We start from the raw sequence: 144,179 nt of genomic DNA on the forward strand, positions 1-144,179 counted from the left end.
AATTGTAAAATATTTGGACAAGATTCTTTTCCTTCCCCTTTAGTGCCTTCCAACATCCTCCCTCTGGAAAAGCACTTTAATATGTAGAATATAAATTAAGAGGTCTCCAAAAGAGTTGATACGCATTTGAGAAAATATTGTTCCACAGCATGACTGGACAGTTTTATTCCATTTGAGACAGATTCAAAAGATGGAAATTACTGTGGTATTGGCTGATGGAATAGCTCCAAACTCTTTGAGCTTTGTCTGGAACAGGCACAGCTTAGCTACTATTGTCTTACATAGCGACTAAATATAAATACTATAAGTAAATAATGAGTGCCAAACTGATCATGTTGTAAATTTTTACTGGAATGTGTATGTCTTGTTATTAATCTGACATTTATACTAGCTTTACCACCTATCACTTAAGACAGTCCATATACTTTGTCTTCTGAATAAAAATAAAAAATAAGGAGATGGAAATATCTTTGTGATTTATTCAAAATCTCTGAGACTGTTTCTGCCAGTATGTGTGCTGATAAATGTTATGTTAACAGGTCTCTGTTTGTTTAACATTCCCCTGAGGAGGGCTCAATGTGATTTAAGCAATCTCATATATTTAAGGTACAACATTAATTTCAAGTCTGCAATGAGAAAGACAGGAAGGGTCACAGGTGGCACAGCCACTAGTCTCACAGTTGATAGCTTTTGTCTTCCTTAGTAAAAGTTTATTCACATAACAAAATACTACTGATCTTGAAAACCTTGATTTAAGAAAACATAGTATAGAAATTGAGTCATGCATTGCAAGACTAACATTATAGGAATTTGTCCAAAACCAGCCTAACGTCTGTTTTCCATTTTTTGCCTAGGTCTGTGTATGGTTTGCTATCCATCAGCTTTTCCTTAAAGGAATCAGAAGGCTTTTTACCACATACATCACTGACATACCCACACACTTGTATCCTTGCTAGCTATTTTCTAGGAAGCTTTTTCTATCAGTATTACAGAGGTGATGACTCAAGCCTCAGTTATGATTCCAGTTGCATCCTTGTTTTCTAGAGAGCATTTGGAATTGCGAAAGTACTTCAAAGTCTTAGATTATTGCCTTTTTGTCACAAATGTTTTTGTCTTTTATGCCTTGCCTACATTTCATGGGCATCTGATTAAAATGAAAAAAGCTGAATCCATATGACACTCATTATCACTATATACAGACTGTCAGTGAAAAATGCTACTGTGCAGAATCCACTAGATCAAGTAATCCTGGTAGGTTAAATGAAGGTAGTTGGTTTTTAAAATCAAATATTATAGAAGAATACCATTGAGCAGTGGCCTGGGAAACCCACATTTTTAGAACTAATGAAATACTCAGTGAGAAGAGCTAATGGAGACTCTTGTGCATCCAAGTTTTGGTTTGGCTGTAATTGCCAAAAGCCACACATCAAGCTCCAGGGGGAATTTGAGAGTAGGTTGTCTAGAAGCTGTCAGCTTTCCTTTGGGTGAAATGATAAAGCTGATAACAAGACAGTTTTAATTTTGGATGAGCTGGCTCTGAGGTTGTAGCAGAAGTTGCTGTAGCCTCTCTGCCATCTTCCTGCATGAATTACCTTTCATATAATGTAGTGTCTGATGTGTATAAATGAGATTACCCCTAAGAGATATTAATTCTAAAAGCTGGGTCTGCTGTTTATTCATATTCAGAGAACTTTTACTTGGTCTTGCGGCCCACAGGATAACTGAGGATTTCAAAAGATCAGAGATTCAGCACTGAAAGGCTTTTACCACTGGACACACAGCTGCCCTTAGGCACTTTTCTTGACTTTCTAAAAAACATCAGCTGACCACACAGGCCAAGGTGATTTCTTTAAAAAAGTATCCTGAAGATAGCAACAATTTTTGGTGACTACTACTTTCAGTTTGGAATGCTGGTCAACATCAGCCTCCACTACCTGAGTAACTCCTGACTCATCATCATCATCATCATTCCCAGGAGTCCACAACAGGGCCAAGTTCAAACTGTGGTCTATTTCCAGAATTACTAGAAGGGCTGTATGCATCTCCTAAAGCACTGGATTCGGTGACTGTCATACACACAGGCAGAAGTTTGATACCTTTCAGTTAAGAGCCACATCTCTAGACAAGAGATTATTCCTAATTCCTAATATTATTTCCTAATGGAGAAAGACAGAGATGACACAACACAAATAATTGAGTTCTTCATGATTCTGTTTACCATAGTTTTCTGTTTCTCCACTTTCTACTCTTTTCCTCACCTCACTTGGGTGAAAACAATGCTTGTCACCTGTGGACTTAAGCACATTGGGCAATTTTGAATAGGACATTTTATTGGGTTTTTTATGTCAGTCTGAAGTAGCTATTCTTTCTGCCTTCATGTTTGCTGTTATTGTAATGATACCACAGTCTGTCAAAATACCATTCTCTTTAATAAGTAAAAAAATGTAGTAGGCTGACAAATATTGATGAATCCTTCTTGTGTCTTTCAAGTATACAGAGATATTTACTGTAGTTTCATTGACATTTCACAACATGAAAGTGCAGGTCTAAGCAGATATATTCAGGTTGTGCTTCAAAACCTAGGCCTTGCTGGCCAACACACTGATTTTACACCATCATCAGTACACTGGAATTCATGGTAGCCAGCTGCATCACTGCGACCACATAAAACACTTGGTGCGAAGGGACATGGGAAAAATTAAAGACAAGAAAATTAGAAACGTAACCCCAAAGTCTTTTGCATGGTTGCAAGTCCAGTGAACTATAATAATAAAGTGCAACTAATGCAATTGAATCAAAGGTCTGGAGACGCCCTAAAATTTACCAAGAAATGGGTTAAGTATCTTAGAACATAAATGTTAGGAAAATTTTCTTATCTGCACCAGAAAATGAAGACAGTTTGCCAATATGGAAATAAGCCAGAAGTGCCATGGTGAGGAAGGAGAATTTTTAGCAGACCTCTACCAGTTCTGGCAAGCTGACAACATAAGAATCTGAACCTTGTGTGTGGATCCATGGACATTTGCTGCTCAGTTATACCTTGTTTTTTTTTTTTGTTTTTTTTTTTTTTGTTTTTTTTGTTTGGTTTGGTTTGGTTTTTTGTTTGCTTTTTTTTTTTGGTGGTGATGGTTGGTTGTGTTTTTTTGTTTTGTTTTGTTTTGTTTTCCTTTTTCTTTTCACTTTATGAAAAAGAAATCAGTTGGAGAATGCATATTTAGCTGTCATGAAATGATTGAGTTTGAGTCAATATGACTGACTGGGGACTTAGAGCTCCATGGTCACGTATGTAACAAGTGAAGAAGAAGGAACTGAGGAAGGAGGAGGATAAACTGCTGTGGGATACATTCTGTTCCTGATCGGCCTGGAACTAAAATCTGGGTTCCAGTCCTCCATGTTTTTTACCTACTGTAGTGTTATTTTCTATCTGCTGTCCTTTCTACATAAGTTACTTCTGAAAACAAGCAAAGCACATCCTTTGTCTGTTCTCACCTATCTGTCATCCATCTCATCTGATGGGCCATTGTTCCTTGCACAGGAAGAAATAATAAGCAGTAGATACCTATCCAGCTCTGTTGCCACTCATTCTGGAAGGTATGATGATTTACATGGTAGAATACTGTGCCATGGAGAGATTTTGATACAGTAGTCATTACTGTAGTATACAAGTTTCTGTCTGCAATGCATTAAGCAACATGTTCTCATATCCGTATGTAATCTTCAACAACACAGAGCTGGAGTGCCTTGATCATAGCCTGCAGGTTAGGTGAGGTTTGTAAGTGCAATTCAGCTGCTGGTATATGTCCTTCTCTTTCCTCAGTCTTTTAAATGAGGATCAGAACACAGAGGGATTATTCTGGCAACCTACTCAAAAGGATCAAACAGCTCCTCTCCCAGAAATGTACATACCAAATGATACAGGATGCTGCTGTGCTGGTCATACACTGAGCACATCTGCTGGTGACCATATGTTTCAGTTCCTTCTGCAGTTTCTTCAATCAATTTGTAATACATGTTTTCAATATCGGACACGGTGTACAGAAGTCTTTATGACTGGGATAAAACTGCAATTACTGTTATTATTTTTATAGTACCAAAGCCACGCAGAATGCTCTATTTTCTGCCTAGGAAAGCCAACAATCCAATTTAGACATGACATAGCAAAAGGATGTCAAAACAAAACAAAACATAGAGCAGTTGGCAGTGGAGTAAGGACAAAGGTTATAGTGATACAGCTACATGGTTAGGCAGCAGAAGTTAGCATGAAGTAAATTTATCAAAGTAAATTTATGAGAATAAATGAAAGAATAAAATAAATGCATGCTTTTTATATCTTGGAATTTAGCAATAATAATAACAGAGGTCTCTGCAATACAACCAGTGAGGTTACCCTTGCTATTAAAATATCCAATTCAGAAGAAATAAAAATTTACAACTGATCAAATCAAATTAAAATATAGAATCCCCAGCACACCCTTTCATCATGCTTTAATGGCATGTAAAAAGCACATACTTAGATAACCAAGTGAAACTAAGCAAGTCTTTATGCATAGATGTCATGGACAAGGACTAACCTCAGGTTTTTATAATCTTTTGAAGAGCTGCAAATTTAAAACTATATCTAAATGTATAATTACTTAGGGATTCTATATCCAGAGAGCTGAATCAGATCATTTGTGAGAGAAAATCCAGTCCAGCATACAAGAAAACTTTGAACTGTACAACCCGTTTAAGTGTACACCATAAGCTTGTATATAGAGCAATACACACTTGAATAGTTGAATAAAATGGGGCGGTCAGTCCAGCCTTTTCTTGAAGAAATGTATCTGAACAAATTGGCTTTGTGCCATTATTTGGAAGGTGGATTCAAAAGCATGCTGCTATCATCCTGAAATCTACATTCTTTACTAGAATTCAATTCTGTGTATTAATTTTTTATTTCTTTTTAAAGAGAATAATCTCTGTAAGTTACTCTCCTGTCCCATCTTCAGAATCCTGAAGGTTCTTTTTGTCCTCATGACAGTCTGTCTGATTTTTGCTATTAACCTCAATAGGAACAGGACTTGATTTTAATGCTTCTTCAGGGGCCTCCTCCAGATCCAGACACTAATCTACTTTTATATGTAAATCACATGAATCATTGATTTATCTGAAATTGAGGGAAGAAGATGCCTGTGATTTTGCTAGGTGGAGAATCAAGGACTTAATGATTGTCAGTTCTCAGAGTTAAAACATAAAAAGAAAAACAAAATCCTGCGGAACAGCAAGAGTATCCAGTTCCTCATCATTCTAAAAAGTGGTACTCTATGGTTTTTGCTCTTTTTCCTTTTCCATCCCTACTGTTCTTAATAATTCAGTACCTTTTTTTCTTTAATCATATTATTAAAGGCAATGGAGTGATGATTCATTTTGCTTTCTTTGCTCTTTCAGTGATGTCCATTAATGAAGACTTACTTTTCAGCACCATTGACTCACTTACCTAAATTATTTATTTGGTTGAGCAGTTCAGTGTATCAAACTTTTTTGTTCAGTGTAGCAACTACTTATAGCTCAGATTAGAGTTTCATATTGATTTTCTCCTGGATGATGTGTAAGAAATGGATTGTGCTTTAAAGTGCCAAAAAGTGGTAAATGCAGGGCAGAAGAAGGCACAGCAGAATAGAGCTACATAGATAACAACAATTTCTCTTTCTGTAGCCATTTTTGGCATTTGCTCTCCTTTCTAATTGGAATAAATAAACTAGTTTTCAAAACTTTAATGGTGCTGAAATTCTCATAAAGAAGTCCGTTTCCTGCTGACGAGGGTACTGGAAGTTTTTTGCATTTTTCATACAGCACAGCTTTGTTCCCTCCAAATCAGACAGAACAGATGTGAATGTCTTCCCCATCCAAGGCCCATGTACTAAATCAACACCTCCCAAAGACTTCATGTAAATCTTCAAGGAAAAAACATGTATTAAGAAAAATTATTTAACAAAAGATTTTTGAGCTGTTTCTTGTGCAAGTGATTGCCCATTGCCTTGTTTTTCCTATCTCTGAAGAAACCTAGGTTGTTTGTGGGATACGTTGGTCACAACTTCCTTTTTTCTTTATTGGATGTTTTGTTTGTTATTGGAATGATACAGAAAAAGCTTTGAATGCAGAAGTACTGGAAAATCCTTGACTTCAAATTTAGTACTGCCACCTTTAGCCACATCTGTGTGGTGTGACTCTAGGAGAAACAATGGAAGCCCTTTCTCTGGGTAGCAGAAATGTTCGTTCACAAGCATTACATTCCACTAGGTGTCATGGTGTTTCAGCACTTCACAAGTAATAATCAATTTTATTCTAAAGCATATTTTGATCAAGAAAGTGTTTGCTTTCTCCATCTTAGAGAAAGCAACTGAAGTGCAGAGGAAATCTGAAAGTCACATTTTCTTCCACATTTTACCATTTCTATGTGGAAGATGAGTATTTCCCATCAGAATGAAAAGCATTTACCCTACACTTGTAATAAAATAATGGAGTGAGATCAATTTTTAAATGACTGATCCATAGTGAAAACAGAAAATTTTGGTTCAACAAACTCAGAAATGTTATCCAGATTCTTGGAGTTCATAATAGTCTAGTCCCTTAAAAAAATACTTTGGTTTTCAGTGTATCCCATTATTACTCCTGAATTCCAGTAATGCAGACCAGATACATTCCCCAATACTGCAGGGATCAATTGTACAATAGGTATAACAACTTATTTTCCATTTAACTCCACAGCAAGTATCATACATACTGTCAAAGCCATAACAGTCCATGCTTTCAAAACCTGAAATTTCCAGCACCATTCTCTACTGAAAGATAAACAAGTGAGATGGAAAGAGTTTTGATAATGTTGTTCTGAGGGCTTTAAATGGCTTCTTTTAAATACTTGTTCAACTTAAGGGTGCACTGAATACCTGGGAAAAGAGTGTCATTGTTAAAATATCAATGCCATAACTTTAGAATTTGTGAAGGCTTTCTAGATAAAATTCTAGGCACTATTTCGAGTGGAGTGCTTCCCTGCCACCTCTCACACAGCACAGCAACCTTCCCTTTACAAATACTTTAACTCAAAATGAAAGACTAGACATAATATTCCTCATCTTGACTCTTAACTGTTTCAGCAAAACAAACTGATCAATATGAAAAAAAAAAAAAGTAACAAAAGCTGAGGTAGGGAAAAACTGCAGACATTTACCAGTACCCTGAATGCAGCCCCATGCATCTGCTCCAAGGGATTCATCTGTCCGTACTCAAGTCAATGCAGAAATGGTGCAGCTGCACAAGCAGGATTCAAGCTGCTGAGAAAAGATTTGTGTGAGAAAGAACTGTAAGAAGGGGGATAGTCACTCCCCCTTGCTCAGAAACTGCTTTCAAACCACTGTCCTTGCACTTGGTCCCTGCCAAGGATCCCATGCCTGGCCATCAGGTACTGATCCAGAACTGACCCTGACCAACTGACTTGACTTGGACAAGTCCCACTCAGACTTTGACCTATCTCACCACTACAGATTTGTCTAGCAATCCCTGGCCTGTTAGCCGGCCTTTATTCCCATCACCAGACTTGCTTTGCTCTTCTTCTGGTGCTGCAGGACTGCAGGACTGCAGGTGCTGCAGGACTGCAGGACTGCTTTGCCAGCGCCATCACAGTCCTGCCTTGGGTCACCCTCGGCTCCTGCTCCCCTCCCTTGCAGAGCTCCCTGCTCCTGCTGCTCCCTGACAGCATATTTATGTGTCAAGATAAATATGAATAATATGTATAGCTTCATATACATACACACCCTCAGTTAAATAAGAATAAAAATAGAAGACAACCACAGCAAAGGATAAAAATCTTTTGCAGGTCACCTTATGCGCTGCTTTTTGACAGAAACCAATCTGAGTATTTATTGCCAGGCTAAAACTCATGAAAGCATAGGTCAAAATGGAAACACTGACCCTTACCTGCTGCAGTGCTGGTGAACACCACTGCAGTCAAAGCACTTGTAAGCTGCTTGCATTAAAAACTCGTAATTTCAGCCCTCCAAGTGTCAGTCCTCTCTACTGGTTAATATTATCGAGGGAATCCTTGCCTGACAGAGAGTAATTTAGGATCCATTAAATATGATTACTTGGCCTTGAAAATGATGGATATTGAACAGAATTAAAGGATCACTTTACAAAAGAAAGGTCTCTTTTACATCCTTTCTTGTAGGGCATTAAATAAAGTCTGAGAAAAGTCCTAAGGGATTCCTGGCATTTACAGGTTACATTTATGAAAAGAAGGATTGATATTCATATTAAAAACTCTAAAAATTGAATGGGGTGATGTGGCAAGCACGTGGACAGCTGTGACATGTCTAAAAAGTGAGTGACATGTTCACCAACTGTTTTCCTTGCTTCAATTATACTAGAGATATGAAAAGTGCCTTTAATTTCAAACTAATCTTTCATGTTCTCTATAGGAATATTAACCCCAAGTGGTTTTCTATTTTCCCTGTACTTCAAACTGTACCATCATTTGTAACTGAAGTTCTTATGTCAGAGGTTTTCAAAATCTCAGGACACTGTTTTCATAACCTTTACTAGCCATATGTTGAAAGTGAGCTAGTATAAAGACGTGATACATGTATGTTTAAGCTGCTTCAAACTATCTGAAATTTAATCATGAGACAACTAGATTTTAGGTAGAGGGGAACTTTGACTTGTTCATTGCTAAAGGACCTATCCTAAAGTTCAAACATATAGTACAAATAGATGGACAGTTTGGTCTTCCTCACTTTTCTCCCACTTGAATATCTGATCAAAACTGATAAAACTGATAAACTGAAATTAAACTAATTTTTTTTTTTATTCATTTTTCTACTGAGAGGGTGGGTTATCCGTACTTATCCTTACTAACTTATCCTATGGAGACAGCTGAAAACATGGTCTGAGAAATTAGAGAAATAAAGTTTATATGTGGCTCCCACTAAAAATACATCTTTCTCTGGAACAAAGGGAGAAAAATGAAAAATAAAAGTAATAATAATAATAAAAAGTCTTCTGCTTAGATCTTCCTCACTTCACTGTTTCCACATAACAAGCCACTCTAGAAACCACAGTACCCTGAAACACCCATCTTCACTCTGATAAGTACATCTCTATAGATACAGGTTCGCCTTACAGACAGAAATTTCTGATGCGCATCTGAAGCACATTTGACCACTTGCAGAGGCAACTTTGCTGCTGCTTAACATTACATGCGGTGCTTTGTAGCTGTGTAAACATGGGGCAGTATTTTATGAGATGACAATAATTTACACTGATAAGAGCTGCTACACACATCTAGATGGGCAGATTTCAGGAAATCTGATTCTACAGTGAAGTATGTTAACTCTGAATTGTCTTTTTTTAAGAAGTGAAACAGCGACACTCAGCAGCCTCATGCCTCAGGCACACATCACATACACATGGGTTTAAATTCCAGTTTCACCAGATTCAAAGCAGAGATCTAAATTAGGATTTTCCACATCTTCTATCAATGCCTTAGCTATTTGTTCAGGTAGCAGGGGGGTTCACTTTCCAGTTTCAGTCACAGGAAGTAACTTCACCAAAAAAAGTTGTGTTAAAACTGATATGTAGCTCAAAAAAAAAAAAAAAAAATTAAATTAGTTTTAGTGAATTAGCATTTTCTGATAAAAAAGGTTGTTTCATCAAGCAGTACTTAACAAGTTCTCCTAATGTGACCTTTGCTTTAACGTGACCTTTAATTTTGGTGACTTCATAATATAGAAGAAAATGAAGAATAAAGGCCCTGTATTACTAACTTAAAATATACTAAAAGATTTCCTGATAGTTATCATTATAATTTTATAATCCTTAGCATGGAAACTATGAATACATAAGCTCTCCTTTTTTTTTTTTTTTCAAATGAATCTATGATTCCATAGCTGGGAATATATAGCAACAGATGAAGATTCTTTTTGTTTAATTTTTCTTTTCAGTAAGTAACTGGAATTTTCTTGGAGATAGTGATAGCTGAAATGTTCTGTCAGCTCAGTATAAAAGGACATGTAGAAGAAAATATGTGGTTGTAAAGAAAGGAGCACTAAGCATGCGCTGTTGGATCAGGAAACCATACAATTTCAGACCAGGAGTGAAACTAAAGAATTTCTATGGCTTCTTTCACCTCATCCCATCATTTATTTATTTTATTATTATTATTATTTTTTTTTTTTTAATTTCCTTAGCATTGTCATTTTTAAAAGGCTTGTAGGTGGCATGGAGAAGATATTGAAGACCTATTATTTCTTACTGTGATTAATAATAGACAAACTGCTGAAAAAGAAAAAAAATATTGTGACATTAAAACAAATCTTCTAAAGATGTAAATGAAGACACAGTTCAGAAAACATTGAGAAGGACTGAGAGGAAGCCTATAGCCTGCTCATACAACAACGCAGGGTAGTAGAGGACTGTGAAGAACAGCAGTAAAACTTCTGAATTGGCCACTTCTGACTATAGCTGATTAGTAGGTAACTATGGAAGTATAGAATCACAGAATCACAGAATTTCTAGGTTGGAAGAGACCTCAAGATCATCGAGTCCAACCTCTAACCTAACACTAACAGTCCCCACTAAACCATATCCCTAAGCTCTACATCTAAGCGTCTTTTGAAGACTTCCAGGGATGGTGACTCCACCACCTCCCTGGGCAGCCTGTTCCAATGCCTCACAACCCTTTCAGTAAAGAAGCTCTTCCTAACATCTAACCTAAAACTCCCCTGGCGCAACTTTAGCCCATTCCCCCTCATCCTGTCACCAGGCACGTGGGAGAACAGGCCAACCCCCACCTCTCTACAGCCTCCTTTAAGGTATCTGTAGAGAGCGATAAGGTCGCCCCTGAGCCTCCTCTTCTCTGGGCTGAACAAGCCCAGCTCCTTCAGCCGCTCCTCGTAGGACTTGTTCTCCAGGCCCCTCACCAGCTTCGTCGCCCTTCTTTGGACCCGCTCAAGCACCTCGATGTCCTTCTTGTAGCGAGGGGCCCAAAACTGAATACAGTACTCGAGGTGCAGCCTCACCAGAGCCGAGTACAGGGGGACAATCACCTCCCTAGCCCTGCTGGTCACAGTGTTTCTGATACAAGCCAGGATGCCGTTGGCCTTCTTGGCCACCTGAGCACACTGCTGGCTCATATTCAGCCGACTATCCACCATCACTCCCAGGTCCTTCTCTGCCTGGCAGCTCTCCAACCACTCATCTCCCAGCCTGTAGCTCTGCTTGGGGTTATTGTGCCCCAGGTGCAGGACCCGGCACTTGGCCTTGTTAAACTTCATGCAGTTGACCTCAGCCCATCAGTCCAGCCTATCCAGATCCTGCTGCAGAGCCTTCCTACCCTCAAGCAGATCGACACACGCACCTAACTTGGTGTCATCTGCAAACTTACTGAGGGTGCACTCAATGCCCTCGTCCAGATCATCGATGAAGATGTTAAAGAGGACCGGCCCCAGCACCGAGCCCTGGGGGACGCCACTAGTGACTGGCCTCCAACTGGACTTGACTCCATTTACCACAACTCTTTGGGCCCGGCTATCCAGCCAGTTTCTAACCCAACGAGCAGACAGTTTCTTGAGGAGAATGCTGTGGGAGACGGTGTCAAAAGCCTTGCTGAAGTCAAGGTAGACCACATCCACAGACTTTCCCTCGTCCACCCAGCGCGTCACTTTGTCATAGAAGGAGATCAGGTTCGTCAAGCAGGACCTGCCTTCCATAAACCCATGCTGACTGGGCCTGATCGCCTGCTTGCCCTTCAAGTGCCGCATGATGACTCCCAAGAGGATCTGCTCCATGAGCTTTCCGGGTACTGAGGTCAAACTGACAGGCCTGTAGTTCCCCAGGTCAGCCCTGGCCCTTCTTGTAGATGGGCGTCACATTCGCTAGCCGCCAGTCAGCTGGGACCTCCCCCGATAGCCAGGACTGCTGATAAATGATGGATAGGGGCTTGGCCAGCTCCTCTGCCAGTTCTCTCAGTATCCTTGGCTGGATCCCATTGGGCCCCATCGACTTGTGCACATCCAAGTGCCGTAGCAGGTCACCAACCAGTTCTTCGTGGATGGTGAGGGCCACATCCTGCTCTCCATCCCCTTCCACCAGCTCAGGGTACTGAGTATCCAGAGAACAACCGGTATTGCCGCTAAAGACTGAGGCAAAGAAGGCATTGAGCACCTCCGCCTTTTCCTCATTCTCAGTTAATTGCTCACTCATCTTGAAAATATGATAGTTTCTACTACTGAGTACCTTGTCTCTAACTCATAAAGGAAACATAAGAGGTTCTGTTGACTTGTGGTTATCGGGTTCCCACAATGTATTAAGGCAAGTAATGGGATACACTGAAGTATTTTCATTTCATTTCATTTGTCAGCATTCAGTAAGGAGACCTTCTCTTTGGACTGGTGTTTCAGTGTCTGATCCTTGTATACACTGCATTGGTCTCTGCCAGGTGACTTTTAGATGTTGGGATTGTTTCCTTTGTTCATTGGCTGATCTTCTACAGTTTATGAATTCTGATTATTTTTCTGAAATTATTAGTTTGTTATTACAGAAAATAGGGTGGCTTTACAACAAATGCCACATGTGAACTTGGAATTCATCAACAGATGGTAAAATTATGTCATGCTTTTGCTGGAACATAACCTGACCCTTTGGGGTAAAGCATCTTCAGTTGGCTTGCAGAAACAAGAGGTTGCACAGGAAGTTACCAAACAAACCATAAAGGCCAAGAAAGTGTTCATAATATATTTTATTTTCTTAATAAGAGATTAAGCAGAAGTTAAAAAAAAAAAAAGGAATGCATCAAGGTTTTTAGAATTTTTGTGTAAATCCCAAATATACCTATATGGCAGTGACCGCACTGCTGGGCAGGAGCAGCCTGTAACAAATCTTATATTGGTAAGATTTGAAGCCACATATGTTATATATCCATACTGTTTGACTATTGATAAGCTTTCAGGGTTAGTTCTGGGAAACCTATTCAGTTCTACTAGCAAGAAAGACTCTTCTTACAGCTAATGCAAAGATGTACTTTATGTGAAGACAAGTCCTGGAACATCATGTCTAAGCCTGGCAGCTTGCTTATGCCATCTGTCTGTGCAGTGATGTTAGCTGACTTAAGTCAAGCAAACAAGGTAGTTTGGACTTTGTCCTAGAAAAGTCCCAATGTCCCCACCAGAGCAAGGTTGGAAAGGTTTTGTGAAGAGATGTAAATCAGATTGCCAAATAAAAAGAAGTATGACTGGATGCTTCCAGATTTTAGGAAGATCCTGGGTCACGTGGAGCTTTTTGGATTGACCAGAATTTCAAGCTTATATCCCTTTGCTTACAGGGCTTTAAGAATACTTATATTACAAATAGAAAGCTACCAACTTCAATAACATATGGTAAAAGATAAGCTTATACTGTGGGAGAGTGATGAGACCCTGAAGAATCAGCATTTTCTAGTTATCAATTGCAAAAGGAAATAGACAGCTGTGGGCTAGCATTTAAGTGGAAAGACCTAGACTCTCTACGAGGTCTAGGCCTCAAAGAACAACCTCTGAAGATAAGAACTTACATATGTCAGACTAGAAAGCAGGTTTAGAAATGAAATATTATAGCAAGTCCCTTACATAAACATTAAACATGTCAACAACATCCAGAGAATCAGAGAACAGCTGAGGCTGGGAAGCATCTCTGGAGATTATCCAGCACAAGCCCTTCCCCAAAGCAGGGTCAGCCAGGGCAGGTGGCTTAGGGACAGACCCAGCCATGCCCTGAAAATCACCAAATTTGGAGACTCCACAACCTCTTAGGCAATCTGTTCCAGTGTTTTACCACTCTCACAGAAAACAAACAAACAAAACTCACATTTAAATGAAATTCCTTATATTTCAGTCTGTGCCTATTGCCTCTTGTCCTCTCACTTGCCACTGAGAAGAGTCTGACTCCATTTTCTTTACTCCCTCCCACTATGTATTTTTACCCACTGAGAAGATCCCTGCTAAGTCTTCTCTTCTCGAGGCTTAACAGCCCCAGCTCTCTCAGCCTCTCCTCGTAAAACAGATGCTCCTTAATCATCTGAGTGGCTCTGTGCTGGACTCAGTCCAGTATGCCCATAGCTCTCTCCTACTGGGAAGCCCAGTACTAGACACAGTGCTGGGGATGCTTGTTTGTTTTCTCAAGATCTTTTTTGCTTGTTTGTTTGTTTATGTTCATTTTACTGGTTGCACAAAAGGAATTAATTTCACTTTGACTTAACAGTCATTTTCACCTCCACTCCTATATACATATACCTTGGCATGATATTGCATAGTTAGATGTTTCAATGTTGTAAGGAATGCTTTATAATGTAGAGGCTATCTAGACTAGCAAATGTCACAGAATGTGCAAAATCGGAAACAAAAACTTACATATTATACACAGCATATGCAACTTTATACTCCATTTGTCACTTCTACATCATCAGAGATGCCTTTTAAACTGAAACAAATGAGTCGACAGGAAGGAGGTGAAGAGAAAGGAAACTTTCTATGGAGTATGTCAATCTGTAGATTAATTAATACATTGATTCCATTTGAGAGCGTGCATGTACCTGTCTTCCCACTGAGATACCCACTGTGCAATCAGTGGTAATTTAAAAATCAATTGCTCTTTTGTAGTAATTAAATTCGTCCATTTAAACAGATATAATTGATAGAGCCTGCAACTCATTTCAAAGCAGGGATTCTTAAGGGATTCTAGAGATTAAGGGCTGTGAGCCAGCAATTTGTGTTTTTGTGTTGTTTGTTTGTTTTACCCAACAAATGAACATCCAAAGTAACTGTTTTCTGTATTGGTTTTAAATATAATGTAGTAGATATGAAATTTATCTTGAAATATAGTGATAGGCAAAGCAAAATATATTGCTAGACAAAGACAAAAGGCTAATGGCAGTGATTGCATTTAGGCACAATTATACCTTAAAGTTATTGTAATACAACTATATTTACATTTCACAGAACTAAATTGTTGCTTGTGAAAATTCACCATATTCTTTTAAAACTGATTTTTTTATTTTTTAAAATTTATTTTATTACTATTTTTTTTTGATATGATGCTCTATCTGTTTACAAGTCTGGCTGAATAAAGTTTACTATTCTTGAAAAAGTTTTGAGTTTACAAAGAGAATTTATAGAGCTGTTGCCACACATAGTGCTTAATCAAATAAAATATGATGCTTGCACATGTAGAATACATATTTCTGAGATTCATTAAACAACTATTTCCCCTCAAGGCAATTCATTGTTATGCACCAGAGGGCTCTAAGATGGACTATTTAGGGGAAAAAAAAAAAAAAAAAAAAAGGCCAGAAAATAGGACAAGAGAAGAAGGAAGAAAGCTAAGACTAGCATGAAATGTGTATTCACAGATTTAAAAGTCTTTGCAATTTACTTTAGCCCTGAGGTGGCATTAATTGACACATTAGCAAGTTATATACTATGTTACATGCCTCTTCAGTGTAAAATTCAATAAAAATAATACCAGGGAAATCACGGTAACACATTGCATATACAGGAAGTGTTTAAAGTATGGAACACCTTACAGAAGCAGACACAATATTAATGTCAATGTGTTGCAGTTAACTCACAGACTGTGCAACTCATGAAATTGAATTACCAGCTGTCAGTTTGCAGAGGCATCTTTACAATATTTTAAGAAAAAATATTAGATTTCTAAAATTAAAGAAAAATTAAGATTATTTGAACAAGATCTGTTTTTTCATATCAATTTACTAAAGTGTACACCCACAAAAGAAACAATCACTCATTTTTTATTAATATTAAAGCTGAGATGTCAATACCTATTCTTGGAATACTGTGCATTATGTCAGAAGTGGAGTAATATGCATTTAGGGTAGGGTAAAAGGATTACATAGTTTATATTGTTGTAGTAAGTGCAAAATAAAGTTTTATTTCAGAAAAGAAGGGACGATTCAGCATTTCAAGATCTTGAAGTTTAGTTCTGCATAACAAAATTACAGTACCACACAGTTTTTCTTTAAAGAAAGCTTAGGAAGTTTAGGAATTTTCTCTTTATTTTTTTTATTCTTTTTTTTATCATATTTTATTTGCATCATATTTTATTTGCTGGAGAAAATAATAATAATAATAATAATAATAATAATAATAATAATAATAATAATAATAATAATAATAATAAATCTTCCATGTGACAATGCAGCTATCACCAGAGCCAGATTAGATTTGTTTAACTTCTTGAGTGGCAAGTCAGATAACAGTCATACAGATTCAGTGTGCCCCTCATAACTATTAAGATATATTAAATAAAATCTTATGTAGTTAAATAAAATAGGGGTAGTACACTGAAGCACATACATTCTGCATATTCTCAGTATATAGATAATTGTTACAGAAATTTTAAGGTTTGTATGCATGGAGAATGAATATCAATATCTGAGTATTGAAGCATCAGAAGGAAAAAAAACAGCTGAAGAATGGCATGTATTCATAGCACCTAGACTAGCGGGTCAAGAACCTGAGCACCCAGACAAGGAGGCAAAGGACAATGAATAAAACCCAATGACTTGCCAAAGTGGGACAGGATGGTGAAAATAACCATGGCCATGTTACAAACAGGTATATCCAAAACCAGTATGTAGGATTAGAGTGAAAGCAAACAACTGAAATCACTTTGGATTTAAAATAAAACCAATTTCTACTCCTAGAAGGTCTTGCATTGTTGCTACAATATTGCAACATCATTTCCTACCAACTGTGCATATTTCATTCTTTAGCATCATAAAAGCAAATAATTGATTCCCCATGTTGACAGGGTTCTCTACAAGAACATTTAAAATTAATTACTCTGTTTTGTACTAATTGGGCTCTAAGACTGAATCTAGTATTTTTGGATTACACTCTATGCTAACTCCCAGAATTATGCAAGTAGATCCTCAGCTGGTATACATTCGTACAGCTTCATTAAAATCAAGAGAATTACAGCAATCTACACCAGCTGTGGATCTACTACATTAATTTGTTATGGGGGCACAAGCAGAACTCCACTGCTTGCATTCTTGCTTAAGTTCAGCCCACAGTTTTCATGAAGAACAGACTGCTAAGACTGAGTATACTTTAAGATGAAAGCAATATTTTAAAAATAAAAGATACATACTTAGGTGATCTACAATCATTAAATGATTAACTAATTTCCTGAATAGCCTTTTGAGATGCATGTGGCAAAAATTAAGTACTTTTTATATCCAGGAAATTGACACCTAGAAGGCTAAATCACTCACTTCTGGTCATATAACATTTCCAAGCTTTCAAATATAGGCTGTCCAATCCCCATTTAACTGCAAGGCTTGGCAGTCTTAATTGCATACTATTGAAGTGAACAACGCTATTAAAGCTGTTAAGCATTTAAACTTCACTGCAAATAAATTTTGTCCTGTAGTGTTAAAATTTGGCTTATGTATTGCAAACTGGGTCAGATATTATTTAGAAGCACTGGTGATGAAGCTGATTTGATTTCTAATATCACTAACTATGAAGGAGAAATTCTTCTATAGGCAGTTATTTCTAGTTATCAAAAAATACATTTCAAGAACAGATCTGCAGTTACTGGGGCCTGCAGAAGTGCTTAAGCTTGTAAATGCTTCTACCTTCTCTTTCATTACTCTATACAGAATCATGAGTAAACAATTATGATTTTTTTTTAGCAACACGATATCTTTCTGAATTCAACAACAGTGAGGGAGAGGTTATTGGGTTTGTCCTCTATTCAAAGAGAGAATTATAGTTATCAAACTCTGTGTTATGATGGTTTTGTCATCCTGACATCCTTATGATGTCTGTCATTCTGTCATCCGTCTGATGGTATTGACATCCTGATCTCCAAATTGGAGAGAGATGGATTTGAAGGGTGGACCATTCAGTGGATAAGGAACTGGCTTGAAGGTCACACCCAGAGAGCATTGCTCAATGGTTTGATATCCAAATTGGAGCTCAATCTGGCTATTGCTGTCAAACCTGGCTACTACTTTGCTGTCAAAGACAACAAAAAATGTTTTTACAAAAACATCAATGCAAAACGGAGGACTAAGGAGGATCTCCAGCCTTTAGTGGATGCGGGGGGGAATTTAGTTTCGAAAGATGAGGAAAAGGTGGAGGTGCTTAATGCCTTCTTTGCCTCAGTCTTTAGCGGCAATACCGGTTGTTCTCTGGATAACCAGTACCCTGAACTGGTGGAAGGGGATGGGGAGCAGAATGTGGCCCTTACTATCCATGAGGAAATGGCTGGTGACCTGCTACGGCACTTGGATATACGCAAGTCGATGGGGCTGGATGGGATCCAGCCAAGGATACTGAGAGAACTGGCAGAGGAGCTGGCCAAGCCGCTTTCCACCATTTATCAACAGTCCTGGCTATTGGGAGAGGTCCCAGTCAACTGGCAGCTAGCAAATGTGACGGCCATCTACAAGAAGGGCCGGAGGGCAGACCTAGGAAACTACAGGCCTGTCAGTTTGACCTCAGTACCCGGAAAGCTCATGGAGCAGAACCTCTTGAGAGTCATCACGCGGCACTTGCAGGGCAAGCAGGAGATCAGGCCCAGTCAGCATGGGTTTATGAAAGGCAGGTCCTGCTTGACGAACCTGATCTCCTTCTATGACAAAGTGACGCGCTTGGTGGACAAGGAAAAGGCTGTGGATGTGGTCTACCTTGACTTCAGCAAGGCTTTTGACACCGTTTCCCACAGCATTCTCCTCAAGAAACTGTCTGCTCGTGGCTTGGACTGGCGTACTCTTCGTTGGGTTAAAAACTGGCTGGATAGCCAGGCGTGAATGGAGTCAAATCCAGTTGGAGGTTGGTCATGAGTGGCGTTCCCCAGGGCTCGGTACTGGGGCCAGTCCTCTTTAATATCTTTATCGATGATCTGGATGAGGGGATTGAGTGCACCCTCAGTAAGTTCGCAGATGACACCAAGTTGGGTGCATGTGCCGATCTGCTTGAGGGTAGGAAGGCTCTGCAGGAGGATCTGGATAGGCTGGACTGATGGGCTGAGGTCATCTGTATGAAGTTCAACAAGTGCTGGGCCCTGCACCTGGGGAGCAATAACCCCAAGCAGAGCTAAAGGCTGGGAGATGAGTGGAGATGGAAAGCTGCCAGGCAGCTGGAAAGTAGCTGGAAAGTTGCCAGGCAGAGAAGGACCTGGGAGTATTGGTGGATGGTCGGCTGAACATGAGCCAGCAGTGTGCTCAGGTGGCCAAGAAGGCCAACAGGATTCTGGCTTGCATAAAAAGCAGTGTGGCCAGCAGGTCTAGGGAAGTGATTGTCCCCCTGTACTCGGCTCTGGTGAGGCCGCCCCTCGAGTTCTGTGTTCAGTTTTGGGCCCCTTGCTACAAGAAGGACATGGAGATGCTCAAAAGAGTCCAGAGAAGGGCGATGCAGCTGGTGAGGGGTCTGGAGAACAAGTCCTACAAGGACCAGCTGAGGGAGCTGGGTTTGTTCAGCCTGGAGAAAAGGAGGCTCAGGGGCGACCTTATCGCTCTTTATAAGTACATTTAAGGAGGCTGTAATGAGGTGGGGGTTGGTCTATTCTCCCACATGCCTGATGAAAGGATGAAAGGGAATGGGCTAAAGTTGCGTCAGGGGTGTTTTAGGTTGGATATGAGGAAGAACTTCTTTACTGAGAGAGTTGTGAGGCATTGGAATGGGCTGCCCAGGGAGGTGGTGTAGTCACCATCCCTGGAGGTCTTTAAAAGACGTTTAGATGTTGAACTCAGCAATATGGTTTAGTGGAGGACTTGGTAGTGTTAGGCCAGAGGTTGGACTCAATGATCTTGAGGTCTCTTCCAACCTAGACAATTCTGTGATTCTGTGATGATTCTATGATTCCATTTCTTGAAGTGTATAAAAAGAAACTGAAAATCATGTGTGAAGCAATCTGTCCATGAGGAAAACTTTTTCACAATGTCATTAGGCTAATATATATTTATATTTATATATTTATATATATATTTGCCCTGAAACTTGAATCTTTATGACATTTCCCAAACTCATTTTATTTGTATATTTATTGGCTGGATATTGCTGCTTTGCAGATAAATATCCAGTCATTTCTAGATAAATATCCAATAATTTACTGAATTCTGCTCACTGAGGTACCACAGTAAGAAAACAGCAACGATAAATGCTCATTGTGTGGAACTTTTTTTCATACTATATCAGGACACTTCTGGGTATCCATTTATAATTACTTTATTAAGATGCTGCCAGGGCTCAGGACCCCATTACTCTAGGCACTGTACAAAAATGTTGATCCCCTCTTCTGCGAAGAAGAGTTGTGGGGTACTGCAGCACCATTCGGTCCTGCTGTCTGAATATGGGAGCTGCATGAATGGGAGAACAGTGGCAGAGATGTGGAAACCCACCCATGTTCACTCTATAGGTAAATATGTGCCTGTGACTAGGAATGCTCTGTGCCAAGTGCCAAAGCTGCTACCGTCTAAGCAGAGTTGGAGAAAGGAGATGGATTCAGATAAAGGGGAATAGAGCAGCACAGTGCCCATCAGCATAATAATCAGCAGTCTGAGCACAGTATCAGCCTCATCCATATTCTTGCATTCTATTAATTATTAACAGACTTTTGTGGCGAATCTCTTATTCACTGCTGTACCATCTGCATGTTCCTTTCTGAAATAAAAAGCTTCTGCTTTTATCTGGCTGTTTTGGCCTTTGTCTGGCAGACCTGAGGTCAGCCACTGCCCAGCAGCAGCAGCCGTGGGCCTAGGCCCATCTGGCACCCCCAGTTTCTCCAGCTGCGTTCTTCCACCCATATCTCCTGCATTTCCTTGGCCCTTCTCTCTTTCAGAAGAGAGGCAAAACTCTGCAGTGTGCACAGGTTATTGGGTATCTTTTTGGAGAGTCTTCTTCATTTCCCAGTGTCACTTCCCAATGTCCTAGACCTCAGGCTTTGACCAGCGGTTGCAGCACAATGTAATTCCACCAGCAGGGTTCCGTCCAGCAGCCTGCGGCCACTGCGAATCCATTATTTTGTGACGCTTCAGTATAAAACGCGTCCTGCTTGTGGGGAACAACGCGTGCCATCAGGAACGCAGAACTCATCACCCCACCGGCAGGGTGTCGGGCAGGGCAGGACAACGCGAGCACAAAACCCTGGCCCGCGGGACGGGGCCCCGTGCCCGGCCCGACCTCAGCCCCCTCTCCCCCTCGGGGTGCCCGGCGCGGGGGAGCCGCAGGGGGCGGGCGGCCAGGCCGGGTTCCGCGGGGGAACGGAAAGCCGCGGCCCGGGTTTCCCGGCGTCCCGGCGGCCGGGAGCCATCCGGGGGGAAGCGTTTAGGCGACGGCCGCCGCGGGCGGGCTGAGGAAGGTGGTGGTGCGGTGGCTGCTGCTTCAGGTCGCTCCCTCCCCTGCACCCTCCCCTTGCCCGGCGTGCGGGCTCGGCGCGCCGGGCCGGCCGGCGGCGTGGTGGGACAGGGCAGAGCCGCCGGGCGATGCCGCTGCCGGTGCCGCGGCCCCGGTAGGCGGTGGGCAGCTCGGGGCCGGGCCCTATAGCAGGGACACCGCTTTCTGCCGTGGAACAGCTGCCGGCCGCTGTGGGGCCGTTCGCTGTCTGCTTTCTGTAGGAGCCGCTTCGCTGGTTGCTTTTAATTGTATTTAAGAGAGTTGTGTGAGCGGGGGGGAGAGGAGGGATAGCTTTTCTGGCGTTTGGGGGTGGAAGGGGTCTGTTCCTGGTCCTAAGCCCCTTCCGCAGAACTTAGTTTTGCTGTCAAACTCGCCCCGCTTTTCCCTCATCTGTGATTTTGGGTTTGTTTCAGAGAATGCTTTAAAAAAATACATGGAAAATGGGGATAAGGTAAGATGTGCTAGCCTTGAGGAGCTGTAACACGTGATGCTGATTTCTGTATAAAGGTGATGATTACACTGCTGGTAAAATGCGTGTTTTACCCCCAATGCTGCAACCTAACTTTTCCGTAGGGAAGGCTGGTGAGGAAATGCAGTGAGCAGTGCACTTGTCTCAGACGCTTGTTTCTGTTGCATGCTATGTGTCTGGTAGGTCAGCAGCTAGATTTTTCACCTGTTTGGCAGTTAATGTTACAAAAGGCACTTATCTTTCTTAATGCATTTATTATTGTTATTATTAAATTTTGTAATTGTCAGGAAGGCTACAGCCACTAGCTTTTCTAGAGGGTCTAGAGAATGCACTAACAATGCAGAACAATCCTTTAGTTGCAAATTTGGAAACACTGAATTTTCAACTTGTAGGTGGTTTGTTTTGAATTACATTAATGAGCCATAGGAAAAGAAGGCAGGATATGAATTTTTCATTTATTCCCATGCATCAAAGCAGGGTCTGCTATGTGAGTGAGGGAACTGAGAGATCTTTATACAGCCCTTTTTGAAGACCTCCACTGTTGGAGGTAGGACAGTTCCCCCACAACTTACTTGAAAGCTTATTAAGAAAAATTGTGTAAATATAAGGATAGTGTACTTAAATCCTCTCTCCAATAACTCGAATTTCTAGTCACATCTATAAATGACTTTGGGAACGACTTTATTTTTGTTTTCAGCTGACTTCTATGTTTGTTTGGTGTTTGTTTTGCTTTTAATCAGGTGTCATCTTTAACTTAAACACTTCCAGTTATTTTACAGTTTTATATTATGCATTTAAGCTCTGATCATTCTCGATCCTGTTCTCTGGACTCATTCCAATTAGTTTATGTGCTTGACTCAGTTTGAAGGGCAGTACTCAAAACAGGATAGCGTACTTCAGCTGAATTCTAAGCAGTAGCATGGGAGACTTTATGTGCCATTCAAGCTTTATTTATGTTTATACAGCCTGGTATAATAGCATGTTACTGGTATATCCAGCTTCTGTTCCAACATAGTCTCCAAGTCTCTTCTGTTCAACTGTTACCTACTAAGTTGTTCCCCTTCCAGTTGATTATTATTTGTAAATAGAAAACCTTGTGTTTCCTTTCCTTAAAGTGCACTTCCTGGTTTTTGTTTTCTTTTTCCCTGAACCTTCTCTGATTAGTAAAGGCAAGATTAAAATTCAGAATTTTTTTCCATTGTGTTTTCAGCTTGTTGCTGTCATCTGGAAGGTTGATAAAGGTAATACATATTTAAGTAATACTTGACATAAGAAGGTCTTCTGTGAACCTTCAGTGGCCTACATCTTCATCCTATTTTTCTGCATGACCTTGCAGCCGAGATGAAAAGTAGTGTCAATTTAGTATTAAATCGGGCCCAGTCCATAAATTAAATCTATATCTATTAAATCTCATCTGTAACTAGGATGAGCCCATGTACTTCCAGGGCTGGCAGAAGAGAGTATTCCAAGCTTGTCTTTTGTTCTTTGATCTTTAGCAGCTGTGTGTTTATTCCTTAGATGTGCAAGGCACAGATCACCCTGAAATAGATACAGAGAAATGTCCTTATTAAAGAAGATTTGGAAATATATTTGGGCCACACAGTAACATCCATCTTAACACCTTTCTCCTCCTTTTGCATTGCCTAAGTTTCCCTCGCTTTAGCCTTCAGTCTTTCATTGGCAGAAGACCACAGTAAGAAGCTCTGCTCTGCTTTTGACATCCTGTACTACAGAACACTTCTCCTCATTCATCAGATAGAATCTTTAATACATCTATAAGCTAAATACAAAATCCCTTGTGTAATATGCCACAGCTGTCTCTCACTTTGGACTTTTTTCTTTGCATGTCACTGTACTGCTTGAGTACTTTCCTGATGTGTAAATTAGATCTGTATGACAGCACGTTAGCTAAAATTCATCAGTCTTTACAGTTCTTTCTCAGGAGGTTTTCTTTCCCTGCTAATGGAGGCTGCCTTGAACCACAGCTGTACAGGAATTTCCAGCACAGCAAAGAAATATGCTGCTTTTCTCAGCCTACCTGTCTGTAGCTTCACTGCAGCAAATGCTTTCTAGTTTGTGCTGCTACATACTCACTGCAACCTCCCTACCTTCACGTGATGTAACAACTGGGAGGAAAAAGGGTTCTCCTAAGAGTGTTGTGTGGTGTCGTTCATTCAAAAGACTGGAACTGAATAGCTGTTACAATTCTGTAGGAAGAGAATAGGAAAGGAAAAGTTGACTTTCTCATCTGCTCCACAGTATTGTCAAGTTCTATCAAAGGAGTGAGATTACATAATTCCTCAGTGCAATGACAACCACATCAAAGGCATACATCCAAGCATTATTAATAAGGCCACAATTATATAGGGTCATATCTATGAGGGATGGAAGGATCCTATCGGATGACCAGGTTTCTTTCTATTAAGTGTAAGAAAAAACTTGATTTACCAGATATTTTCAGTCTTCTGTGCACATCTTGAATCTCATCACAACTTGCTTTCCACTGCAGTAGGCTTTTATTCTTTGGAATTACATTAAATGGACTTTTCAGGTATTTCTGAATTCTTAAAAACTAGGGTACTGCCTCTTTGGGAAGAAGCAGTGCTTTTAGAGACACTGAAAAAATGTTTTATTTTTTTTTATTCTGCTAGTATATAGAAAGAATGCATGATTTGTGACTTGTATCAAAATACCATTTTTGAGTTTGTAGTAGCAAAATTATAGTCAGAAAAAATGTATTCTGCAACAGAGTTGTCAGGTGTTCTAGCTATTACGCTACTGCTTTAAAGTTTGCTCCCTACATCACTTTCCCTTTCTATATTTACCTATTACAAAGGTAATAATGGTAAGGTATTTTCATGCTGTTATTCATACTACTCTTGTGGACTGAAATATGTCATCTGCCTTAGATGCTGCAATTTAGGATGGATGTGACCAATTGAAATTAGTCCAGAGATGATTAAAAAGACCAATCCTGTCTTTTAAAAAAAGTAAGCATAAAAACAACACTTTAAAAAAAAAAAAAAAAAACACAAGGTTGTTCTATTAAAAAAAAAAAAGACAGAAAGAAGACTGTGAATACAGAGTTGTTACAAAGAACAACCTTTAGTTGTTTTCTACATTCAATGGAGTGAAGGACAAGAGAAGTAACTTCGTAGTAAAGAAGGGTTCAGCTGAGCACAAGGAGAAGCTTGGTGAGAAGGGCAAGCATTGGAGAGGGAACCCTGCTGAGGCTAAAGAACCCCCTTAGTGGAAGTGCTTAAGACCCTGTTGGAGGTTGTCTCTCACACAGGTTCCTGTGAATATTTTAATAAAGATGCAAGTAATTGAGTGCATAAGAAGTTTTTTGTTTGCAAATCATTGTTCTTTAGCTGAGACACAGTAGGTTGCCCAAGTGTTGAAAATGTGAGGAAAATCAAAATTGACTGTTTCATTTTATATATATATATATAATGAAACAGTCAATATATATATATATATAAACATTCACTGATGATTTAAGATAATGTGTATATTTATGATGACAAAAATGTGTATGTTTATGATGACAAAAGAGCATATGCATGGATAAGTATCACAACTCAGGCGCTCTGGTTTGGTTGTGATACAGTGAATGTAGCCTGCGTTCCATCCTTGTTCTGGTGATAGCTTATGGTTCCACTCTGCTATGCTTGGTGGCTGGCTCTGATGCTTGCCATCCTGAGATAAAGCAAAAATGATTAGTTTGTTCTGCATTCAGTTGACAAAATAAAACATGCAAATGTGAATAGTAACTGTTTTGTTTCGTTTCAATATGTTCTTAATATTCATTTCCCACAAACATGGCATTCATTTAATTTTTATTTTGAAGTGCAAGAATCCCTAGCTCCTAGCACTTTCTGTTATCTTTATAAAATTGTATGTGGGATTTCAAAGTACCGTTGTAGGGAAGAAATTTATTACAATATATATATATTTTTTTAAGAATATCCTTTATTTGCAAATAGCCTAAACGTCATAAGGTAGTTGAACTGTATATGACCTAGAAATAAGTAGCAGGAGTGTGTAATACCTGCATTACAGCACAGATGACTACTTTTCAGATGAAATGAGTTTAAGTTTTTCCATATCATGTAACAGAACAAGTAAATACTCTGGTACGAGGAAAGCATTTTAAGCTAGATTAAGTGAGCAGTATTCTAATTCAGATGCTTTTGGTCTCTTATGTAGAAAACAAGGGACAAACTTGAGCAATTATGGCTAAAGTAATACTCTTTTTCTTATTTTAGGGACCTGTGGGATTTAAGAATATCTCTCCTCTAAGAAAATTTGCTGCTTCTACAGCCTTCCATCTTAGTGGGCAATTGATGATTTCACTTGAAATACTTATCTGAAGAAATTAACAGTAGGCAAGGTGTAATTGCTTTTTAAAAATGTTAAAAGTACAGCAGTGTGTAACAGCTAACAGGATACCCAAGAAAAAGCCATATATTTGTGACACTTGCTATAAACAGTTTGAAACTCCATCAAAATTAGCTAGGCATTACCTGATACATACTGGTCAAAAGCCATTTGAATGTCACGTGTGCCATAAAACGTTTAGGCAGTTAGTCCATCTGGACAGGCATCAATTAACCCATAATTTGCCTTTTAAGTGTATTGTTTGTCATAGGAACTTCAAAAACTTAATTACTTTCTTGAAGCATCAGCAGCTTCACAATGCAGATTATCAGAATGATATCAAGCAAGCAGAAAAATCTGTGGATTCTGAGCAAGACAGGGTCATTTGTGGCATATTTCGATGTTCTGTGTGCTGGAAGTCTTTTACAACTGAAGAGAGGTGGATGCTGCATCAGTGCCTCAAGGCAGATCATCTACATGGTACCAGAAGGAGAAAGAAAACTCATGCTTGTGAATCGTGTAACAAGACATTTCCTTCAAGATCTAAGCTAGAAAGACACTTCCTTATTCACACTGGCCAGAAACCTTTTAAGTGTTCTTCATGTGGTAAATCTTTCAGACAGTCAACCCATTTGAAAATCCATCAACTCACACACACGGAAGAAAGGCCTTTTCAGTGCTGCTTTTGTCAGAAGGGGTTTAAAATACAGAGCAAGCTCATGAAGCACAAACAGCTCCATGTCAGAAATAAGAATGTGCCCAATATCATATACAAAGGAAAGACTCACAAATATCTCAGACCGCAGAAACTGTTGGAAGGAAAGATGGATAGTTTTGAGAATGACCCTTACAAGTCCCAGGAGAATGACCCACGTGATGTTCGTTCAATTTATATTGTACCCTTTCAGTGCCCAACGTGCAAACAGTGTTTTGAAACAGAGCAGGTTCTAAACTTGCACAGATGTTACCTGAGAGATGGCAAAAGTTCAAATAACTGCACAACAGCTTTCAGCCACGCAGTCAGCATGAAAAATAGGATCCTGATGAAGCTGAAGCATACTGGAGGAAAGGCATCAGATTTTTCTGTGACTGGCAGAAAAAAAATGAAATCAGGTTACTTTAAAAGTCCTGACCTGGTTGCAGTTAGAAATCAGCGTTCTGATAAGAACGCTTCCACTAAATTTTTCAAGGACTGCTGTAGCAAGCTTGACATGCACAAAGCAGTTAGTAATCGGACAAAAAGAATATTTGCCATGCCATTATCTTGGCAAGAGCATCTACAACCTCTCGAAGTAGGAATTAATTTAAAAGGTATGCTTACCAGTGAGCGCATGTTAAACATCGATGATTCAGTGCATAATAAGGATGATGCTTTTTATGGTTCATCAGATGATGGCTTCTTTGATAACCCAGAAGTACTTCACTGTGCTTTTTCAGCTCCTACTAAAAATATACATAGCAGACACAAAGTGTGTAAATGTGACAGATGTGAAAAAATCTTTCCATCTTCATCCAAACTTCAAAGACATTATCTTATACATACGGGACAGAAGCCCTTTGGCTGTAATGTTTGTGGGAAGACATTTAGACAGTCAGCTCACTTAAAAAGACATCAGCTCACCCATACTGAAAAGAACCCCTATAAAAGCTCTGTTTGCCAGGTAGAATTTGAAAATCTGAACAAACTTTTCAATCATCAGGGAGATCACATTGAATTTAAGTCTTCTCAGCCTGTGGGTTATTCGGGTTATTCTCAAACACCTTCACAGGCAGCTGGCTTTCAAGATTTTGAGCTGATTCAGTCAAACCAAGCAGCTGAAATCAAAGTTGAAATTGAGTCAGGGGACTTTGTTCTTGACACCAGCAGGAGAAACACACAGCCGTATTTGTGTAGTAAATTGTTGGAAACAGAGCAAAGCTGCTACAGTTATTGGCATGATTTTTCTGAGGGGACTGAAAAAAGTGATGTTAAGAAAGTGTATCAGTGCAGTATCTGCTTTAAAACTTTCAAATCACCTTCTAAGCTTGAAAGACATTACCTAATGCATGCTGGACAGAAGCCATTTGAATGTTCAGTTTGTGGTAAAAATTTCAGACAGTCCCCACATTTGAAGAGACATCACCTTACTCACTTTAAAGAAAGATTAAAGCTGAGTTCCACTGAGCAACAACAAGGGAATGTATTGTTTTCATTGAAACTGGATACCGTCCCATGAAACTATAAACTAACATTTTTGGTTGCATAATTATTAAAAGGCTTATATTACATTGAATAATTGACTGAAAAGGATTATCTTTTTATGTTATGGAGAAGACCTGATAAAGAGTTAATTTGCTGTCTTCAGAACTGTGTACTTGATTATAATATGTGATGACAGTGAGATAATGGTAAAAAAAAAAAAAAAGCAAAAAAGCAATAAAAAGGTACTTTGCATTTCTTTTCTTTAAATGTATTTATAAATAAACATTCTTAGAGTATTGATGGTGTTGCAGCAATCTGCAGAGCTCCCTACCTTTTCCTGTGTAGTATTATTATGACACTGCCCAACGATAACGATCCAAAAGTAACAATAAAAAGGTAATTTCCAGAATGCAGAAAATGGTCCTTTTACTTTCTTCTGGCTTCCTGTACATTGCAAACAAATATGCAAGTGTTGCATATGCTTGCTGTATTTAGTTAATGCTTTAAAAGCAAGCAAACAAAAAAAAACTGTTACATTTAGATGAAGAAGATGCAAAAAAAGAACAAAGTTGAGGAAGTGGGGAAGAATGTTTAATAAAAAAACTTGAACAGCATTATAGAACAGTTAATAAAGAGAAAAATGAACTGGATATTTGCAATATGCTTGGAAATCTGTGGGTGAGGAATTACATTTTTACCTTATTTATGGTAAAATATGAGTAGACTGCTAAAGTAGCAGGGCTGATAATCATTTAATCCCTTTTATCACTTCGTTTCTACTTCTTGCAACATCTTGCTTTTCCAAGTTTTCTCTCTCTTTTTTTTTTTTTTTTTTTTGCCAATTCATGCTATACTGAATTTTCTACACGAAAAGAGGGCAAGAAATTATAATGAATATTACACATACAGTTGCTATCTGTTCCTTCTGACGTGTATTGCACCAGTAAAGAGTGTTCTCTTAAGTTGTGACAATAGCTCAGACAAGCAGTTTTGTTGGGAAGTCATGTTCTTGTTACATTAAATATTAGAGACTGAAAATGACTTAGCTCACATTAAGTATTTCTGGTTTTGTGTTAATAGAGTCTGTAGTTTTACTTCTGGTAAGTAGAGAGCTTTGCCCATTGTGCCTGTGGGGCTGGCAAAAAGTGTAAGTGCAGTGGAGCTTTATTCATCAAGAACAAGAATGAAGTTTGTTTTTCTCTAAAGAAACTACCTTTTACTATATTTTCCTTTGTTACACAATTTCTGAATATTTGAAACATGAAATTTTTTATTCTATATCTAAATTAATATAACTGTAAAATACATTCTTTTCACTATTTAAATAGATATGTATTTATTTAAGTAAACTTTTTTTTTATTATTATTATTTCTTGAAGCAATTTATGTAGGTCTTGCTGTGGCATAAGCTTTATAGTAGTTGGTATAAATGAAGGAGTTCTTATTTTAGTTTTGTGTATTATTCTTTCCTATTTTGAGAGAGAATACAGCTAAGGAAGATTCAGTTACTATGATTTTTGTATGACAGGCTAATTCAGTATCTTAAGAATGACAATATATTGAGATTTTTTTTCTCCCCATGTGAATTGTTTCATATTGAAAGAGAATACTGTATAAGATGCTTTGAAAGTGTATTGTAGAGCTCTTGTAATAAACTATTTTATTTATATTGCACTTCTGTTGTATACTTTATGTGCAAACTAGAGTATTGAAATTATAATGTTCAGTATGCAGAGAAGTCTAAAACTTGGAATCAAAATAGCACCTTGTGTGTTCGAACAAATAGGCTTTGTTTCTTTACTTCTATGGCAAAAAAAGTAAGTATAAATATGCTTAAAGAGAGTAAGATCTGTTTTTAAGAAGTCAGTCATTTTATAAAATTTGTTTGAGTGTAATGTTTTGAGAACAATAAGCTTGGTATGTTCTGAAAAATATTGATTTGAGTAAAATGGAGGAAGATAATACAGAAAGGTAACTTTGAAGGATAGCCAGGTGGAAAGTATTACATTAATTTCTAAATTAATCACAGTAATCTTTGGTTTCCATGGGATTCCAGAAGGGCGGTAATGACCTTTTTGCATATCTAGCTCTCTATTCTTTTTATCCGAAGTTTTATGCCAGTATAAATTCATAATTTTAGCAGAATTACAGCATAAACCAGCTAGAAAGAGGTAAAGAGGTTTCTAAGAGTTGGGAAAAAAATCTAACATTGAAATCCTGTCTCTTGAAGTCAACAGTAAAGTTCTCGAAGTACCTTTGTGAATCTGAGCTACAGGGATTTTCCCAGTGTTAAGAATCCTATTTCTCATTGGTCATTAGTAGGTTAGTCATTTTCCATCATGATCCCAGGCAAGTTTAAGCCTTCAATCTCTGAAGCGTATTGTAAACAGGAGAAGGGTGGGTCTTTCTATGTTAATATTGAACTTCCTTCATGAGAACTTATCAAACTGCATTCAGCTTTGAGGAAGTGCTATGTGATATAAAAAAGGGTCAATATTTATATATTTATTATATACTTATATATAAACTGAGACAGGTTAAAGGGACCTTTTTTTTTGTAAGGCAAATGGAATGTGCAGTACTAAATTCCCTGGAACTGTAGTACTATCTGATCACATAGTCCATTTTCCACCTAGGAAATAGAGCTATGGTTAGCTTTAAAACATTTGCAACTTTACATGACTGCTGTGCTATCCTTGTAGTGTTTGCAGAAAGTCACAACTTGCAAAATATGTATAGGGGGAAAAAATCAACTGGGAAAAAAAAAAGCCATCAGAAAAGACAGAAAAAGCATTTTATTGTTTTTGTAGCTGCTGAGCGATTAGGTTGTCACTTGTCTGTGATCTACTCTCGCTACTGTACCTACAGCCAACAAGAAAAGTTGATGAGGCAAATGGGAAACAGACACAGAAGAAACTTAATTGAAATTAATCAGACCTCTGGCTTCATTGTGATATTGGAATTAATGCTCAGTTTTCCTGGCTTTCTTCTAGCACAAATGTAAAACGCAGAGTTGTCATCTCATAACAGTACCTCACTTGAGTAATGCTTAGGTAAGTACAGTTGGATGACTCTTGAATCAATAAAAACTATAGTTTTGGTCCTAATTGCCCCTGGTTCAAAATGTCTAGATATTGTAAATAACTAAAGGGGTCATGGTTCCTATTTCTAACACAAAGTTATGTGGAGTTTTTAAGTGTAAGTTTGAACTTAATAGCCTGGTTTTGTCATCCAGTAGCTATGGGTAAGATGCATCTGAGAGACGATTATTGTGAGGAAAACTGAAATTCCAGATGTGACTCTTTTGTGTTCTCATATACCTTATTTTCTCCAGGCAAAGCATATTAATTAGGCTTCTTCACTAAATCTGTCAAGCAGCTTCTAAACAGCATCTTTTTTAGCATCTATTTTAAAAGTAAATCTTCAAAGTCCATGAAAATGGAGGATTAATCAGCCTTACACCAACAAAATCACACACTAGTAGAACTGATCATTTCCTTGTTCAGAAACCACTGTTTGAACATGAACATTGTCTGCCATGAGATACCACAGGTTTTTGAATGCTGTTTTAATTTTGTACTCTGCCATTTCAGTTCTTGTTTTCTTCCTGGATCTGCTAATGTATGACTTGATTCTGTTGCACACCTGACGTAATTTGTGTATGTGGCTGAAATTTTTCCTTTTCGCTGGAATCTTTCCAGTATAGTATATTATACTATATATATACTATATATATGTGTGTGTGTGTGTGTGTATATATATATACACACTGGATATATAGATCCTAATTCGTATGGATCTGTGAAACCTGGTATGTGACTTACAGAAGGTCACAGAGCTGTTTGTCACATACCTGCTGCCACAGTATATGCAAAATGGTGCCTTGAGAACCTGTCCCAAAAAACTCTACGATTCTCTGAATGTCTGACTACAGAGGAAAGTAAATTGTGGGGCTGTACATGAGATGCATGAGTAATGAAGAAGAATATGGTGTGCTGGTGAGTGGGAATTTTAAACTAGAAAAGTATATGCAAAGGGGATGTGCATCTTGGTAGGGAAATACATGAAAGAGGTCTGAGGGCCCACGTATGGGGCTGGGGAACTGGTGAGTTTGGGGCCAGCCATTTGAAAGTGTAGTATGAGGAGCAGTACACGAGTATGCAAGAAACTGACCAGCTGTGATGTAGTAGACAGTGTCTCCATATCCACTGAATGGTTTGGGTATTTAGGGTAGTTAAGCAAACCTTGGTAGTTTATAGTAAGTAGTAATAAAAGATAAAGCAAACTTTATTTTTGTACTGTGTGTCCTAATAATTAATATGGTGGAAGGAATACTACTTGCAGTGCCAAACTGATAGCATTGCTTCTGAAAACATATCAAGTGGCACATAACATTTCTTTTTCATGATTATTATTTTTAAATATAAGGCATCTTAGATCTTTGATCAGAGTACTAGGAAAATAGGATCTGATTTGGTTACTGAGGATGTATGCAGTAGAGGAGCTCTCTAAATTGAAAATCCTCCCCAATTAGAAATGTTGAGCCTGTGGTATAAGGACTGTTAAAAAAAGATAGCATTGATTACCTTTTGTGCTAGTCAGAATGCCGTTCTATGCCATAGTGAAACACTTTATGGATTAAATTATAGAATTTAGAAATCAGGAGAAAGCAAATTAAAAGGCTTTATCTTACACACAGCTGTGGAAGAAAGTATGTCTTGAACGTGTTTAAAAATAACTTGTAACCTAATTTCTACATGTTAGTGTAGAAGGTCTTGTTATAGACAAGTCTGCAGTATTAACAGCAGGGAATTACCAAATTACTAGAAAGGAAAAATCCTTCAGGACTTGAAAAACTGGGCCCTCTCCCTCATCTTCTTGAAAAGTTCTTCTGCAGTGTTAAGGAAAACATTTGAAGATGACTTTCCACAGTCATCTTGTCACTGTGTTCTTCAGTTTTGGTTGCCAGCTCAAGACCCTGTATGTGACTTGTAGCTATACTATCTTAGAGTTTCAGGTGTAGTCAATAGAGCCTGTACTTGAATTTATAATGTAGTATAATGCATGTAAAATTAAGTAGTCATTGCTAAGGGTTGTTTGTTTTTTTTTGGCCATAAACTCTTACTCGGTTTCCCCTTAGTAGAACACGGAAAATAACACCATGTGGAGAGCTTTGCAGAAATAGAACTAGTTATTATTTGTGCAGCACTCTGCTAATACATTGAGAGCCTGCACAAAGATTAAAGGAAATGAATAATGCTGCTTTCATAAAGTGCTTGAATAGTGTGCAGCAAGCAAGATAAGATACAGAGTTGCACACTTAAGAGGGAGAGGTTATTAATTAAAGTTTTTGTCTTGATGTACTGTCACTTAGAACAATATAATGCATATTCACATAACAGAGCAAATCCAACTTGTCTGGAAAAACGTAGCTTAATACTTAAAGTGTGCTTGATTTTCCAGCCATTCTAGTTTTTGAGGTCTTATTTCTGGATATTTGAGCTTATGGACAGTCAGCTACATAACTAAATCTAAGTCATATTATTTTGAAAGGTTGATCTGAAATTTTGTCATTCTTCTGTGACACTCTAGTTAACACAGCGGTTTTTCAGCTCATACACTCTAGGATTTCACAGTACTACAAATCTTCCTAAGAGAGTTTTCTACAATTTTCTTACCAGTGGAGAATTTCTGCTGCATGTAGTCTCTCTGTTATTAATTTCTGGTGTCTGTGACAGAGAGAGTAGAATAAGTAAATAATAAAAAAAGACATTTTTGAAAAGCTGGAAACAGTATGTTTAAAGAGGTTAAGCTGTGGTATGGATTTAAGAAGGCACTTTCCCCACAGAAATTTTTTCACATATCATGTTGCACTCTCACAGGATTTCTAGCAAATATTTCTAGAGCTATAGGTACTAGCCACTGAATTCTTATGTTCATACCACTGTTTTGCTCCAGTTGCTATAAATCGAGCTAAAAGTCCCTGAAGAGAATTAGGATACCCCAGAGTCTGTGCTAAGTTGAGCTGTTAGTGAAATGTGAGCCCAGCAACAGAAAGCTAAGAATGACATAAACTCCCATATTTCCCCACCTCCCTCACTAGAGGCACTGCTTGCTATTCTGGGATATAAAAGCAGCTGGGTTGCTGAATTAGCCATATTTTTCTCTACTCATGAGCTCAGAATTTCCATTGAAGTTACTGTAAGTTTTGCACAAAAATCAAGGGCAGTACATTGGCCAGAACGTGTGCTAAATAAATATTTATACACAAATCAGAATGCTACTGACGGCTTCTTTACACTTTAAAATTCTAAATATTTTAAGAAGCATCTGTTACTAAACTGAGGCATCATTTTTGAAAGTACCCATATTTACTGAGTAGAAGTACACATACTTGGAAGTACACATATTTACTGAGTGAGTACCCGTATTTAATGAGATGAACACTGTGACAAACTCTTGGACTAGAAGAATGCACATAAATAAAATTGTAAAAGCAGTATGACGTGATTGAATTAAAATCATAGTGAACAGACTGAACAGTTAGTTTGACTACTATTGAAGATAAACTATATCCAAAGAAATAACCCCTCTCATCATGCCTAAACTTTATATGTGCTGAAAGATTCCTGTGATCTTTTAAGAGAAGCTTTCTGATTATTATTTTTTAACCTGAAAGCAAGTTAAATCAATACATTTATTTTATCGTTTCAACAGGTAAGAGACAAAGGAGGTTTCTTTTCTTCCTTGAGTAACATACATATTATTCCATTTCCATTCATTCCTCCATCCCTTTTTAAAATTTATTTCATATAATTTTGGAGGTAATATTTCAAAATGTTGCAAATCCACAGTCACTTTCCTCCTTCAGTTAAAAGAAAAGCTGTAAGTACAAGGCTGCATGCACGATGAGACGATGTTTGTCATGTTTGGAATTTTCTGTTTCAGAGTTCTTCAGAGATAATAAATAAATAAAATTGTTGTGTTTAAGTGTACAATTCAATAGGCTAGATTTAAAAGCTTATTTTAAAGAGCTGCAGTAGCTTTCTAACCATGATGGCTTAAATCTGTATTGTATGGTTTCTTTTTACTCTTTAGTGTGTCTGAGTTCTTTATTTATTGCTTGTATTTATGTTTGTATTAGTTATGCTTGTATTTAAAGAAAAAAAGTGTTTCCACTCAGCAAAATTCTGTAGGAGAGATTCCCTGCTAGACAAGCATATTGGTATGACCTGGAGTAAAAACAGGCTGTAATTTAAACATGGCATAAGATGTGTGCATGTTATTGAGATTCTTTTTCCACTGAAAGGGAATTAAGAATTATATTTACACCTTACATAATACATATGCAATTCAAAGCACTCTGCAAACTCAAAATGTCCTTGTATTTCTAATTAATAGTTAAATAATGCACATAACAAGTTAGCATCACAGCCAAGATACAAGCCCACAAATTTCTTACAAAAGTGACATCAAGCTACTGAATTGTTTTAGAGTATAAAAACATCAGCAGTTTGCTTTATATTATGTCTCATTGAAGACCCAAACATAACAACAAACCTAAAAAAATCTATTAATATTAGAAACACAGATGAATTGCTTGGAGTTTCAGCACTATAATCATTTCTGTGACTCTAGGTAGAAACCAAAATAATTTAAAAGGCAAGATGGAACACAGACTCAGCCTCTGCTGATTATCTCTAGTTACTTCCTAATGCACAGATACCGTATTTGGAAGAATATTGCTGAGATAAAAGCAATGGCCAGCTTATTCATGACCTTGGCAAAGAAAAGGAGAGAAGCATATTTTTGCTGGCTCCATTAATATAGAAGGGCAAGCATCCAAAACAAGAAGAGCTAGTTAAGCAAGAAAGTGGCATTGAATATAAATTGACCGGGACTATATGCAGCCTAAAAAAGTGTAACAGTCTTGAAAACAGCATCTACTCAAATGTGTGACTTTTTAAATAATATATGTCTTCATGAATGAATTAACAGATTTTTGAAAAGAAAGAATATTTGATTTTTTGACGCATTAAGTCAATGAGTACAGAAAGCTGTGGAACTTCACAGAAGGCTTTGGAGAAGATGGGGTGCAGGGTTTTATTTTTCCCTTGACTACAAAGCAGTTTGGGGTGGAAAGTGACAGATGTGACTCTGCTCTGGGGAAAACTGAGCGTAGTGTTCAAGAAATTAGTTTTAATAGACAGTTGTGAGCTGGGGTGAGGGTCGCAGATGGGGACACACACACAATCATGGGTACCATTATGTCTGGTCTCACCACAACTCCCTTTTAAAGGTTCAGCTACTCTTGAGACTTGAAAACAACATACTTTGCCAAAATATTATTAAGTAATTTCAATGTCCATCTACTGTACTATCATAGGGCTAATGTAACTAAACAATACCCCTTATAGAGAAATATTTAATACATTACTTATAGGGGTGAGATCTTTATTGCTTTATTTGGCATTGCTACTGAGGGCTGTAATCATATGACCTAGCATTAGGCATCTAATACTAGTTTCCAATACCAGAAGCTCATTCAAAGCACTTAAATGAGTCCTGATTTGCCCTCTGGAAGGACCTCTGTTTGACCTTTACGAAATTGAGCTTTATGAAATTTAAGACAGCTAATCGCACTGGGACATCCAAATGCTGAAAGTACAAGAAACATGGATTCCTCCTTGAGCTTTCACAGTTTTGATACCATGTGGAAATTTGAGGGGTTTGATGCAATTGATGATCTATCGCAAACAGAGGTCAGCGGGTTTGAGTTAGCTTTGCAAAGCTGTTTTAGATAATTTATCAGCTCAATTCCAAAATTTATTTGCCTGCCTACTTTTTGGTATGGAAATAGCTCCTAAAATGTTGCCTTGTGGGTGGCACTTAGACATGCTACTAGAAAAGAAATTTAAGGACTAATTACTGTCACCTCTGATCTCATGAAAACATTATAGCCTCTACTAAGTGTCCCATGCTGTCTCTTAAACACAAGTCAGACTTACAGCTCTCATCTGAAAACCAACTTTTTTGAAAGCCAAGGGGTTTTCAAGCTGTTACATTTCCACTTGTTCTGATACATGCAAACATAAGCTACAGTGATTTCTGAAGTAGTCAGATATAATACAAGCTAATGTGGAAGATGGTGCTACCTACACTGTTCTTTCCAACACATTAGCTAGGGTGCTGCAACATGCTAACGTGGCTCATCCAGCCAGCTCAGAGCTTAGGTAAATTTTACTCATATTTTCTACATGTGTCCATGGATGCTAGATGGTGTACTAAGTGATGGAGAAAGGGCAAGTATAATTACCCTTTTGGTGTCAAGTGTAGATTTTGATAAGCCTAAATCAATCATGAAGCTGCAAACTCCAGACTAATTTAAAATAAGCATCTTAACTTGCTTACTTTTATTACAATTTAAGTGTCAGACAGGGTGCATCGGTGTAAGTCTATTTTAATAAATTGCTTTGTATTTGCATATTTTCATCCAATGCCTGTTTCTCTAAGGGCTTCAATTGTTAGACAAATAGTGTTCAGTCCTTGTTATTTAAAGAATTTGTTACCAGTACTTTTGTAACTTTTTTTATTTAACTTGTTTCCATACAGAAAACTTACACGTTCTGGAAGCTTTAAAGCAAAGGCATACAGTGGGCGTATTTATTTGAATACAGCCATTGTCTGATCCTATTCAAGGCACTGTCATTACTTTTTCCATTCCCATTGCACATTCTAATTCAACTTCAAAAAGAATATTTAGTTTAACCTCTGCTTGAAGAAATGAAGCGGAGATCACCTTGATATCAAAACAAAGGAGGTCATATTCAAACAGACTTCAATGGTATCTGCCTGGAAGTTTAAAGTATTCAAGTGGCAGGTGCTGGATAATGAGCAAAGAAACAAAGCACTGGAACCTCTCTAGAGATTCTGTTAAATTCCTCCCTAATTAATCTGCGTACCGAATAGAGTAAGCTAATTGCTAACAGGTCTAACTGATTACCAAATTGCCGACTTGTGTAAGCACGTAGTTTTTCCCTCTTACCTTTGCCTTCCCTCTCCTCCCCGAGTTTATGGGTGCACACACCGAACAGAGCACGCAGCAGTGCTGGGATGGTGGTGCTGCCCGACATTAATAAGAACAGGTCCTTTCCACCTCCTGGACACTGTTTGGACCACAACTTTTGCTCTAAACAATAAAACAGGATCGCTCAGGCTTTCCATGCCTGGTTCCTTGGGCTATAGGGGCTGCTGGACTCCACCTCGGCCTGCCCAGGCGGCTGCAGCTCCCCTCAGGCTTTTCGGGTCTCCCTGTCCTTCCCTCGCCGGGGGGCGCTGCCCCGCCGCCACCGGCCGGGTGCGGGCTGCAGGGCCGGGAGGGCGCGGCAGGTGGCGACACCGCATCCCCTCCGTCCCCCCCGCCCGGCCGTCGCGCCCCGGAACCGCTCCGTACCGCTGCTGCCTTCCGCTCCCCTCGGCGCCGGGAGGCACGGGGCTGGGGCAGGGAACGGGACCGGGACCGGGACCGGGTCGGGGCAGGGCAGGGCAGGGAGAGGGAGAGGCACCGGCGCTGCCCGGCGGGTGCTGCGATGGCGGCACCGGCGGCCTCCGCGGCGCCCAAGAAGATCGTGGCGCCCACCGTATCGCAGATCAACGCCGAGTTCGTCACCCAGGTGGGCACGGCGAGGAGGGACTGGGGGGGTCCCCGCGGGTGGCTGAGCCGGGGCGGGGTTTGGAGAGGCTGCCGGCGCTGCTCGGGAGCCGCTGGGAGCCGCGGGTGTCGGGGAGGGCCGCGGCGGTGCTTGAGGGCCTGTGTCACCGCAGGGAAGCGCGTGTGCCCCCAGACGTTCAGATTAGGGCGCTGTAAAAGTAATCAGGCCTGTTGCAATGTGTAAACAGCGGCCGGCTGTGCCTCGCAGCTGGTACGTAAAGTAGCTTCACAGGTGCTGAAAATGCTGCTTTCCATCCTCCTCTACAGCACGGATAAGTGTGGTTAAAGGGGTCCAGGACGGCCTTGGCGGCGCAGCTTGGTAGCGATGCAGGGGCGGCTCCAGCGGCAGCCCTGCAGTGTTAGGCCCTGACCTGCTGCCTTCACCTCTGCCTGAGGCTTGCAGGCTGCAGTTTGCAGCCACTGAAAAATCCTGGTGTATTTTGGAGGGATTTGTTAGGGGTAGCCTAACAAAAATAACAAAAGAAGGTGTTTACTATATAATGGTCTGCATCAGAAACTCTTACAGAGTATCGCGCTTCTTTCAGAAAATGTTTAGATGTAGAATATTAAGTGGTTGAAAAGCACTGCTGTTGGAAAAACAGCATTGGTGTATGTAGTTAAACCTGAAATTCAGCAAAAAAAAAAAAAAAGTGAAATAAAGCATGGGGATTGGATCTGTTACAGAGCTATTCTGTCAGCTATTCTGTCATTACAATTGAAAATAAATATATTTGCCCTTTCTTTTTCTTTTTTTTTTTTTTATTTTTCATACAGTTAGCAAATAAATACTGGGCTCCGCATGTGAAGAAAAAATTGTGCTTTGATTCAAAGGTAAGAAATCCTACCAGAACTGTGCCAGGGTGTGAAAGAAGGAAGATCAATGATATTCTGTCATGCTGACCTCTGATGATACCTATGTTGTAGAAGAGTATGGGAGACTGTTGGAAAGTTCACCAGTTACTTAACACGCTGTAGTTATAAGTTGATTGTTATTTATTTGTAATTCATAAATGTATGCACTGTTGTGATGATATGCAATAGCAGCACATTTTTTTGTGTGCTATATGTTCAGTTTATTTGAGCGAAGAAACTGAGTGTAAAAGATGTCTGAGGAGATATTCTTAAAAATCAATGGATGAAAGATACATGCAATACTTAACTTAAAAATTCTTCAGAGAGTTTTGAGTGGACAACTTGAGTGCTGTTCAGGTGGATATCTGTGTTTTTAATGTTTAAAGCTTGGCCTAATACGTTTGGTTTTGTGATGGCTTTCTGTAGTGCAGGGTCCTTCAATATTAGGTTTCTTTCTCTTGTGGTTCTTTAGCTAAGTCTCCATTTTCAGCCTCAGTTTGCTTGCTTTTTGTAGTACTTGCAACTGTTAGAACTAAGATGAAGATAAGCAGCTGAATTACAGATCTTTGTCATGTGATGTCAAAGCAAGTATTGCAGTGGATAGAACAGATTATTTTATTCCTATGGTAAAAACTGGGTAGGAGTGGCAGGAATTGGTTAGTTGTTGTTTAAAAGCAACAATGACAATTGATGATTGGGTTGATACAGATTTGACTCCTCAAAGGGTGTTCCTTAAATTCAACAGTAAGCCAACAATAATAAGGCTTGCATATCTCTTTGACTTTTACATAAAGTCTCAGTGAGACCTAGCTTATTTCTAATGAATAACTTGAATGAAGGTCCTATCGATTCTGTATCATTAGGTGCTTTTTTTTTTTTTTTCCCTCCCTGTGTTGATTCATTTTCTTTGTCAGAAATATATGTCTGTGAAGGTTTTGGTCTCATCAGAGCTGAGACTTACCTGTTATGACATATTTCATCAAATAGCACTAAGCAGAGAGTAACTAATAGAGAGGAACTTTGACTCTGTTAAATATCTTAATACATTTTTAATAATTTCATGAAGTATAAACTTTTTGAATTACTCTTCCCCATAGGTTATTGAAGATGTATATACAAAAGAAATTGTCAAGTCAAAGTAAGTATACTAGTATAAACATTTACAAACAGTATAGTATAAACATGTGCAAAGTATACTAGTCAGTTTCATATAGACTAGTATTCCATCATTGTTGCAGTTGTTCCTAATGTTCCATAGAATTCATTGAAATTCTGTTTGAAGCAAGTGAAGATGGCCCAAGTTCATTCTAGTAATATAATCCTTATATTTTTTTCAAAGTCTGAATGTGGTAAAAAGAAAGCTCATGAGCTCATTCTCCTTGAATATGAGGGGCTCATGAGCTCATTCTCCTTGAATATGAGGGTTGGGCATAACATTGCTTGGTTCCTTAATCTGCTAGTATGTTGTGATTTGTGTTAGTTTTGTGTTGTGGTGGTTATAGAAGGCTGGTCCCTCCTTTGTCACTGAGGTATGTAAAGAAAAAAAACAGTTAAGGATTGTGGTGCCCCTAGCTTTTTTGTTTTTCGTAATTATTGTAATTAATGAGAGTCTCATTTCAGTAAGTTTTAATGTTAGATGATGGAGAAAAAAAAAATCTCGATAAACTCTTTTCTACAGCTTTGTGTATAGAAAAGAGTAGTGACCAAAGCTATTTGTATCTATTCTTCTGAAGTCTGAACTCTGGAGATAATCCTATTTATGATTGCTTTATGAAAGTCATCAAAAAATTGCCATGAAGAATCAGAGCAAGCTTGCAGTTCCATTGACTGAGAAGTGATACCATTACAAACTGAATAAATATATAGTTGTAGTTTTCCAGAATACTTGGTCAGTTTCCAGCAATTTAATGTCTACAAGACAGTTGGAAGTGATGTCTTCATATTTCAAAAAAAAAAAAAATTTTTTATATGTAAATTCATTGGTTACTTAATGATCCTGCATGAACTTTAGCTTTCACAATGTTATAGCAGTTAAGCACTGTATTCCAGTGATTGCTGTTGCCTAGAAATGTATATGTGTGTGTGTGGGAAGATACCTTCTAGATGCTTCAATCGGTTTTGTTATGTAAGAGTGTGTGTGTGGGAGGAAGTAGCTAAGCTAAATGTGCATGTGAGGCTTTCTTTTCTATATTAATTGATTAATTTTTTTCCTTTTTTAGATTTGCTATTAGAAAGATAATGCTTCTTGAATTCAGGTAAACTTAAATGAGTGAAATTTAAGTTGTTTTTCTGCAGGAACTCAATGATGAGAAGCAAATGCAGAACAGTGAATCTGCTTGAAGGCTGTATACTCATTTGCTTACTAAAGCCTTGAACACATAGGAAAATTGAGTGAGGAGAGTTGAATTTTATGAGAAAATAGTTTCATAAGCATAAGTAACATCAGAATATCTTGTTTTATGACTCTGAATTTCTAGTATAAATGAAGCACAAAAGAACAGAGTAGGAATGAAATAGGTGAAAAACTTGGGTCTGTAATTTGAAATGTGTCATTAAGTGGTATATCAGCACTCAGTGAAGTCAGTGGAAGTTTTTTGGGTTAAGTCTTTTCCTGCAAGGGTAAAAACAAATTCGCTGCAACACCATCATGAAACTTTCTTCAATTGAAAAGAAATTGAAGTCAGTTTAGAAGATACTTACAACTACTTTAGACTTTGCTGGGCTTGCTTAGCATTCTAAAATGGTGTAAAACACGTTTGCAATTTTACATATTTACAAATGGAATATTTAGTATTCTGGTTGTCTCAAATCTTATGAGCAGGCAGAATGAGATGGGTTTTCATTGAGATGGTTTCTTTGCTTGGAAAGGCTGAAATACATTAGTACCACTAACTGGAAAAGTAGGATAAACTTTCTTTTGTTTTCTTTAATAGAAAAGGCACAAGAGCAAATGTAAGCTATGATTTTGGGTTTGACAAATAGTGCACTGGTAGCGTGCCTGTTCTGGAATCTGCATGAAAGCAATACCATGGAGTTAGTCTTTTAATCCTTTCTGTGAACGTTCTTAATGTTATCGGTTTGTAATGTAATTGAAGTACTTTCTGGTGTATAGCCCCATCTACTGCCATTTGTCCTGTAAGTCGTTTTTCTCTCTATTATTTTTGCTTCTTTTCTCATCTGTCCTTTAAGTTCTCTTGACACATCCTATGTACAAAATACATAGGATTTTCCTATTCTCCATTCATACTCACATGTGTTTATACTCACTTGGGGGTGTTACTGTTTTTTTTATTATTATTATTGAAATGTATTGAAGTTTATTAAAATGCCTGGGAGAAAATGAAGTATGGAACTATCTCTGGATTTTGTGGATGTTCTTCCCCTACTGTTGGCAGATTCAAGCTCTTGGGAAGCAGTATATGTTCCATCTTGAATATGCCTCTGAAGTTATCTCAGCTGCTCTATTTGATGCTATGCATTCTGGCTGAGCCCCCAGAAAGTATCAATTCTTGTCTGACCCTTAACTGAGTCTTCCGGTCCTGGCTACATACAAGCCCTTTCTGCCTTTTTTCTCCACTGTCTCTGGTACTTGTCTTACCTGAAGTGATTGAAGTAGCTTACTACATCAAGAAAATAGTAAGCTGTGGAAAAAGTAAATAAGTAAAACTGGATTGTCTCAGGAAGGGCAAAAAGAATGTTAGAGCTGGTATTAAGAGGAGAGCAGGTGAACACCTGGCCTGAGAAGAAACAAGACTTTCTGATGGCATAGGGTGCAAGTACACTGTTGAAAAGGTTGAATTTAGAGAGTGCCTCCTTGGGAGTAGCTATCCTGTGTAGGTTCAATTGGTAGTTAGAAGAGGGCAACAGTTGTGTGTCCAAATTGCTCCTCATCTCCAAGCTCTTATTCTAAGAGATTCTTCTGTGAGAAATGTGCCATGTTAATGAAGAAGAAGTGCATGTTGCTAGGAAGCTGCTATTTCCCAGTGTCCAGTAATTTTTCCTACTTTCTTGAAATCACTTGATCTCTCCCATAATAAAGTTTTTTAGTTACACTATTTTATTTTTTTTTACTACCTTTATATGATGATTGCAAACAAAATCTCTGGATGATTGTTTTTTTATAGCAAGAGGTGTTTAATAATACAAATAGCGTTATACAGTAGTTGTCTTTTGCATCTTATGCTAGGAAATGCTATAAGTGACATTCTTTAGACAAGCAGGTTTTGTTTTTTCATTCTGGAAAATCAGTTTGAGTTCATGTTCTGACTTTGCATTGAGCTGTGGCTACTTAGCACATTTGAAATCCTCCTTGAGTGGTGTTTCTTCCTGATGAGAATTCATCTGTCTCTTGTAGCAGTTATCTGAGCTGAGCCTGCCGTTAACAAGTTCTGCTGCAGTGACCTAGATGAGGGGTAACTTCAGGAACTATTCACAAACTACAAAAATGGCAAAAAGAAAAAAACCCAACCCTGTGGATAAGTGCTTTTTCACATGAGTGACAGATTATGTGGGTGGCAGCAGCTAATGAAATATTCTTTGTCTCTTCACAGCCAGTACCTTGAAAATTACCTATGGATGAATTATTCTCCAGAGGTGTCCAGTAAGGCATATTTAATGTCAATCTGCTGTATGGTGAATGAGAAGTTCAGAGAGAATGTCCCTGCGTGGGAGGTAACCAATTACAATTACAGCTAGAATTGACTTTTATCCACAAGTTGCAGCTTCTGCAGTGTGCTCACTTACACTGACAGAAGGTAACAAATCTTGTAATGTTAACAGTAAATGGTTCCTCAGCTGGAATGTCTCGTATGGTATTTTAAAGTGTGTTCTTTTCTGAGAAGGCAGGGGATGGATGGAAGATCACCTGATTCTTTTCGGAGCATGAGTCTTTTGTTCTGCTGCATGATGCTTTTACATCAGCAGTGTTTGCTTTTTTTGCCACTCAACAAGTCTGGCATTTGCAGAGAAGTTATTTCTCTGATATTGAAAGAAAAGAGAGAATTTTTATATCTGTGGGTATAAGAAGGCACTGCTGGAAGTCTGACATTTTAACTAATACTGTCTTGCTTAAAATCTGTGAATATGGTTTCTGCATGAAATTTATCATAAAGTAATCTCTTATTCTGATTCTATTTATACTGTTTTGTGTAGTAGTAGGTTCAGAAATAATGTGTTATTCTACAAATAGTTCAGTTCTCACAGGACATCCCAATGACATGAGCCTACTTAGAAATTCTGTGCAAGCATCACTTTAGAAGCACGCTTACTCTGGTAGTTGTGCTATTACTTCAGTTCTGGCAAAACACAAAGGATTAATAACTTGGGCATGTGATGTCTGTGTCTTCTATTTTGCTTTGGTGTAGGTGCTAGAAGCAAAATGACAGGTGCATGTAATCATCCAAGCAGTTTAGTTAAATTCGTTATTTGGTATGTGGCTGCCCTTTTAAAGAAACTATTGCCACAGTTACTGACTATCTTTTTCTGTCTGAGGCAGTTGAATGTAAGGTCCACAACTGTAGTTAATCTTTGTTGTTTTTACTTGCTTGCTTTTTCTAGATCACTAAACAGCTGCTATAGTTTTGGCTAAAATCTACCAATTCTGTGGATCTAAAGGAATTTTTCTAACCTGTGTCATTTTGTCACTGTGTGATCATCAGTTGAGTGTTTCCATAATACAACCCACTCCACTTGCTCTTCTTGTTCAGTTTGTCTTATGCATCACCTGTGTTAGAGGCCAAGCAGAATGCAGCAGTTCCTCTAAGCTCTCCTGTCTATTGGGATTCCCTAATAGGAGGATATTGTAAGAAGATATCAAGTGTTTTGCTTGCTCTGCCTGGTCAGACTAAACGACAGAGAGAGAAATAAATCCTTCTTCCTTTTACAGATTTAAGTGAACCTGGAGGTCTCAATCTATGTTATGTGAATGAAGATAATTTGAATTTGAATGAAGACTCAAGATTAACTTTCTCTTTTATTCCTAGACATTCAAAAAAAAGCCAGAACACTTTCCTTTCTTCTTCAAATGCATATTGGAAGCGTCACTGGTTGAGAATGACAGTGAATTCTCTCTGCATGAACAAACAGTCCTCCTGCTTTTCCTTGATCATTGCTTCAATAGTTTGGTATGTTAAAAGCAACTAATACTTGTGGTTACACCATTCTGAGTTAGCAGTAATTTAGTTTAAGGAATTCCTTAGGAAACAAATAAAGCAAAATTTCCATTTAGAGACAATGGTGGTACTGAACAGCTTTTACCCTTTCTGTCACCACATTTATGTTGACACAACATTGTAAGAGACTAAAAATTTGGAGTAATGACACTTACTGCAATTTAGAGACGTATTTCAAATTGTGCTTAAAAATGTTTTTATTTAAAAAGGTGGCTTACCCTTAAAAGCAAATTTGTTACTACTGTACTTTTTTAGTTTTGTTGCCACATTGCAACCATTGTTTTTTATTAACAGTTGAGACAGGTGGCAGACTTATTAGCTTTTGAAATTAGGTTTTAGGTAATATTTGTCTGCACTTTTTTGAGTTAGTCTTAAGAAACCATTTGGCCAGATTGTGTTCCCAGTAAAAACTGGGCACAGTTGTTGATCCTAGTTTGCAATTGTGGAGAGTAAAACAAAAGTCTTTTATATCAGACATGGTACTGTTACCTCTCTTGTAACTGGACTTTGTGTTAGATGTAGGATGTATTGGTCAAAATCAGGGTTTGCACAAGCAAAGAACTAAATAGTGTCTCACAAAAAAAGCAATTGAGGAAGTGTGTGATTTGATTTTAGAATTAGGGATGATCATTGGAGCCAGTAATCATTGTCACCCTCACGTGTCTAGTTCATTAATCTTCCTTTTAAAGGAGAGTTTGATAGTGACTCTATGTCATCCTGTCTGTAGGACATTTATCATAAAACGCAATATGTAAGCTGGTATAAATGTGCTTGCAAAAGCATACTTATATTATGGTGCAGAACAGGATAGTCACAGTGATGTTTTAAATAGGGAGTACCAAAGTGTGAAGTTTCAGAATGCTGTATATGGAATATTTGTCCATGAAGATATATTTAAGATGTTGGTGGAAGTTAGGCTCTGGAACGTGCCCAGAAAAGGGCTACAAAGCTGGTGGAGGGCCTGGGACACAATTCCTATGAGGAGCAGCTGAGGGACCTGGGGATGTTTAGTCTGGAGAAGAGGAGGCTCAAGGGAGACCTTATTGCTCTCTACAGCTACCTGAAAGGAAGGTGTGAGGAGATGGGGGTCGGCCTCTTCTCACAGATAACCAGGGATAGGACTAGAGGGAATGGCCTCAAGTTGCACCAGGGAAAGTTTAGGTTGGAAATAAGGAGACATTTCTCAGAAAGAGCAGTCAGGCGCTGGGATGGGTTGCCACGGGAGGTGGTGGTGTCACTGTCCTTTGGGGTGTTTAAGGAAAGGTTGGACCTGGTACTTAGGGACATGGTGCAGTGGATGATATTGGTGGTAGGGTGATGGTTGGATCAGATGATCTTGAAGGTCTTTTTCAACCTTAATGATTCTATGTTTCTTCAGTAGTTAAGGAAAGAAGCAAAATTTTGTGGATGCAGATCACAGGCAGAGTTGGAGAAAGAGCATTGAGTTACAGAGAAATTTGGTATTTTAGAATTAGAAGAATGTAGATGAAGTGGGAGAAATTTGATAATTGAAGGGCTTTCCGAGACCTCTAGAATAGATTTTAAAAAGAATTGAGTAAAAAGAAAGCAGAGTAAGAAAACTCAGTTGAAGGGCAAGAAATGACTGAAGAAATAACATCAGTTCTCAGCTTCTATCCTAAAATACTTACCTGGATAAAGCCCCTCACAAAGTATTAAGAACTGACAGAATCCATGAAAAGAACCTAAAATGAGAAAGTCATCAACAATTTTAAGAGTTACCGGGGAGAGATACTGTGTAGTTTCTTTTCAGGAAATTGTGAAATCTAATATTGCAACATACATATACTTTGATGGTAATGTCTGTTGATCCATTTTGTAAGAATATACTTGTAAGACTGGCACATGAGAAAATACAAGAGCTCTTAAAAAACACTTTTTATGTCTCTGACTTTCTAACAGGAAGTGGATTTGATCAGAAGTCAGGTGCAACAGCTAATTTCCTTACCAATGTGGATGGCTCTACAACCTGTAAGCATAGCACTGTAAACTGGCAGTCATCTTCTAGGCAGTATGGGAGTCCTGGGGTGTGAATTGTATAGTGACTGTTTTTTGTCTAATGTATGAAGCTACCTACGTTACTGTGGTATTATATTTTTGGTAAAAAAAAAAAAAAAAAAAAATAAGTAAAAGGGGGGGGCTACGAAGCTGGTGGAGGGCCTTTTCTGTTTGCTGTACATTTCCTTGTAATTGTATTGTTCATTTGTATTTGTTGTTCTGTCTATTTTTTTTTTTTTTTCATAAAACAAAGCTTTGATGCCTATAGCATTTCTGAGCTATAATTTGTAGACAAGGACATGAGAACTCTGGGACTGGGAAATGGATCTGCTGTGTGGGAACAGAAAACACCGGAATAGGGAAGGGAGGAATAATACCAAAAAGACAACTGAGAATGATAAATGCAGTGGAACTGGATTAACTGGCACTATGCGGATATGTATCAGTGGTTTCTATGGTATTTCTCAGAATAAGTACTTGGGATTATTGAGACTCTCAATACTTACTTCCCTTGTGAAAACGGGGGAATTCTTAATTCTTGGTGAATTAATACCATTTTACCTTTTCAGAAACGACTGGAACAAGAGCTGAAAAAGACACCAAAACTAAGAAAATTCTGGAATCTAATTAAGAAAAATGATGAGAAAATGAATGAAGAGGCAAGAACACAGTATGTTACAGAAATCTTTTTTTTGTATTAAAGCCTAAACCCTTAATGAATTTATTATAATTCAGCTAAGTGAAGTTGTTTTAATAATAATATGTATAGTATAAAAACAAATAAACTAAAACCTCTAACGATTGCAAATAAGGATTGATCATCTGTGGTCCCCTGGAAACTTTTGTTTTCCAGTAGTCTTTATGCAAAATAATATTAAAGAACTTAACATTTTATTTGATCAGTGAATTCATGATTCCAAATTTTAGAGCTATAAGGTGCGTATGAGAATATTCATATAGTTACTCGTATTTTTTATGACCTTCAGCAAAGATTTAGCTCTTACTTGAACAGCTATTAAAGTGTGTGAATAAACCTGTGTGTATCTTAACAAAGATAAGTGTTCCAAAACTTTTTGGTGTCACAGTGAAGTAAAGTGCAGGTGGTAGCCTACTTCTCTATTACTCAGTAGAAGCATGGCTTGTTAATCAGTTTTGTGCTGGAAGTTAAAAATAGAGATTCTGCTAATCTGTCTGCCCAAATGAAAGGAGAAAAGTTATCATCTAAACAGTTTAGGTATGGTTTCAAGCAAACTTACCATTATACAAATGTTAAAGCTGCTAATTTCGATAAGGCGTACTTCTAGTCTGCATTTCAGAAGTGTTAATACTTTTGTCATATGTCTCATTTTAGAGCCTATCGGGAGAGAAGATTTCTGTCACAGCTCATTCAGAAATTTATTTCTGTGCTGAAATCAATACCCGTCTCAGGTAACTGTGGTTCTTTTGTTATTTTAACATCTAATAATCAGCCTTAAATTTTTCTCTGTTGTTGAGAAGCAACTACTCCTTGGGATACCAACCTGACATTGGAGAACTTATCTATATAGGGTTTTAGTGAAAGACTGCATGGATTTCATGTCAAAATTGGTACTCAAATTTTCATATGCTTTAAAAATGAAATAGCAGAAAGCTACCTTAGATCTCCTCTACTTCTTTTCAGTATGGACTTAAAAATATATTTTGGGGAAATGATATTCTTCATTGCTTGCTTATACCCTTACAGCATTAAAGCATTTTAGTGCGTACTTAGTTGTCCTGTTAAACAGATATTATAAATGCATATAATAAGTATATATTCTCTCACTACTGTTCTCTATGGTGAGAACAAAAAGCTAAGTGAAGTGCAATTCTGTAAGATTTGACTGCTCTTGATTTATAAATCGTTGTGACAAGCAAAATTACATGCTCGCCTGATTTAGAAAGGAAAAGTGTTTCTACAGGAAGGCATTAGCCTTTTGACAAAAAAAAAAAGCTTATTGTACTTCAAGCACAGCACTGTAGTATACCAATCACTGAGTAAAATCAATTCTCAAAGTTCTGCTTTTGCTTTTGAGAGCTGAAGTTTGCTAAGTGTTTTCCTGAGCTGTACAGGAATTCCTGTGTATTAGTATTTCCTCAAAAATGATACCTAACACCTCCCATCTTCCCAGTTATGCAAAGATCAGTCTTACAAAGACTTAAAGTAACAGTTAATGCTGGGGGCTTTAGGAAATAGATGTTCATTAAAGTAGATTTGGTGTTATGTTTTGACTTGATCTTAAAAGCTCCTCAGCAGTCCACCTAAAGACTCTACATACTGCTTTTGTCATTGTGCAGTGTAGCCCTTAATGCTTCATTTGGTGAAGTTCCAATGTAAAATGGATAAGATACTGGTAAAAGTACCACTTTCTAGATCATTTTTGTTTCTTTTTAGATCTAAGATGGCACATCTGACTGCTTCATTAGAAGAAAATCTTAACACCAATCTCACTTCTATTCACACTAATTTATTAAGTGCTTCATTTAAGTGTTTTCACAAGATCATATAATAGTAGAGTTTGGACGTTTAATAAATTCCCTTCTAAAAGTCTGGTTCCGTTACTTTTCTATATCCAAAAATCTTCTAGTTTGCAGTGAAGGAAAGGATTGTTTCTGGAAAAGAGAAAAAGGTACTAGTTAGTTTTCTAGTCTCATTATAAGGTCATGCTGTATTAATACTGTGTATTAGCAACATTTAATATATTTTTAAAGAATAGTTAAATATAAGCATATTATGGTGTGAGTCAATTACAAAGATTTTTATTTCTATCTAGGTCCTATTTCTATGGACAAAGTTCATTATTGTGAGAGATTCATTGAACTCATGATAGATCTTGAGGTAAGTTAAGTTGTTTCGGCCTGTTTCCAGGTATACTTTTCTAGGTTTTATATGCATAAAATTGTCGTAGCCTTATTCCAATTAACGGGTAGTTATATCACAGCTGTGCATATTATGGTTGCTTAATAGTAGTTTTCCATCTGTAACTAGGAGGTTGTAACAGTGGAGCTACACTGAGAACTAACATAATGTTTATAAATCAAATACACTGTTAGAGAAATCTAGGATACTGAATTGCTCTCTGAAGACTGTTAATGGGAATGGTAATAATTCCAGCAATTGAGGAAAATGTGTGAGGCTTTAATCTATTAGGATTAATCTGGGAGTGCTCCTCCCACAGCATGATAGGCTATTTAAAATATCTTCAGTGTTACGTATTATAATCCTAGGAGGCATCCGTAGTTCTGAAATGCAAGTTATTCCTATTTGACTAGAATTCATTATTTACAGGAAACAGTTTTGGTGATTTAGTTTTGTTACAGAATAATATGAGGAGGCCAAGTGAGGTTTTCTATCTGCAGGTACTGAGAAAATGGGACAACTTCAAGCTTCACGGTACCAGAATTAAAAGTAAAACATTAAAAGACCTTCTCACACAAGTAACAAATTTATATTTTAAATAATTTGAGCTTTAGAAGACACTTCGGAATAGGACAGAATTTGCTGAAGCAGTAATGACTGAAATGAGTGTAGAATGCACACATGTAAAACAATATTGCAGCAGTTTGATGTATCATGTAATACACAATGATTATACAGACACTTAGTAGTAGAACAATTGCTATAATTAATTTAGTTTTATTGCTAATAGGAGCATTCTGCCTTGTGATGAGCTTGTGCCATGCTACCAGACCTATAAAAGTCAGTGTTCATAGCAGCCTACCCACATAAAAAACAGGCACAGGTAAATGCTGCTTTAATACTGTCATGGTTTAACCCGGCCGGCAGCTAAACACCACGCAGTCATTCGCTCACCCTACCCCCTCCCTCTCTGGGACGGGGGAGAGAAATGGAAAGTGAAGCCCGTGAGTTGAGATAAAGACAGTTTAATAAGACAGGAAAATAATAATAACAATAATTATAATAATAATACAATGATGATAATGGTACTACTAATAATAATATGTACAAACAAGTGATGCACAATGCAATTGCTCACCACCCGCTGACCGATGCTCAGCCTAACCCCGAGCAGTCCGGCCCCCTCCCCCAGCTAGCCACCCCTATATATTGCTTAGCATGACATCAGATGGTATGGAATACCCCTTTGGCTAGTTTGGGTCACCTGTCCTGGGTATGTCCCCTCCCAGCTCTTACTGCACCCCCAGCCTGCCCGTTGGCAGGACAGAGCAAGAAGCTGAGATGTCCTTGGCTTGGTATAAGCACTGCTCTGCAACAATTAAAACATTGGGGTGTTATCAGCACTCTTCTCATCCTAAGCCAAAACATAGCATTCTACCAGCTACTAGGAAGAAAATTAACTCTGTTCTAACTGAAACCAGGACAAATACGAAGACCTCTGTTAGGGTATTAGATATGAAAATAACTGTGCAGCGATCTACCTTGATCTGCTTTCTTGAAATGGAAATTTGAGAAACTAAGATTTCTTAAATTTTGAAGAACTGCTTGTACTAACATGAGATTGTTTGCCACAGGCTTTGCTTCCCACACGACGCTGGTTTAACACAGTGTTGGATGACTCCCATCTTGTTGTTCACTGTTACCTATCTAGTCTTGCCAAGAGAGAGAAGGAAGGTCATCTCTTCTGCCAGGTGAAATAGGAAGTTGTTGAAAATAACTTATTTCATTCTGATGCAACTCTGAATATTGCAATTGCTGTATTTTATGTTTGATTGTTAAGACAAGTTTTTATGAATATTTCTGATGCATGCAAATTATATGTTTATTTAAATCCTTCAGATAGTAGTCCCTTCTTAACTGTGTCTGTGTGTGTCTGTTTTTACATTTCTGACTGTTTTTCAGCAGTTTTGAAAAGTACAACCTAGAAAGCAATGGAACATATGGCTTGCTTTACCCCATGAATAACAGAAGTCATGTCACCAATGCATTCTTGCCTTTGTTTTGACCTCTGACAGTTCTACAATGCAGATGTTATTCACTACTGTCCTTCAGTTTACTCAGCCATAGACAGTGTATTACTAAGGATCTGAAGATCTTTTCCCTTCTCTGCTTCTCAGCTGCTTTTCTTGAGGCTTACTGTCCCCGATCTCTGGCATGTGTTCAGTTATTCTGAGGGTCGATGAAACAGAAAGCCAGCAACACATCTGATTGACAATATGTAACTTGGAAGAAGAAAATAATTGAAAAGTATTATTAATTCCAGGGCTGGCATCAGAGAGCGCGGGAGTGAAGCAAGACCTCTCCCTTTTCACAGAATTTCACAGAATTTTCTAGGTTGGAAGAGACCTCAAGATCATCGAGTCCAACCTCTGACCTAAAACTAACAGTCCCCACTAAACCATATCCCTAAGCTCTACATCTAAACGTCTTTTGAAGACTTCCAGGGATGGTGACTCCACCACCTCCCTGGGCAGCCCGTTCCAATGCCTCACAACCCTTTCAGTAAAGAAATTCTTCCTAACATCTAACCTAAAACTCCCCTGGCGTAACTTTAGCCCATTCCCCCTTGTCCTGTCACCAGGCACATGGGAGAACAGGCCAACCCCCACCTCGCTACAGCCTCCTTTAATGTACTTATACAGAGCAATAAGGTCACCCCTGAGCCTCCTCTTCTCTAGGCTGAACAAGCCCAGCTCCTTCAGCCGCTCCTCGTAGGACTTGCTCTCCAGGCCCCTCACCAGCTTCGTCGCCCTTCTTTGGACCCGCTCAAGCACCTCGATGTCCTTCTTGTAGCGAGGGGCCCAAAACTGAACACAGTACTCGAGGTGCGGCCTCACCAGAGCCGAGTACAGGGGGGACGATCACCTCCCTAGCCCTGCTGGTCACAGTGTTTCTGATACAAGCCAGGATGCCGTTGGCCTTCTTGGCCACCAGAGCACACTGCTGGCTCATATTCAGCCGACTGTCCACCATCACTCCCAGGTCCTTCTCTGCCTGGCAGCTCTCCAACCATTCCTCTCCCAGCTTGTAGTTCTGCTTGGGGTTATTGCGCCCCAGGTGCAGGACGTGACACTTGGCCTTGTTGAACTTCATACAGTTGACCTCAGCCCATCGGTGCAGCCTATCCAGATCCTCCTGCAGAGCCTTTCTACCCTCGAGCAGATCGACACACGCACCTAGCTTGGTGTCATCTGCAAACTTACTGAGGGTGCACTCAATGCCGTCATCCAGATCATTGATGAAGATGTTAAAGAGGACCGGCCCCAGCACCGAGCCCTGGGGGACGCCACTAGTGACTGGCCTCCAACTGGACTTGGCTCCATTCACCACAACTCTTTGGGCCCGGCTATCCAGCCAGTTTCTAACCCAACGAAGCGTGCGCCAGTCCAAGCCAAGAGCAGCCAGTTTCTTGAGGAGAATGCTGTGGGAGACGGTGTCAAAAGCCTTGCTGAAGTCAAGGTAGACCACATCCACAGCCTTTCCCTCGTCCACCCAGCGCGTCACTTTGTCGTAGAAGGAGATCAGGTTCGTCAAGCAGGACCTGCCTTCCATAAACCCATGCTGGCTGGGCCTGATCGCCTGCTTGCCCTTCAAGTGCCGCATGATGACTCCCAAGAGGATCTGCTCCATGAGCTTCCCTGGTACTGAGGTCAAACTGACAGGCCTGTAGTTCCCCGGGTCTGCCCTCCGGCCCTTCTTGTAGATGGGCGTCACATTTGCTAGCCGCCAGTCAGCTGGGACCTCCCCCGATAGCCAGGACTGCTGATAAATGATGGATAGGGGCTTGGCCAGCTCCTCTGCCAGTTCTCTCAGTACCCTTGGGTGGATCCCATCCGGCCCCATCGATTTGTGGACATCCAAGTGCCGTAGCAGGTCACCAACCAGTTCTTCGTGGATGGTGAGGGCCACATCCTGCTCCCCGTCCCCTTCCACCAGTTCTGGGTACTGGGTATCCAGAGAGCAACCGGTTTTGCCGCTAAAGACTGAGGCAAAGAAGGCATTGAGCACCTCCGCCTTTTCCTCATCTCTTGTAACTAAGTTTCCCCCTGCATCCAGTAAAGGATGGAGATTCTCCCTAGTCCTCCTTTTTGTGTTGATGTATTTATAAAAGCGTTTTTTATTATCTTTAACGGCAGTAGCCAGATTGAGCTCCAGACGAGCTTTGGCCTTCCTAATCTTGTCCCTGCACAGCCTCGCTACATCCTTATAGTCCTCCTTAGTGGCCTGCCCAATTTTCCAAAGTTTATAAACCCTCTTTTTTCTCCTAAGCTCAAGCCACAATTCTCTGTTGAGCCAGGCTGGTCTTCTTCCCCGCTGGCTCATCTTTGGGCGCATGGGAATAGACCGCTCCTGCACCATTAGGATTTGCCTCTTAAAGAGCGCCCAGCCTTCCTGGACCCCTCTGCCCTTCAGAACCGCCTCCCATGGGACTCCACCAACTAGTGTCCTGAGCAGCCCAAAGTCAGCCCTCCGAAAGTCCAATACAGTGGTTTTACTGGTTCCCTTCCTGGCCCCGCCAAGAATAGTGAACTCCACCATTTCGTGGTCACTCTGCCCAAGACTGTTCCCGACAATCACATCCTCCACCAGTCCTTCTCTGTTTGTGAAGAGAAGGTCTAGCAGGGCACCACCCCTGGTAGGTTCACTAATCAGCTGCGTCAGGAAGCTATCTTCCACTTTCTCCAGAAACCTCCTAGACTGCTTCCTCTGGGCTGTGTTGTGCTTCCAGGATATGTCAGGGAAGTTGAAGTCCCCCACGAGTACAAGCGCTGACGATTTCGCAACTTCTGTCAGCTGCCTGTAGAACTCCTCATCCGTCTCCTCATCCTGGTTCGGCGGTCTATAGCAGACCCCGACCAGGACACTAGCCTTGTTGTCCCTGCCGATCCTAACCCAAAGGGACTCGATCTTGTCATTCCTAGCCTCGAGTTCTACAACATCGAAAGACTCTCTAATATAGAGAGCCACACCGCCACCCCTTCTGTGGTGCCTGTCCCTTCTGAAGAGCCTATAGCCAGGCATCGCAGCACTCCAGTCATGAGACTGGTCCCACCACGTTTCCGTGATGGCAACCAAGTCGTAGCCTGCCCGCTGCACGATGGCTTCCAGCTCCTCCTGTTTATTACCCATGCTGCGTGCATTGGTGTAGATGCACTTCAGCTGGGCCTTTACCTTATCCTCCGGCCTTGCCATTGTTCCCCCTGGCACAGCCCCAACAGTCCTTGCTTCACCCCCATCCCCCTTCTTACCTAGTTTAAAGCCCTATCTATCAGCCCTGCCAACTCCTGACCCAAGATCCTTACCCCTCTCCGAGAGAGGCCCATCCCATCCGGTGCCATCAGGCCCGGTGTAGCATAGACCTTCCCGTGATCAAAAAACCCAAAGTTGTGCCGGTCACACCAGTCATGAAGCCACGAGTTTATGCGAACAGCGCACCTTTCAGCTTCCATCCCCCCTATCGGAAGGACAGAGGCAAACACAACCTGTGCGCCTGAACCTCTAAGTTGTCGCCCCAAATCCCTAAAGTCTCTTTTGATCGCCTTCGGGCTTCTCTTTGCTACTTCATCGCTACCAGCCTGAAAGACCAGTAGCGGGTAGTAGTCAGTGGGCCGTACCAGGCGCTTTTGATACCAGCAAGCCAGAGGTTGAATTCAGTGTCTTCTAAACCTCTGGCTAGGTCAATGTAGTATACTTAGTTTCTAATACTGATTTGTAGAAGAAACAACTTTGGCCATGGTCTGTGCTATAGTTTCCATGGCTTGATGAGATACCTACCAAAATTTTGTGCATCAACCAAATTTAGATACTACTCCGTGGTCTGTTTCTTTAAGTACTCTGATAAACTTGTTTGTGCATGGTGCTCAGATTTGTTTGTTAAATGGTATTTTTTTTGTTTGTGGTAAGGTGCCTCTTATTGTTAATCCACTAATGTGTATGCATAATGTCTCAGCTTTTAGATATGCTTAAATTCTACACTGGCTTTGAAATCAATGATCAGACTGGAAATGCTTTGACAGAGAATGAGATGACGACAATTCACTATGATAGAATTACTTCTTTACAGGTAAAGTGTTTAGGGGCGTGAATGGATGTAGTTGGTTTTTTTTGTTTTTTTTTTTTTGTAGTTTTATACAACTCTTCTATGTACAAATTAGGCTATTTCCCAAAGCAAACCCCTTAATTTTTATGTTGAGTTTCAGGAATAGTTATAATTTGACTTTCTCTGCTATACAGAAGACTTAATTCACATATGTGACTAAGACTAAATAAAATGCTCTAGCAAAACACCATCACTTTTGATGTTTTTAAGTTAGGTGAACTGCACGCATTAAATCTGTTCAGAAGTGAACATTCACTGCAGTAGGAACCTGATTTATGCAGTAGGTGGCATCATTTCTTCAAGTTCAGTCCACACATGATAGCAGTAATGGTACCTTCTACATAAGAGATAGAAAATAAAGATTCACATTGCCTATACTCATATAAGGAAAGCTACACTTACCAGAGTTTTTCACATCACTTTTGACAATAAAATTCAAGGAAGCATGGTTAAAATAAATTTGTTCCTTGTCTTCCTTAATTGTCTACAAGGCTACATGTCTGTCCCCTTATGTTTTTATTTTAATGATAGAACAAATGCTGATAGGTGGTGTATCAGAAAGATAGTATATCAAAAGTCCAGGAATAATAAATAGGTGGTGCTCAGAAAAATGGAGATTTCACCTGTTTTTTTATGTCTAGTCTGAAATTGTCCACAGGGTACTTTGTGTTATGAATCAGAATAAAACATTGGTTTGTACAAATATTTAGATTGTTGTTTAATTGCTTCATTAATGTGCTTACGTTCAGTTTTGGGGGGTTGGATCTTTTGTAGAGAACAGCATTTGCACATTTCCCAGAGTTATATGACTTCGCACTCTCAAATGTGGCTGCAGTAGATACTCGTGATTCACTGGTGAAGTTATTTGGACCCCTCAGGTAATGCATCAGAATGAAATTTAACATAAAATTGATGTTCTTTGTTCTCAGTTTTTTAATTTAACAAATTCCTGTATGGCTTCTCACATTAGTAAGACTTTCTGTATGGCTTCTCACATTAGTAAGACCAATTCGTATTTCTTCACTTTTTGAGCCTTTACATGTGTTGAAATAGGGAGAAATAGAGAGTTTGGGTCCACTAGTAGAAATTGGTAGTGAATTCTCAGAATTCCACCGTAAGAAAAATAACTTTTGTTTTTTTCTAATGTGAAGAAAAAGTATTAATTTCCTGGAAAATAGCTAGCTGTTTGTTTGTTTTAAATAAAGGTTGTTTACTATAAGGCAATTACTGCTACAGTTTGTTTAATTTAGCTTTTTTTACTCTGATGAAATTTTGTAGTTGTACTTTAAAAAAAAAAAGATACTCATAACCTGTTCTTCACAGGTTTCAGTATTTGTGACTAAAGTTTATCTTCTATTATGCAGCTCAAACACGCTCCACCAGGTGGCATCATACCTCTGCTTACTGCCTCCTCTTCCTGAAGGGAATGACACTAGCTATGAAAAGGATTTTCTGCTAGAGCTGCTGGTAAAACCGCCATTCATATAATTTAGCAACTAAACTGTACTAAAGTAGCTATTTAGCACCTCTTATTAAATCACCAGTGAACCACAGCAGTGCTATAACAGTAAAGTAGACACTAAGATGGGGTTTTAAACTATATAAATTAAATATTTGGAAATGTTAATGTGTAAAAGTAGTTTTCCTAAGAAATTACAGAATGTAAGAATATAATTGTTCTTTGAAGATGTAATTTCTAGTCTTTGCATTTGTGGAAGAAATGTATTTGTGGAAGAATTAGTACATTTGGCATAACTGTAAAGGTCAATAAGCAGAGCCCAGCAACAGTTTTTTGTTCTTCCAGAAAAGTTATTTATATACTCACTGTTTTTCTCTTTTAAAAACAAAAAAAGCTAAAATAAATCTAGCTGCCCATTATCTGTTTGGTTTCCCAAACCTATTTGTAACACCATTTCATGCACATGATTTTTATTTTTGGATATTCAGTGTATTAACAGTTACTGTAGGTATCTAATGCTGATATTAGAATCAATATTAGAAAGGTGTATTTGTTTTCAATATCTTTCAGAACTCTTTTTTGTGGTTGTTTTTTTCCTTCAAAAATGTTTATATGATTTTTCTAAGTATTAGGTAGTAGGAATATGATGTGTACTGATACTATGAAGAGATGTTTGTTCAGCTGACAGTATAGTAATAATGATTTTTTTTTTTTCTCCCTGATGGAATTAAGAGTAGCTATCGCTGGATGAGCAATGCTACACTTAGCTATTGAACATGTGCTTAATGCAAAAAATATATTATTTTAAAATTTATTTTAATTAGATTCTCTGCAAAGTATACACTGAGTATTTTTGGTTTTGTTGTGCCATTTTTCATCAGGTGATTGTTTGATTCCAGAGCTATGATAGATAGTTGGAGTATCTTTCAATGCAATTGTATAGATTGTTATATTTAATTGGGGAAAAAAAGTTATTAAAACAGGAAATGGCAAATGAACACCAGCGTTCTTATTGATTAATACTAGTGTTTCAAAGATAGCTTTATTGTCCTTTTTTTGACTTTTAAATGTTCTAAATGCATCCTTTAGGTTTCCCGTCATGAGAGACGAATATCTCAAATTCAGCAACTCAACCAGATGCCTTTGTATCCCACGGAGAAGATTATTTGGGATGAAAATATTGTCCCAACTGAATATTATTCTGGAGAAGGTATGATAAGTGTTCAGTAAAGGCAGAACAGGGCAGTAAATGCTCTAAAAAGCAGTTCTGATATCTGTGCTTATCCTGTCTTCAGAACTTATGCAGCAATTGGCGCATTTCAGTATCTTATGGAAGGGTCAGCTTTCAGATTTTTGAGATGTGACTCGAGCTCTGACGTGAAATTGTTATTGAAAAAATAGTATATTTCAAGAAAAATCCAAGAGTTTGTGTTTACATAAAGCCAATTCTTTACCTGTAAGCTGGGCAACAAATACAGTATACCTCCACATGGTTTCAGTGAGGTGAAACAGGTTTTAAATGTGCAGCAGAAAATCAGTGCAAAAGACTAGTGCAAAGTATGTTTCTGGTTTGAACAGAGTGTATTCTATACCCTTGTCCGTATAAATTTCATACAGAAGCGGGCTTTTTGTGTGGATATAAGACTTAATGAATTTTGTTAAGCAGATAAAGTTTAGATGGGTGATTTCTTTATGAAGCACCAATGATGATTAGAAAGATAGACATTTGAATCTTAACCACTTTAGGTAACGTAGGTTTATGGACAACAGAGGATCTTTTGCATACATATATGATACAAATACCATTTATATATCTGCCCGAGAAGAGATGTTTCTTTTCTGTGTTCTTTAAAGCAGCAAAATTCTTTTTGTCTGAAACTTAAAGACAACTAATTTAGCCTGAGAAAGAGATATTTCTTTAAAATAAATAAAATGGGAGAGAAGAGTATCTGTCTGATAAATGCTGTGCAGCCATGAGAGGAGTTGCTTCAGGCCCTGCCCTTTGTGCATATAACTAGATTTACAGGACAGGGCTTGTTACTTGGTGTTGGGAAATGTGTTAAAGTATTTTATCACCATGTAGCTTTCCAGAATAGAAATTGTATTCTGTTGCCTTTCTTTACTGCCAATATATCTCAGAACATGTGAAAGCCAGTGTGTAGTACTGGTTTCAAGGATAATATTGCATGTTACAAATGCCTGATGCTTTCACAGGTGTTAAGCACAGGTATCAAACTGGAAGAGTAGTCCAGTAATGATAAGTAACATTTAAAAATTTTTATTATTGCAGATTCACATCTAAGACTACCTTAAGGGTATGCAAGTAGTTATGTGGACTTTTCTAGGAGTTTTGATACTCTTTGATACTCTTAAATCTAATTTTCCTATGTTTTCATTTTCACTGAAAAATCTATAATCATTAACAAACTTTTGGGAAAAGTTATTTATTAAAAATGGATTTCTTGGCTTAAATTTTTTTGTCTACATTAGTGATTTTTTGTGGTTTTTAATAAACATAAAGGATTGGAGTCAGAGAATTGCTGTATAATGCATTGTTTAGTAGTAAATGAGCCTTTTCTTTTTAATGCTGGTTTTATTGTTGAATTGCAAAATACAATTACTTTACATTACATTTGTTTTTTTTCACTTGTTTGTTTTGGTTTGGTTTTCATAAAGTCATTTTCATGGGAGTCTCAACTGCAAAAGATTCAGTCCTTTATTGGTCCCCTGTGTTACTGCCAGAAGGATGAAAATTCCTTTAATCGTGTGCAGGTTCATCTAGAGAAAAACGGAAAATCTGGGGGAGGGAAGGAGAAAAATGTGTACTTTTTTAGTGAAGTATATTCATAAAAAGATAAGTTCTTAGAATCTTCTAGGATAACTCCAGCAGTTATAGTGCTTTATAATATGTTTATGAATTTGTAGAACAAATATATTAATTCATGTTTTTGTTTTTTTTTTTTTCTTTTTTGCCCATCAAATACCTCTTGCCTACCACCTCTATCCACCTTAGGCTGTCTTGCACTTCCCAAATTGAATCTACAATTTTTGACTCTTCATGATTACCTGCTAAGGAACTTCAATCTCTTCCGCTTAGAGTCCACCTATGAAATCAGACAGGATATTGAAGACAGTGTCAGTAGGATGAAACCATGGTAATATTTATTAACTGATGCAAAATATTTATAAACTGGTGCAGCTCAACTTTGATCAAAGTGACTTTTGAGAATGAATAACTGATGTTGTGTGTGTACTAAATACATAATACTTTATTATAATTTAAAATGTTATTTTGTTTTGTATTAACTTCATCCACAGGATGTTGCCATCCTGTGAGATTATGTTGCAAGAGTGCGTGAATATGTATACCTGATATGTTAAGAAGTATGTTGGATGTTAACAACCAACCTTTGTTGTGTTAACAACATAAAATAAAAGTACTGAGCTGAGCATTTCTGACTTCATGAAATATGGAAACTCTGCCATCAGTTCTTGTATATTAAATGTGTTACTGAGTATTCTTGAATCTACCATCTGCCACACTTTGATCCTCTTTATGTTTCAAGGGGTCATTTGTTATGGCCTCTCTTATACTCATTATTTGCTGTTTGTTATCTTCCCTTTTTCGTATTTTCTTTCTGACTTTGATTTTCTTTTTTTTTTTTTTTTAATAAGGCCAGCATAAGTTGCCCTTGCTTCTTGAAATGTAAAAATAAATCAGTTCATGTTACATTTCGATTCTAAAGTGCAGGATAACATTAATCTAGTTCAGTAGCATGTAAAATTAAGACTTCTATTTTCTCTGAGTTGACTGAGATGAATTTTGTCAGAGTTTAGGAACTGAATCTGTTATCAGATAATGACTAACAAGCCTATTTTTTTATTATTTTTTTTAAGGCTGTCAGAATATGGAGGTGTGGTTTTTGGTGGATGGGCTAGGATGGCACAACCCATTGTCTCTTTCACAGTGGTGGAGGTTGCAAAGCCCAATATTGGTGAAAACTGGCCTATGCGAGTCCGAGCAGATGTCACAATTAATTTGAATGTCCGAGATAGCATCAAAGATGAATGGGAAGGTACCATGTGGTTGTTTGAAATAAGATGCTCAAAATAAATGCTGATCAAAATATCCTTTGCCTTAATTTTAACTGTAGAGTTCTGTATCTGAGGTAGACTTGTCCATCTTAATACACTGTTTAAAAGCATGTTATTCAAATTCCAAGCCCAAGAAATTGGGATTTTCCTGAAACAAAGATTAAGATAGATCCAAGTTTGTTACTAATATTGAGGTGTAATTTCTAATCATGCTTCTGCTTCAACAGAATTGCATATGCTTTTAAACATTTTAGCATTAGGTTGTATGGGTAAATGACTCAGACAAATTTTTTCTTTTTTTTTTCCAATGTTTTCTCTTTTCCAGTTATCTTTAACAGGCTCTTCTTTTAAATTTATGATTATTTAATTGGTCATGGTAAAACTCTGGCATTCAGCAACATATCGTGTCCTGAATATTGTTAGATTGCAGGAATATTCCAGTAGCTAATATCCTTCTTGTGGCTCTACTTTACCAATGTAGGTTGATCCTTCCTCCACTGCTTTTAAACACTATAATAGTTTCTGAGAGATCAAAAGCAGTAATGCTTTAAGCTAGGTAATGTTTAAAACAAATAGTTAAAACTATTGCTGAATCAGGACAGAGGTGAAGAACTGATGACTCGTTGTCTGGCATAACAAGGTCTTGATGAAACTACATAAAGTTGGATAACAACATCCGGTGAATAATGAGAAAGTACTTAACTCAGATAAAGGAAGTCTATAAAATGAAGTTCTTCAATGATCTTAATGCTGTGCAAAGTTTCTGCTAATTTTGTAGTGGAATGCAGTGTGTGTTTACCGAATTTTTTCTCGCAGATACGTGAGAATTGGTAGGTATACTGGAAGAAAGAGTTAGTGTTCAAAATGACAACAGCGAAGTAGAGAAAAGACCTTTTAAAAGTAAGGTATAATTCAACAGAGATTAATAAAAGAAATTAAATTAAACAAGAACAATTTACTGCACAAGCATATGTTTGGAGAGTAACTTGTTAGGCAGTAGCTGTGAAGGAGGGAAAAAGTCAGAGTTCATCATGGTTCAAAAGCAAATGTGACTCCACAACAATACGTTACTCCTGAGGGAAAAACACTCTACCAAATCATATTGGGCTCTATAAACTGCAATGTAGCATGGAAAACAAATAACTTGGTTAAATGACCTTATACCCTACTAAGAAGATAACTGAAGTAACTTTGGAATTTTATGCTCATTCTAGGCACCACACTTAAATTGTTAAAAAATAAAATTGAGAGTAATCCAGAAGAAAGCAACAAGAATAAGAGATTAATGACGCATTACTTTTGAGATAAGATTATTGGAAGCAGAATAATCTCAGAATATGAAGTGTGATGTCATGAAAAAAGCAATCAGTTTCTTCTCCTTCTATCTGAAGTCCTAGCAGATTTTAGTATGTAAGAGTAGTGGAAAAGACAATTTCCTATGGTGCTGTATCGTCTGAGTTAAAGGGATGGTTTGAAACAGAATACATTATGATCTAAGCAGGTGGAGTTTTACTTTTATTAATGGTATATATATTTAAAGAATGGAAAAGGAAAATGGCATTCAGTCAGTTCACTCAATGTTCCTTTTTGGACTCAGGTCTGCGTAAACATGATGTCTGTTTTTTGGTTACGGTACGTCCCACACAACCTTATGGCACTAAGTTTGACCGACGGCGACCTTTTGTTGAGCAAACTGGCCTGGTATATGTCAGAGGCTGTGAAATCCAAGGCATGCTGGATGAGAAAGGCCGTGTTATTGAAGAAGGTATAATGCACCAAAACTTGTTTGAAATATATGTCTGTCTTCTGTTGGTTTTTAATTATTAACTTGCTTCTATTGTAAATAACACGGACTGAATTATTATTGGAAAATGCTTCCTTGGAGAAAAAATATTATATTTATATATTCAGTCCCAAGAGAGGTTAATTATTTTCCTCTGGTACAATCTGATAAAAGTGGATTTAATTAAATATGCCTACTACGTTTTTGGTTTAAGAATAAAATAGCTTGTATTCTAAAACTCAACTAGAAATGGTGTAAAAACATGAAACAATGTTTGAAATGCTGTGCAGAAAACAATTATATGAATATGTTTAAAATACATTTCAGAAGCGATTATGGGTCATTTATCTGGGTGCTAGTCTACTTTTGGCAACATGTCAAATTCTAATTTTACTGTTTCATTATGGGCAGGACCCGAACCCAAACCTAGACTGAAAGGGGATTGCAGAACGTACAGAGTATTTCTGGACCCAAACCAGTATCAACAAGACATGACCAATACAATCCAAAATGGAGCAGAAGATGTCTATGAGACATTTAATATTATAATGAGAAGAAAACCAAAAGAAAACAACTTCAAGGTAAGGTACTGCTCTTTGATACTTAGCACATTCAGATGAAGTTTTCCTGACTGAAATTAGTTCATTTTAGTGATGTGTACGTAGCCTTTCCAAATGGAGTTGGACCACTTTAGGATCTCAGAGCCCATCAGCAGATGATAATTTCTTCCTACAGCTAAGTGCTGGAGTAACTGAAAATCAGAACAATCTTAATTCATTTGAGCATTGATTTAAAAAAAAAAAAAAAAGATTATAATTTCAGTCTTTCAAGAGATAGCGTACAGATTAGTTGTGTTTGGCCTTTGGGGTCAAGGCGTCTGCAATCCAGGGCTATAAGCTTATATTCCTATGTTATAAGCATGCAGAAATTCTAATGCATTTGTGATACAAACAGAATGGCCTTCTGGAAGTCCCAGAGAAGATCGTGAAACAGAAATGTGTGCTCTTTTGTAGCTCTTCACTGACAGGACAGCTTAGGAATTTTACATTGTTTTAGTTTTTGCATATATGCACTGTATAGATATTGACTCGTCTAAAAAATAACTGTCAGTGAAAGATTGATACATGCTAACATGCAGGAATAACTTGGTTAGTCTTCAGTATGTCATACTTTCTCAGTTAAAAAGTCACCCTCCAATCTTTTGTTTTTTTCCCTTCTCCAATTTACAGGCCGTTCTGGAGACTATTAGGAATTTGATGAACACAGACTGTGTGGTTCCTGACTGGCTGCATGATATCATTCTTGGATATGGAGACCCAAGTAGTGCACATTATTCAAAAATGCCAAATCAGATTGCATCTCTGGATTTTAATGACACGTTCCTGTCCATTGATCACTTAAAAGCTAGCTTTCCTGGGTATAATATTAAAGTGACTGTTGACAATCCAGATCTGCAAGTGCCGCCCTTCAGGTGATCTCAAAATTTCAAGTACTCCTCATCTGGTATTCTTGCTGCCTTGTCACATGCAGTTGAGTTCAGAGGTTGAAGTCAGGTGCTCTTTCTTTTAAGAATATGTGTTCATATGTTAGTATCAAGACTTAATTGTATAATTGAGGTAGCTGTATACTACAGTTAGACTCAGGACCATCTTAGCTGTTCTGTACAAACATACGTCTTTGTTACTTGTAGGTCAGCCTATTGGTTTTATGAGAAAAGCAAGTGTGAAATAGAATCAAAACACATAGTATTCCCTTGTTGGTTGTGGTACCTACCCACCTCAAGTTCAGCCTAGTGATTTTTATTTACAAAATTTCCTTATATGTCACATTGAAGCAAATTAGAGCAATTTCAACATCAGTTAAAGTTTGATATCCCATAATGCTTGCCTTATTTTAGAAATGGTCTCTGAAATAGGATGCCTACCTTTGTGACCAGTAAGTGAGATTTAGGTGTTTTGTTTCACTGGTACTGTTTTCCATCCCAGAATTTTAGTGACTAATTTTTAGATTTGAAAGTTCTCTTCCCTCTTTGTAGGCTTTCTTGTGCTTTTGGAACTGAATTTTGCATTGCATGGAGCTTCACAAGCTTTAACAGCTTTTTTGAAATATGGCACGTAGTGTGTATGTGGAGAAAGTACTAACGCTTTATAAATAATGTAATAGTTTGAAGGAATCACAAAAAGCTACCACATGCAGTTTCCCTTGATGAACTGTTGTTAATTTTCAGATCTTGGGTCAAAATACGGATTTTCCTCTGTATGAAGAACTATTTGTTGTTCTTCCTATTGCAATATCTTTGCCTTCTAAAGAGACTAAGAGATTATCGATGTTAAAAATGTCTGCATTGTTGTATCAAGATGATTGGATTGCTGTTGGAATTCTTCTACCATGAAATGCTTTTAATTATCTCCCTTTCCTCAAGTTTTTATTTCTAAATTTTTTTGCTGTCAGTGTTCTTCCAGTTGTCTCACAGCACTGCCCTTGCCTTTTATAGCTATGTAAAGTACACTTTTAACATACTTTTTGTCAAATATGCTTTCTTAAAGGCTGCTTTACCAACATATTTTTTTTCTTTTCCATGTAGTCATCAACATTTTGCTATCTTCATCTCCTGTTACCCTGTTGTGTGAAAGTTTATCTTTATGGTGACAAAAAAAACTTTCTTAATTAAAAAATTCTAAGACAATCCAGTGTCATAGCGCATGTGTTGAAGTGTAAATTTATATTATTTGTTACAGGATAACATTCCCAATACAGGGAGGTAAAGGAAAGAAAAGAAAAGAAGATGATGGGAATGAAGAAAAAACAGAAGAAACTAAAACGTTGATTGTAGAGCCTCATGTCATTCCAAACAGGGGACCATATCCATATAATCAACCTAAACGGTAATGTGGACTTGGTTGCAAATGTTAACATGCATAGCAGTTCAGTTTCAGAACTCAAAATATCATGTTGTACATCATAAATTAAATGTCACTTTGATTTCATTACCAAAAAAAGATTTGGATATGAGACTATTATGCTTTGTATTTAAATCAAAGTACTCTATTATCCACTCTCTATTTAAAACTATTCCATTGTAAAATATGGAGAGAGACTAGCTTTTAGTATTGTTAGGACTTTGAATATTAGTATTGGAAAAGTTAATGCTTCATGCAGTTGCCCTTGTTTTCTCTACTGATCTTTTCTAACTAATGACTTTTTATAACAGTTGAGAGCTTAGTAAGGACAGAGTAATAAGTGAATAAGTATTTTTCTTGTATGAGTATGCAAAATACTTGTTTTTTCTGTAACACTGGAATCTGAAGGGTCTCTTACATGAACGAAATACATTAAAAGCTTCCATTTGTTTTCAATAATATGTTTTAAAAGCATTTAGAAATGTGAAATACTGTGTATCATCAGAACACTAAGTTGTATGCACAGTCACAGAACAAACATGTGACCCTATTCATGAAATAAATGACTTGTGGATCTATTAGAGGTGAAGACCTGCATGTTAAAAGATGGGGGTAGGGGTGAGGGGGACTGGAATGGAGTATAACATCTACTCCTAGCTATGATATCTGCAAGAGTATGAATGTGTTAGGAGGAATGCACCTTTTGGAATTTAGCAGTTTTTTTGGAAAACTTTTTCTTTACAGCGAAACCTGGCTACTGGATTTTCTGAACACTTAATCAGTGCAAAGAAGTGCTGATCATGCTTAAACTGTTTTGTAGTAATTACAATAACAGGTAGCTAGCTATTCGTACAAAGACTTATAATAAAATTCCATTACAAATAATTCCTTTACTTATCACTTTGCAAAGGAATTTTATTATAGCATCAGCAATAATTTGATGCAATTAATTAAGAATCAATCCATACATATACTTAAAAGACTCTCTTTATATAGTGTAAGTATTTTAACTTAGGTCTGCTCCTACTTCAGATGAGTGGCATAAGTATGTGCTTACAGTGTGCGAAGTAGGGTGAGCCTTGGTAGAACTCTTCTTGCTTGAAGAATAGCAGGATCTGAAATTGATTTTTTTTGATAATCCTTTGTCAAATTGCCTTTTTAAAGGAGAAAGGAAAAAAGTCATTACATTTTCTCTATATCCAGGTAATGTAGTAAAGTCATTTAACTTCAGCATGTCACGCTATTACTATAGGATTAAAAAGAATCATAGTTAAATAATTTTGTGGCACTCTTAGCCAATAATAACTGAGGACATCGTTTTAAGTGGGATGATTTTGTTGTCACGTGACCATTGTGATTTACAGTCTTGCTTAGAAATTGAAAAATTGCCAGGTCTAATAAGAAGATAATTGTAATTTTGGTTTAATTTATATAAATATTTGTAAGCATGTAGTTGGAGAAACATATAGCCAATTAGTTTGGCTTAAAAATGTTTAAACAGTTGCTTTTACCAAAAACTGTTGTCAAAATACGTCGATTTTCTGTGCATTTTCTTTGTTACAGCAATACTATTCAATTTACCCATACTCAAATTGAAGCTATACGAGCAGGAATGCAGCCTGGGCTAACTATGGTAAGAATTTTTTATTTATTTACCTATTTTAAACATTTTATGCTATCACTTGATTCTAGCTTCAGGTACATTCAATAAAATATCTGAAATGCCTATTTCTGTAGCCTCTCTGAGGGTACTTACTCTATTAGTAGCTTAAAATATAGGAAAACAACAAATGTTCAACATCCTCCTGTCTTCACTAAATCGTGCTTCGGAAACACATTTGATCTCTGTATAACTGGATCCTGTGTCCTAGTGACTGAAGACTTCCCACAACAATCAAAATTTACTTTTTCAGTGCTTGAATTGCTAATTTTAGACTGTTTAGATTGCTAATTTTAGCTTTTGCTATGTGTGTCTGTTTTTTCTGTTTTAAAGTACTTGCATCATTTTTAGTTTGGTCTAGCTCCATTGAAGAAAATGAAAGTTACTAAATTGTCCTTAGGGGGCTTTTTTCTTCTGTCTTCTGAAATTTAATCTATAATCCCTTATATCCTGCTGACTTCTAGATATAAGAAGCTGTAAAAGAGTTGTAGATTTGTTAGGAAAGTAATTTCTGAACAACGAATATCTGCAAAGGTCTCCAAGGCTTAGCTGACTACAAGTGCCTGCATTCCAGTGCAGTACAGTCTGTCCTACTAGTGACTCCTCAGTGCAATGACTTCTCTGGTACTGTTAATCTCTTCTTGGACTATATGGGTGTTAATACTAATTTTTTTTATTTTTTTTTATTTTTTTATTAGTAGTAGTAGTACTCATTAGTAAGTAGTCCTCCTTCTCCCTTCCCTTATGTTTTTATTATTCCTTCTGCACTCTGTAGCTAGCACATGAAAAGTGCAACGCAAAGGAGAAAATAAATTTCGGTAGAATTGTATGCCATTTGTCACTGCCTTACTAGGTGTGCTGATACTCATAATGTCTTAAACCATGTATAAAAGTTCCTGAGCTCTTTGTAGTGTTTGAGTATGATGTGTTCTCTGTTTCAGTACTCAATGTTGGTAGGATACCAACTTTAAGGTTTATTCATAAATCAGGAGTTTTTAATTTTGACTGCTGTAAAAATGTCACAGTGATAAATTAAATAATTTGGTTATTCAACAGTGCTGGAGGGTGGTGGGTTGTTTTTTTGGTTTTTTTTTTTTTTTTTTTTTTTTTTTGGAATGAACCCAGTGATCTGAACTGCTAGGTTTTACATAATTAGAGTGTTTGTGTAAGAACACCCACACCAGTGAATAGGAGTATTGTTTTATATCAATATTATTGTCAACAGGAAAGAAGACTGAGAAATTAAAAATCTTTGTTTCCGTTTTTAGTATATAATTAAAAAAAAAATACAAAAAACACAGGGCCAATGAGGGGGAGGTTGTATCTCTGTCACCTAATTTTTGCTTTCATTTTATTTTTTAAAATAGCACTGCATACTGTTTATTAGTGTCATTTAATATTTGCTGAGCTATAAATGACTTTCTATTGCAGCATGTAATGAATCATAATTACCATCTGTCTCACATTTTGAGGGCTTTAAAGAAGTAACTTACTGTGCCTGATATTCCATCAGCTTATATGAATCTGTGAGAAGATGGTCTTTATATGTGTGTGTATATATGTATAATTTTAAATTTTTTGCTAAAAATATATTTACTAATTTTTTAAGAAGAGGTTACTGAATGGGAGTCTGGTAGTTCAACAGCGAAAAAGTAATGACCAAATCAGCTTTTTTTGAGGATGTATTTGTGCTTTTTTGATGAAATCACCTGGTTTGTGTTTGCAAGGAGAGAAGGCAGACTGCTTGAGAAAAGTTATGCAGCATAAGCCTGTGTTTTATTTTCTGTCATTATTCGTTTGTTCCTGTCAAATACGGTTGAGAAATACAATCCTACTTGTTTTTGAATCTAGCAATGAGATTGCTAGAAAATCATGCTTGTTTTATTCAGAAAATTTTTGTTATGTGTAAATATATATATGAAAGCAGCTATTTGCTTCTTAACACTGAAGAAATTACACTTGAGATGTTTGTAATATTGTTTATAATATTTATTTACACTTTTAAAATGTCATATGTGTAAAATTTGTTAAAGTTGTCGGTATAATTGATCCTTTAAAAACATTAACTCTTGGTGTTGTATCATCAGTTGTAGATTTTTAAGTAAGTTAAGAGAATTGGAGTCTGCCTTCTATTCTTTACTTCACCTCATTATTTCTCAGTTATGTTTCTTTGATGTATCTTTTTTTTTCACTCTTTCCCTTAATGTTTAGCCTGTCTTGGGGATGAACAGCATGTTTTTTTTGTTACCGTTGCTTGTTTTTTTTGTCGGAGATTGTGAGATTACTTTTTTTTTTTTTCCCAACAGGCTATACTTCAGTCCTGTGCAGAATTTTTATAAATCGTCCATTTTTTGTTTGTTTTTTCTTCTCTTTATTTTGTGGTTTTAGGTCGTGGGTCCACCTGGTACAGGGAAAACTGATGTTGCGGTCCAGATAATATCCAATCTTTATCACAATTTCCCAGAACAACGAACTCTTATAGTTACTCACTCTAATCAGGTGAGATATTTCATGTATGAAATTTTCCTGTAGTTAAAATCAAGAAGAGCAGTGGATATTGAGAATCAGTATGTTCAGGACTGCAGTTGTTTCTTACTAATGAAAGCTTAAGTTAGCTTGTGAGCAGATTTGCTAATTCTAAAATACGCCATGAAAATTTTGAATTTAAGGATAGTAGTTCTGAGGTATTTATTAGAGGTTTTCCGGATATTTACCTCATTACGGGATAGAAATTAGGAAGTATTCTGAAAAAAAGTATCTGCACAGTTTTTACAATTGCACATTTACTGCATGCGTGCCAAACTTGACTTGTACTAACTAGTTCTCTCAGGCACCAGTTGCTCCGTGCCTCATCCTTCCAAGGAAAGGCAGGAAAGGTAGAATGGCCTGTTCAGATGAATGCTTGCTTCTTGTTCATAAGAGATGGAGTCTGCCTGCTAATTCTTGAGCATATATAAAATAATAATAATAGTATTATAGATTCTTATTCTAAAGCCATCTGTGCTTTTGAAGGGTTTCTTTGAAAACTACAGTCGTCATTTCCTGGTCTACCTAAGTAGCCTATCCTATCTCCTTTATCAGCTCTCTTAACTGAGCTTACCATTTGGAAAGCATTTCATCTTTGTTCGTCAGAGTAAGATCAGGTACTTCCACTGACCGTTCTTTGGTCAACAGTGTAGCTTTGTTTTGGTGGTAAGTTAAAACCTGGAAAATACAGGCCAGTCCGCAACGGGTTGTGGGTGAGTAACTGGCATTAGAGTTGAGAGCATTTCTGTTGTGGAGAAAAGGAAGTAAATAATTTTTGATGTGAGTATCTGAAATTGCACTTCAGGAAATAAACTAGTACCTCAGCAGGGTTTGTTTCCTGTGCCTTGACTATGTACTTAAACGTGTTTGTATGACTTCCATTTGACTTAAACGTGAACAAGCTCTGCTTGTACTTCACTCTCAGTTTTGTGGTGTGATGTTACAGTGCTTATAGACTCATCTCTTTTAGAATACATTGAATTGAGCTGTGGATTCTCAGCTTTAGAAAATTGAAGAGTTTAAGGCAGGAGCCACAGCAAACCTTTAAGTTCAGCAAAATGTATTTATCCATATGGAATAGCCACGGTACCTGTCAATCACCACCAGACTCTTCTAATTTACAGTAAGAGTTAAATGAACTATTGTTTCAAAGTGATCTAAAAAAGCTAGTTGTAAAGTGTGCCTCTTGAGGAAAAATGTATAAATTGACGGCTTTATCAACTAGATTTTTTGACTAGGTAATTTAACGAAAGGTGTAAAATCAAATGTAATTGTTGCATAAAGGAAGTGAAGACAAGAGCTTCAGCAGGCAGATACGTCCATTGTCAAGATTAACACAATCTAGCTTCAGTATTGACTTCATGTATGCTTTGGCTTTTGTTATACCAAAATAGGCATTATTTGCTGACTGTTTTACAAGTAATTCTTTGGTTTTCACTGCAAGGGTTTCTAAAAGCTACCTTTTCTCCTGCTCTTGTCAATCTTTAGGCCTTGAACCAGCTGTTTGAAAAAATCATGGCTCTAGACATTGATGAACGCCACCTCCTGCGTCTGGGTCATGGAGAAGAGGAATTAGAGACGGAGAAAGATTTCAGCAGGTGAGAAAGGAGGTGCTAATGATAGCTTGTATAAGTATTGTAGCTGAGACCTGCATGTTGAATCCATTCTACCTCCCTTGTCATTGAGCAAGGGGCTATGCTTGGCAAGTTTTACCTTTCTCATACCATTGAATTGCAGTTATGTAGAGTACGCTGGTTTTCAATGTAGGGTTAAGTAATTTTGATTTTCATTCAGTAGCCAAATGACAAAATCAGGCAATTGCTTGTTCACAAATTCATCTGCTTGAGTAAAAGTAGTTCACTATATTATATGTACACACGTGCTTTATAAAATTGACCTATTTTGTGGGAGAAATCTGAATGATAAAGTTAAATTTTTGTGCAAATATGATAGCATCTCTGCTGGTGTACTGAATGTTGTGTATGTGTAACTGTGAAGTAAAACTTGGTGCTTCTACTTCTTAAGAATATTGATTAATAACAAAATTGCTTGTTTCATTGTTAAGTAATACATTTTGCAAAATACATTCATAAGTCAAGCTATCAAGTACAAAGACTTGAGAACCTGTTCTGGTAAACACTTGTATGTTTTATATTACATGTTAGTCCAATTGACGTCAATAGGATTACACACATTCATAAATGCAAGTGAGGGTATAGGGGTCATGCACTGGAAATAACTGGACTGTGATGTATTATTATAGCAATACCTTGACTTCTAGAAGTTGTAGTAAAAATTATATATAGTCACTAGAAGTTATTCACATATACATCTTTGAGTTTCATTTTGCAAAAGAAATACTTTGGGATTTTTTTTTAATATGAATCATTTGATATAATTTCTTTCCCAGAAATTTGATAACCAAGAACTTAGTGAAATGATGTCAGAGTAGATATTTAGTAATGTCTAAGACTTAGTAATATTCCTTGAACTATAGTGTTCATCATTATAAAGGAGTTTTTTCTGAGATGTTCTGTTTTGTCTATTTTCATTAATTTCCAGAGTAATTCCAGACACGAAGTTTATTTCCTATATGCCTCTGTATTTATTTTACTGTTTTTTAAGTTGCTTTGGAATTCATGTTTTCTGTGTTAGGCTGCTTTAGAAGGCACAGTACCACTTAAAAGAACTTCTGCTTGCAAGCTTCTTGTCCTATTTTGCACCCGCAGTAGACACAGCAAAATAGTGAGTTTTGCCAGCATAAAATGTTTAAACAGAGGAGCTGTTTAAACTGGTACTGTCACTTAAGAAACAAAGGGAATCACAGCTAAAGAAAACTTTTGTAGCAAAGAATGAATATATAAAAGAGGGTGGGCGTATGACTTGAACTGTGAGAAATAAGAGGACATTGGGAAGTGTGGAAAAAAATGGTTGCAGTCACTTGTAATAATGATGGATTGGTTTTGCTCAAGGAAAAAAAAATAACATTGCGATGATCTTAACTGTCCTAGTTCCTGAGAAACTTGTTTTTTCCAGTTGCTGACAATGTGATTGTCAGTTGTGTCTTAGTAAATTAAAATCACTAGGTTTAGCTTTTCTAACTTTTGTAAATAAGACAATAGAACCCATTGACGTCCCAGGGATTGTCTTTTTTTTTATGTGCAGAAAGTTGCTTTTATGAATAGTAAGTTTTATAGGAACTCAAAATTTAGCCTTTATTCATATTTGAGGTTCTAACTAATCTGCATTTTTAAAAGAAAGTGCCCTGTTTCCCTCATTTGTAATTCCAACAGTTTTCATATTTGTTATCTTAAAATGAAGATGTAATAAATGTGATACAGTGATTTTTTTTTAATTATTACTTTAATTATTTTTAAAGGGGAGGAAAAAAGCTGGGAATGAATTAGATAAGAAAAAGCAGACTGGAAGGAGTAAATTACAAACTAATCAGCCATAAAAGGTTTTCAATGGACAGCTCTGAGTACAGGACTTCCTATGTGTGGATGCAGACTTGTCTGTTACAGTGGTCAAAGCATTATTGCAAGGCATTTTGTATATCACCAAAGGAAGATAGACTTGCATAGAAACTTGGGTTATCGGTTCCAGTTATGATGGATGGTCCATAGACTTCTGTAACTTACATATGCTTGTATAATGTCTAATGGTTCCTAAACAGCACATAGGAAGTAATGCTTTCATGTTATGAGAATATTTTTACTAATATTTATGAAACTTTTAATGATGTGATAGGATAAAAAAGCTTCTTTTACAGTAATAGTTCTTACATGACTTTGTAAATTATTAGGGCTTATCAAGATAGAAATAGTCAGCAGGTAGCAAACGTTTGTGTTTTGCAAGCTGCTAGTAGGTGTGATATCGCATTGTGATACTTAAATAAACCACTTGGGATTAAATAAATTGAAATACAAAATATGTTAACCTTAATTCATTTTGTAGGTATGGAAGAGTTAATTATGTTCTGGCTCGAAGACTTGAACTTCTACGAGAGGTTGGGCGATTGCAAGAGAGTCTTGGAGTCCCAGGAGATGTTTCTTACACTTGTGAAACAGCTGGCCACTTTTTCTTATACCAAGTAAGGACTAAAATAGCTTTACAGAGACTACATGACCTCAATGTAGTCTCTGGAAACACACTATAAAAATTACAGTGAATTTTTCAGGATTGAGTCTTAAAAGAACAAAACCACACAGCATTTTCTTTGGTGGTTCAAAATACAATAATAGCTAAAGCCATAATTATAACATTACTTATTTGTATTGCTATTGTTTTAAATCTTGCCTCTTAGTTTGTGAGTCATCAGGCTAGCATTCCTGCCCTTCATGACTACTGGCAAATTTTCTAACCTGGAGTTTCTCCTTCAAATAAGAAAATCTGTGGGATGCTTTGTATTTTAGACAAACAGTAGATCAGCTACTTAATGTTCCTTCTAGAAAGCTTTTATGGTTAAAATAAGATGCATAGTGTACAGAACAGTGATCTTATGTATATTGTTTATCCTTCATTCCCCTCCGTGTACCTGTCACTGACCGTGTCCACGTTAGCAAGTAATATGGCTTAAGCAGACTTGGGGAATGGTACTTAGGACCAAATCCCCACACTACAGGTATTTTTAGAAAAGTTAATTTGGGATAGCTGTAGTGTGTTCCTAAACATTATTAAACATTCATTTAAGTGTTGGAGACTGCTAGGAGCACTACTAAAGCACATTTTCTGGTTTAATTTCCTCCTGAAGGAATCCAGTTTGGCATTTAAATCAAAGTATTTTAAGTAGAGATGATCAGGAAGTTTGCTTGTGCATTAGGCTTATGTGGCAAGATTTTAATATCAGAAGGTGGAGGCTGCTGGGGTGACCTCTATGAAAAGTAGCCAGGGGCTGCCCCTAGGTTAAACAGAGCCAGTTCCAGCTGGCTCCGAAACAAACCCACTGTCGGCCAAAGCTGAGCCATTCAGTGATGCTGGTGTTGCCTCTGTGAAAACATGTTTAAAAAAGGATGAAAAAACATCTCACATCGCTCCAGCTGTGAAAGAGGACTGATGGCTGGGGAGACAGGGAGGGGCATAGGAGATAGAGAAACAACCCTGCAAGCACCACGGTCAGTGCAGGAGGGGACGAGGTGCTCCAGGTGCCAGAGAATTCCTGCAGTCTATGGAGAGGACTATGGTCGAGCAGGCTGTCCTCTGGCAGTCTCTAAAGGGCCACAAAAGAACACATACTCACACTGCACTCTGTGAAGGTCCATGCCACAACAGGCGGTACCCTTTCTTTAGGAGAACCCATGCTGGAGCAGGCTCCTGGCCAGAAGTTGTTTTCTGAAGAACTGCACCCTAGGGGAAGAACCCATGCTGGAACAGCTCTTCAGGAAGGGTGAAAAGGAGGTTGAAGGGTCAGGAATAAGAGTGTGAAGTTGAGCTTGGAAAGGAGGGGAGGGTGCAAAGAGAAAGTGCTTTTAGTTTTGTCTTTGTTTCTCAGTGTCCTACTCCATTTTTAATTGACATTAAGTTAAATTAATTTTCCAAGTCAAGTCTGTTTTGCCTCTGGCTTACTGGTAAGTAATCTCCCTGTCTTTATCTTGAGCTGCAAGCTTTTCTATCGTATTTTCTTCCCTCATCCTAGTGAGGAGGTTCAGTGATAGAGTTATTGGGTGTAGGTCTGGCATCCAGCCAACATCAACACACTGCACCACAGCTTTGAAAATGTCCTCCTGATACAAGATCAAATGCTAATGTAGACATCTTGGTTTTGTGATTAAAAGCAGTTATTTTATTTAGTAAGTGTGCAAGATGATAACTGTCCAATGACTTCACTACATTAAAAACACATCTGCATGACACTTTTGTTTACTGTAGGTAATGTCCCGTTGGGAGGAATATATCAGCAAAGTGAAAGTTAAAGGTGGAAAATTGCCAAATGTTACAGACGTGTCCAGTTTCTTTCCTTTTCACCAGTATTTTGCAAATGCTCCTCAACCAATTTTCAAAGGCAAATCCTATGAAGAAGATATGGAGATTGCTGAAGGCTGTTTTAGACATATTAAGAAAATATTCACTCAGCTTGAGGTAAGTGATGTGTAACTGTGAAAGGTAAATGAATCTGCTTAATCCTAAAGAAAGTTTACGCAGTTCCGAAATACAGTTTGCCCTAAATCCTAAAAGCAATATATGCCTTTAGGCACCTTCTTTAGATTGCAGGACGGCATTCAGGTGAGAACTTCCCTCTTTGAGTAATTCAGGTGTCCATCACAATAGAGACAAGGGTCTAATCTGTTTTATTTTAAGCCTGAGAAGCACACATTTTATGTGCTTCTTTTTCACTGATTATGTTACTAAAGTTGGTGCACTTATCACTCACTGTTCCCTTGATCCTTACAGGGTCTTTGTATTTACAGTGATTTGCCTTTAGTCAGATAACCTAAAAGTGTAACATAAATGGTTTATCTTACTTTTTTTTTCCCAAAATTGCTTGAGAGGCTTTTAAAAGCTCTAAGGTAAGGGTTATCAGGGTATCTTTTCATCATATTACCTGTATTGGCCTTTCTAATATTAGATGTGATGTTATGATGCTGTTTAAAAAAGGGAGGGGAGTGGAGGACAGAATGAAAATATGAAGAACCAGTAAAGCAAAATTGTTTAGGGGAGGGCTCCTGAGAGTCAACTGAATAATGGTCTGAGAATTTTTATATGCACACAGGTTGCAGAATTCTTGGATATACTTTAACAAGCTTATGTTTTGAAATCCTGTTGTCTCCAGGTTTAGGATACAAATGAATAAATAAAAATCCAAGATGGAATTGTTAACAGTACATATTCATAATTTTCTTGCTTAATTTTACTAAAAATGTGGACAGATAGATAGTTTCAGTGAATATGTTTCATAAGCAGTATTTTTATTTATTTTTTAATTCTGTTCTTCAAAATTTCTTTTTTCTACAACAGGAATTCAGAGCATTTGAACTTCTCCGCAGTGGCCTGGATAGATCCAAATATCTGTTGGTGAAAGAAGCAAAAATCATTGCTATGACTTGTACCCACGCTGCTCTGAAACGACACGACCTAGTTGAATTAGGTTTCAAAGTAATGACATTAGTGATACTACACTTTTTTTTCTTCTTTTAGTCATTCCCCCTGCTTCATTTAGACCTTTATCTCTCTTAATTCTTTGCATCTAGATTATTTTGAGTTGCATATTTTTACCTCTGTTTTTAATTGTAATTTTAGAGAAGAGAATTTTAACTTCTGGTTCTGTAAGTAAAAGATGAGATTGCTTTTAAATTACATATATTGAAATGCTTAATAGTGTATGCGCATAAAAATAAGTTAGCTTTGCCATATGAGATGAACTGCAGTGATATGATTGGGTGATAAAATAAAGGATGAATTGGGGAAAAACATGTCTATTGTAACTTTGCTTACCTAAAAAACGATCAGTTTGAGAAAAATAGCTATAATGCAGTGCTATTTTCACTCTGCAGTGTTAACCCTAAGTATTCATTTACGACAGATGTGGAAAAAAAAACATTACCACCAATAATTCTTTTGTATTTTTCTTCTATAATGGACTCCATTGGATCACAAAAGGGCACCTTTTCTAATTCACTACAAGAATTCCAAATTAGTTTGCTCCACTGTAGAATGCTTTTCCATCAGGGATGGATTATGGCATATGGGAAGCATATCCTGTAGTTCAGTCATTGATTTTTTTTTTTTTTTTTTTCTAGATGTAAAGCCTTATTGGTACAGATGGATTTGCCATTGATGTAGTAGAATTTCACCCACTGGCACTGACTTAGTAGTACTGATATTTTGCCTATAAAGGAAGACGTTGCTGTAATTGTCCTACTAATGAAAAAAACTTTAATTTCCTAAATAAGCAATTGATGCTTGTTTTTGGTAGGTTGAATAACAACATTGACTTGTATTACTTGGCTGATAGGCATCTCTATTTTTATTTTCTCAGTATGACAACATCTTAATGGAGGAGTCTGCACAGATTCTGGAGATAGAGACCTTTATACCTCTCCTGTTGCAGGTCAGACCTAAATTATAAAACATGGTACAAAGAAATGGTAATTGAAAGTCTGTGTTCTTGAACAATACCAAATATTGAAAGGAAAGTATCATGTGCAGAAAGTAACATAGAACTTGTATTTCCCATTGAGCAGACAGTAAGAATTCTCATGTTATTCTTCATTAGTTGTTTGTCTTACATACCTGTGACTAAATAGTAGTACTATCAGGGTTTCACTTTGGAAGCATGAAGATATTTAAGTGAACTAGCTTTGTCACTTTCTTACTTGTATTCTTTCTCATTTAATACATATTGCTAAATCATTGCTAGTTTTAATAAATAATATTTTTTAACAGTTTTTATGAAATAACTGCTCTAACTTTGTTTCCCAGGATCATAAGTGCTCTCTGTCATCCTGACTGCCAGTGTTGCTTGTTCAGTTTCAGTCAAAAATAACAGAGATAAAGTGGATACCAAGTATCTACAACTTTGAGGAAAACTGTAGCCAAGTAAAGAGGAGACATTCTAAGTGATGTTAATGATGATAACACCACAAGGAGAGAAAAAAAAACAAAAACAGCAAACAACAAAAAGTTACTGCTTCAGGCCAATAATTTTGCACCTTTTATTTAGCTAAGTTGGTAAATGCTTAGTTTGGTATCAACTGCTGCTTATGCTGTTTGGCAAACCAATAATTGGTAGCTATAAAAGGAATGTGTATGTGATATGGTTGAATAGAAGTCTTGCAGTTGGAAGGGTGCCGTTAATGCAAGGAAGGAAGGAAGGAAACTGAAGCTAGTGTGACATGTGGTATGTTTATAGGACAGTCTTTAGAAAACAGTAGCTCTGTATGCAAAGAAATGTGTCTCCTACCCTTGTAATGTAAGGGATTGATGTAGTAGAGGGCTAACACTGTTACAGTTGCATATCTTTCCCTAAAAACATTTACTCTTATCCTTCTAAGATCAGCCTGTCTTTAAATTTGTTGTGCCTCTGGGGAAGATTGTTGGCTCAGCTCTGGGGTTGGTTTTGGCATCCTGAGCTTGAGCTGCATCACCACCTACTTTTAAGAGCTGTAGGCCTTCCTAAGTAAACAAACAGTGCTTCTTATACACCAGTAGCTTAAATGACAATTTCAACCCCTTTCAAGTTATCTCTGTAATCTCAGATTAATGTAAGATAAAAATTCACCATTGGAAGGGAAGTGTGGGCTCCCTCAGGAACTCTGCAAACTCTTTAGCTGCAAATCAGAAGATGATGTGTGGGAAGCTGGTGAAACTTAAAACAGTGTGTGCTATTTGTTTGATTCTTAGTGTTGTGGCTTTCTAAAAAAAATACAGAGACTGTTCATTTTCTAGAAGTAAGTTTCCGTTTTAGATGTTTTGCTTGGAGCAAATATTTTTATTGAAAAACAATGATTTAAATTCCTCCAGAAAACCACATCCAAGCTCAGACTTTCATTCCAAAGGAAACTTAATGTCAGTTGAAAAAGGCATGACAGAAACTCCATGAAATATTGGTTAGATTTATAATTTTTCGCTTTGCTCCTTAACAATAGAAGTTCAAATACAGGTGCAGGAAAGCAACTCCGTATGGGCCTAGTGCACAAAAGAATGTGTGTATCCAAGATACTGCTATTAAAGTCCAAGTCCTGTGTTCAGTCTTACTGCAGATTTCTTCTGTTTTGGGGCCATTAATGTGGTTCTTCTTCACCTTTTTGATTTGGTAAAGATGACCGAGTTTTGATAATTCAGAGCAGGGAGGCAACTAGCTATTTTACCATCTAAACCCCAAATATGGCCTGAACTCTGAAGAGGAGCACATATTTCTGTCTTTTGGGGGGTGTATGGAGAGCAATCAAACTTGAAGCTTTTTGCAAGTCATAAAACAGGAACAGTTCTGCTCTCTTTCACTTATTAGTTCAGCAATTAAAATAATAAAGTGGAATGGACTTGGTTTCTTTATGTCCTGTGGACTTGATGAGCCCTCATTGTAGTCTCTAGAACAGCAGTGAAATTAGGGAAACCTGAAATATAAGGAGATTTCTGCTTAGTTAGATATCTCTGTGTCATAACAGTATGTAAGCATAAGTTGTAGTTTGGGTGGCTTCTCATGCAAGCTGGTCTGTAGAAGCTTAGGTTATTTAAATCTCTGTTTAAAGACAAATGTTATACTCCAGAATGTTGTTTTTGCCTTTTGGCAGTCTTGAATTTAATGCTACTGTAGTGCTGCGTAATGAATAATTCCTGCATGGCTCTTTCCACAGTTTTCATTTATAATGAGATTATTCCATTTAGTGAAATAATCATCATGTAGTGTTTTTTAACTATTTGAATGAATACTGAATAACATGATGCATCAGGTTAGTGAAGGGAAAGGGCCTTGACTGCATATATAAGGGCTTCTGCATATATAAGCAATGCAGAAGCTGAAGACTTCTGTAATGAAGGCAAACCTTTTTTTTTTTTTTTTTTTTTTTTTTAATGATAAAGCTACATTCTGTGGGATATCCCATGATCATTCTTTGAGGAGCCATTCAAATTGTCACTGAAAATTGAGACTGGTTTGTTTATGTTTGTTTTTTTTGGTTGTTTAAAAAAAAAATAGGCTTACAAAGTAGTAGTACTTGATTTCTTGCACTTGTAATTCAGAGCAAGAAGGTTTTTTAAAAAAAAATCAGAGAGCTCTCTGCTGTCTGAGATTAAAACTGATGATAAGAGCAGAATGTAGTATACTTGGACTTCTCCAAATCAATAACCTTTTTTGGAGAAAAGGAAATAGTGTTTTTCCCAGCTATTGAAAATATTTTTCATCTTCTTCCTTTCTTAAGGAATCTTCAGGCTTGATGAGGTGGACAGTCCAGAGTGCAGTTTCCCTCCTTGCTCCCTGATCAGAGAGGGCTTCAGAGTTCTTCAAGTGGCAAGAAAAGGAGCTTCAGGCTCTGTCTTGAATAGTTCTCCCATGGGGACAGGGAAATATCAGAGGACTGTTTATAATAACAGGGTCAGAACTGTAAAAACTGGCAGTCAGAAATCTTCAGGATTCTGATTCCAGGGTAATGTTACCCACACATCTGTTCCTTTTACATCCCTCTGTTAAAATAGTCCTTCATGAACTTTCTCGGTACTTAACGTAGGTACACAGAGGACGATGGGGAACTGGAAACAGCTATGCATAACATACTGAAGGGCTTTCAGTCCAAGAGCCATGGTGACACATCTTGGTCATGGAAGAGAAAAAGTGAGAATTCTAGAGGTAAACAGGAGAAGCATATGAACCACAAAAACACTTGAAAGGCAGGCAACATAGAGATTAGAAAGAAGTTAATAGTTGTCTTTAAAATGATTGCAGTTCAGTGTAGCTTAAGAATAAAATTTAGGGTTTAGACAACTAATTTGACTATTAACGTGTTGTAATTGAGTGCCTTGATTATATTGTAATACTTACAATTATGTAATTAATTCTAGAACCCTCAGGATGGATTCAGTCGTTTGAAGCGGTGGATTATGATTGGTGACCATCACCAGTTGCCACCAGTCATTAAGAACATGGCTTTTCAAAAATACTCCAACATGGAGCAGTCCCTCTTCACACGGTTTGTTCGTGTTGGAGTACCGACTGTTGATTTGGATGCACAAGGAAGAGCAAGAGCAAGGTAAGCTAAAGAAAATGGCATGTGTAGCTAATACCAGGTCAAGTGGAAAAACGCATGTATAGTATTGGAAACTTTAGATTATCAAGACAGGAGTTTGCAAAACTGCGATTTATATTTTGTTCCATTTGTTTCAGGTTAGACTAGACTAGCTTAGACTAGAAGGCAGGTTTTACTTTGCTGAAATGCAGTAAGATTGGCTTTATTTTATATAGTAGTATTCTGAGTATTTCAGTGAAAATGATATTTGAAGGAATGTTAAGTCTCTTTCCTCCCCCCAGAAAGTTAGCTTTTTTTTTTTTTTTAAGATTCCTTTTCTGAATTAATATATTCAAGGCTAAATAAATGTTTGCTGTTCCTCATAAGGTCTGCAAAAAGATGCTTTTATTACGGGATTTCAAATGAGCTTCAGCTCTGCCTGATAGTCAGACAGGTTGTCCTCCCAAGAACATAATGCCTTTTTGTGCATAGATAGATACTTATTCCTCATAGTAAGAGAGAACTTTTATTTTTTTTATCTATTTAACTGACATTTTCAATATGACAATTTAGATATCAAATTTATTCATATTTGTGGCATCTTATTAATAAGGAAAAATAAAGCCAAAGAAGAGAAAATGATTCCATATAAATCATATGTATGCATATATATATATAAACGTGCTTTGTCTTAAATCCTAGTCTTTTTTTTAGGTATAAAGTAGAATGAACAATTTGAAGAACTTATTTTTCATTTAACAAACGTTGGCTTTTAGAATATTATTTTCTAGCCATATGGACAACAGTTATTTACATTATGATATAAAAATGCAAATTATGCTTCAGTGTGATGATAAATGAAGCTTATTTTGCCATCTACTATTTTACAACATCTCAGAGGCAACAGCAGAATGTTTGCAAAGTGAAGAAAGTTTCTTGATCAAGTATTATTTCCATACCTTTCTACTTCTGTGCTCATAGGTAACTTCCCCATGAAGTATCTGTTACTTCACCTGGTTAGGATATTGTTCTGCATTTCTGATTGCGGCATTTTGGTTATATTACTCTCCCTGAAAGTATCAGGGAAGATTGAGAATTGTATAGATTTTTGTCAGCTTCCCTTTGCTTTTCAGTTAATACATGGCAACGCACAAAATAAGAAAATAAAATTCATTTTGCAGTAAGAGTCTTTACAACAAATAATACAGAAAATCCATTTGCCCTTACTCCTTTCTTCCTTGTAAAGAAGCATTAATATTTCTTAAATTTTGTAATGTTAAAATGCCTTCTAGATTTCTTTGCGAAATTTGTACCCTTCAATGGAGAGCTGATCAGGCAGAGCAGGCTTATGGCTGAGACACTACTGTACTGAGTTTCTGCCAGACATGCATGTATGCTTCTGTGAATGAGATGCTTCTTTGTGTTTTGCAGGCAGACCTCTTGTGTTACAAGCTGGCCAGTCTGTGTAGTTACAGTACACTTTTCATCAATACTTACTTAGATCAGGCTTAAAACTGTTATTTGTCAAACCGGCCCTGTAGCTAAGTTATCAGTTCTATCTCCAACCACATACAGAGTATATTCAGATCCTTCAGGCAAAAAATGTTTGCATATTGGCTCAACATTAAGGGGACAAATCAAAATTCTTAAATGTGAGGGACCACTTGCCAGTTTACCTCTCAATGTACAGCTTATCTTGTGGGGAGAAGATGGTGATCAAACTGTTAGAGACTTTTCTTTTTTTTAGGCTTCCGTCCTGTTTCAGACTGATAGTTTAGTTCTAAATAAAATGTCCTTCTAAGCTCATGGTGTGAGTTTGTCACAACTGCATCACATCACTGGGTGGCATGAGATTTTTCTGCAAGATCATGGCTGTCCAAATTTATTATGATTTTAGCCTACTGCTTTGCATTGATGACTTGTTCTGACTTCAAAACAAAGCAGAAATGGGGAGCATGTCAGGCTTTTCCCCAATTTAATCTGAAATAACAGTGAGTAATGATCTCCATCCACCTTCTTCCACATTTATGGAAGATGAAAGTGAAATGAAGGAATTAAGCATTCAAGGTTATGACCTCATAACCTTGGTTAGTGGCAGGAAAGAATTCAGTCTTGAGAGGTCACAGAGTAATTCTCTATACAGTAGTGTTTCACTGCAGGAAAAAATATTTAAAAGAAGGTAGTAGTTAAGCAACTGAATTGCTCATGTGTGTAATCTAGCAATTTAGTTTCCCTTCCTTGCCTCTAGCTTCTTCATTAATAGCTTAAATACCAGGATCTAATATCCAAATTCTTCCTAAAGAGGTAAATCACATTGCCTTTTTGGGAATCCACAGATAAATTAAGGCTATCCATGACAATGTTCAGTTACCACAGGAAATTTCTGTTAGCTGCAGCATTTGAACAGATCTGCCAAAACCCTTTCTGAAAACTTTGCTATTAGAATGTTTGTTTTGTGTTCTCAGTTTGCAAAATATACTGTGGTTCTTTCAGTTTCTGCCAGCAGTTCTCTATGTATAAGATGCCATATGTATAGTTCTGTATAGTTATATATAGTTAGTATATAGTTATGTATATATGTATATACATATATAATTATGTATAGTTCTTTAGTATAAGATGCCATAGAGCGGGAGAAGGGGGAATTCACTTCAGGTTACAACCATTTGTGATGAGGATGTAAAGAATTAGCCAGATTTGTATGCTTTCTAGAAAGAAGTAAAGTCTACAGTTTTCTGTGAAAGAACCAGACAAAATGGAAAAAAAAAAAAAAAAGTACTAAGTTCAAGAATTCACCTTTAATTATTTTTATCTGTGTGGTTTTGGACAGTTTATGTAACCTCTACAACTGGCGCTATAAGAATCTGGGTAATCTGCCTCATGTCCAACTTATGCCAGAGTTTAGAACAGCCAACGCTGGGTTTTTGTATGACTTCCAGCTTATAAATGTAGAAGACTTCAATGGTGTGGGAGAGTCTGAACCCAATCCTTATTTCTATCAGGTAAGAGAAATAGTGGATAGTGTATTTAATCTGGATATGGCTTATTAAATCTTCAGTGAAGACTTTAACAATACTGTAAACTGATGTTTATGTTCTCAGATAACACAGCTATGCATATGAATGATATTTTTTTCTCCTCGTAATAAGTTTTGAATGCTGAAAAGGGTGATAATGTGCTATGTTGTGCTTTTTTGCTCAAAGTGAATGACTGCTTGCTGTATCCATTTTCTCAAAGTTACTGGGTTGGGGCAGAGATTTGGTGCATAATTCATTATGAAACAATGTTTTGGCCTGTGGCAAATTAAAGGCTGCTGTACTGTCATGATAACAAAATAAGCACAAGCATTTCTCTGTATGAAGGATCAACATTTGCTCTGTGGCAGTGTTTTAATTTGATCTGTATATAAGAATGCAAAAGAGCCCATTCATAAAAGAAAAAAACGGTACTACAAGTATGCATAAGAAGCAGAGAGACATTGAAGGTGAAGTGAATTGCAAAAGAAAAGCTTAGCCTTGAAATTTCTTGACTAAATTTTCAAATTAAGCCAGCAACAACAGCCTTTATCTATTTGTTTAAAATAGGAAATCCTTTGACACTTGTAATGAGATGCTTACATTTTCAGTTCTCTTATTCTTCTTCACTACAATTTTGTTTTAAAAACAAAGATGGGAACATTCTGGCACTTAAATGATCTATTTGGGTTTTCCAAAAAATTAGAAGCTGGATTTGTGTGCAAGTTAATGAATTTAATACAAATAGAGAACTAACACCTTTTATCTTGTTTAATGTTATGGAATGCAAACAATATAGTTCAATATAGTTTAAGCTAGTAATATGCATGTTCATTTTTTTTTTTGCTTACAGAGATCATTGAGAATGTTAATCTGTTTTTTTGCAAGGTATTCATAGGGTATGCTTGGGTTCCTCTTGCTTTTTATTTTATTTATTTATTTTTTTAAATACGAACTAGCATGCTGTTACTGAATGAAACAAAGGTGTGAGCCAGAGTCCACTGCTTATCATTTCTAGCTTGGGGTGATGGTTGTATGGAGGGGAGAGTTTTTGGTGTTGGAGTTTAAGCAATAACACTGTAGCATATAAGTAGTAAAAAGCTGTCTGCTGTAAAGCAGAACCCCCTTAATAATAAGAAAAAATAAATGAGGCTGACATGTCCAGCCTGGTCAAACACATGCTAAGTGGCCATAAGATCCTTGTATAAATATAAGAAGAATAAAATTCCACAATTGAGAATAACGTTTTAACTTGAAAGATATTTTTGCTCACAGAAAATGGATGTAAACAGGCTATGAATAAGTTAACTCTGAAAATTGGACAAAAGCTCCTAGAGCCAAAGGAGTGATGCTCTGGGACAACTGTCTTTTTTATTATTATTATTATTATTATTATTATTATTATTACTTAGAAAAGTTAGGAAATATACTTTAACATTAGATACTTTGAGATTGAATAGATGTGGCCTGAAATAGAAATAACTGGATTTGATAATCCAGGTGTCTGTCTGTCTAATTAATTGTTGACAGGAGTTTCATTATTCTAGTTCAATGAGCTCTTTTTCTGAGCATACTGGAGAGCGATTCACTGCATTTTTTTTTTGCTTGCTTGTTTAAAAACTTGTTAAACTGTTGCTACACAGATTTTGTTTGTTTGCCTCTTTTTTTTGTTTGTTTCTGTTTTAAACCCCTTACATGTAAATACTGATATCTGTAGACTATCAACTATTAATGCTTTAATAGCATTAATGCTATTAACATGGAATTATAATTCCACAGTTCTAAATAAGAGGTGTGTTTTTGGTATATTAAGTAGAAGAAAAAAGTTGTATTAACACTTCTTGAGTTCTGTAGAAATACATTAAAGTGGAGGTTCTTTTGGGCTGTCAAGTGTATAAATGCATAAGGTGCAAATATGTAAATATTTTTGTCTTTGAATATAATTTAAATATTAACACTTGTTATAAATGAAGTATCAACTCAATCTGAATTTAGTAATATTTATAAAAGGCAAGTAATCAGCGCTGGGTGTGTGGGGAGTCTACACTGCACCAACACGCACACACGAAGATCAAACATTCTAAATATACAGAATATTGCTTTTACATACTAAACCCGAGTATGCCTATACATACATAGAATCAGAAAAGATAACAAACAATCCTTTAAGTTCCATGACTTAACAGTCCCCATTTTCCATTCCTTTTGAACAATATATCTTGCTTTAAGTTGTCAAGCAACTCGGCCTTCAGGCCTTATGTATCCCGTTCTTCCCAGATCGAAGAAAAGCATATCCATCTCCTTTTCAAGGACAATATGGCCTGGGTCAAAAGGCACGTCCAGGTCAGCAGGGGGCATAACAGCAAAAGCCTTCGATGGCTGTAGCAGCAGAGGGGCCCATGGCCTAGCGGTCGGATCAGTAAAGGAGCCCGCAGCTCCCTCACTGTCTGGCAAACCACATGTTTCTGACTGTGGTCCCACAGGGCTCTTTAAGGCCTCAGAGACTGCTCGCCAGGTGCTGAGCAATCCCATTGCAACCTTGTCGTTTTTAGTTGCAGAGTCCCACACCTTGACCTCAGTTTCGTCCCATGTTTCAGGATCATAAACTGTCTGATTGTTAATAAGGAGAATAAGCTGTAAGGTTACCAGGACAGTCCTTGTTTCTAAGGACGTATGATTCCCCATAATGCGCAACCGCTTACCAGCGAGAGGCAGTTGTGTGCACAGGTCTGTTTCTCTCAGCTTGAGCTTCTCTCCAGCTCCAGTGCGCCCATTTCCAGCAACTTTCTGTATGAGCTTCTCCGAGCGGTTTGCTGAGTTTGGCCGAGCCTATCTTCATGAGGCAATCAATGTGCCTCTTCCCGTTCTGGTCTCCATTCTGCTAGCCTGTTCCTTTTCATTCCTTCTTTTTGCTTCTCTATTGATGACATAACTTTATTATATCGTGTTGCCTTAATTTTATCTTGAGGACAGGCTCCCCTCTTATAACCTTCTCCCCACAGCAGTCCTTTTCAAAAACAACTTTTCATTGGTCAAACAACTTTGCAAATAACAGCAATGGCAAACACCCAGAAACTTCCATGCCTTAATGGCTGGAGAACAAACAACCCAAGACTGCATGGAGTCTCCTGAATCACCCTTCTTTGTTCCCTCAAAACTCTTTTATATTCCTGATGGCCTCTTCGTTAAGAGTCTAATCTTATCAACCACGGGGCTTTCTGACCCCCATGGTCACACTCCCAAATCTCCCCCTTCTTTATTAATATCAACCATTTTCTCGACATGAATTACCACTCCATATATAGCACACTTAACTTCTTTTAAACATTTTAATACATTTGAGGAGTACTAAATATTTAGAATTTAATTGAAATAAAACTGAGTACTCCTCAATTGATACTGGAAAGTCTAAATCTGTTGCCTAACAATAATGTTGACAGATTTTCAGCAGTTTTGCGACTGAAGAGGGATCACAATTATTAAACTTACTTGTGATTCTTTTATTTCTTCAAAATGACTTTTATGAAGTGAAATCAACAGATCTGTAAATGTTTCAGCACTGAGATTTTTCTCTAAATAGACAGTTGTTCTTTACAACCTTACAAAATGAATATCTTCTTTTTCCTTCCTTTTGAACTTAAGAATCTTGGTGAAGCAGAGTATGTTGTGGCACTATTCATGTATATGTGCCTGCTCGGTTACCCTGCAGACAAGATAAGCATCCTGACAACATACAATGGACAGAAACACCTGATCCGTGATGTCATTAACCAGCGTTGTGGAAATAATCCCCTGATCGGACGGCCAAACAAGGTGACTTTCAGAATATATCACTCATTAGAGTGGTTCTGTTTGTTCATGATTATTGTGTTTATAACATGACATGACATGATTGAATCTGTTCAATCTGATTGAATGGAGTCACAGTACATACTTATTAACTTGCATTCTGCGGAATTTCACTACTCTTTTTGCCTGTTTTGTAATTAGTCATACAAAGAAATTGCAAAATCAGTGAAGTTTGATAGGCCACTGACTACGCAGGACAGAATATTATTCTTTGTCATTTATTTTGTCTGCCTTTTAAATAAATAAATAAGAAATATCCACCCAGAGTAGAAATGGCAATTTGATAAAATGCATGATGAAGAATCTTAGGAACAAATAATATTTACAAATAAATAATACTGACAAAATTCTGGTGTCTGCAGGTTAAAATTCTATACACTGGTAGCTTTCCACAAGCTTTTTTTTATTAGTACTCCACAGTTAGCTGTCCTAATTGAATAAAAAAGTGACTCAGTGTACTGTTGCTCTCACATCTCCCAGAAAGAGGAATTCGATGATCTTTTGTTAAAGGTCAACTAAAACAGAATTAAAACATTCTCATTTCCTTTCTTATTTAATACAGTCTGAATAGGAAGTTGATGTTAAAATTTGGATATCACATTGTAATCGAAATGGCAAAGATTAACCTATTTAGTTTGTTTTTTGATTGTTTAGGTAACAACTGTGGACAGATTTCAAGGCCAACAAAATGATTATATCCTCCTGTCACTAGTGCGTACCAAAGCTGTAGGCCACCTTAGGTATGTAAGAAAATACTCTTGTAGGGACGTTAAGGTGCACATATTACAAACATATTTCTGATGTGAAAACATTATGCAAAAATGTTCAACTTTTTCAGTATACGGTAGAAATGAAGTTTAGTACTGTATGTTGAATAAAATTCAGACCCAGTTCCTTTTTACAACTGTCTGCTTCCCTTTTTACATCCACTTTATCCTTTAGTAATGGCTCTTACACAATAAGAAGTGTATACTGCTGCAGGTGGGCAGAATTTGGTTTCACCTTAAGTAGATTAATAGGAATGCAATTAATGCTTGTTGAATAAATGCAGGCTTAAAATTTCTTATAGATTATTTTCCATAAGTGAGCGTTTTGTTTTGTATCAGAACTGTTTGCTGCCGAAGTTGTGTCGTCATGTGCCGTTTAAAATGTTTGCTCTTCCGTTTTGGGGTTGGGTGGGGGAAGACTTACTCAGCAGCAGCGAGATGAGTTATGGAATGCGTATCTTCTCATTCAGGGATACAGACAGGCAGTTGTGACTTATTCCCAATGTAAAACTGAACTATAAAACGTAACTGTTTTTCTGGACTTTAGAGCTAAAGGGTGAGTTTCATATCATTAACAATGTAGTGAGCTCTCTTTTATGTAAACGTTCTAGGATTTTGTTTGTTATTGAAACTATAGTAGGAAGAAAAATTGAAAACAAAATAGTATTTTAGCATATGCCTTTATAGTTACTGTTGTTAAGACTTCTGCATACTTCTTGTTACTTTTGTTGGAATTGTATCGTCAGTGAGAAAGAACATGACTAATTTATTTGTTTTTTTGAAGGGATGTCCGACGATTAGTTGTTGCCATGTCAAGAGCCAGGCTTGGCCTTTATATCTTTGCAAGAGTATCTCTGTTTCAGAACTGTTTTGAGCTAACTCCAGCATTCAGCCAGCTCACAGCTAGACCACTTCACCTCCATATAATTCCCACAGAATGTTTTCCAGCAGCAAGACAGGTAGGAACAGCTACTGTGAATTTTGCTGTCTGCAATGGGGTGTACTTGTTGCCTGCCTTTAAGTGAGCTATAAGAGACGAGAATGCAGTGTCTTCACTGTTAAATCAATGCTCCTTGGATAGTTATGTCCCTGGAGTTAACTTTTATCACGATACCAGCTGTTCTTAATTGATTATTCCACAAAACTAATTTATCAGTCATACCTGCTTTTTTTTTTTCCGAAGTTCTGCCTGTGAAAGTAATTCTGCATTTTTATTTTTGGATAAGTATGTAGGGTTTTCCAGTGTTATGTAATTTTAGTCTTGTTACAAAACAAATAAATGTCACTTCTCAAAAAAAAAAAAAAAAAAACACAAAGCTAATTGCTTTTCATTAATATTGGTAAAATTGCATTTGACTGAGTAATTCAGGATAGCAATTAAAATTGTTGCTGGGCAAGGTATATAAATACAAAAAAATTGTAATGTTGTACTAGAACTTTAGTAAAACATTAAGTGTTTAAGTACAGGACACTCAATGAGTAGGATGCTAAACAACCAAATAAGAACTGGAGGAACATGTCTGCTTTGCTGTCTGAAGCTTTGAGGAGGGTACCTGCATGAATCCAAAACTCAATTAGAAATCTTTACCTGGTCTTAAATACTGATGACATGTTTGGGAGGGAGTCTTTCTGTTGAAACTGGTCTATTCTGCAACAAAGAATGAGTGTACAAGTGTACGTGGTCAGAGAGAGTGTGAGTGTAGGCAAGGATGAGGTGGTTTCTGGCAGACAAGTAGGCTAATGTGAGCTGAAACTATTTATGCCTTGAGTTAAATAACTGGAGTCCTAAGTGTACTTCATGGATTAAGTATTGGAACCCAGCCTGTCCTTCTGAAATGAAATTTCTTTGTTGGGCTGCAGTGTCATGGTTAATCCAGTCACTCAAAATGCAATTCCCACATTTCCTACCATTCAAAAAGAATTTAGCTATTTCTTTCTTTAAAAAGCATTTTTTCATTTACTGGGTTTACATTTCCTAAAACAGTATAACAACTTTTTGGATAACGGCTGTGTTGCTTTGCTTGCTGAATTTCTACTTTTTTCCTCTTTAGAACGGAGAACGACCATCTCACCAAATACATGTTATTAAGAACATGCCTCAGATGGCTAACTTTGTGTACAACATGTATATGCACATGATACAGAGTACACGCCACTACCAACAGGTAAGGGCCTTCTTACCATTGGAAGGTGCATACCTAAAATAACATAAATTTCAGTAAGTAACTAGGGATACTGTTGAGGTTTGAGATTGTTGCTGTTATGTTTAGAATGCTGTTATGTTTAGAATTCAAGAAGGTTTTATGGCTGAGAGTGAGAATATTGATGTCTCTAACATCTTGCAGTAGCAGGATTTGCATCTTTTACTAACTTAGGCCCCAATTTAAGGCCCCCAAAATAGCCATAACTAGTGCTGAGTGCTTAAAATAATTCTGTCTGGGCCGCAAAATTCCTTATTAATACTGAATATCTAGTCTGTTTGATACTTACTTGAGGTAAACTTGTGCATTATGCTTCAGGTAAGTGCAGCTAGTAACGTTACAGCACTGCTGCATGGTGTGATAATGCTTTGTAATAGATATTTTCATGACATGGCTGCTGTGTATAGAGAGACTAGGTCATGTCTTCAAACCATTTTAACCAAGTTAGCTGGCAGTATTATCCAGGCTGGTTAGCAGCTGCAGTGTCTAGTGGAACTTTTCATCAGGACTAGTTCAGCACCAAGCTAAGTAGTATGGTCTTAGAAGTGGGGGGTAGATCCTTTCTCACTTTTGTTCCTAATTTTGTCACTGCATAATCCCTGGAGCAGAAAACATTAGAAACACCTTGACTCCTTATCATGTACATGAGCAGAGCTTTAAAACAGTTTAAATGCTATACAGAGAGCTGCCTTTAGTCAACACACTTGGATCTGTAGATGCTTAGGGATAGTTGACAGTAAACAGAGAGAGAAGTCTTTGTTATCCCTGAACTGCAACACCTTACATTTAATACCTTGGTATTTTACGGTTATATTAGTTATAACCTATTCTTACATGGTACTCTGTATAGCTTCCTTGTTGATTTTTGCTCTTCTGAAGAATTTCCAAAGGCAGAAGAAATTGATGTAAAAGGAACACTACTCACTTTCTTCTAGCTGACTGTGGAAAGAGTGTGAGCATGACTCTCCATTCCTGAATAGGGTGCTTGTCTCTGAGATCTAGGTTCTGTTCATTAATGCAGGGGTGTTTTTCTGTCACCTCTTCCTTCCTTCTTCCAATGACTGTTTAATCTAATATCAGAACTGCGTAACAAGTAGAGATCAGAACCTAAAATGCTCTCTCAGCTTAATGTCATACTTACAGATGGAACATTTATTTTCCTCAATTTCTTTTTCTCAATGAATCATGGATTATTTTTTTTTTCTTCTGGGCAATATAGTTTCAGTCAAATTTAAGTACTTTGCTACCTAGAACAAGTCTTTGCCAAGTAGGCTGGGTGCTTTCTTGCTGTTTCGGGGAAATGCTTGAATTACCTGTCTGTAGTAAAGAAAGGGAGTAAAGAAGAAGAATGATACCAGTAAAATTGTTTCTTGTAGCTGTGTATTGCATATTGCATTTAATGAGGACACAGTGGACTGTGCAATTGGTTACACTCAGAAGTGTATGAATGTCCTGAAAAGCAGATGGTAGCAACCGAATTTTACCAAAAGATGGGTTTGCTTGATTCTCTAATTGAATATGCACCTGAACCTTCTGCTAATACCAGCTATTTCTTTTAGCATCCTAATCTTACATTGCTAGCTAAAATTAGTTTTTTTTAAAAAAAAAAAACAAAACAAAAAACAAAAAAAACTGGTTTCCTACTGTGGAAATGAATCACGCTCTTCTTGCAGCAGTAGCCAAAAAGTTAAGTTAAAAAAAATTGTAGACATAAAGCTTTTTTTTTGTTTTTTACCCTTTCTAATACAACATGGTGTTTTTCTATTATTTTTGTATTCTTTTTGTATTCTTTTCCTTTGGCCCTCACAGTACTAGTCACAAAGCACAGTATGAATCTAACTTCATTACAGAAGTCTCATGTGTTGAGGATGCATATTTTTGTAATTAAAGGATCTCTGATTTTTAGACATTCTTTTTTCTGTGAACAAATGGATTATGGGGAACAGCGTAACTTTAAAGTATGTAGAAAAAAACCAACTTATTTGCTGGTAGTCATAATTGCTGCATAGATTGGTCCATGCTTGTCAGAAATTTGTAGTATTAATGTCATCTAACTGAAGATAAGACTTTGCAATAATTAAACGCTTAATTGTACGTGAGAAGCTAAATTGCCTTTAAGCAAAACATAACCAATCACCCACAGGAGATTTATCAAATTTTCATTTCATTGAAATGCTTCACAGTATTCAAGGAAGTATCTATCATGTCATTAAATAATATCAAGCTGCAAGAAGTATGAGATTTTCTATACAGCTTTGAGTTGAATAGCATTCATCATAGTTTTCAGCTCACTGTATTCTTTGTTTGTTTGCCCCAGGTCTGTAACGTGCTTACAGCTGCTGCTTGTAATGTTTTGTACCTGCAAACCACATTCTTGGTTGTGAGCAAAGCACTTTGAACACACTAAAATACTTTTACATAAGTAGTATGTGAAAAATATTTAAGTATTTCTTTACCTGTTACTTGAACTTTAATTGTTCTACTTTTAGAGCTGTGGATGAAACTTGCATAAATAATGTCCACATAACACTTTATAAGATGTTTTGAGGAGAAATTACTGAGTTACTGGAATAAGTTGTTAAAGGCAGGCTTAAAAAGGAGTCCAGCTTATCTTGGAGTTTAAAATGATTGATAGATGAGGTTTTGGTGGGAATGTGGTTGTTGCTCCAAATAGGGCTTTACTGTGGTCCTGTCACTTGTGTGTCTCTTTGGAATAATGAAATGTTTGATACCCTTGAGTTGGAAGTACTGAGATTTTAACACCTGGTTTTCATGCCAAAAAAAAAATAGAGACCCATGTGTGAGCCAAGGTGACTCTACATTTTATTTATATAGGCACTTTGTAAAAGGCTTTAGAAGCCTATTTAAGGCTTTGAAATTTTAAGGCTTTGTTGTTATTTAATCTAATGCAAATCCTTAAATCTAAAATGAACAAACAGTTTAGGCTAAAGTAGGAATAGATACTAAAATGATTTATTTGTTTGTTGTAAAAACTGAAAATTACTTCTTTTTCTATTATCCAGCGTTTATTGCCCCCACCTGCCATGACTGAAGAAGCTGAAGTGACTCCAACTCAAGAGACTGAAGAAGAAGTTGAAGTGCAAGGCATGCAGGAAGATGCAAAAGAAGAAAATAAGGTAGAAGAAATAAAGGAAGAAGAATTGAAAGTGGCAGAAGTGGCTGAACATCGAACAATGCCAGAACACCCTGGAAGAGACAGTGATAGTGAAGACAGTGAACCTGAGGAAGAGACTGAAAAGTGATCGAAGTGATGTTTGTCCTCATATCTGTATTTTGGAAAACAGATGGGAAAAAGCAGTTAGAAATATGATTGCTATTTTTACATAGACTTTTTTTAAATGGTTGCTTGTGTAATGTGACCTTGTTTTGTATATTTTCACTGAATACCTTGTGGACAAGCAAAATGATTGGCAAACATTTTACTGAGTTCTTGTCAGTAATGTAATTTGTTTAATTGCCTCAAATGGTATAGTTTCCTTTTCATAAGTTTTCCAGTAAAGATACTTTTATACAAGTTGTGAATATTTTTTTAAGTTATTGGTCTTTAATTCAATCACTGAGTTATACATTAAAATTTACTGATTAACTGTATTCAGTATTGACCAGACAGTCTTTGTAGTTTCCTTAATATTTTACAGTGGATAATTTCTTACGCAGAACTGCTCTTATATACACTGAGATGGCATATTAGGTTTAGGCTCAAGTTCAGTAAGATTTAATTGCACATATGAGCTATGTGAATTACCATGGGACTTTGAAATTTTTAAAAAGCTTTATTGAATCATTCCTTACACAAGAAGTAAAGGTGTAGCTTTTTAACAGCATTATTAAGTTAGTGCTTTGAAATAGAATCTCTCATTTTTAGGATAAAGCCCTACTATGAGGAATAAATATTAAAGCAGTTCACTAAATGAAGGATTTACAAAACATGTAATACTGATAGTAAAGACATAATGGCTGAGTGGGTTTTCTAGAGTAATATCTTTCCTAGAGTAATACGTCTTTCATAAAGTGACAAGTGAGAAGTTTTTCCCTGGTTTGTGAAAAATATCTGCCAATTTAGCAAATTTTCCAGTGATAGAGTAATAGAATCATTAAGGTTGGAAGAGACCTCCAAGATCATCTGGTCCAACCATCCCCCTGTGACCAATGTCACCCACTAAACCATGTCCCTAAGCAACCCAATAAAACATATGAATTTCCAAGTTTGATTTTCAAACAGAGTAGTACCCTTAGGAACATCTTTGACTGCTGACAATGGGGAAGTACTTGGGTTTCAAGTATTGCAGTTCTGGATCTGCCAGAAGAATTTCCTCGTTAAATGGATTAGAGATTCATCAACCTACATTAACCTATTACTACAACTTAAGGTCTTTATTTTTTCTTAATATTTTTGTAGTATAATCAAGTAAAAAATCAAATATAAGCCAAGCTCAATGAAACACATGTATTTTATATTTGTGCACTCATTTCACCTGCCTTTCCCCCCTCTAACTCTGTCAGTTACAGGGTAGCTCAGGAGTAACAAACCACAATACTTACTATTGGCACATACATGTAGTATTCATTTTTCTGGTTTGCTTTTCATCCACTGCTGAGCCATCTCAGACAAGAATACTCTTTTGAACAGATTTGTATTCTGTCATTGTTTGTTCTGTGTGGAAAGGAATGTACTGCTTACTTACAAACAGTCTGCCTTTGGAGGACAAGTAGCAGTTGATGTCAGGGTGGTAAGCTTCCTGCAGTAATGTTCACATGTTCAAGCAGGGATGAATAATACAGGGCCTTCAGGCAATATGTGACAAACTCAGCTGAGGGTTGTCATCTTTGTTTTCCAAACCATTTTCTATAAATATGAGTCTGACAATCGCTTACTGTGCTCAGAATTTTAGGAAACAGTGGTAAAGGATTCTGGAAGGTTTTTTTCTTTTGTTTTGTTTTCCTAAAATGGATGATTTAACTGGCAGGGATTCTATCAATAAATACAACAGAAAAAGCATCCAAAGCTGAAAGGGATTGTGAAGACATCCTTGATTCGTATGTTGTTTGTGGTGAAATCTTGCTGTTGGTCTGAGAGCACACTGGCCTGTATGATGCTGCATCCCATGTGCAGGCATGCGTATGTGGTCCCTTCTGACTCACTGGGTCTTTGTAGAACAACAGCCAGGTATACAGTTAAATTTCTAGACCTCAGTGTTGCCCTAAAATGGTGAGTAGACTTGTGACAAAGATTTTATTGGCTAGTCCTTGCTGCAATCTTCTGTACGTTAAACTTTACACTTTTCGGCAACATGAAAGCATTGGGAGAATGCATTTTCAGAAGCCTGGAAAATAATGTTTATAATGTTGTAGCAGTGGTTGGAAAATTCTTTATAGATTTGGAGGCCTTTAAAAAAAAAAAAAAACGGTTTGTTTATGCTTTACCAAAAAATAATAAACATAACATTTTCCAGGAAAATATATTTAGTTTTGATTTTCTATTTAAACTTTAGTATGAAAAAGAGTTGGTGGGAGAAGTGATAATGTTAATTTTGACCTACACACTTTGTTTTCCAAAGGCAATGTTTGGTTGGAATTTAGCATCCCCCTTTCGATGTCTGTATCTTTATTCTAGCGACCAACGAGGTCTAGATGTTAATAATGTATTTAACTCCTGAGATAATTGAAATTTCAAACAAAAATCATGATATATATATATATGTTGTGGGTTTTTTTTAAGTGAAAAATGAAAAAAACAACCACCATTCAAGCATTATTGCAAAGAATGATTATAGCAATGCATGAAAACCTAGAGAACAAAATCCTTGTGAAGATCCTTTAAACATATGAACAAAAGGAAAATATTTAAAAGCTTTTTTTTTATTATTATTATTGTTCCAAAGCCATGCAATAAAAAACTAAGGACATTTTAAATGAAACTAAAGAAGTGTTAGTGGTTTTTCTTCATATTTACTTAGCCAGCGCTTCCATTAATTGGTCTATTTTTTCTCTATTACACTGAGCCTGTGAAACAACTTGGAAGCTACTTTCCAAATTTATTCAGCAACACCTGTAATCCTTAGACTAATTTGTGCAGATATAAAAATAAATGACACCATAATTCAATGTACTACTCATTTCTGTAACAACCAGAAAAATGAGCAAAGAGCAGTTCACTTTCTTACTGATCCTTCATCCATACATACCTGAGATAGGGGCCTGTACTTACGCAGCACTTTCCCATCTGTGACTGAAATAATGCAGTAAGTGCGGGTTTAGAAATGATCACGGAAAATGCCTTAGTAATGGTTTGCTTTTGCTTTGCTTTGGTTTATGGAACTTTGAAATGGCTTGGCCATGTGGCCAAAAAAAAAAAAAAAAAAAAAAAAAGTTTGACAGTTTGCCAAGGGAAAAGATTAAAGAAGCTGGAGATCTTAATGACAGCATCCATAAACTCCAAAAGACAAGGCTGTTGTTTTTTCCTAGCCTACCTTGACTTTGCCTTAGTACTGCTGTATGTGTTGGGTAAGGTTCTAACATTTTTCAAACAGCGAAGCAAGCGTTCTGCCACTTCACTTCCTTCTTGAACTGGGTCTTTGCTGTTTCATGGGACATAAAAGGATATCAGTCCTGAAGAAAAGTATTCCTATGTGGAGTAGAAGTTAAGTACTGTTGACAGAACGCCTTTGCTGACAGGACAGGAAAGACTAGTTTTATTCTTTGAAATCAGAATTATTTTAAAAAGAGAACCTGCAGGCAAAGTTGCTCATATAGTGGATAAACAAGATGACTTACAATTCTACTGAAATGAGAATTAGGTAACACTTGGAATCTCATAAGACAAATAGACAAAAGTAAATGTCCTAGCCAACAAATGAATCACGACCCACAGCAGTCAAGAAGCTGTGAATGCCATTAAGACATACGGCAGTGTAGCTTCCTTTGCCAAACATGGTAATCCTCCCAGCAGAATCAATCAATAGAAAACGAATATTTTCAGGGGATTTTTGAAGGCTGTTTTTACGTCCCTTAGTGCTTGCCCTGCTATGTGGTTTCTCAGTGTAGTTTTCATACAGTCCCGTACCTCAGAGGATTGGTTGCTTAAGAACCTGACAAAAGAAAAAACTCTGTACAATGTTTGTGTGCTGTAGTACTAAGAAACACATTTTAAAAGTAAGCTATCAAAATTACAAATTAATAAAGATTTTCCTTAAAGTTCTTTCAGCTAAGCATCTTCTGTAAGTCCACACATTTGCCTAATTTTTTTTGTGGTTTCTGAAAAAATATAATTCTCAACATTCAAAAACAACTTTTTCCTTACCATCAGGTGTATCTACACAATCTCTACATTAAAAGAATGCAAGAAAAGAGGAAGAAACAATACTATTCAATCTCTGTTTTTAAATAGTAATATTTCAGGACACTAAATACCACTATTGAAATGAGAAAATGATATTTCCTACTCCTATGGTAGGTAATAGGGGCAGATTATTTCTACAGGCCTTGCTCTGGAAGGGCTTTAGTCAGCTTAATCTGGCTCACATGAGGGATAATGTAATATTGAGAAAAATAGTTTCATATGCCTTTTGTTAGATTTTCTATCACCTTGGGGAAAAAAAAAAAAAGAGCCAGGACATGGATATTTGAATCAAGTAATAATAACATTAGTTAAGTGTAATGCAGAGAAGCCTGTTGCTGTACTGTTGTACCTGGAAAACAAGATAAAAATAAAAGCAGAAGAGTTATTTCAGCTACAAATAAGAAACTTTCCAGAGTTCAGACATTATCTCTTTACTTGAAAAACATCAGAGGAAACAGAGAATGCATTTCTCTATACATGTATGATTCACTTTTAGGAAAATATAGACTGAAGCAAAAAGTTGAGTCAACTGTTGTCAATTACGTGGTTCATCTATAGATATCTGTAAAAAAACATATAGAGCCACAGTGTACATTTGCCTGATGAAACATTAGAATTTTATGATTCCACAGAATAGCATAAAAGAATAAGCTAGAGACCCAAATAAGGGTCAGGAATATATCAGTCTTGGCATTGTTTGTGAGAGATAAAAAGAAGCCGCCCTTATTGCATTTATCAAGTGTGAATTCCTAAATTGCTGCAGCCCAGAGTAAGAGAAGCCCTGCTACACATCTAGAGACGCTTCAGCATCCTGTTGTGCTAGCCTGACATCTCTTGTGTGTCAAGAGCACTTATTTTTAGATGGCACGGTCATTAGGGACATAATGTATCGTAACTACTGTAAAGGAAGTAGTTTAGGGGCAGCAGAAGTGGGTAGGGGGAAGCTCAGCATGGAGGCACTAAGATTCTGTTTCTGACCTTAATCCACAGCAGTGCAGACTTGCCCTATTTTTGGGAGTGATTTTTGGCAGCAATGTCCTATTGGGCAATACCATGTTTTCTAAAATGAGACATACCACATGTTTTGCATGCTGAGTCATAAAGGGGAGAAAGCGCCTTAACAGTAATCCTCTTTTGCTTGAGGACACATGCAAGAACACTGAAACAAGACAATTAGGGAAAAAGAAAAACCCAACTGCAGAAGTGTTGTCTTGCTTTTTGTTGCTGTTGTTTTTTTTTTGGTTTGTCTGTTTGTTTGTTCTGGCTGGCATAGAGTTAATTTTCTTTATAGAGGTTTATATGATGCTGTGTTCTGGATTTTTGATGCAAATAGTGCAAATAACACACCAATATTTTCTGTCATTGCACAGCAGTGCTTACACAGAGACAAGGACTTTTCTACTTCAATTTTCATGTACTCTGTTCCTCAACTCATTTGATGTACTATGATGTACTATGAGCTAATTGTACTACTCCTTACATAGATACTTCAGCGATGGGGCAGTTGTCCTAGATTGCTCCCTGCTCCTGCAGTGTTCACCCACCGGCACTCTGTCAGTCTGAACTGTGTAATGAGAAAAGGCATTGAGGACAGCTGCTGGTCCTGACTCATCTTGGTTCTCGGTCCTAAGCACAGTACCTTCCTGTAATTCCAAGCTGAAACAGTTACCAACTGGAAAGAAAACCTTAGCTAATGTGGTGGATTTAGATGCTCCACATGAATATCAGGGGAACACACACACATCTTGTGTATCAGTATTTTTTTTTTAAAGAGAGTCAACTCTTATGAGAAATTCTTACTACAATAACTAATGTGATATCCTTGATATTGTCTGTATGAAACCTGGTATTTTACCTCACTTGATATAAGGTAAAGCCAATCCAGTAAATTACTAGTTTAAATCAGGACTTAAAACGTTTTTGGTATTATTACAATGTACAGAACTATAAATGCATATATGTCCATGCTCTTTTTCAGGGTGGTGGGCATTAGATCAGAGATCATTAAGCATATTATGATATGCCCCATAATGCATAGCAGTAAGCCATGTATATACCACAGTGCTTTAGCTTTAATTTATGAATCTAATAACAGTTATGTTTCACCTAACAAGATCTTTTAAATGAACTACAAATACAATTGCAAATATATACATATATATATGCACAAGTAGGTAAAGGTTTTAGTAATTTTAGATAGAAAAACTGGGATAGATGTGCAGCTGCCTAAAGGTTAGTTCAGAAATATGTGTGTATGTGCATGTTTATGTACCGGGTCTTACCCAGGTATGGCAAATTTCTCACCCCATGTGTCTAAAGATACTGATTTTTTCTGTGGTACAATTTAGACTGCAGCTGCACTTCACTCCAGTGAAGCATTCAACTTTTCCTGGAGAGAAGCATCACAGTAAGTTTAGGGCACTGACTTTGACTGTATCCTGGCAGGCAGCTCCAATTCCTTCCCAGAACTTCTGTGCAGCAGTTTGTACCTATGGGGAAAGCAGTAAAATATCGCAGTAGAGTCTATAGTAAGGAACTATTTAAAAACAATATTCCTGTGAAGGTGGGGTGGCCATTACTGGATATAAAGATGATTGCTGTATCTCTGGAGTTCTGTTTTGGAGTCTGGAAAGGCTCTCTCAGAGAATGAGGTCACTGACTCATACACTGAGTTGTTCTCACTCTCCCTTCATGTTATCCCAAAGAATACAAACAAGTAAGTTTAGGTAACCGACAGCCCAGTTAGAGCATTTATACATGTAAGTTATTTCGGGTTTGGGATGTCTCATATGTCAATTTCAGAATCTAGATTGTAGCAGTGTTCCAAGAGAAATAGCAGACAACAGTGAGTACATTGATGGGACACAAAGCTAAAAACCAGGGCAAGAATCCTGGGATTAAAGAGATATCTATTACCGGACTCACTTCTCATGGATATCCTTAGTCTTTCCGTCATCTGCTTTGATCAAATAGTCTTCCAGCTGGTACCTGTCTCCACCTTAGGCTACCTTTCTCCTTTGAGAAGGTAGGGAACAGGCTGTTGCTTATGAGTCTTCTCAAACTCATGCAAGCAGGGAAAAAGCGTTCTTTCTCAAGTCAGCTAGCTAAGCATTAAGTGGGAATCTTCCCCATACTTTCCACCTTCTGACATGAGTTCAATATCTGAGTCTGCTGGTGACCAGACCTTTTTCTTCCTACTTGGTAACTGTTAGCTGCCTGAATTTTGCTATTTTCTGCTGCAGCATTTTGCAATCTGGTTGCATCACACAGAGTTGAGGGAAAAAGACATCAGCCATGTTTGCTTTCTGGACTGGATATAGTATGCCTGTGAAAGATGTAATGTGAAAAGGAAACACTGTGCATGTAAGTAGAAATGTGTATTAAGGTAATCTGCCTACATTGCCAAACTGCCAGTAACCTAGTTTGCTACTGCCTGGCTCTGAATTTAGTCTATATACAGCAAGGCCTCTCATGAACCATACAGCCTCTTGGGATTAGACAGGAGCTTTATGCAGATTTTTCAGGTTACAGTTTTATATTTGAATGTTTCACATCCCATGATAGCCTCAAAAGTCTGTTTTTTTCAGATCTAGCTCCCAGACTGCATACATAAGAATAGCTGAAGAAAAAGCAGTGAGTCTTGCAACATCCTTTTCAAACCAGTGATATTGGGGACAAGGAACAATTACAATGATCTTTTTGGTACTTCTGAGAAAAGTCTTGAACATATTCCTAGTTGTTTTATTAAATTTTGTGGACTATCAACATAGTAAAATCTACTCAGAACAGGATAGGGTTCAATAGAACAAGAGACTGCATTTTCTTTTTCTGTATTGAAGGCAGATTTAGGACAGCTTGATTATATGGACACCCGGGATGTCTGAAGACAGTTTTAATTAGCTAGTTTGTTTACCAAAGGTGATCAGAAATTTAAGATCACTTTATAATATTACTTCAGTGAATACCTGATCAGATTGAAGATTAGCCTGTTAGTTTTCTATCAGGAGAAGAAAATAAGCTTTCCAACAACAAGGACATGCATGGTGAAGAAGAGACTGAAGATTTAATACCAGTGTTTTGCTATGTTCTACTGCTGGTGTACAGCTCCCTGCGGCCCACTAGGGCCACTCGGCCGCAACGGCCAGGAGTTGGCCGTTGGGAGGTGGTGCTGAAGGGAGGAGAGGTTAAGAGATGGCCAGAAAACAGCTTGTATTTCCTTCTCTGTAACCAGGGCTTGGCGTGAGGAATTACTCAGGGGTCTGCCCTGAGGTGAAGGCGTGGTGGGACCTGGTGCTCCCTGTGGCTCTTCTCCGCCACCCCTGCCAACAGAGGCACCAGCTGCTTCACAGGTGAGGCAGTGTTGGGCCCACACCTTGCCCCCAGCTGCTGGCCCAGGTGAGGCAGGTTGGCCTTGGTGTGGTGAAATTGGTGTGGTCTTGTTGCCCAGAGAGGTTGTGGAGTCTCCTTCTCTGGAGATATTCAAAACCTGCCTGGATGCCATCCTGTGCAACATGCTCTACGTGATCCTGCTTGGCAGGGGGGTTGGACTGAATGGTCTTTAGAGGTCTCTTCCTACCTCAGCCACTCTGTGATTGTGTGTGTGTGAAATCCTCTGCCCTGAGGAGGTGGCTGATGCACAGCCGTGAGGGCCTGCCCTCATCCATGGTGTGTTTTGCAGACAAAGGTCACCTAAGGCAGAGGGTTTGTGAGGGGGACTGTCAGGGAAGGCCAGGCATGGGGGTGCCTCAATTTGTGGAAGATGTTTGGGCCATCTGGTGTTTGAGGTAGCCCTCTGTTCTCAGTACCTGGTCTAGCATTTAAGCCACTGGCAGAGACCATGTTAACTGCTGGGGATTGGTTGGGGTATGGTCAGAAAGGAGGAGGAAAGGGCTTTAGTCAAACAAGGTGTTTATCTTGTTTTTCTGCTTTAGTGAAAGACTGGAAGAAACATTCTGCTATTTAAAGGACCATAGAGTTATTCTTTAAAGGTAAGGCTACTAGCCATATATTTTTCTGATTTTACTGATAATTGATTCATTTGTATGCTTTTCAGAACCGTATCATGAGGCTGCATAAATTCAGCAGATAAATGCACACCATCCTTTCTCTGTATGCTGCTTGTATGCTGCTGTTGTCTCACCTAAATAGTAACCGAGAAACAGCATTAGGATGTTAATATGAAATATCAGTATGAAATTAGTCCATGAGTCACTCTATCTAGGTAGAATTATGTCACTCAAGAAAAAAATACTTCTGGCCATATTTGTTCTTTCTGGATATATTTTTAATGTTTTGTAAATGGAACATTGCTAAAGAAGTGGAACTGTTTAGGATGTCCTTAACTCCAGAGTTACTATTGTGTTACATGGCACTTCTTACTCTTTCGTGATTTGAGAGCAGACTGTTGCTGTGTTCATGTATTTTATTAGCATCTGAATTAGGACAACCTATCTAACTCAATAATACTTTACCACCTGCAGTGATAGCTCACTAGACTGAGAAAAAAAAAATTCTCTACCTTTTGTTTCTGTTTCCCTCTCCTTGATGTATACTTTATCACTTTTATATATACTTATATACTTATATATATAACATATATTTGAATATATTTATATATACATATTTTTATATATGGTTGTTTAGTAATCCTTTTATAATCAAGTTGCACATATTAATTTTTTTTTAATATTAAAATAATTTCCTCAGTATCCCAACAATTCATATTTTTACCATAAAATCCCAATTCTGAATTATTATAGTAAAATACTGAGAAATGGTCCGGTGTTTTATGTATGGTCAATTCATTTTTTTTTTTTTTTCTTGGTTTATTTAGCTGCAACACATCTCACAAGACTAGCTGAAAACTCCAGCTTGTGCTTTGGATTGTGTAGCATTTTCATATATATAACTAAATCTGTATTTTCCCAGACTGCTGAAAGAATGAACAAGGCAGAAATAAAATGCTCTGACAGCTCACGACACTTCTCCGTCACTGGGGAGATGGCTGTTAATAATCTTGGTGGATGATAGGGTTGATGGATCTATTTAGGAAAAAAAAAAGCACATATTCTCAAAGCTCGGTACAGAGAGTAAATGATAATGAAAAGGACCAGCAAATAGATAAAAAAATAAAATAAAATAAGCTGGTTACAATTGTGTGCAATCATTTTTCATTAAACCAAAGAATAAGCAATGGGAGGCATCCTCCATGGGTTGGTTACCTGTTGACAACCTGTGAAGTTCTGCAGCTTTATGGGCCACCTATTTTCTGGACCTCAGGATTTTCCTAATGTATTGCATTATGTTCTAAACATCAATTGTTTTTTCATCTGTAGCTCTATTTTCTCATGCATAAACAGAACATTGCAACTTGTAGAGCTATTTTAAGAATTTGCATCCAAGTCATTCTAGTCTAGAAGACTATTCATTAAATGGAATCTGATATTTTCCTTTCCTCCTTAGGAAGTTTCCCAGGAGGCATATGTGACTTAGTGTTTGTTATATTAGACTTTTGTTAAATATAGGAAACAAATTTTTCTTGGCTGAAAATACCCTTTACCCCTCAAAATAAGATTTTCCAAACAAAACTGAGTTTTATCTATGTATTTCTATATACATTTGCCATCAAAGTTAACCCTCCTTTTCTCTGTTGTTAGGTTTCAGATGGCAGACTGCAACTGCATAGTGTGGGCATTCTTTTGGCTCGTTGTGCTGGTGTTTCTTGGCTGGCCCTTAAGCATAATCATGTGTGCCCTTCATGGATTCCTTTCTCCTTTGGCTATTTTAATAGGACTAGATGAATTAAGTGACGCGTTGCTGAAGGGTGCGTGTTTGGGGAGGCAGTGTGCTCAGAATGTGCGCAATGGCAAGTCCCCGTGTTAAGCAATGAGGACAGTCCTGCATCAGACAAGCACTCAACTGTATACAACAGAATTTCATTGTTTACACTATTAGTCTCATATTTTTTTAACTCTAAATATTTTTCTTTGTATTTCAGTGTGTACACTTCTCTTTACAGTGTCTAGAAACCTTAACATTTCAGAGGCTTGTCTCTGAGAATACAAAATAAAAGTTGCAGCTATTGTTTTCAAATTGGGTACAATTTCAAAACTGATGCTGTGTACATGGAGAAGGTAACTAAGTGCTTATCTCAGGATTTGAGCTTAATGTCAAAATCTAGTTAAGTGGTTGAAAATACTGCCTAAGAGATGGAATGCACCTAATAGGTGGGACTAAGACACACGAGAAGAATAGATGCTGAATTGGAAATTTATTTTTGTGAATATTTTGATCTCCAGTGTACAATGCTCAGTAGTAAGAGAAATAAAATTCTGATCTGATAGTGTGCATGTTTTCATATAAATGTTTCAGTGCCTTCTTAGTTTATTTCCTTTGCAATAGACTTTAGAAATATTTTGTATTATGAAGTTGTCTTGTGTTAATTTCTTGTGAACAACAGCTTTTCAGTGGAACAACATTACTGATGGGGGGGGCTCTATGCACTGATTTCAAGTATATTAAATAAATAAAGAATTTCTGTAAACACTTTCCTTGACATATCTCCTACTTTGTCTTTTTTTTTTTTTTTTGGCATATTTTTATGATCCTTTGAACACTAAGCATTATCCAACCACTTACTTGTAATACCTGTGATCTCCAAGAATTTGAATAGGTCTATAGAGAAAGTATTTATTATTTTGCTTTTTATGGCCCATGTTTGGGTCATAAAACAGAACATGGCTGGTTCTGTTATCTTTATATAATAGAGAGTGAATATATGAAAACAAGATTTGTTTTCTAAAAGTTTGCTTTTGTGCTTCAAAAGGCATTACATAGTGACCAACTGACAGGGTGACAGTAACTGCATTTTACAGGAATGATCACACCTAGAAGGCAGTTTGAAGAGGTTTAATTGATTGCATGGGTCTCTGGCAGCTGGCGACTGGCCTTGATAGTTAGAGACCTCCTCTATTTTTGCCAAAACTGTGGCTGTTTGGTCAGAGATTTTTTATGTAAAATGAAAAATCCTCAGGTTGGATGTTGGAAAATCCCCAAGTTACATAGCTATTTTTGAAAATGTTTTTGGGGAAGATTATGTGTTATGTAAAAATAAGAAAATAGAGCCAATCTGTTGAGAGGTTCTAATCATTCCACCATTTGCATGTTTAAAATTTGACAAAGACAAAGGTAAGTATGACTGATAATTTCTTTTGCTCTTTTCAGAACAGAAGACAATTGCATTCATCTTTGCTAGTAAGCTACTGCAATAAAAAGGACACTGTAAAATAAAGTTTGCCATAACTGAAGTCTTTGTATTTTATCAGAATAGCTAGGGGTTTGAATCCTTAGAAGAAGGTTTCAGGGTGTGAATCTTGAATAGTAAAAAAGAGCACATAAGCTGTGAACAGGAATGGTATTTCAAAAAGACTCTTGTACTCAGTTGCCCTCAAACATCAAGCATCATCTTAGGCTGAATTACATGATGATAAATAGAAGGGTTTTTTTATTTGTTTTTTTGTTGGTCCACCCCCCCCACCCCCGCTAATTCTGATCTCTGAAACATTTAACTGTCCCTGTGTATTATCGCTGAACTGAGTACATGTGAATTTTGCTACGGCATACCAAACAGCTGTAATGTAATGTAAAGTAGATTTAACATCTATCAAAATGCATTTTAAGATAAAAAGTGGAAATATGTGATTCTGACTGACCATAGTATGTGTTCTGAATAAGGAAGATGAAGGAGAAATAAATGCACCCAAGCTCAAACCCTAAAACAAGTTTGTGGTTCATGTGGTAGACTGCCTGTAGGGAGCCTTCAAAGTGCTGGAACAAAAGAATGGTTATGCATTTGACCTATTCAGCACAAACAGAATTACTTGGATATTTTCTATTTTTCCTCTTGTTCATAGCTCAACAATAACCAAATAGTATTGAAACAAACTTATGAAAAAAAAATTGTTGAAAGCTGCTTTTAAAATATGTCTGTGGTAATGGTCTTTTCTCACATAGAATAAGCTTTTTGAAATCAGTTCTAAATGTTACTATATGTTTTCCAACAGCAATTGTACTAACTGGTAAAATGGAACTTGAAATGTCAAATATTATAAAGTTATTGCTGAAATCTAGCAGCTTCTTTCCTGGGAACAGTGGAGTTGTCGTTATTTTGCTCCTCATTTTGCTCTGTTTCTTATCTGGTTGATACCACAGAGCACTTCTTCAAGACAGGGTCTGTGATGCCAAATCTCAGAAGGACTTGTGACAGACACACTGGGAGCTGGAATGTCAAGTGATCTTTATAAGCATCTCTTTACAACTTATTTATTTATTGGTCAGGTTTTGGACTCCATCTTTGTGTTTATGACTTCCACATGGGAATAGGACTTCAGAAGGATGTGTTCTAGACCAGGGATCTTCAAACTTGTTTGTTTGTTTTTGTTTTTAGCACACACTCCTATCAAAAACATTTCAAGCATCTCTCCCCAGTATATGTGTACTTATTAATATATAAATTATATGAATATACTACTATATTCTCTAAATAATAAAGTGTACACAAATACAATGATAAAGACTGGCACAAAGATGAAATTATTCTATTTAAAATATATTATTTTTTCTTTTCAATAGTACAAAACTACATCATTCCTGCACCCCAGTGGATTGTCTTGCATGTTCCACTTTGGAAACCACTGTTCTAGACATCCCCAAAAACACTTCTTCCAAGGAGCACCTGAGTTTTACAAGCCTTCTTGGTTCGTCATCATTTTTTCCATATCTGATTAAAAAAAGTAGATTTTGTAGCAGCTCCAGACCAACACTAGAATTAACTGAAACAATTCCTCATGTTCATGTTCCACTTCTCCATTTTCTTACCTTTTCTGTGCATTTTTTTTGCTCATCTTTTTAAAAGTAATCACTGAAATACATTTACAAACTGGTTACCATTTTATGCAGGCCATATACAATTCTGCAACTAGGTTAAAAAGAATTTATGTTACTTTCTAAACCACTCCAAATTTCTTCCATTATTAATGTTGTAACATAGCTTCTTTTAACTTCATTCTAACAGAACTCCTTTTTACAGTTTGTGCTAGTATTAGAAACTAGGTCTACAGTAGCACTGGTGTGCAATTCTGCAGTGAGAAATGACCCCTTGCTTATAGGAGGGATTGATTCTGAATAATATTAAGTAGTTTAGGATGATTAGCACTGATGCTTTTTTTCTTTCACAACTTTGTTGTTTCCTTTTTTTCCTTGAATGACAGGAACAGAAAAATAGGTAGTGTCTGCCACAGTGAATCTAGAGGTCATTATTAAACAAGCTGTGCTTTTATAATAAGGTTCATTTTCTTTAACTTCCTGTAAGAGTAGTGAATTATGATAAATAGATAAGAATGGATGGACGTTGGTGTATGCTATATTTAAATTAATACGCTTTACAAGTAAAAGGTCATTCATAGTCATGAATATTCAAAAGAAACAACCTCATGTTTATCTCTATTTACATTTTACTAACAAACATATCTAGCCTAACATTTACATTTTCTAACATTCTTTTAGATGATTCAATTTTCTGTGATACTATGTTAAACATGATCTTTTCTTCCTTTAGTTTTTCTTTCAGAGTCCATCTACTCCACATGACATTTTCCCAGCTTAAGTAATTAATCTGCTTGTGACATCGTATTAGTTGGTTTGGCATCAGTGACATTTTGATAACTAACTGCATTTTCAAAACAGTTTGAGATCCAAAAGACAAAATGAGAGTTTAAGTAAAGCTATTGTGATTTTCAACCTGCTCGTGTTTCTGTGTTAAGCAGAATTCCAAGATCTTCTTTTTTCATTTAAATATTGTAGAGAGATTTTTTTCAAAGAGGTAAGCCCTTCAATGTTTCCTTTCCTTGCTAACAACTGAACTTGGAATCTCACTCCTCTATGGCTTCAGCTGGATATAGCTTTGCTGAAACCAATAGAACTTTATATAATTTTCAAGCAGATCAGCTTGGAGAATCTGGTTGAGCAAAGTGAGCATCATTACAACAACTATTTGATCTTGCTGACACATATGCCTATGAATGTAGTGTGGTGTAATGTTATCATTTTCGAGCTAGTTTTAATGGTCATCTGTAAAATTGCATGTTCCAAGATGCCAGTAGGAATGGAGTAATAATTGGAAAATTTGAGGACTATCGGACAGAAGCTTAAAACATTGGAATATTACTTCTAAGATTTATTTTTCATTTTCAGATTGATCAACAGTTTCCTGTTTAGCCTTATATAACATGTCTCATTACCTATCTAAAAAAATCTCACTGGAATTTTGGGAGATTAACATTTGCTAGTAAATATGAACTTGGTAATACCAAAGTGGAAAACCTGTGCTTATAGATAGAAAGCTACTAACTTTAGGATAGAAGCCGATTGGTAGCTACCAAACACAATGCATAGTCTAGCTTTTCCTTTTAGTATGTCAAGCTCTAAGGACTTAGTTTATCTGCTTGCAGCCCAAGTTATTTAATTTTCAGAATATGCTGAGACATGGTATTTTCAGGATTCATCCTGTTATTTATCTTGAATGTATTTTATGCTTGTATTGCATTTCACTCACTTCCTGTTGCTATTGAATTCTATCATCAAAATAATTTCAATCACTTAATTCAATATGTATAGCCCCAAGGTGTTAACTACCCAGTTTCTGCTGGGATTTGCCTTCCTGCAGTTTTCTTTGTAGATGACAAATTAAATTAACAGGTTTGTAGGGTATACGGTGATACATAATTAATGCCCAGAGTAAATTAGCTATTTACAGTTAAACTTAATAAATATTTCTTTATTCTTGGGTATTTTGGCCTTTTATTTAAGTATAAATAGTAGTTATGTCCTCCTTAATCTGATAAGAAAGCAATATCCACAGACAGCTATTTGTGGGCTTACTCCAAAGTCTATGAAGACAGTTTAACAATTTCAGTGTGGTTTGTATCAACCTCTTAAGCTTTTTTATCATGACTGTCTCTCATACATAAAATAATATTTCTGAGCTTCTGTAGTTAATGTCCATTTTTCTTGCATTTGGGTACTTAGAACTCATTGCAGTATGATCAGTATAGCAGTGTGGTAGTTAGTGTATGTAATTCCTACAGCAGTCAGATAGATAATTTTCACTTGATATGTCATAGGGTCTTCAGTGGGAACCAGCTTGATCATCAAGGATAGAAAAAGGAAACAGAGCAGATGACTTACAGAAGGTATGGTATTTCTTTTCAGTTTCCAAAAGGTGTGACACGATTTATGTTTTACAAGAGATGATGTATTAACGGCCTTTACCTTTAAAATTAAGTGTATTTTGAAGCCATCATAGATTTTAATTGCTAGTTCCATGAAATAATTGCAGTATGCTAAAATGCTAGAGGTGCTGAAGTAGCTAATTTTTAGTTGTCTGTCACTCAGACTGAAATCTAGAGAATTGACACAGATGTCTTGGTTCCACCTTAAATGTATGAGATGGTTTAGGCACTGGAACATGCTAGAAAAAAATGAAGTAATGACAAGACCTTTAGAGGTAATGTATTGGAAGCGCTAATCCTTTGATGTGTCTGAAACCCCCCTCCTTTCTGGAATTGGTATGCTTCAGCTGGTGTATCTGGCAGATAGAAGCCCTGCTCGTTTGGGAGACAGAACCTGGAATTCTTGTAGAGTCTGACTGTATCTTTTCCTCCTGAGAATCTATACAGGACTTATTCTTTACTGTTTCTGTCATTGAGTTCATTTTTAAGTGCACCTGGGCAATAGAAAAGGAGGTGGAGGTAGAGAAGAGGCAACTGCTTCTCTTTTATTACAGATTAGAGTACTCTGCTGGGATGTGCAATATAAATTTAATGCTCTCTTCAGCTGTTAGGTAGCATGCTAAACACTGTAATGCCTTTGAAGCTTAACAGATAGATTTCTCCATCATTCTGTTAGATGTGGACCTCTGGGTATGAAAAAGCAAAGGGAGAGAATACAAAAGAGATGAAACATGACACTGCAATCCATTAGGTATACTTGGCTGTAGGTGTCCAGTGCATCTTCTTTTTTTTTTTAACCTAATGTTTATGTAAAGCAGGACTCTCCCTTCATTTGTCAGTTAAGTGTTTAGAACCTCAAAGCAGTATTATCAAACTTTATATTGTTTTCCTGATCCTCTGATTTTTATGTGTCATTATGCAGAACAACTTCAGTGGGACAGAGTAAGAGGGACTCCTAATAATTTAAAGGCAGCAACTTCATCTCAAAATCCAGTACATGTTCTGAACACTGTTGGGAACTGCCATCATGATGTGTGCCCAGCCTTTGTACTAAGTTATGCTTGACAGAGATACATATAGATTTAAATGCTGAGTATGACTAAGTATGCCACCTAGTAACCTGGTAAAAATTTGGAAGACCTCTTGGTGAAAATATAGGTACCAACAGATGAGCCTGTTTTGATAATATACATTTTGAACTTAATTTAGACATAGATTTGAATATTTTATATTATTGTGTATTTTGAGATTTATGTTTTTTTGCAGAACCATGAATTATACAACTTTATTTTTAGTAAAATAAGTACTTGGCATTTTCATCCTGAGTTTAATAGTCTCTGTTTTATGAACTCACAACAGAAGGAATGATCTGTATCTTATATGACTAACAACAACAGCTTCTGAACAAAGGACACAAAATAATATATACATTGGGTACACAACCAAGACTTTTTAAAACACATTTTCTCTTTGAGCTCTTGCTTCTACACAAGGAGGAGAAAAGCACTGCAAATGAGTCAGTCTGCCACCTTGAAAACACTTGTGTTTTCTTAATGGACAAGAGGATGATGTCAGGTGTTTCTAATTAGCATCTTGACAGGCAAGCAGCCAGCAATAAGTACTGCATTAGGTTACATTCTTTGGGTGCCAGCTCAAGACAGTAATTATGGCACTTCAGGATAGATTGGTTTTGTGGCCAGTTGAACCTGAATGTAGTAGTTTCCATGCATATCAGAGAGCAGTGAGAGCTCGCTATTCCCTAGAAGATGGGGAGCCACAGGGAACAACATAGGTGGTGCAGGGCAGGGATCTTTCCAGGTAGGTCCCAGGCTCAAGGGAAGCTCAGGACAGGTGTAGAAACGGTGGTTATCTGATCCAGGTCTGAGCAAGAGTCCAGATGGAGTATCCATACTCCATAATGGAGTATCCTGGTGATAAGTCAAGTCTGATGTCAAGCTGGGAAGTCCATCTGCTGGGCAGATCCACTGGTGTCCAGCAGGCCCTTAACAACGAGGCCAGACTGAGACACAAAGTTCAGGTGGGGATCAAGAACAAGGATAGTGAGGGAAAACAGGTTCAGACATGGCCCTGGGAGGGGATGTGGCTGGACAGGGTCATAGGCTGAGGTTGGCACATCCCCATCCCCATGGGTTGCCCCAGTTGGAGGGGCCCGTGGCTGGGCAGAGCAGCGCTGTGGATCTGGAGCCTGGCTCTGCCACAACCTCATTGGGATAGGGGCTGATGGCCCCAGGGCTGATGTGAAGGCCTGGGCACGGCCAGGGTGGGAGGAACCCAGGGGCTGCTGGACAGCCATAGTATGGGCTGAAAGTGCCCTCAAGGCCATGGCAGACATGGTCTCCAAGCGTCATGCAGTTAAGCAAAGTTAAGTAAACATGCTATCTTTATTTTCCCTTTAGCTCTGTCAGTCAGTCTGAATATAGTTTGAATCCCTAGAAACCTTGGTCCTCGTTATCTCTAGTGGAAGATAATGCCAGTGCCAGTCCCCATCTGTGTGCCAGTGTTCTGTGTAAAATATAGCTGATTTAGTACTTAGCAACCTCATTCTGCATGCAAGTTTTCACGTTATTTACTGAGTTTAACTGAGTTCCTTGTTCTAGGGCCATTTTTTTTTCTCATTTTGAAGGGCAGTACACTCTATTTGAGTTTTCATGCATGTCAAGCTTTGTCAGATATCTGTCCAATATCTTGGTCTAGCCAAGACATTTTGCACTGAGAAACTGTCATTTTTCAGGAGTGTAACTCCTCTGGAGGCAACAACGTGGCCTGTAGTTTTGGTACTGTTTGGCAAAATAGAAAAGTATCTAGATTTTCTTTGTGGTGACTGCCTTTGGTTGAGTTCTGTGTATTATTTTAGGAGTTATTTAATGGGGAGGTAATCCCTTTATGAACCATTAAACTGACCTCCCCCCCTCCCCACATTTTTTTTTTCCTGAACACCTACTATGCTTAAGGCAACAGACTAAAAATGTATTTTCAGCAACATTTTCCCCAAACGACTTAAATGGTGAACTTCTTGCCAATGAGATTTTCACTGATGCCATCTGGTACTTCCTCTGATCTTGAGTCACTGAGATTTTAGGTAAGAAGTGACCTATTCTTTAAATCTTCATTTAACCTTTCAATTCTAACACACTTTTTCAGTTTTTCCCAGGCTTTGTAATGGTTCCCCTGAGTCGATCGTTTTTCCCAGATTCAGGACAGTTTCTGCCTGGGCCATTCTTACAGGAAGAATGACAACAAACACAAATTTTACCTATGCCTGAGAGATTTTTCAAATGCAAGAGTATGTGGCTCCACAGCTCTTATTTTATCTGCAGGACACATTGAACATCTTTATATGAAATACTAATTTAAAATTGACTTTAAACAGTTTAGGATTATTTAGCTGTTGATTTGTTTTTGTTTAATGTCAGGTCTCAGTGAATCTTAACACCAACCTAGTCTTTTTATAGCACAGGAATAATTTACTGGACAAACTGTGAGATTCTAAAATAAAATGTATGTTTACTCAGGAAAAAATCCAAGTATTTTTATTTTACATAATTTCATTGTCTTCAATATCAGTACATTAGTATGAAATTATGGATCTGGCCTGCAGGTCCACTGACTGCATATTTAGTCAAATTCAGAAAAAAAATGAAGTTAAAAGTTGAGATAACCTCATAAATAAATTGAAATAATATGTTGGCTGACAGATATTGTTCAGGTGAAATATACATGAGTTTTACTTGAAAATGTGACACCAGTATTTTGGTATCTCATCACATGATTAATATTAAAGTTTTTTTTTTTTTTTTATACATTACCTTTCAAAATGTCATACAGTCTAATGAAGGTGCATTTCTAGCAAGTAGTACAAAGAAAACAGCGCAGATTTTTTGACTGACTGACATCATTGTATCTCTGTTGAATGTGAAGAAAAAAAGGTGCCATTCTATTATAAGCAAGAAAATACAAAAACAAGACAGCCAGGAGGACTCAAGTGAAAGAAAAATCACACCCAATTCACATCTATATATCAAGCATAAGTAATTACAAAGTTGACTGAGCCAGTAACGGGTCTTCCTGTGTTAAGGATGACTTAAGTAGAATGAATTGTTCTAGTTAATTTGAAATCAAGCATTCTATTCTAGAGGTAACCCAGAAACACACATACATTTTTCTGTGATAGTTATGAACCATGTTAAGCAAAGTGTGAAATCCTTTAATTATTTACAGGAAATGTATAGAAGAGACAGTACAAACTTCTTGCTAATGCCTTGGTAAATGCTTAGCCTTGTCCAAAACAGAGCTTCTTTACAAGAAAAATGAGGTAGACCCTGATTAGTTTTCTTCAGTAGATAAAATAATACTAGTGGAAAACATTCCCCAATGTCATTCTAGAATACTATTTAGGAAATTATTAAACCCTACAAGTAATCCCCTTTTATTGCCTTCAAATTGTTTCCATCGCCAAGCATTCTAGAATGGCTCAAAATGTGGTTTTGCTATTTTCACTTCAGTTGAACTCTGCTTCTTCTCTATGGTATTTTTTCACCCTGTGTGTACTCAATAGGATTACCTTAGAAAATGCTCTCTGAGATCTGAAAAATCTGTTATGTACATGTTAGTACTGTTACCATGTTACACATTTTATTGTTAAAATGACAAATGTCTGTCTGGCATGAAATCTTCTGAATTGTACTCAATGTGTTATGAGAATTTTGGACTGAAATGAATACTACATTACTGAAGATTTAACATGTTATAGGAAATTATTTTTGGAAATATTTGTATATTCTTTATAAAACATACTATGCAACTAATCATTCACAAAAGCCAGTAGAAAAGAAAAGGTATCCTATCTGTTATCAGCACAAAAATATCATACTATGATGCCACCATGAAAGAAAAAATTTTGGTCCAATGTTTGCACTATCTCTCTCCTCAATTCTAATTGAACATCAAGAGAAATAAATTGCAAAAAGTAGATAAAATTTGCATTTGCACCACAATATGTAGCAACAATATATACACTTAGATCTGTGGTATGTTTTTCTTATTGCATAAAGTCTTTTTATCAAACTGCTTTGTGGAAAAAAAAAAAAACAGTTTTGTCTACACTCCTACAAACTTCTAGCTAGGCATTTAATACTTGAGGGATCCAAATGGTCAGCAAGACCTCAAAGAAACTTTATTTTGATGATCAAAATCCTAGTAATTTTTCCATCCTTTGAAAAAGGTGAGATTAAAATATTTTTCTACTGAATATGGCTAAAAGGTAAAAACTCTGAAAATACTCAGAAACAGCAAATATAGTTTTTGTCAATTAAATGTTTTGTTTTGTGATTATGATTTATTATTTTGTTTTACAATTATTTGTGACTTATGTTTCATTTGTGATGATTCAGATATTGTCCTTCTGAAAAATAAATCTATAGTTTTCATTTTTTTTTCTTTCTATAGCAGCACTCATCAGACTTGTAAAATGGAATTTCTTCAGATGGATGTATTTACCAATTGTGTTTTTTTTTTTGTTTGTTTGTTTTTTCTGATTCAGAGAGCCTATTCCTATTTGAGAACAAATTCATTAAAAGTTCCTTAGCTAGAATTCAATTTGGACAGACAGCTTTGCTATTGCTTTTCCTGTAATTCTGAGACATCTGTCGCTGATTCTGAAAAATAGAAGGCAGCTGAGAGGCAATCTGGAAAAGCACACAAGGCTTTCCAGCAGCTGGTAGATTCAGGTTCTTTTTGTTTCAGATTACTGAACTCTGTGCATTGTAGTGGATTTCAAATGACAGCTCATACAGATTGGTGAGACCAAAGTAATGTGGTAGGTTATAAATAAGACAATCCTAAGCAATATGCCAGTAAAGAAAAGATACATGTATTAGATTTCATCTTCTTACAACTGCACGTTATTTGGGGAAGAAGAGAAGTATGTTTCTTTTTTCTCTGGAAAACTTTCCCTAAACAATTTGAGTCCTCATTTCTTTTATCTTCTTATCATCTTATATAGATGACTGCACACAACAATCTACAAGAGAGCATAAGGTTCTCAAATATGTAAAAAGATGGGTATTACATGAGGAGGAGGATGAAATAGAAGATGGGGGCAACGTGATAAAATCATAAATAAAAAAGGGGAACTCAATGAAGGGGAGGAACGTTAGAAGCAGTGAAGAAGGGAAGAGATCCAGTTCCTACTATGAAACAGCCTGAAAAGTTTTTAGAAACTGGCTTTGACATGAATTACTACAGGTGGCTGTGAATCAGAGACCTTGTAAAAGGACTTGCAGTAGAGAAATAAATTAAATTTAAAGGTTACAGCAGAGTGCTAGAAACACCACCAGAAGAGGTCATTGGTAATAGATTTGCAACTGCTCATGGCGGTGGTATGGTAGCAGTTGTGATACTAAATTTGAAAAGCAATACACAGATAGGCTATGAGGTCCTGATTACTTTCTATAGACTGTGACAGGTGCAGAATCTATGGCAAAAAAACAGGAGCACAATGAACTTGGAGGAGACTAAAGGTGGACTGAGACATAAATCAGGGTGAGGAAGTGCATTTGGCTGTCACTTCTGGAGTCTCTCTTGCTTTCTTGTCTTCTCTCTGTTTTGTAATTGATCTCCTTTGTCATCTTTAAGTATGTAGGTATTAATCTACATAATTCATATTACAAATGAAATACCTGCTAAGGTCCCATGTCACTCCATTATGCTTGCTGGGTAAGCGTTTTGCAAATTTAAGCTTTTTGCAGTCACATATAAGAAGGGAATGCAGTTTAAATAATATTATTACATGTTTTAATTGGCTGGGTAGAATTTAGCCTTAAGAGTTGGTATTTTTTGGAAATATTCCTCATATAAAAGAACTTCAAACCACCCTTGCTACATCTAGCAAGTGCCCATTGCCTTTGGATTTGTTATTTGTTGATACTGTACTAACAGGCAGACACTCCTCAAGTGATGATGGGGTGATACTGAACAAACATCTACAAAGGTGTTTTTCATGTCCCATCTTTTCTGGTGTTCAGGTCAGATTTTTTTTTTTTCTAAGTAAAAAAAACAACCAACAACAACAAAAACAGCTGAAATGAGACTTAGAGTCTGTTAGAAAAACTGCCTGTCAACATTCTCATGTAAGGCAGGTAATCTCTTAGAGACACTGCACAGGACTGGCAACCGAGATACATGCTGCAAACAGCTGAAGTGTTTGGGATGTATTTCTGTCCTCTAGAACTACTCTGTGTCCTTCAATGCATACAACAGCCTGAGGAGACTAAACTATAGCAGTTTCCCCAGGCTGTATTTTATTTCAGAGCAGCCTGCAGTCTTCACAGTATGAAAAGCTAACATCCTACTCATCATACCTGCTATGCTGTGGCTCGTGAGAAACCAGCACCTTGGGAAGCAAGAAATTTATCCTGTGCTGGCCCAGTGTTTTTAGAGTCTCTGGGCTCTCTCTAAGTCCTTTCTGCTGCAAAGGGGCTATGGGAGTGAGAGTCTCTGCCTTTCTTTGTAAGTGACAAGCAGCAAGTAATGATTCATGATGGTCAGACACAGCATAAACTCTTTTCATCTCCATTTACGTTGCCTGTTCCTACTTCTCTCAGCCTCCTAACAAGACGCTTTAGCTGCATCTTTACCTCCCAGTGCCCACCTCGTTATTCTATCATCTCAGAGCACACTTAAGATGTTTTAGGTTAATTATAGATGTGCAGCAGTACATGAGTGAGTGAGAGAAAGAGACACAAAGAGATGATAACAGCCTGCAACTATGTGAAGGCTTTAAATGCTGAGAAGACAAGGAATGTATTAAGTATGACACAGGCTATCACTAGGGTGAGTGAGACATAACTAAGAAGAGGAAATATTCAATGAATTCTCTAGAGAAGTTTGCCTGACTGTATGGTAATTAAATTGGGAAACTATCATCGAGCTGAAGAGGAGAAAGATTTCTTATTTTGGAGTTTCAAAATCTGACTGAAAATTTGTAATAGAATTTCATGGGGAACAACTTTAGCTTGTTGGTGGAGACTGCAGATTATGGCTTCTCTGTTTATCTGCATAGCACAGAGACATCTTCATAGCATAGATAACCACGTTTGACTCCATGACAGTGACTCATTCATCACAGTGATATTCATGATATATATTGTATGTTTAACATCAGGACTCCTGCCCATCAATAAGACTCCTACTGCAATGCTTCTTATATTTCTAAAGCACATATCACTCAAAACAGCTGTCATGAGACAAAATAGAACCTGTCAGAGTGGTATTGGCTTCTTATTTCTGAAAAAATAAAATTCCTTCCAAAGATTACACCGGCCTGAGGCTTAAAAGAGGTAACATTTGGCTCTGTGCTAGGACAGATTTTATATGTCATGATCCATTGGATCTAGAAATAGCAGATTTGAAGTGAGAACAGAAGTCTTCTGTTCTAAGACCTACTAGGTTAGGATACGCTGTACTGTGAAATCAAAATAATGCTGTGGTTTGATATGTTATGAAAAGTTATTGTTTTTACTGGAACAACCTCAGATAATAAAAGAACGATGTGAAAGAAAGATTATACACGCTTTCATTTTCTGATTGCAGTTTTAACTACTGTAAAAAATCTGAAGTCAGTGGTAGTGTTTAATGCTTTGAAGTTTGAAGAATTAGGGCTTTACTTTTAAGATATTTCTTTTCCTTTCATTCAAAAGCTGACTAGTGATTGTGAGGATTTCGGGGAATTGTAATATTACAATACAGTGTATTTTTTTTTTTTAATTTGTATTTTTAGCATGCAGAGATAAGAGCTAATAATCCACCATTTGTGTTCTGTTGGCTCTAGTCACAGCAGTGCCTTGTTAGTTAAGTAACACATCCAGTTTTGCCTGTGTGCATGTATCACGCATAGTACTTGCGCTACACCACTAATATTGCGTAGGCATTGAGACCTCATGTTCCTGAGTGTTCGAGCTATTTTAGGATATGTGCAACTTAGGTCCGCTGCAGATCTGCCTGCAGTCCTAACACCCCATACTGCTGTTTTTTCCTTTGTTGCTGGGGTGCCTCCCAGTTATGTCCATGAGAAATGTAAACAGCATGTTGGGACCCTGGTCTGTCAGATGCTACAGTATTTTTCCTCTGGATGATATGTAACACTCTTCAGTAGGTTCTTCTTTCTTTGTTTGCTTGTTTTGTTTATTTGAGGTTGTAAAAGCACTTTGGTACAGAAAGCAATGATTGTTTTGGCCAAAGGTATAAGTTTATCTGAGGACTTTTCAAATGGCTTTTTGGAAGCAGATGTGATTTTGGATTTATGTGCATCGCGTTCTGCTCTTTTCATTTGACCTTGCAGTATACAGAAAGGAGAGAGAGAGAGATGGGAGGAGAGAGATTGATGAGCTCTCAAGTGCATGAGGATCTGAGATGTGAGTCCTCCTGGATTAGAAATCTAAAACTGGAGGAAAGGGTAGAGAAAACCAATATTGAGTTATAAAGGAAACTAGAAAATACAGGCTGTTTTGTGTCACTTCTGCAGCAAGAGCTGGCTTTGTCTCAGTTTCAATAGAGTCTCTCTCTCTAGCCAAAGGGAATGTAGGATGTGGCAGGGAGGGTCTGATTGGGGAGGAATTCAATGCAGATATCAGCAGTAGGCTTCTATGTAAATACTGTAACACCTCGGAATGGAGGAACAGCTGAGATAACACTGTAAACTAATCTCTAGTGCTGGTGAGGCTGGCCAATCCCTTACGTTATACAGTTTCTGTAGAAAAGATGTGCTAGGAGAAAAAAAAAATTATACGTGGCAATTTCTGATAGATTAAAATGTACTTTTTTCTCTTATTTTTTTTCCTTTTTTTTTTTTTTTTTTTTTTTTTTTAATTAAAGCAGTGTATGGCATTTTTTTTGGCCTGAATTGGCTAAAATTGCATACTCTCTGCATACATAGTCTGTGATATACAGCCTGGTATATATATATATATATATGAATTCTTATATAAATGGGCACTGCTATCACCAAAAATATATATATATATATTTTACCCCATGTCTGATCAATTTAGATAGATACAGACTCACTCGGAGTCCTTATCCCACCGCTATTGATTTTGAGTGATTTTTCATCAATAGCAGAAAACTTTGGACAAAATTTGCCCAGAGCAGTAGTGCTGGATCACAGACATTCCCTGCTTTGACCTTGTTAGGTCACTGTTTCACAGTCTGACACCTTCCCTTCTCAGGTTGGTGAGGGGAAAAATAAATAAAATGCATATAATATATATATTTATTTATATATATATATACATATATAAAACACACACACACATCTTTATACACAAATAGTGTCTCACCTGAAACAGGTTGTCTCCTCGGGGCATTTAAAGAAAAGCAGGAGCTAACAATGGCCAAGAAGTTTGTTGCTACATCTGCTTCAGAGTTATGTTCATAACTGGGCACAACCCCAAGATAAACTGGGGCTAGGGTGGAGCTAATCACCTCATTAATTGTGTTAGAAATGAGGAAACTGATTCCACTATCTCCAATTTCAGAAGAAATTAAAGTTTAAGAGACTCTGACGCCCCCTTTGGATACTGCTTAGAAATGAGAAGCAGTTTCCAGTTCTTGTACCTTTTGTTAGAGCCTAATCACAGTGCAAGGACAGCTCTTAAACTGAAAAACTCCAAGTTCCCCAAATCGCAGGTTGTGTTGCATTCACAGGTTCTTTGCTTTCAGCTCACTGAAGACATATACAACCATGTGATGGATGTCAAGCCTTGCAGACATCTAATTAACTTGACCGGTGTTTAAGCAATTGATCTAGTTGACTGTGTTCCCCTCTTGACTTTTACATCCCACCCTCGCCTTCTACCCCAAACCTCGATTATTTTCCTTCTGCGTCTTACACAAGCAGGCACTTGGTGGTTCACATGCTGCGTGCCCGAAGGACGCTGTACTCTGTGTTATAATGCAGCTCCTCTGGGACACACGTTGACAATCTCTGCTTTTGCATACCAGGCCAAGCCCACTCAAGGGATGCCTCTCCTGTCTATTTTTAACTGGGGGGAAAAAAAAAAAAAGAACAAAAAGCAAAAACCAACAAAACCTTTGAAGATACATGGATTTTCTAGGTTCCACGGTTAGAACAAATTATCAATGTGGATGTTTCAACAGCCGAGCAGGAAAACAACTGCCACATTACATTAATAACACCGCTCTTTTTTTTTTTTTTGGTCCAAGCTATTCCCATCTCTCCACCTCTGCCTTACACATATCACTACGCATTACTGGCCCAGCGCGCATTTCAAGAGCAAACCCGGAGAGTTTAAGTATCTGCACGTTAATGTAAATGAACAGCTCCTGCTTTGCGCTGTAGATGTTGCCAGCCCAAAGCCGACAGAAGCACGAGCTTTTTGCCTGCGTGTTCATCAAGGTTCAAAAGAAATTGTGTGCGCTGCTCCTTCCTGAGGAGACGTGCCTCAGTGGGTACCACCAAAGTGGTAACTCTTGGGCCGTCGTTTAAACAGCAGCTTGGCCAGATTTGGGTTTTCACGGAGAAAAGAAATAAACGAAAGGCAAGACCCCAGCATCCTCAGCACCTGGAAGGGGACACTAGCAGGCCCACCTGGGCTGGGCAGCGGGAGGGCGCACAGCCCGGGGGCCACACACGGGAGCCTGCGGGCCACACAGGGGGGCCGGGGGCCTCTCTCATGGGCCTCTCTCCCTCGGTCGGCGTCCCCCCGGCGGCCCGGTGCCGGCCCTATTTGGCCATGCGGCGGCCGGGGCCGCGCAGCCCCGCGCCTGCCTTACATGGGCCGTGCGGCCGCACCGCGCCTTGCTCCATTCATGGCCGCGCCGCGCCGCCATGTCGCGGCGCCGGCCAAATAAGGAGACGGCGGCGGCCCCGGCCCCGGCCCGTCGCGGCCCCGGCCCCGACGGCAGCTATAAAGCGGCGGCTCTCGGCCGGGACGACACCCAGCCTCCGCTCGGCAGCCCCCCCGCCGCTCCGGTGAGTAGCGCTGAGGGACGGGGAGGCTCCCTCACCGCCCCCTTCCTTCCTTCGCCCGCCCCGGGCAGCGCCCGCCGCCCGACGGGGCGCGACGCTCCCGTTGAAGTCCGTGCCCCGGGGAGATGCCCTGTGTTAGCGGCCTGAAAGCCTCACGGGGGGGGCTTTACGAGGCGGCTGATGGAGCCCCAGAGCGTGGCCGAGTGCCGCAGCACCCTCCCGGGACCTCCCGCCTCCGCCGCGCCGGGGAGGTGCCGGGAGCCCACGGCCGGTCGGGGGTCGGGGTTGGGGTCCGGGTCCGCGCTGCCGTGCCCGCAGGGGTCTGGAGGCGCCGCCGCGCTGTTTTGCAGGTCCGCGCCGCTCAGCCACGATGTGTGACGACGAGGAGACCACCGCGCTGGTGTGTGACAACGGCTCGGGGCTGGTCAAGGCGGGCTTTGCCGGAGACGATGCCCCCAGGGCCGTTTTCCCGTCCATCGTGGGCCGTCCCCGGCACCAGGTAAATGCCCGGCCCTCCGACGGCACCGGGGCTCGCCCCGCTCCCCAGGGGTCACCTCACTCCTCAGTTCTTCTGTCCTGCACCTAACACTCTGCCTTTCCTCCGCTCACACCTTGTACTGGCACTGCTGACGCCTTTCCAGTTCTTTCTGGGGCTTCCCTGAATTCCCCTCTTTGGTTCTCCGTTGTCTCCTTTCTATCGCTATCTCCCCGGCTATTTCAGACTCATCAGCTTCCCTTCACTCTCACCCAGTCCTCTCTCCTAATGAGCCCAAACCCAGCATCCTACAAAGCTGCTGCCCGCTCCATGCCTTAAGCCAGATGTGCTGCTGGTGTTAGCGCAAAGGTGTCTCTGTTGGCCCAATTCATGCACGAAGCTGTTTGTCTAAGGCCCTTCCCACCCATCTGATGCAGTGTCCCATGTACCAAACTCTTGAATCTCCTCTCTGATTGTCTGTCTCTGATCTTCCCTTCTTACCACCTTCTAAGTCTCCTTTTTGTTGTTCCCATTTCATTCTTCCCCTATTTTGTGACAAGTCTTTCAGCATATAGAAAACGGCACTCTTTGTCCTACAGTTTCCATGTTAAAAAGTTTGTCTTTTATACTATTATTTAAAACATCTGGAATTTATATTCTGTTCTTGTGAGTACTTTGCTGTTGAGCCATCATAGTAATAAAGCCATTTTGGCTGTCTTTTTTCACTAGAAGACTTAATTCCACTTGCTATCTTCATGTTGATAAACTCTCTTTGTACATATCTGTATCTGTATTTTCTTGCTCATGATATTGTGCAGTTTACCATCAGTCAAACTTTTAGACCACAAGAGGTAATTGAAAATAAATGGTGTTTTAAACAAAAAGGGGAAAAATGCTTTCATCTGATTAAAGGAAAAAAAGATTTTGAGAGAGAACTTCAAATTCTGTTGACTTAATATTTCAGTGAAGCGCATTTTTCCTAAACAAGCTTTCAGTGGCACAAATGTTTGTACTTTTCTGGCAGATAGCATAGTTGTCTGTGGTGTAATTGTTTGGGCTCTGTAATGTTGTCTTCCTCAAATCATGCTTTTCTGTATTTTCTTCTTTTAGGGTGTTATGGTTGGCATGGGTCAAAAAGATTCCTATGTGGGTGATGAAGCACAGAGCAAAAGAGGTATCCTGACTTTGAAATATCCTATTGAACATGGCATCATCACCAACTGGGACGATATGGAAAAGATCTGGCACCACACTTTCTACAATGAACTCCGTGTGGCCCCTGAGGAACACCCCACCTTGCTCACAGAAGCCCCCTTGAACCCTAAAGCTAATCGTGAAAAGATGACCCAGATAATGTTTGAGACCTTCAATGTACCTGCCATGTATGTGGCAATCCAGGCTGTCCTGTCCCTCTATGCCTCCGGTCGTACAACAGGTAAAATAAACATACTATTTAGATATTTTTTTTCATTCAGGACTCCCCAGCTCTCCCTTCCTTCCCACTCCAAACATGAAGAAAAAAAAATCAAATTTGCAGACTTTTTTTTTTTTAAGATTATAGTGACTAAAAATAACATTAGCAGAAAAGGTAGTGCAAAACAGTCTTTGGAAAGAACAGTCCATGGATTTGTCTGCATTGTGATGGGAACAGGGAAACATCACTATGAAGATACTGCAGTTAACACGAGTATTACACCAAAAGATGCCCTTTACTGGATCAGGACAGTCACTGTCAGAAGCACACTTGGTGCTCAGTGTTGTAGTAGAAGGCTGTTCATATGGATTAGCTTAAAATCCATACAGAACAACTCTTTCATGGGAATGTTTGACCAAATGGGCAATGTCCATGTAAGCAAATGCAAAAGCAAATGTACGGCAGTAACTGCCTAAAACAGAATGATACTGCTTTATGCTGCCTGAAAAATGCTATGTTTTGTTTTCAGTGTTACTGCTCACTGTGTTGTAAGGGTTTGAAGCATTTCATAGGTGATTGATTCTAACTGGTCTCTGACAATTTCTCTCCCAGGTATTGTTCTTGACTCTGGTGATGGTGTCACCCACAACGTACCTATTTATGAAGGTTATGCTTTGCCTCATGCTATCATGCGCCTGGATCTGGCTGGCAGGGATCTGACCGACTACCTCATGAAGATCCTCACGGAGCGTGGCTATTCCTTTGTGACAACAGGTTGGTCCTCCAGCTTTGCCCTTTTGTGAAATTCCTTATGTCTCCCTTGACCCATCTTCTTCCTCTAGTGTTTTGTTTCTCCAGACCTTGATTTGATTTCTGTATATCTACAGCTGAACGTGAGATTGTTCGTGATATCAAAGAGAAACTGTGCTATGTTGCACTGGACTTTGAGAATGAAATGGCCACTGCTGCCTCTTCCTCCTCTCTGGAGAAGAGCTATGAATTGCCTGATGGTCAAGTGATCACAATTGGTAATGAACGTTTCCGCTGCCCTGAAACCTTATTCCAACCATCTTTTATCGGTAAGTTTTCCCAGGAAATTCTCCTTTCAGTAGGAGGTATGAATGAATCACAAGATCTAGAAGGTGCCCCACTCCCCTTCTTCTTTATCTAAATTTGGCACAAAACCAAAATTAAATAGGGAGCTAGATTCTCTGCTCACTGTTAGCTCTGCATAATGTGATTACCAGCTGGTAATTAGCTGAGCTGTGGGCTCTCATTGCAACTTTTAGACCAGGTTTTAGACTTACAATTTTTTAGTGAAAAAATGTACATTTGTAATATTGTCATGTTGCTAATGACAAGAACAGTTTTTAATGCTGTGTTTGTAAAGCTTACACTTACACCAATATTTGACTCCACAAAGAGGTAAAATGGGAGAGAGTAAGATGGAATGTGTATTTACAGGAACTGAAATCAAACATTGACATGGCCAAGATGGCTGTCTTTGCTGCTTGTGGGTGCAGCTGACAGATAATAGCAAATGCTTACATTGTAAGTACTGAGCAACAAATGCAGTTGTTCATCAGCTGACGTCTTACTGTATATCTAGTGTCAACTCTTTCAGGAAGCACCTGTTAAAATTATAAATTGGAATGCAACCTACAAACACTTGCTTCTGGTTTCTTTTACTTATCACCAAGTACTTATAAATATCCTGGTGTATGTCTCAGTTATCTCTTCCCTTGATGTTTACAAATGGCATAGATTCTGAATTTCAGGTAGGCTGAAGAAAGGAAATTACTAGTGTCTTTTTTTATTTCTACTTTGACTGTTTTCACTTTCTTATTGCCGTTCTTACTATATTCAACTGATGCTTGTATTGAGACTGACAAAGCCCAATACTCATGTTTTCTGTTATATATAACTTGCTCCCATCAGTATATAGTAAATGAATTTATCTTGTGTCTACCTCTTACTGTATGTTGTGCGTCTCCTTTGCACATGCATTATGATTCTTAACTTTTCTAAAATAATACTTGTACTGGTAAGTAATTTTACAACAGAAAAATTAATAGAAGCTCATATTAGTAATGAGGGGAAATACCAAGAATTATTTTCACAAAGACCTCATGTATAATTTACTGATCTGCTGTTTTTCTTCTCAAGGTATGGAATCTGCTGGTATTCATGAAACTACCTACAACAGCATCATGAAGTGTGATATTGATATTCGTAAGGACCTGTATGCTAACAACGTCCTCTCAGGTGGTACAACGATGTACCCTGGTATTGCTGATCGCATGCAGAAAGAAATCACTGCACTTGCTCCTAGCACTATGAAGATCAAGGTGAGGACTTTGAATTATAATATATGGATAAGGATGGGGAAAATGTCCTTGTCATTAAATTGGGATATAGGAACAACTCAAAAGTGAGATCATCAGCTGATGGACAAATGAGAAGTTTTTCCTTTTAATCAACATAATTATATTAATGAGAAACAAATGTTGGAAAACAGGCAAGTTGGTCTGTAAATTTTCTTAAAGAATATTACATAAATTGCTTCAGCTGTTGAAGATCAGTATGCTATATCAGAGAGACTCATACTTAAAGAAACACCTAGCAATTTGGTATGCTGGTGGTGTGGGCTGATTGTGCAGTAACGGAACTGTTAACAGGGGATTTTGCTGTTTCTCTTCATCCTAGATCATTGCCCCACCTGAACGCAAGTACTCTGTATGGATTGGTGGCTCCATTCTAGCATCTCTGTCCACCTTCCAGCAAATGTGGATCAGTAAACAGGAGTACGATGAAGCCGGTCCATCCATTGTCCACCGCAAGTGCTTCTAAGCACTTTTCCCTCAATTTACTTCCCACTCAGGATGACGACAATATGCTTCTTGGAGTCTTCTGGCATCCCTTCCTGAACTCTTCAGTCATTGTACAGTTTGTTTACACACCCGTGCAATTTATTTGTGCTTCTAATATTTATTGCTTTATAAATAAAGATCTGGGACTTGCAACCTACACATGCTTCTTCTTCTTCTTTTTTTATTTTTTATTTTTTTTTTATTTTAAGTGTTCAAATGGTTACAAAAATGAGTCTAAACACCCTGGGATTTGGAAACTCCCGTCAAACCTGTCAATGCCTTCGCTGCATGCGTCTTCCTAACTGATGTAGGCATGTTAGGTCGCAGTTTACTATTAGTATGAGTTCATGCTTCCTAGTTTTAGTTTTGAAACTTGAAACAAAAGAATCATCAATTATCGAGGCTTACAAAAGTAACCTTGAGGGTAGACCTAGTAAGTGGAAAGGAAACCTCTCACATTCACTCACTGGGTTTAGATTTTGTTGTTGTTGTATTAGTTACAACCTAAGTATATTAATATCAACATATTGAAAGCCAAAGCCTCTGAAAAAGAATTAAGTTGATATGTTTAGAATGCAATTTATTGCATTAATTAGCTCAGTCCTTAAGAGTCATGCAGTTGTTTTCTGTGGGCTATAAATATTTATGACAAAACATTAATTCAAACTGACAGTTTACTCATCTTCTCCTATCTCTTCAGAGCTAGAGATAAGTGAAGCTTTTATTGTATATTAATGCAAAGAATCAAACTTTTGCCTTATAAACATACAATTTTTATTATTTTCACATCATCGTTCATGTCTTAGGCAGTTTTTAATCCATGGTCTTTGCTATTCTTTGTTATTATTCATATGGCTTAGGCAGTTTTTAATCCATAGTCTTTGCTGTTCTCTGTTAGTATTTGACCCAGATACTACAATCATAAATTGCTTTTCATGGACTTTTGTGTATTAAGAAATCTCTGACTTAACTGTGCATTTTTTTTAAAATAAAGTTTATACCTAAAAGTTGTATCAAACTTCCTGTGTGAAGCTAAGCATGTGCTCAGCTAAAGGCCATTAGATGTATTTAGAAAGATGAGATTTCATGCTGATTTTATATTGAAATGCTAATTAAAAAAAAAGAAAAAAAAAAAAAAAAGGCTGTTTAGGCTGTTTACACTGCTGAAAGGAAACATTTTCTATTCCTCCCACTTATTCTCTGGAAAGGCATTAAAACTGGCCATTTGATGTGATCTGCAATTAATCAAAACTGATTTTACCCTTTGACTACTGAAGATATATTTAGTACCTGTATCTAATTTACTTCCTAGAAAGCTGTTTACTGAGGTACCTTTGTAATTGCTTACTATTGGTCTGCATTTGAAATATTTAGATGCTTCTAGGTATTTTTGCGTTTGGGCATAGAAGGTGGATGGAGTTGTTAAATAAATTTTAAACATAAATATGAAATACTTACCTTCACACTGCACACACTATTATTGAAATCCTTCTACAAGCAGGAATTTTCACAATATAATGCAAATTAATTAACCTGCAAATCTCTCTTAAGGCAAAGACAACATCTTCCACTGTTCTCAAGAAGTTTTCCAGAGTAGAGCATCATGTTGAAAGTCATGTTATGGAGAACCTTTGTATATTTTGAAAATATAGGAACTTCACCAAATGTTTGAACACTATTTTAAATATTTAAACTTAAATGGGATTTGCTAACGAGATTTGCCTGCTGTTGTTTAGAACCATTGCACTTTTCTTGGTCTGCCTTGCTAATTTGAAAGATATGGCTGGTCAAAAAGGTCATTCTAGGTTTTACTGTGAATTAGCGGGGAGATACTGGACATGAATTGCAACTAAGCAAGTATGCAAAGGGCATGTTAAGTTAGACCCCGTGGATTCCTGGCTGACTGGCTCCGACAGGTCAGGAATGGCAAGCATACAGCTGGCAGCACCTCTGGGGCTGTGGGTAGGAGTTCACCCATGTGGGCACAAGGAGGGAACTGAAGGAAGCCGCTGATCGCATGACTGGTGGAAAAACTATTTCCATGGACAGTTTTGGTGATGTAATTTACAGTTTATGGAGATGGATGTGAGCACCAAGGATTCTGCAAAAGATAGCATGCTTAAGTATATGTAGGGTATGATGAAACAGTACCAGTGCCTTACCCTTTTTCTCTTATAGCATGTTTCTATGTGTATTCAGTTTTAATGTGGTTATCACAGTTACAAAACCTGCCTGTGGTTATCTATACCAGATCAATCTACAATTCACCTCTGAAATACGGCAGAGATGGAGACATTGACATACAGTGAGAGTCTATTATTTCTGGGTTGACCATCCCCAGGCATGGAGACGTGAACATACATTACTCACTCTTTGAGTGCCTTAAGGTTCTTCCCTCCCCTCTTCTCCAGCTGCAATTCCTGCCCCTCTACTGGAGGCTGCAGTCCCAGTAGGTGCTATCCCAGACCTAACTTTTGTCTGGTTATATTAAAGAAACTGTTTTGAATAAGGTAGCCTTCCATACTGCTATACACTCCACAGTGGTTCAGTAACCTGTCATAAAGAGACAAAGTAGTGAGGCCCTAATTATGTTTAAGTTGATGGCAGAGCTCACCAGAAATTGACTGCCAAGCCCTGTGTAGCTGTTCACTAGGCAGCAGAATTGTGAGAATAAAGGCTCACAGGGCACTTTTACTGTTCTTGCTGAAATTTTCTTTGGATGCAAGAGAGGAGCTTAAGGCAGTAGCCAAATATACAGACTCAATGCATGCATTTTGAAAAGCAGTATAAATACACAGTAAAACGTCTACCTGCCACACCACCATGTGCACTTTTACTCAACTTTGCAGCTCCTTTTTGCTTTATATGTAAAATACTAAGAAGATCATTCAGTGGAAGTCAGGCTGACTTGATTTTCAAGCTTATTAAAGAGGCTTTCTTCAGCAATAAGGGCTAAAAAGTGTTAAGAACTGCTAACATACATCAGGAAGAGCTAAGACAAAATTGTATGGTCTGTTCTGCAGCCAGAACAATATAGCCTGCTTCTGCTTTTAACTCAAGGACTTTGGGGTTTTACCACCATTTCTTGATCCACAGATCTTACAGAAAACTTTCCTTGTAGATCTAGGTGCATGTTGTCACTTAAGGAGTATTGGTGGATAGGATTATGATCAGAACAGAAAGCTTGTAACACCTCTATTAAGTATGTACTAAGAATCCAAAAGCCGATGTTTCTGCTTAATAGGATGTCTTTTTGACAGGAAATAAGGAGATATTTCAGAAGTCTCATGTTAGTGCTTCAAGGCTCTTTCAAAAAAATTGGTACAACAGTCATCATAAATTTGATAGTTGTCTACTTTGCACAAATCTTCTCTAAAAAGGCTGTTTTAGCTAAAGCTTTTAAAAAGCCAGCCTGGGGCAAAGCACTAATATGAAAATGTTTAGCCTGAACAATTGAATTCTATAGAGTGATAATGTTTTTAATGTAGAATAAGACAGTTTTATACTTGAAGACTTAGGTGACCATAAGTATATGTGACAGTCAGATTAATCTACAATAATAGTACAACAGTAGCAAATAAATAGGGAACCCCCCTTCTCTGCTGGTTGGATAGACTGAATAGGAAGCCTGGGCAGCAAGAGATTGTTGCTTTCTTCTGCTGATAGCTGAGCCCAGCCCCATGACACTAGATAAAGAAAAAAAAAATCATTTATAAGACAGGATGATTAGTAAATCTCACTCATTGTACTCAAGAAAGAAGCAATTCAGGCAGCTGACATGACACCAGTTGTCTTTGCTATTTCTCCTGGGGAAGACTATGACTGTCGATACTTGTAAACTCAGCATACAGAAATGTTAATTGTTGGAACAAAATATTATGCTGATATATAGTTAAAAGATAGCTTTACTTTGTGATTAAGCTGTCCCATGTCAAGTGCATGAAATGAATCTAGGAGGCATCAGCAAAAGGATAACATACCTGGTGACTATCTTATTTTCCATCATGAGGTAATATAAGCTCACACATAGTGAGCTATGAAGAGCTTTGGAGTCAACTTCCGGGGTTTACAGCAGGTGATGTCAAGAAAAGGGAAGTTTAGAAGTTTAGGAGAATCAAGCCATATCCTCATGTTTATGTAATAGATGCATTTTGGGATTGAATATTTTCAGGACATAAGTCTTCAAAAGCTAAATCTCCACTGCATCAAAAAGAAACAAAACAAAATAAATAATAATAATAATAATAATAATAATAATAATAATAATAATAATAATAATAATAATTTAAAAAAAAAAAAAAAACAGAAAAAGAAACATTATTTTAAAGCAAGAAAATTGTCCATTAGATGTACTTTTTGTCTAATGATGTACTAATTGTCTATTAGATGTACTTTTTTTTTTTTTTGGTATGAAAAGCCCAATATTTTCTACAAAATTGTTTCTTTCAAAAGCCAGCGCAATATGCATTGCAGTGCTCTGATTCTCTGGTAAGCCAGAGGAGAGTAGAATTCTTGCAGAAATAGAAACCTCAGCAGATTTTAAGGATAAAACATTGAACAAGGCATAAGAAAAAAACAAACAAAAAAAACCACACACCACTTTTTACTGCTTTAGCTTCAATGATGTCTTGAATTTACCACCTAAACTGGGTGATCCTTCATTGTCAAGGGACAAGGGACTCTACTTGCAAGAAAACATTATTTTCCACCGGTTAAATCATGCCATTTTTGTGGCTGTAAATTTAGTTTGGGTTAAAGATTAAAAGGAATCATCTCATCCTTTGTATTCTGTTACAGGCTTAACAGAAAACACCCCTCTTGTGCTAAACTTTTAACTCCATTATCCGATCATTTGTTTGATCAAAGTTTGATCATTTGAGTAACAAATGATGTAAATTAGTATCATTAGTCAAATGAGTTACTAGTTCAGAATTGTTTATGAAAACAACTTTATTATTGTATTGTTTCATTCATAATTAATACACTGAACTCATAGCAGATAGCCTGTGTGTATGCATTATGTTAACATTCCGTCATTCTTCATGATATAATCAAAAAGAAATATGCAGGAGTAGTTTATTATTTTAATTGTAATATAGCCAGTAACTCCAACCATAAAGGACTTAAAAAAATCCAGTTACTTGAAAAACAGTTTCATCCTTAAATTAAGCTATGGAGAGATAAAATTACTAAGTTCTTTTAGTTCACTGAAATCTAGTATGTGTTTCTTGCAGCTGGAAGTGTGAATCATGAGAAATACAATTTGTGGTTATAGGCTTATGAATATTTAATGATTTATTTGATCCATATTTTTAAAAATGTATTTGCAGTAATTAATATGTACTAGATATTTAATGTTTGTTATGACTTACTAAATATCATAGTCCATTAAAATGATATACTAGAAGCTGCCCAGATATACTTTTTCATTCTGATTTATTATTATTATTATTATTATTAATAATAATAATAATAACAATAACAATAACAATAACAATAATAATAATAATAATAATAATAATAATTTTGTATTGTAGAAATGAAATCCTTTAAAATGGTCTTAGGCCTTACAACACTTACTGGTGTGAAAATGATTTAATTGAATTGGAGCTATCTTGTGCAGCTCAGCTCTTTATGGTAACCAGGCAAACCGCAGTAATGCAGTAGCTTTTGGTCTCTTGCCCGTATATTTTGGCAGCTAAAACTAATGGCCTTTGAAATAGACTTATGTTGTACTGATAACTTGGGAAAATGAGCGATTATATTATTGTTGGTGATAGCCTTTTTCATTTGGCTCTGAGTTCTCTGAAATGTATGTAGCAATTATATGTATTTATATATATATATTTGCACATAAAAATGTATATATTTACACATGTGCATTTATGTGCATACCAATATTTTCCCTAAGATATGTCTTTAATTTTGCAGTGAAAGAATGCCCCTAACTCAGAAACAAGTTTCAGAGACTATGTTTGTATGACATGGCATATGAGTATCCTCTAGAAATATAGCATAGCTGAGGTTGGAGGACAAATATTCCATGCCAGACAAATTCAGAGACATTTGACTAAGACAAAACTGTGGATATTTTGTAGCCTGGTTCCTAAGACTGAAATTAATTTCCAGTTTGGTTTTCTGCTCTGAGGTAAAACCTCAGAAATTTGGAATTTTGCAAATCAAAATTATCATAGAATCATATTCATAATGTGAAATGATCCTTCTTGCAGCCTGCAGTCAACAGGACACAGAAATGTGCACTTCAGATATAGCCGGAATACATCACATACTGCTGGAAGTGTAAAAAGTGTCCAAAGTCATGTAGGGAACGTTTGTTTTGCCTGGTGTCACATTCAGTATTTTAAGATCTGCAGCACTAGTTTTGTAGACTTTTCCTTTCTGATCAAATATAACATAAGCAGTGGTCACCTGCTGGATGGACAAATTTGTTTCTTCCCTTTCATTTCAACTGAGATTGTGAATTCTGCCATTGTACTGATACCTACTAGAAAAAGGAAACTATCTTTTGAACTTATTTTTCTAAATAAATAAAATACAAAAATCAGGAATAGTACCCTGCAGGTTCTTCTTTCTGCCATAAAGTGCACAATGGTTCCTCTGCTTGTTCAGTCCATGCACATTATACAAAGCAAATATAATATCATTTTAAGTGCTAAAAACACTATTTCTTTTAGAAGTAATAATATGAGGTGGTGATTGTCCAGTCTCCAAATAGGGTCATGTGGTGTCGGGGAGACAGTGGGTGCTATTAAAAGCCTGACATTTATCACTCACAGTGGTTAAATTTATCATGGTATTTGTGGCATTTGCCAATCTAAGTATAGAGAATGCCACAAATACTGCAGAACAGATAACTGCTGCTGTGCAAAAACCTACAAAGTGCTGGTGGTGCAAAGTGCTTTACTAAACCTGGAGCGCTCTATGCTTTTGAAATGCATTGCAGGTATTGCTTACTAGGAATTTCCCAGTATGGAAAAAGACAGAGGTTGTTATGCTTTTTCTTCCTTTATCTTGCCTATTAAGACCAAAAGGTCTTTTGTATAGGAAATGTCTCGTTGTGTCTGTTTCTAGTGTCCAGAGCAATAGATATCCTAGAAGAGCTTGAGTGTTGTAAAGTTAATATAAATCAGGTCATGACACATCATTCACACAGAAAAAATGGAGTTTGCCCAGTACATGAAGATTAGGAAACCTTCAACTGGAAAATAGTCTGTGTATTTTGTGACAAACAACCCAACATGTAAGCCTTGTTGGAAAAACGGTCTTTCAAGCAGAGAGTTGTTGGACATAAATTGGACATAGTTTAAGAGCTCCATAGCTCTGCTTAAATCCCAAAGGACAGAACAGACATAATCAATCACATTGTATGCTTACTCTAAGACATACAAAATAAATAAATAAATAAAATAACCATTATTTTCTTTGCAATAACTGCAGAAAGGGCATTAAGGTAACAATGAGCAAATTGGAACTATTTTTTCTTCACCTAAAAAAAAATATCTTTCATTTGGTGGTAGAGGTCATTAAGGCTTTGCCGTTGTCTTACAGTGCTGAATATCTGGAGCCCTGTCACCAAAATACTATTTACACTTTGACAAAAAATAGTTTCTTGACTTATCTTCTCCAGGTTCAGAGGGTGAGAATGAAATGGACTGCTGCTCACAAGTCTTTAAAGCTGCAACAGCAGTTCTGTCCCTGCTTGCTGGTGGAGGTGCTGTGGTGCTTAATAACATAGGTATTAAGTTGTGTAAAGATATTTTATTATAGCTTTAAAAGTGTACCAAAAAATTGAAAGAACATGGCTATAGTTGTGGAGAAGCTGTTAATCTTTGGTCATTAAACAACACCATTAAAATGATCCCTTAATTGACTTTTACACTTTGTAGGACAGACCTAAACCTAGAGTTATATTATGTCCCTGCCATGGAGCCATTAAGACTGGGTCTTTGGTCATCTCTGAAGGTTTTGAATGAGTCTGGTTACAGCAGATGGCACTGAAGAGTGTATAATGAAACTCCTGGTCTCGGGACAAAAATTGTGTTTTACAGATCAACCCTGTTGTCAGTTCTTGACATGAACTGTTCCCTTCATTTGGCATACTCTCCCACATTCTGTGCTATTTCCACAAACAAAATTTGCCTGGTGAAAGCAGTGGAGGCAAGTACTCTAGGGAAAGAGGGTACTGTATCCAACATCAGTGCTTTTCATAACCGTTAAAAATTTGCCCAAATCATAGGTAGGTTGATGTCTTTAAAAATCTCTTGAAGACTGAAATATGGGAATGTGTTTTGCTTCAATAAATATGGCTTTGGAAGACTGGAATTACCGAAATAACCTAAATGTAGAAAATAATGTTTCACTATACTGTTCATTTCACTAAAAAAAAAGTTAAGGGCCAAATTCTCAGCTTGGATCAATTGAAGATCTGCTCTTTTTTTTTTTTTTTTTTTTTTTGAAGCCAATTATACTGTCTAAAGCAGATGAAGGTATCACAAATTTCTCAGTTTGTTTGTTTATTTGCTTGTTTGTTTGTTTTAATTCCTATGCTGCAAATCTCCTATGCATGCTTCTAATTAACCATTGAATATGGTGGCTGAAAAGAGTCAAGTGGATACACTCGTTATGTTCATGGAAGGGCACTGACTGGATTTTTTAAATTGTGCGTCTTGTGCCAGGTTTTAGTGCAACTCACTGCAGGCACTGAGAATTAACATAAATGCTGGTGTGTGCAACTTCTGAATTGTTATTACACTCACCAAAATGCTGGAGGTTTTACATATTATATTAAATGCAGTGGTATACATCTGAATACACTTTTTCACTTCTGAGAAGTTTATTTTCATAATAAGCAACAAATTTAAGAAACACCTTGTGTTCTTTTAAATAATAATGTAATGCTATGCTGTCACAAGACCATTTATACATGTATACATTGATGTACCACTTTACATTTGCCTTTTCTATTGTGATTTTTCTTATTTACATATTCATGTAATTAAAAAGAAAAAATATTGTTATAAGCCATTCATAGCCATTGTGGCAGTGCACTTGGTTTGTTCCAGTCAGCTGCGAGCATACCGTGGCTCCATACCGTCTCTGCAGGACAGTCATCTCGGCCCTGTGCTAATATCCCTGAGGATATTAGCACTTTCTAGTACTGGATTTTTTATTTTTTATTTTTATTTTTTTTACAGTCAGAGGAAAGTAAAATTAAAAATCTTTAGGTATGTTTGGATGTATTTACTGAACATATTTTTCTGACCAACCCTACCCATTGGGAAAAAAAAAAAAAAAAGAAAATATCTATTATTTGTCCCATCAAAGAGAATATATTGCTGTATTATTATTATTATTATTATTATTATTATTATTATTTCTTTTTCAAGAACATCTTAAGAACTGAAGAAAACCTTTCTGTTTGATTTGGGAAGGGGTAACCACAAGAGGAGAAACCTTATAAAAGGGGAAACTCATTTACTGTTCTCTGCTTGAGAACGTTTCTGTCAACTTGGCACAGTGCCACCAAATTTAGCTTAGATTCTTGGTTACATTGTCTTTAACATTGAAAAATGCTGTATTAAATGTATTTTCCATTCAACAGGAACTCTGCCTGCCTGGTAGGTCTGACTCATCCACCTGTCTAGTTGGTGTTCTTTGCATTAATTGATCTATATTTGAGCTCATGTTTTCCCTCATCCCTTGTTTGCTTTGTGGCAGTCATATTTGGATTTCACACATTCATTGTTGCCATACAATACTGCCCAAGGAACATTTTGCACTGACATTTCAGGTAGCATGACACTGGACTTTGATAATTAGTTGGTGTAATTAATCTGAATATGCTTCACAAATGTTTATTAAAGTCCAACAAGGACTTGGCTGTTATCTTTTTCTCTTACTGCACTAGCCTTCCTGTAAGCCTTTTTTCTTTATAACACAGTCTCTGCCCCAAAGCAGATCCTTTGCTCAGAAGTACATGAAATCATGAAATGTAGCAAACAACATTAATGAAACAAATCAGATCAATAATTTATCCATGTCTTCTTGATTTGCATATTGGCATATTTTTAACAGGTAAAATCTTTAAGTGTTTATCAGCACTTGCCTGATTTTTTGTCCACAAGTTACTTGTCTGTTTTTTTGTCCACTGTAATTCTAGGATGGATATACTTACACAGTGAAATCAGGGCTGGAAACTATTGCTTTATCATCAGAAGAGGTCTGGAGTTTCAGAAGGTGCTGGGAAGCTGTTTTGCAACAAGAGACCTTGAAATCCCTGTCTGAAAATGCTGAGTCTTGGGGAATTATAATATATTTTAAATTCTTTTATGAAATCTAAAACTTAGAGAAAAAGATGGGGCCAACCCAGATATCCTAAAGACCTGCTCATAACAGAGCAAGTATTTGATCTGATCCCTAAATCAGTTTTACTGCTTGATTGAAAATAAATTGCAGCAGCTGTCATCACATTTTACAGTTAAGATTTCCCCTATACTCAGCTCCAAATCCAGCCCCCTAAATACCCATGCTGGTCACCTGGAGCCTGGAAGCTGTCCTGGTTTCCCAAGCAGGAAGATAAACCTGCTAGTGCTCACTCTGCCTGGCCATGGTGAGGTTATGCAGTGCTCCCTCAAATGCCCTGGTCCTTATGTTTTGTTGGCTCTCTGTAACCCATCTCTTTTTGAGCAGAGTGAAACTTGTGAGATGAGACAAATTGTCCATGGACTAGTTCTTAGAGGCTTCCTCAAGAAAGTCTGTCTCATCATGTGCTGAACAAGGGAATAGAGAGTAAGTCTGCATGGGGAAAGGGAGGCTTGTCGTCCCATGGCAGGAGGTCTGAACAGAGACTGAGTGAGTCTGCACTGAGGAAACTGCAAAATGGAGTTATTCTGGAGGGTCTGACTGAAGAAAAAATAATTAATTAAATAATTATTTTATTTTATTTTATTTTATTTTATTTTATTTTATTTTATTTTATTTTATTTTATTTTAGTGTCCAGCAAGTACAGACATACAAATGCCAGAGATGCTTCAAAACCTGAAAGACAGGAAAACCCAAATCATATCTACAATAAATCATATTAACTGATGTAAAATAATAGCTGATAAAAATGTATGTTTGCATGCAAGTGTAAATATATTGCACTACTCTCATTCTGTTGTGGCCTTTAGAGTACAATTGGATAACATTTTAAACAACAGTATATACTCTTCAGGGGTTGTGTGAGGTGTCAAGCCTGACAGGAAGTGGATGATGGTGTCCTCCAGGTTCTCTGCCATCCTTTGCTGGCTGTAGAGCTGACCAAGCTCTGGCAGGAGCAGTTCCCAGGGGCTGCCCCATCAGCTAGCAGGTACCGCTGTGTGCTGGGACCTGACTGCCCACACTGGCCCCCAGCCTCCTGGGGATGCCATGAAGAAAGTGTGGGTAGGGTGAAGGGAGGTACTTTGCATGCTGTGCTTCCCACTCGGTAGGAAAGATGATTTCATTTTGATTAAGGAAATTAAGGAAGCAAGGTACCAAGTAAAACCTTTATTTTTTTTATTTTTATTTATTTTTTTTTCCCTAAAAATTGCTGTTAGTTTGGTTATGTTCCTCACAGGAATAGAGTCCCTGATTTCTTGAAGTGAAGTGTGAAAGAGGTTGCAAACAGCTACAAAGCAGAAGTCCTAAATCTAAATTGAAGAGTAGATATCTGGTTAAAAATGAGGTCAGATTTGCATAGGATTTGTGTAAATCAATGCAGCCCTAGAGCAACTGTGACCTATGTGAGAAATTACGTGGGCTTCTCTGTTATCTAGAAAAATAAACTGCACCTTCCAGTACCATACTGACATTATGCATAATTATGATTTTTCTTTTTCTTAAAAGCACAGAAATAAATGACACATAATCTTAGATGCTCTACAACATTTTATGAATTTATTTTTTTCTCTTGTTTTGTCACCAATTCTTTCTTGTAGAATAGACAAAAATTCATGATTGCTGATAGATTCTGAGAAATATGAATTAAATAGTTCACAACATTAAAATTATTGCAAAATCTCAATATGACTACTTCAATTTTGTGGGGAATAACAGAAGTTGAATACCATAATCACAATTTTTCAAAATTTAGGACTTCAGATTCATAGAACACTTTGAAGCTCTGAATTTGATTTTGCTTCATTTTGAAACAGAAACATAAAAATTTAAGGAATATCCTGGAAGACTTACTGTTTAGGAGAGGTTAACAAAACCAAAATCATCTTCACAAACATTCTGCCCAGCACTGAGAAGATGTGATGTGTTAATACCAGATGTAGAAGTGATAAAAAGTCCAGTTTAAATCCCCACCTGTGAAACTCCAGATGTGCGTGGCTTGGGTGGTTCTGGAAAACCATTTCCGGTTTATGAATCACTATTTTCCGGTGAAAATGTGCAGATCTGTAAACTGACTGAAGATTCTAGACTAAAGAGTTATCATCCCTTTGAATGTTTATAAAATTTAAATTTACTTGAAGAATTTCTTTTAAATATTACATGAACTGTAGAAAATATAATAATTCTTCTCTCAAACCTGTGACTACATATTCTTAATCCACATGAACTGAAGTCATTGAAAAGATAACTCAATAGCTTTTAACTTAGAATCATAGAATCATAGAATATCCTGAGTTGGAAGGGACCCTTAAGGATCATCAAGTCCAACTCTTGACACCGCACAGGTCTACCCAAAAGTTCAGACCATGTGACTAAGTGCACAGTCCAATCTCTTCTTAAATTCAGTCAGGCTCGGTGCAGTGACCACTTCCCTGGGGAGCCTGTTCCAGTGTGCAACCACTCTCTCTGTGAAGAACCCCTTCCTGATGTCCAGCCTAAACTTCCCCTGCCTCAGCTTAACCCCGTTCCCGCGGGTCCTGTCGCTAGTGTTAATGGAGAAAAGGTCTCCTGCCTCTCGACACCCCCTTACGAGGAAGTTGTAGACTGCGATGAGGTCTCCCCTCAGCCTCCTCTTCTCCAGGCTGAACAGGCCCAGTGCCCTCAGCCGTTCCTCGTACGTCTTCCCCTCCAGGCCTTTCACCATCTTCGTAGCCCTCCTCTGGACACTCTCCAACAGTTTCATGTCCTTTTTATACTGTGGTGCCCAGAACTGCACACAGTACTCGAGGTGAGGCCGCACCAGCGCAGACTTGGGGCTTACATGGAAGAAGGTCCAAAATCACATGGAATTTGAATGCATCCTCTCCTTGCAGGCCTTTTAAACTGTCTCAGCAATCTTATAGAAGAGGTTTCCTAAAAAAAAACAGGAATTCCTGTGGAATTTTCTGGTGAATATTATTTCATATTTGTTTTTGTCAAATAGACACTAATCATAAAACATGCATATACATGCATTTTCATGTATATATATGAGTATTATAGTCATGTGTATATATGAGTATTATCTATAGTTTCATATCTGCAATGGACTGTATATTAAATGTATGGCACTCAATTTTATTGCAACTGTAAAATCATTGAATGACAGACGGGTTACAAAATTCTGCATTTCTTACTGAGCTCCTATTTGCCACTCCTGCTGACATAGTTTACTTTCAAATCAATCATTTGCCTGCCCTAGTTATTTCAAGGGACTGTTTCAGCATGGCTTCCATTGGGATGTTTTAATGTAATGTGAATTCCCTTCTGAGACTGGTGAGGTAGGGAGGAGAGTGAGGGGCACCAGGATGCTGGAGACATATGGTGGTGTGACAGTCCAAACAAAGGAAAGCAACTCTGTCACAAACCATGTCACTGAATGGAAAGCATCTGGGAGTTTAGGGATGTAGCATTTCTGTAAAGGAAAATGTAGATAAAGCAAGGCAAAGCAGTAGATCTGAAAAAAAATGCTTGTTGTAATACATTCATGCTGAAATACTGCAGCATGGTTTCTCATACTTTTTCTTCCCTCCCCCCCTCTTTTTTTTTTTCCCTACAGAATACAAGAAGAATCAAAAGCTGCTTGCAGTTCCAGTATACAGTACTCTCTTCAACTTATTTGATCTTATTTTTTTACTGTTGCTATTATGAAGTACTCCTTTTCTAATCATTAACATTTTTCCATTAGCAATTTTAAAATGTTCTGGTGTAAATAAAATCTTAAGAGTTTTTAAATCCTGTCCCCACAAGAGTCAGTGGGAACTGCTGTTAGTACCAGGAAAATTGACTACCATGGGACTGAGATATTATGATATAAATTATCATTAATGAAAGATGTGCATATTCTTCCCATCTTTAAAATGCAAGTTGTAGGTACTAAATCTGCTATGGAATCCTTTACACTGCTCTGTGTCTCAGGTGTTTTTGAAAGGTTCTCTTTCTTTAGTAAGTATGGAACCTTAAAACAGAAGATAAAGGGAGCCTACATGAGATTTACTCACAAATTTACACTTAACCCATCATAGGTCATAAAGCTGCAATAATAGATGTTTTAGCAGAATGTGTGCACTGTCTTGAAGCTGGTGAAAGAAAGAGGAGAAAATCAGAAGACTGGGGACTGGTGATCTGGACCCTGGAATATTTTACTTTGTTTTCACTTCTTTCTAGAGTCTGTCAGTTTATAAGG

General features: G+C 37.5%; 3 protein-coding genes and 2 long non-coding RNA genes across 14 annotated transcripts; 4 read left to right on the forward strand and 1 right to left on the reverse strand.

The window, feature by feature from the left end:
• The first annotated feature begins 21,273 nt into the window (after nt 1–21,273).
• On the forward strand, nt 21,274–28,703 carry ZNF770 (zinc finger protein 770). Of its 8 annotated transcripts, none has more exons than XM_068684364.1 (2): nt 21,274–21,648; nt 26,169–28,703. In XM_068684364.1, exon 2 carries the CDS (start codon nt 26,313–26,315, stop codon nt 28,494–28,496), a length of 2,184 nt encoding a protein of 727 aa, XP_068540465.1. In that variant the 5' UTR covers nt 21,274–21,648; nt 26,169–26,312; the 3' UTR covers nt 28,497–28,703. The 8 variants fall into 8 exon arrangements, with proteins under 8 accessions (XP_068540465.1, XP_068540467.1, XP_068540470.1 ...); XM_068684366.1 differs by having other exon boundaries at nt 21,274–21,553; XM_068684369.1 differs by having other exon boundaries at nt 21,274–21,546.
• LOC137857628 (uncharacterized) lies at nt 22,829–38,827 on the reverse strand. Of its 2 annotated transcripts, none has more exons than XR_011097191.1 (5): nt 38,508–38,827; nt 34,141–34,191; nt 27,602–27,723; nt 27,249–27,369; nt 22,829–24,107 (listed from the first exon to the last, which is right to left on the reverse strand). It is a non-coding gene; the product is annotated as an uncharacterized lncRNA (long non-coding RNA). The 2 variants fall into 2 exon arrangements; XR_011097190.1 differs by having other exon boundaries at nt 22,829–25,599; nt 38,508–38,826.
• Nucleotides 38,828–39,034: 207 nt separating this feature from the next.
• Nucleotides 39,035–96,695, forward strand: AQR (aquarius intron-binding spliceosomal factor). 2 transcript variants are annotated; one of them, XM_068684359.1, is made up of 35 exons: nt 39,035–39,135; nt 39,948–40,004; nt 41,123–41,163; nt 42,245–42,280; nt 44,576–44,696; nt 46,007–46,147; nt 48,116–48,184; nt 48,781–48,881; nt 49,563–49,639; nt 51,004–51,068; nt 52,724–52,840; nt 57,100–57,213; nt 58,024–58,127; nt 58,614–58,716; nt 59,798–59,918; nt 61,722–61,863; nt 62,606–62,784; nt 64,401–64,568; nt 64,998–65,167; nt 65,816–66,057; nt 67,325–67,471; nt 69,050–69,119; nt 71,535–71,645; nt 73,161–73,270; nt 75,630–75,765; nt 77,541–77,750; nt 78,627–78,764; nt 79,648–79,719; nt 83,166–83,353; nt 86,160–86,331; nt 89,986–90,156; nt 90,847–90,932; nt 91,744–91,918; nt 93,011–93,124; nt 96,184–96,695. In XM_068684359.1, exons 1-35 carry the CDS (start codon nt 39,052–39,054, stop codon nt 96,421–96,423), a joined length of 4,392 nt encoding a protein of 1,463 aa, XP_068540460.1. In that variant the 5' UTR covers nt 39,035–39,051; the 3' UTR covers nt 96,424–96,695. The 2 variants fall into 2 exon arrangements, with proteins under 2 accessions (XP_068540460.1, XP_068540461.1); XM_068684360.1 differs by lacking the exon at nt 39,035–39,135 and adding an exon at nt 39,541–39,659.
• Nucleotides 96,696–105,227: 8,532 nt separating this feature from the next.
• On the forward strand, nt 105,228–108,070 carry LOC137857629 (uncharacterized). Its single transcript, XR_011097192.1, has 3 exons — nt 105,228–105,304; nt 105,452–105,508; nt 107,177–108,070. It is a non-coding gene; the product is annotated as an uncharacterized lncRNA (long non-coding RNA).
• Nucleotides 108,071–124,660: 16,590 nt separating this feature from the next.
• ACTC1 (actin alpha cardiac muscle 1) lies at nt 124,661–129,730 on the forward strand. Its single transcript, XM_068684370.1, has 7 exons — nt 124,661–124,817; nt 125,165–125,313; nt 126,400–126,724; nt 127,316–127,477; nt 127,591–127,782; nt 128,870–129,051; nt 129,410–129,730. Exons 2-7 carry the CDS (start codon nt 125,185–125,187, stop codon nt 129,551–129,553), a joined length of 1,134 nt encoding a protein of 377 aa, XP_068540471.1. The 5' UTR covers nt 124,661–124,817; nt 125,165–125,184; the 3' UTR covers nt 129,554–129,730.
• The last annotated feature ends 14,449 nt before the right edge of the window (nt 129,731–144,179 follow it).

This window comes from Anas acuta, chromosome 5, assembly GCF_963932015.1.
Source record: "Anas acuta chromosome 5, bAnaAcu1.1, whole genome shotgun sequence".
NCBI classification, from domain to species: Eukaryota; Metazoa; Chordata; class Aves; order Anseriformes; family Anatidae; genus Anas; species Anas acuta.

What these genes read in the sequence shown, in the direction of transcription:
- ZNF770 (XM_068684364.1), top strand. Translation starts at nt 26,313, where the DNA reads ATGTTAAAAGTACAGCAGTGTGTAACAGCTAACAGGATACCCAAGAAA.
- AQR (XM_068684359.1), top strand. Translation starts at nt 39,052, where the DNA reads ATGGCGGCACCGGCGGCCTCCGCGGCGCCCAAGAAGATCGTGGCGCCC. An exon ending in AATGAAGAGGCAAGAACACA is followed by an intron (nt 48,882 to 49,562) that starts GTATGTTACAGA and finishes GTCTCATTTTAG; the next exon opens with AGCCTATCGGGAGAGAAGAT. An exon ending in CAAAAGAAAACAACTTCAAG is followed by an intron (nt 65,168 to 65,815) that starts GTAAGGTACTGC and finishes TCCAATTTACAG; the next exon opens with GCCGTTCTGGAGACTATTAG.
- ACTC1 (XM_068684370.1), top strand. Translation starts at nt 125,185, where the DNA reads ATGTGTGACGACGAGGAGACCACCGCGCTGGTGTGTGACAACGGCTCG. An exon ending in TGGGCCGTCCCCGGCACCAG is followed by an intron (nt 125,314 to 126,399) that starts GTAAATGCCCGG and finishes TTCTTCTTTTAG; the next exon opens with GGTGTTATGGTTGGCATGGG. An exon ending in CTATTCCTTTGTGACAACAG is followed by an intron (nt 127,478 to 127,590) that starts GTTGGTCCTCCA and finishes GTATATCTACAG; the next exon opens with CTGAACGTGAGATTGTTCGT.